This window comes from Pongo abelii, chromosome 9, assembly GCF_028885655.2.
Source record: "Pongo abelii isolate AG06213 chromosome 9, NHGRI_mPonAbe1-v2.0_pri, whole genome shotgun sequence".
NCBI classification, from domain to species: Eukaryota; Metazoa; Chordata; class Mammalia; order Primates; family Hominidae; genus Pongo; species Pongo abelii.
The window spans coordinates 98,236,227-98,380,405 of record NC_071994.2 but is presented as its reverse complement, the minus strand read 5'-3'; the positions used below and the strand labels follow the sequence as shown (position 1 = coordinate 98,380,405).

Here is a 144,179-nt window from a genome sequence, read left to right as displayed (position 1 = left end):
AAGCACATCACCACCCCAAATAAAGTCAGAGCTCAGTCACTAAAGAAAAAGGGAGAAGGGTTATCAGATGGGTAACCAGCAATGTGCATTTGCTATAAGTGTTCTTTGCTCAAACATTTGTGTGTGAAGGAGAGAGAGGATGAGGCGGGGGGTGGGTAGGAGAGGTGTGCTGAATTTTGGGTAAAGTAAAAATACATTTCTAAAAAGAGATTAAGACCTTCCGTGGTCTCAGACAATGTGTGATTTGGCCAACAAAACTCACGGTCAAATACCCACAAATACTCACATGCACATGCACAGTCACAAACACATGCATAGCAGCCTTTGTAGATGAAGTAAGTAAATGAATTTTGAAAAGCACAAAGAGCCATGGAAACACTATGTTAATTCATGCTGCCAGTGTTCCAGAGCATATGATGCCTAAACTCTTTGCTTGGTTTCTCCCTATTTGGTCTAGAGTTTAGTGAGTCTGTGTGTGTATCTGTGAATGTACTCATCCTTTTTTGTAAAAATGAAAGTGGATAGAAAATGAAATGGAGAATTCTTTCCCAATTTATTTCTACTTCTTTCCTTCATTTTCTATGTTGAACTAAGAAAAAAACATTGTAATGCCATCACATATGTATATATGTATTTTTCCTGTGTCTTCTTTTAAAAAATATTTAAGATCTACAGGGATAGACATAAAAACAATTTTAAAACATCAGGAAACGGGAGGAAAATGAAAATCATCAGGAAAAAAGGCAATGTAGAAAGTAGTTAAGAGCTAAGATTCCAGGACTTTGTTCCAACCTGGCTCCCTTCTTTTCTTAGCTACACAACTTTGGGCAAATAATTTTGTGCATAAAACAAAGTTTGTGTTAAGTACTTATTTGTGGCATTTTCCACTTGTGGCATCATATCAGCACTCAATAAGTTTCAGATTTTGGAGCATTTTGAATTATGGATTTTCAGATGGGGATGCTCAGCCTGTACCTATATGAAGTAGGTAATGTTTTTATCACCATTTTGCAAACAAACAAAAAAAATACTGAGGCTCAGAGAGGCAAAGTCTTCTGCTGAGCTTCACGGCTAGTTAAATGCTAGAATGAGGATTTGAACTCAGGATAGGATGTATTTCGCTGCTGATGTCTGAATGCCATCACTGACAGGTCTTCTTTGAGTGGACAGAATGTGTATGGGGGACTTGTTAGTTTGGCGTGGACTCAGTTTTCAGAGGAAGGAAGTGAAGGGTGATTCAGAGCCCAGGGCATCCTGGAGTGAGACAGATCTGGACGGCAGCTGGGAGGAAAGTTGAGATCAGGGAGAAAGTGGGAAGCTACTGGGCAGACAACAGCATAGAACAATGAGGTGCAAGCATTCATTCATTTTTGCAATTTGTAAATGTTATCTATGAATTTCCTAGGTGCTGGGAATAGTAGTGAGAGTGAAAGAAAGAAATGGTCTCTGCCCTTGTAAAGCTTACAGTCAAATGTTCAGAGATACTATTTATAGACTATCACAAGTAGCTGTAGAATTACAACTGGGAAAAGTGAGTGCTTCAAAGAGGTTGAACATGGTGACATAAGATCCAGGTCAAGGACTTTGGATTATGGGTACTATGTCATAGCAATTCAAGCTCGCTGAGCTCCCACCCCATTTGCAAAGGTTTCCAAAGCAGACACATGTCATTTACTAGGACTTGTTGGTAATTCAAAAAACTCTAGGAAAGCTAGACCAGTCCACCACCTCTGGAATGAAAGAAGAGACACTCTCCACACAGGGTCATAGACTGTGTAAGTTCTTCTCATGAATGCAGGCTCAGGGTGAAGTCACATGGAAATATTCAGGCACTGTAACAGAAAAAATGCTCAAACCAATTCTTGGGACAACCATGCCCCCATAAGCAGCTGGGCATATTTCCAAGTAACCTGGCCTTTTGTTACATGCTTCTGGAGGCAAGTAGAAGAACAGCAATGAGCAGAAATCACACAAAAGTGCCTGACCTTGCTTGTTCTGGGGAGATTGTTTGACTCGAAAACACCTGCACTCAAATTATTTCAGGCTGTTGCTGACTGAAAATAGAGCTCTGGAGATAAGTTCTCTTGAATCCTGTGATTTAAAATCCTATCAAAAAAGATGCCTGGGAAAATTACACTGAGCAGCACAAATGACTTAAGAATCTAGGTCAATCTGTGAATGAGGTATTTACAAAGCACAGGAAGCTTGAGCCTCCCCTGGCCACCCATAATCCCCTGGATGTTCATCCCCTGGTATCTTTGCATATCCATGGATCTGACCCTCTCATCCCTTCTGGGGGTCCTCTGGAACTCATGCTGTGTTATCACAAAAATGTCTCTGCATTTTCAACTACTCTGAATTTGTCCTTTCCACTGTGGATGTGTCACACACCCTAGGAAGATACCACTTATGTCATCTTCTATGTAAATGGTATCCTATCAAGTTGGACAATGCCAGCAACACTGCCTCTACCTGTTGCCCTGCTAAATCCTTACTCTTCTAAGTGCAGGCTATTTTTTTTTTTTCTCTCTCACAGCTCATCCTTGCTTCCAAGTTTAATTTCAAAATCGTTTTCCTCCTGCCTTCAAAATCCCCAAGCCCTTCAGTTGCCCAATAGCCCTCTTTGTTGCTGTGAAACACAAACCCCGGAGAGCCCCCTTCTCCAGTGGCTTTAGCACCAGGCTGTCCTTCATTGTACTGCTACTCACATCATTCTTGCACACTTCAATATTCGTGTGTATAATCCATTCATCACTCTGGCCACCCCGTTCCTCAATCTCCTCACTTTCAACTATCTGTTCCTTTATCCCACCTCATTTATGTAACCCTATAATGATGTCCTTGACCTTGTAATCTTCTAAAAAATCTCAATTTTGAGTGCCCTGTTTTGTTTTGTTTTTTTTTGTTGTTGGTTTTTTATCACCAGCTCTTGTACTTTAGGCTCACTTCCTCTAAATATTTTTAATCCAAAATTCCTTAGTCTCATCAAGATGACCCATCCATTGGAGCCACATTCAGGGAACCAACTCCACTTTCCTTCTTCCTTGCCCAGTGAAGAGTTCATGGTCATTATGATCATTTCTTTATAAACACTCTTAAATCACCAGCTTCCATTTCTGCAGAGCCAACCAGACTAAGCCCAAACCGATTAAACCCTACTATCTCTTACTCTAAACGTGCAGTCCACACAGCTGAATGTTTCTAGACAGAAACACACCACATGATTGCAAATCTCAAATAGGCACTGAAGTAGACATCTATAACTTTTCACTCTTCAAAACTGTTTCATACTTTTTTCTCTCTTCTCAAATTTCATGCACCTGTGCCCTTCCACCTTGCGTTATATTTCACTAAAAAAATAGAAGCAGACATTAAACAAAGAACTTCTTCCCACCTCCAAATTCCCACCCTACCTGCACTGCAGATGCTCAGTTTCCCCTCATGTTGGTTTGAATGAAGCGTCCCTGCTCCTGGCAAAGGTGATCCCTATGCTTTTGCCCTGGACCTCAACTTCTCACCTTTTCCTAGAATCTGCTCCTGTAATTATCCTTTCTCCCTTTTGCATTATGGATCTTTCCCTCTCTACTAATTTATCCCAATCAGCACACAAGAATGCTGTAGTATCCTTGTCTTAAAATGAATAGCAAAAGAGCTCAAGCCCACATTTCTTCCAACCTCTGCCTTATTCCCAGTTTTCCCTCCATAGCAAACTTCCTCCAATATAGTAACCACTAGCCACATACTTGCGCTGTGTATTGAGATGTACTGTGTAAACACACATACCAGATTTCAGAGCCTTTGTAAAATAAAAAAGTAAAGTATTGCCAGGCATGGTGGCCCATGCCTGTAGTCCCCACTACTACCAAGGCTGAAGTGAGAGGATCCCTTGAGCCCAGGATTTCTAGGCTGCTATGAGCCATGATCATGCCTCTGCACTCCAATGTGGGTAACAGAGAGAGACCTTGTCTCTAAAAAACAAAATAAGTATCTCACAAGCAATTTTTATATTGATTACATATTTAAATTATAATATATTTTATTAAAATTAATTTACCCTGCTTCTTTTTACTTTATTAATGTGCTTAATATGGCTATTTATTATACAGCTACTAGAAAATTTAAAATTACGTACATGGCTCACATATGTCTCTTGCGTTATATTTCTATTGAACTGAACCCATCTACACAGCCTCCTCTGTGACTATTAGTCCCATGGCTCTGAATATCCTAAATATGATCTATAGGAAGATAGATGTCCCTTGACTCTCAACATTTTCAGCTCTGGTCTTTCTTCAGAACTCCACTTTGCTATGCCCCATTGTCTATTCAATAGTTCTACATGGATGTCTAAAAGATATCTAAAACTTACCAAGGATCAAATAGAACTACTGCCTATCCTCTACCCTAAATTGTCTTCTTCTCCAATTCTCCTTATCTTAGTAAATAGCACTACTGGTAGTGCTAGCTAAAAATATAGGTGATATCCTTGATGCTTTACCTTTCTTCTCTCCTCAAGGTCACCTGCAAATTCTATTGACTCTGTCTCCAAAACACATTCTGAATTCATCCATGTTTCTCCTTCTCCACTACTGCTAATCTAACACAAGCCCTGCTTCATCTCTCCCTAGTAAGCTTGGAACTCATAACCCTGCTTCCACTTTCCCACCTTTCCATTTTGCACACATTATTCAGAGTGCTATTTCATAAACATAAGTCATATAATGTGCCTCCCTGGTTAAAGCACTCCAGCAACTTTTACACTCAGAAACTAACACTAATCCATTCACTCTGACTTCCAAAGCCCTGGCTGATCTGAACTCTACCTACCTCTCTGGTTTCATTTAATTCCTTCCTTCCTTTCACCCACCACATATCAACTACTTGACCTTTCATCTCCTCTAACTGGCCAAGTTTGCTTCTGCCTCAAGGCCTTCACAGCAGCTGGTTCCTCTATCAAGACTCTGCCTTTCCTACCCCACTCCCATTTGCATGACTGGTTTCTTATTCACAGCTTAAATGCCAGTTCCTTAGGCAAGTCTTCGTTGACCCTTCAAACTGAAATATTCCCTGTATTATCACTCTACTTCTCTAAATAGCACTTACTGCTCAGACATTTTCCTTGTAAATTCATTTATTTCTATATTGTCTCTCCTTCTCTTAGAATACAGATGCTCCTTGACTTGTGATTAAGTCTTAAGTGGGGTTACATCCCAATAAACCCATGGTAAGTTGAAAATATCACAAGTTAGAAATGCATTTAATACCCCTAACCTACTGAACAATGTAGCTTAGCCTAGCCTACCTATTACCTTAGTAATATATGTTAGAACAATACTCATCTAAAGTTTTTTTAAGTTGTGAGAGTTTGTGTTCTAAGAAATCTGCAACTACTCCCAAGGTAGTAAAAATATTTTCCTAGAAATTTCATAGTTTTCTTTTAAATTTAGGTCTATGATCCACTTCAAATCAATTTTTATGGTTCAATTGAGGTAGGGGTTAAACTTCATTTCATCCTATATGAACTTTCAGTTGTTGCAAGAATATTTGTTTAAAAAAGACCTTCTCTTTTCCCATTGAATTATCTTGACATCCTTGCCATTGGTATTTAGTTGTGAAGCACTAAAAAGTGGATGTGAAGTCTTCTGTGCATTAGAATGGCTTTTTGACCAATAGGCTTCATAGCAGAGCCACTGAGTAGCAAGTCAGCTTTTTTATTAGTGAGTGTCCTAAATGTTATTTAATCCATAGGTCTTGATTCTGAGATCTTCTGGGTTCTCCAGGGAAAGACTCACATTCTCTTGCCTAATAGTACAAGGCTAGCCTCAGACATTCTGGGAGCTGGACTGGAGAAGCGATGTTGGGGATTCACCATTCAATATGAACTTTGTGTTCAGTACAGTCTCTCTCCTTTGTGTCTGGTAAGTTGGGTCTATTTTGGTTTCATTTCACAAAAGTATAAACTTCCCATCTCTCTTGGGGTTAGAGGAAAGATTAACATCAAACTATGAGTTGTGAAGTATCGTTTTAACTTTTCTCGGACAGATTTCAGACCTAAGGACCATAGAGCTTGCTTATTTGGATGTTTCCCTTTATCATCAAGGCTTATTCCACTCTGCGAAGTTCTTGCTGTTCTACTTTGTCTTTGGATATTATGTAGTTGTGTTCCAGAAGTCTTTTAATTTTGTTAAAATTTCGGTTATAATTTCTTATTGTCTTTGTTATTTTTGTGCGATGTCTGTGAGGGAAGAAGAAAGATGGTCCCATCACTTAAAAGTATAAGTCATGATTTCACATTTATAGAGGTTATTGGGCTTAGAGGGTGATGAATTGGAGGATCCTATTGTGACTCAGGTGAATTTGAAGACACTAAACACAACCAATATGTTGATTCGTACAAGATGTTCCATTCATTTTAAGTATGCTTTTTTTTTTAAAGAGATGGTCCGTTACTCTCTGTCACCAGGCTGGAGTGTAGTGGAACAATCATAGCTCACTGCACCTTAAATTCCTGGGCTCAAGTGCTCCTCCCATTTCAGCCTCCCAGGTAGCTGGGACCACAGGCAGATGCCACCATTCTTGGCTAATTTTTTAAACTTGTATAGAGATGAAACTCTCGCATGTTGCTAGGCTAGTCGTGGACTCCTGGCCTCAAGTGGTCCTCCTGCCTCTGTCTCCCAAAGCCCTAGGATTACAGGTGTGAGCCACCACACCTGACCATAAATATGCTTTTTTTTTTTTTTTTTTTTTTTTTGAGAAGGAGTGTTGCTCTATCCCCAGGCTGGAATGTAGTGGTGTGACCTCGGCTCACTGCAACCTCTGCCTCCCAGGTTCAAGTGATTCTCCTGCCTCAGCCTCCTGAGTAGCTAGGACTACAGGCACATGCCACCACGCCCAGCTAATTTTTGTGTTTTTAGTAGAGACAGAGTTTCACCATGTTGACCAGGATGGTCTTGATCTCTTGACCTCATGATCTGCCTGCCTCAGCCTCCCAAAGTGCTGGGATGACAGGCATGAGCCACTGCGCCTGGCCAAATATGCCTTTTAAACCTAAAACAATATCACACTGTTGCCTGTTGGGTCAATCTTACTGATTCCCTGCATAACCTTTCTGATCTTTTGCCCTTACCATCTTTTAAGTAATTCTCCTTTATCTTTCTTTCAGCCAGCAGTTTTGAGCACTTATTATGTATTAGTCACCGTACTAGAAAATGGGATGTAATGATGAACATGATAAACATGTTTCCAGCACTCAGCGGATTATATTCCAGTAACAGACAAGAATAGCAACCAGACAATTATTATATGAGTAGGTAAGTGCTGTCATAAAGGCACATCAGACCATTATAAGAGCAGCTGGAAGGTACACTTAATGCTAGACTTGAGGGCTTGAGTTTCAAGAAAATCACACAGAGAAAGTTAATCTATGAGACCTGAAGGGAGAGGGGTAGTTAGCCAAGCTGGGGAGCAGAGTGGAGGTAGAGAACTGGTAAGGAGAAGAATGATTCAGCCTAAGACAACCACCTGGGAAAAGATCCAGAGATGAGAACATTATCATTTAAAAGGAGGCATTGAGAGCAAATTCTTAGGCTTCAGTGCTTCATTTGCTATAAAGCACTTCTCTAGAAGTGGTCTGCGGAACCCTGCTTTAGAATCACCTGAGGCCACTAATTAAAACGCAAATTCCTGGGTCCCATTCCAGATGTACTAAATTCTAATCTCTGAGGATGAAGCCTGAGAATTAAATTTTTGATTAACTGCCCAGGTGATTCTTCTACATATCAAAATTTGAGCATTTGTGGGATTTGGGGCTGGAAACTGGTAAACAAGATCTAGATAAAAGAGCGTTGTAAGCCACATTAGGGAGTTTAGAAATTATCCTAAGAATACAGTCATTGGAAGTATCTTCTGATCCATTGCTAGATGAGTGACCACTGCATATTTTTACCTTGGATACACAGCATGTAGCATAAAGCCCTTCAATAATTCAGGTCATTTTATGACACAAAAGTATAATAATTTTTTAAAAAGTGTTGTCAAGAAAAAGGAAAAAAGAGAAATCAAGGTTTGAAAAAAGGAGGAAGGGAGCAAAAGAGAGAGGAGAGAGAGAAAGAGAGTTGTTAATAAAAAGCCTAGATACCCTATTTTTCCCTTTACCCTAGTGAAAATCATTGCCTCACATCACGGTTAATCTGTTCCCAGAAACACTTCTCACTGAAATGGAGCATCTGTAGTACAGATTGCTAGTGCTTTCCCATTTTGTCTTCCTCTCCACCGGGACACAGTGGACATCTTTGTTTTTCCACAAACGATCCTGTGCCTGCAGTTGGATAAGACCATATGACTACTTCTGGCCAGTATATGTGGGAAGGGGCATTTAATTACCAGTATAAGACTGTATCTCAGCCAGTCACGGTGGCCTGTACCCATGCCTGGCTGAGAGTAGTCTCAGCTACTTGGGAGGCTGAGGCAGGACGATTACTTGAGCCCAGGAATTTGAAGCTGCAGTGAGCTATCATTGTACCACTGCACTCCGGGCTGGGCAAAAGAGCGAGACCCTATCTCAAAAGAAGAAGAAGAAAAAAATAGATTATATCTCATTCTCTTCCCTTGCTGTGTTGATCATGCATGAAGGAATTCTCATGTAAAAAAGTTGGTGAAACTCTAAGATCAAAGCAGCCGAGATTGCTGAGCCCACATGTGGCAGTTTTCTTAGGGAGTCTCCTGAAAACTTAATGGATTTGTGTGTGAGAAACGTTTGTTGTTTCATGAAACAGGGTGGAGGACATTTGTCACCACAGCATAGCCGGGCATACTCTGCCTAGTGTAACATCTATTCTTTATTATGTACATCTGTTAACAACAGTTCTATTTCAATTATGATCCTCCTCTCTCCACCCAATCTCAACTAAAATTCAATGGTGCTTAATGGAGTTAGGGAGTAATTCAATTTCCATTTGCCCAGTATTTCCTGATTGCTCTCTAAACTTCCCCAAGGCATCAATACCATGAAACCAACTATTTAATTTCAGCGAAACAGCTACTCAATTGTATCAGAGTCATTTGAAAAGAAGTATGAAATAGAAAACTGTTATGTGATAGCAAACGTTAAAGATGTTTGGAAGAGAGGAAATAGAAGTGTAAATACAAGCGCATACAACCTGAAGTCCCAGGGAAACAAAGCACATGTATTCAATCAGCTACTTTGTGTTGAGTTCATCCAAAGTCCTATTGCCCTTTCTTTAGGATGGCAATTCCCACATTTCAGTGTGCATAATAATCACCTGTAGAGCTTGTTGAAAACTTAGATTCCTAGGCTCCATCCCCGGAAGTTAAGATTCAGTGCATCTGGGGTGGGCCTAGGAAATCACATTTTAATAAGTGGCCTCAGGTGATTCTAAAGCACAAGTCTACAGAAAAGTTCTCTGCAGAGTTGAAGCGCTGAAGCCTAAATATTTGCTACAAATGAGATCTTATTGCAGCAAACCCAAATGGGCTCAATAATCTCATTGAGTTTAACTCTTAAGGAGCTGCAAAGCTCAGCTAAACAAAATAACTTAATCCCAGGGGGTTCCCTTGTGGGTCAAAATGACCCTCTCTTGAGGATTCCAGAGAACTAGTGTTTGAGTAATTGCTCAATGGTGTGGTCTCAATTGTATGTGCCATAGAGGTTCAGAAAAGAGAGATTAAAATCTGGGGTTGGGACTAATCACAGAAAAAGTTACTATGAAGATTCTAGGATATGAAATACCTGTGATAGTTTTTAAAAACAAGGGAATTTTTATTGACGAGTGGCAGAAAATTGAGTGGCCAGAAAGTCCATTTGGATAAGCCAGTGATTTTGGCCAGGGCATGAAAAGTAATCAAAAGAGAAATACTAATGAAAATGAGTAAGTATCTGTTTCCATAACTAATCTCCTCTTCCTTACTCACAAACTATTTCTCTGCCACGTGGTCCTTAGATAAGGAGTAGACTACAACTCAGGCTACTGACTTCCCAGAAGATGCTAAATAAAAGGATCTCAGTCCAATGCAACCCAGGTATCAGATCCAGCCCCAGCAGAGAGAAGATGCTTCCACTGGAGACTGGAGGAAAGAGAATGCCAAGAGTCAGCTGATACCATAGATTTTCAAGTATTCTGGGAGATTCAATCTAGAAGAAAGTATACTCCAAGACCTCATTTGAATGCCCATTTGCTTTAAGTAATAATCAATGGTTACAGGTGAAGTATTAAAACAATGGTCTCTGGTGACAAGGACCTCCTAGAAGTTATCATATATAAATGAACTGTTCCCACTTAATATCTGACATTGATAAATTTCTAACTGTAACTTTGACAGAAGAATATTTGTGCAGTGTGCCAGCTATTCCCAGGAAATCTTAGTGCTGAAGAAATTCTTCAATGTCTGAAGCATTTCCATTGGTGAAGAGTACCTACTTTAATGATCAATTTATAATTACATAATATAATGTATATACACACATATATGTGGGTATACATATGTGTGTGTGTTTTTAAGATACATGAACAAAACATTTTTTCTTAAAACATTGTGAAAGTTGATCATATGAATTGGGCCATTTTGCCATACCCAACTAAAACAAAGTTGAGAAGCCAGAGGGAAAAATCAGCACACATAGCATCGCTCCAAAAATACAATTATCTGCAAGCCTGGCTGCTGAAATTACCTGCTGTAACCTGGAACCAGTTTTATCTAATAGCTACTGAAACAATCTGCTACAACTCTGAGACAACTTTTGCCCACAGTGTCACTTACCAGTCAGAGCTTGCCAGCTCCCAAAACTTTACTAGTGCCAATGAACTTTCTCAAAGAGCATTACATAACATTTCTCTTTTTAAAGTAAAACCTCTAACCTTCTCTTACTTTTTCAGACATATTGAAGTCCACCCAGTCTGTGTGTATGCCCTGAATTGCAATTTTTTCTTTCCAAATAAAATATTTTGGAGACTTGTCTCCTTATTTTATTTGACTTTTACACCATTAACAATGATTACAAACTTAATTCCTTTAAAGTGTTTCAGCAACAGATGAAAATTTAATGTGATCGATTTATTTAAACACTTCAAATCCCATAAGCAGCAAAATAAACTATATAAAAATACATTTACCACAGAACATAGAGCACTAATATTTAATACTGCTCTAAAGAATCAACACTTAGGGTTTCATGAATTTCTTCCTTATTTCTGTACTTATATATGTCGTTCCTATTTATCTGGCTGCTTTTCCAGCATGTCAATAACATATTTTGACACCTTCCCAAGGTTGCAGAAACCTTTCTAGATACAAAGAAAAAAAAAACAAAAAACCTTTTCAGGCCACCCAAGCTTGTAGGATCTGGCTTATTTCCCAACTCTCAGGACTTTGTTGTTTCTTCCAAGGTGATTCAAACCCAAGCCACTGTTCAACAAACTGAGCTTCCTTTTTCGTTGTTAAATTTAACTTGTTGGCTAGGCATAGTGGCTCACGCCTGTAATCCCAGCACTTTGGGAGGCTGAGGCAGGACAATCGCTCGAACCCGGGAAACAGAGGCTGCAGTGAGCTGAGATCATGCCACTGCCCTCAGCCTAGGTGACAGAGTGAGACTCCATCTCAAAAAAAAAAAGAAAGAAAAAATGTAACTTGTTACATTAATAAAAATTTTAAGGTCCACACTTTGACATAGATTCTATTGTTTTGTAACTTATGTCTTGCCATGAAACAATACATTAAGTCTTACTTGGCCATTGTTACCAAATCAAATGTTGCATCATCGCAATATATAGTTTTGATAGCATTATAAAAATGTTTATACTCTTTATTAATATTTTCTTATAATTTAATGGAATCTATCAAGCATTTTTATCTTCTATGAGATAAGAGATAATATCTACATACTTATCTTTTCTCCCGAGGGCATTTGGTTAATTCATCTTCTTGGAACACAATGTTGAACCTATTTTTTATTTAATGATGGTATGTGGCTGCTGGCACTATTTACCTGTTCAATCCTCTTTCTACTTGATTATTAGGTATGACTACCAATGTTGATCAGTCCCTCCTGTTCTTGATACAGTTTCTACCTTTGCTTGGTGTTCTAAGAAGTAACTCTGTTTGCACAAATAGAAACAATTGCACACTTATATTTTAGGAACAACCATATGCTTAACTGAAGATATGAAGACAGAAAATTATGTATACACATGTGTGTATGTAGTATGTATGTATTTACTTGTAAATTGCCCCCTTTGTCATTTGAATACCAATCCTAACGACTTTCAAGATATTCTAATGTAGTTTGGAAACCATAGATTATAACTGGGATCTACGGAACTTATAATGCCACTTGCTAGTTGAATGTGATCTTTACTGTTTGGAGTTCCTTATCTGTAAACGGAGAATATAAAAGTAGACCTTCCTCACTAGGATACCATAAGGATGAGAAGTAAATTGTTCTAATTCTGAAAACACAAAGTCAAAAAATAATGTAGATGATAACCAAGATGAAATTCCTTTTTTTCTTATATCCCAGAAACTTCTCCCACAAGCCCAGTATTCAACTCTCTAAGTTAGTGAATGGCCAACATGAAAAGGTCTCAAAGACAGTGAACCTAATGGCTAAGTTTCCAATCAATAGAACTCACTAGGTATTCTTAAGAAAGGAAGGCCATGTCTGCTTTTGTTCCATGTACCCAGGCTGGACTATCTGAGAGAGCTGTCTGGCCTCTCATTTCTGTTTTTATTGTGGCGGAACTCCAGAACCAATAACAAGGCAGGTCAGCCCCAGAAAGAGCATTACTGACTTTGCCAGAGAATTACAACAATGCAGGTCTCAGAATTCTTTGACTCCTTCCCATTTCACTTACAGTGGAAGCCAACAGCCAACATCTTCATGATGTCCTCCATGGTCTATCATGCTCTAGGCCTGTGTTACCCTTCCAACTCTTGGATCTTAGCTCTCTTCTCCTTCATCACTGGACTCCAATCACTTCAGCCTCTTTGCTAAGCGTTAAATGCTCCAGGATCTCAGCTTAGGGTCTTGGCACTGTTATTTGCTCTACCTGAAATGCTTTCCTCCAGAAATTCACAGCCTTTGAGTCTTTGTACAAATGTCATCTTAATCAATCCATCTTGACCACCCAATTTAAAACTGCAACAAGCCTTCCAGGTCTTTTCACTGCTGATCTCCTTTACCCTGCTGGAGTAGACAGTGTTGATATCCTGCCCATAGTCCTTCAGCCCATCCTTGGCTATCACCTGTGGCTATGATGAACAGTTCCCCACAAGTTGACAGCTTTCCCCATTAGGCATCTCACATTTCTGTTTCACTTTCTGAGGGTTTTCTCTACCACTGAAGATTGCAAGGCCCATTGGGGGCAGTTCTGAAGAGGAAAGGATTTAATGTCCTTAGAGGTACCCCTCAGGTAATGAGGGATGGAGTTGGTGGATAAATAACCTAGATTTCCCAGCCCTCAGGGTTGGGAATTATTACACTATTTTACACTATTTTTACACTGTTTTTCAGTGAGTCTCCAGAAGGATTGAGCTCCCTGCTCATTAACAAACAATTAACTGGCTTTTCTCCCTTTCCTGCCTCTATTTCTCTTCTCCCTTATGCATGCTTTCTGGGATCATCTCCTAATAAGCTAAGTGCACCAAAGCCCTTGTCTCAGGATATTCTTTGGGGTGAACCCAATCTGAGATACTGCTCTACATTTTTATTGTTTCACAGCACTTATCATACTCTAACATAATATGTAATTCACTCATCCACTTATTTGTCTGTCTCTTTTACACTAGAATATAAGTCCCATTGTGCTATCGTGATACAGTAGTGATATTGTAATATAAGAAATAAATATTTGGATTTTATTCTGGGTTCCTGACATAAGAGCTTCTAAGGCCCTTAGAATCTCCACAGTAATAGGAGTGTCTTTTTGCTAATGAGATGGCTGATAGTCCCTAGATAGCCTCAGGATGGGAGCTGGTTGCCAGAAAGACCAAGGCAGGATTAGAGGGTTAGAACTTTCAATCCCCACCCTCTGACCTCCAGGGAGGTGAGAGGGGCTGGAGATTGAATCAATCACCAATGGTCAATGATTTAATCAATCATGCCTATATAATGGGATTGCCATTAAAAACTCTAAATGATAGAGTTCAGAGAGCTTCACTATCTTCTCATTCCTGCGCACCAAATAACTTCCTGATTCCTGACTCAGCTCCCGAGATCTCTCACCACTGCTAGGGGCCACTGGCATTCTGCTCACTAGAGAGATAAACAAATGAGCCATGTATCTTACTCAGCAGTCTCTTGTGAATTCTGTAATTCTTGTCTTCCACCAAAAGTCTAGTCATCTCTGAGTATATTAATTGCTCCAATTTTGGTTTCTGTAAGGATAGGTAAATTGTGTAGTAATTAAGCACACTAGCTTTGGAGTGAAAAGACATTTGTTTGAATCCCAGCTCTACCAGGTATTAGCTATGGATCTTGAAGCAAGTTGCCTGACCTTCTGAGTCTCATGTAAGTTGGAGCTAATAATACTCATTTAACAGGTTTGCAGTCAGGTTTAAATAAAATAGTGTGTGAAAGTGCCTGGCATGGGTGGCAGAAGATGCTGAATGAATAGATGCTCTTCTAGTCAAGGCTGAGAACCAGAACCTTAGCCCTTTATCAAGTCACTATCTTGCCAGGTCATGCTAGTCAGACAGTCAATCAGCCTTCCCCTGGCAGTTCTACCTCATCACATAGACCCTTTTAAGTAAGTTCAGCATGTTGATGTAATAGAGTCTGTTTAAGGATGGTTAGGCCAATGGAGTATGTTATTGCTCCAATATCAAATTTGTCCTGGCAACTGACTACAAATCACAGCAGCAGGCTCTGTCCCCAATTTCACACAAATACATTTGCAAGCACAGTACCCCATTGCCCACAGAGATAATCCATGCAACCTCCAGGATGGACAAAGACCTACTCCACACCAAGATAAGAGATGGACCCTTGACAGCAAACAAAAGAAACTGACTGCATGTACTGGCTGACCTCAGCACCTTGTTGTTGCTATGCTGATTCTGAATAACTGGGTAGTTGCCCTACAAACCTATGCTGGCTCTCTCCAGCATTTAAAGAAAGAAAAAAAAATCACAATTCTACAGTATCTTATTATATGATACTGAACAAGTGACAGTTCCTCTGAGATTTTCAGACAACCTGATAAAGTATGTGCAGTTCTGGAAAAACAGCCTCCCACGGTCCCCACCCTTCATTGCTGACAGGTGGCAGAAGGAGAGAAGGAGGCAGGAGGAAACAGAAAGGCCATAGGATTTCTCCCTTCTATTTCTTTGGGCTCAGGCTCAAGTGCCTACAACTTTTGTCAGTTTGGAGTTGTCAAATCCACTGTTTCTATTATGTTAGAACTAAGAAATTCCTTCCAAAAATCACCTTTGTGATAATTTTCTGGGTAAAAATAAAATATAGGAGCACCAACAAGTAGCAGTAATTCTGTTCTTTCCTCCTTTCTCACCAAGCAGATAATCTCCACCTTCCTCCTAACTGCTCCTTCCATTCCTTCTTCCATTATGCCCAATCTGTCCCCTGAGCTCTTAAACTCATAGGATTCTCTTTATCAGAACTATACTTTCTGACCTTCATTTGAATCTGGGCTTCAGAAAACCCTAGAATCTTTGATTGGAAAGACCCCTCATTCTGACAGGACCTTCCATCTCTCAGGGCAGGTCCAATAGAGCATGGCTATCAGGACAGCAGATGGGGAGAAGGAGGCCAGGGTCCAGGGAGGCCGCAGGCAACCTGAGTCAAAACCGAGGTGAGACCAGAAGCTTTGCTGAAAGGAGCCATGGCTATATCCAAAGGCAGAGTCAGGGGCCAAATACGAAGTTTAGGGTGAGACTAAAAATGAGGAATAAGAAAATAACACAGTGAGTTGGAACATGCAGAAGGCAAACAGAATCAGTATTGGAAATGGGCATATGTAGACCATCAGGGTACTGGACCCCTTTTATGGGGTGCATTTGGCCAGAGGGGCCTGGACAGTTTGAAGCAGCTAGGTAAGATGGAACCACTTCTTCAACCCCTGATAGATCAAACCTTACATTTTAACAACACTTGCCTATATTTTCCTCCCCTGGGTAATTGGGGCCCAATACTTGCTCTGTATGAAGTTCCCCACAATGTGGGACTGATGAAGGGGATGTGTTCTTAGAAACTGGAGAGTGGTGGGGTGAAGGCACCCAAAATTCAGATTTGCAAAACATGGAGACATGCAAGATCTGAGCCCAATATACCTGAAAATAGAGTCCAGACAGTTTTCCAAATTAAGAGTCCAGAGGTAACTATTAGAAACCCATGAGCAATAGCCTGTTAAAGGAGTGAATAACAGAGTGTGGTACTGGAAAATTATTTTAATTACCTGGGCAGGTAAGATATGAGGTCTCCAGGGCCCATAACAAGTCAGGGGAGCTCAAAGTGCAGAGGGTCGGTGCCAGCAAAAGGGCCAGGGAATAGATGACTTCTCCTTGTCCTCTCTACAGCTTGTTTTAGAAATAAGGAACCAGGTTTAGGGAGTTTAAAGTAATCTCCAGGTCACTGGGATTGTGAGGAGAAGCCCGATGATCCTTAACCGGTAGCTACAGCTTGGGTACTATGAATATGGCAATGTCTTCCCTCTGAAACTAATAAAATCCCTATTTGATTGTATTAAAAATAATGATAATAACCATGAAAATATTAATATTGAGGCTGAAGTTTTAGGCAGGCAGTGTCATTCAGACAGTAAAAGTCACTGTGAGTTGTTTCCACAGAAGGGCACGAGGAGTAGAATTTGGCTGTGTTTCTCCCCGGCAGGTCCAAGGGTCCTGTTTTGTTCCGTGGGGTTGCTGGGAGTGGACAGTCAGGCTGGTTGTAATTAACAAAGAGCAGCAATACTGAGTGCTGAGAACACTGGGCCTGTGCACAGCCCATAACTGAGGTCTCTAAACAAGCCATTCTTTCACTTGAGTATTTACTGAGGACCTAATAGGAACTGGAAGGGTATTAAATAGTGAAGTAGAATTCTCTGCCTTCAAGGGGTTGTCATACACAGGTAAAACAGTGGGAAGCCTTCAGTTCTACCATTAGGAAGTGACTATAAATACAATTGTTCAATGAAAGCAGAGATAGTATGGGCCAGTACAGTTCCTTCCCTCCCTTGCTCCCTCCCTCCCCTCCTTCCTTCCTTCATTCCTTCCTTCCTTTCTTCCTTCCTTCCTTCCTTCTTCCCTCCCTTCCTTCCTTCCTTCCTTCCTATCTAAACTTTTAAAATATCTATGGACAGCCCCGCCAAGCACTGGATATTCAGTGAACGAGGCAGATAGAGCTCTGCCCCAGAGGAACTTACAATCTTGGCTGGAAAGCCTATAGCCTTGAAGAGTGGAGAAGGCTTAGAGTTTCTAAATGGAGGAAGGAGAGCATTATGGCAGGGTCAACTATAGGAACACAGGCAAGATTGGGAATTATGGTGGAGGAAGGAAAGGGAATCATTGCATACTCTGCAATATCATTTTAGGACATTGGAGCCCTTTTACAAGAAGGTTGAGTCAAAGAAGCTATTGAAGTTTGTTCATCCACTTATCTTTTTTCGGTCTTCATTTCTACCTTCTTCAAGAGAGTTGTTTCTTTCTCATAGATTTGAATTCCCAGCTTGGTTTTTACTTTCCTTGCTCTATCTGATTTATGTTCATGCTTACAGTAAAACATTGTAGTTCAGGATGCGGCTAGCCATAGTGGAAAGAGCCCAGCCTGAGAACTGGTTGACCTGGATAAATGTCAGTGAGTGTGGGAATATGGAAATGCAGGAAGGGGGAGTCACCCAGACACTAGAACCCAAACCTGGCAGTGCAGCAGTTAGGTACCTCCTCACTCACAGACAGTTGCCAATGATGACTCAGGCCCATCAAACTACATCAATTAATCTACACTATGTACTGTTATGCTAGACCCCTATTGACTCCAATAGGGATGGCACCATGTCCAAGAGGCTGAAGAAGAGACCAGGAACCAGCTAACAAGACATGGGGTTTATTGTGGACTTACATATGGGGCCATTCAGTGGCTGTGGACTGGACAGGAGAACCACTACCATTTGTAAAAAGCATGTGGTTTGTATAGTATTTTCAGCTAGCTCCCTCTACCTAGCAACCTTCACCTAGCAACCGTCATTTAACTCAAAACAAACGGCCTTGATCTCCAGTACAACCTGTGTTCCAAGGAATGGGTCAGGGGTTTGAATGTCCGTCATAGATAAGGACTAAATCTCTAGGTTGGCTACTCCCAGGTTCCTTAGCTCGTAACTCCAAACACACATTCTGCTTAGACCATAGGGTCATTTTCAGGGTATGCGTAAGTTATTGCTGTCAGTTGCATCTGCCATACATGTACCGGGGGCACTGCTAGGCAGGTTAGGAGAGAATCACTGTAGCCTGGTTCCAGTCTCCATTTTTGCAAAACATAAGCACTTGCAAAAAGATGAAAAATGTTTTAAAATCTGAAGTTTCTTTGTGGGAATAGAGACAGGGAAGTCTGTCCACTTTAATCATGAAGGAGACTAAGTGTCTAGGCCAGTCTGGTCTTTGGGCTAGACTGGAATCTGTAGCCATTCTTTGGGCACACCATGCATCCAGGCAGCACTTAAGCTAGGCCACCTCCTAGGAACAACTAGTATGTATTCTATCCTGGATGCCTTACATGTGTAACCCAAATGTCAGTTGGGATCATCTAACCACTTAAAACCCACACAAAATTTATTGGAATGACTATTTCATGTCTTGTAGAAGTTCAAAGGCTTTTAACATATTTCTGCCAATTCTTGGGGGATTTTTGTTGCCTCCAAAGTACTCTCTTTGTTTCAAACTAGAATAATCCAGAAACAAACCTCATGACCTTCCTTTAATTAGAAGACAAAAGCAAAATAAAATAAACTCCTTAAACACAGAAACATTTGTGAATACCATAATTATGATTCTAATATCCCAACTAAAGAGCCAACAAAAACAATTTTAAATTGAACATTAGTCATCTCCCTTCTTAAATTATTCTTTAGCTTCTGAACTATCAGGAATTTGCCCATGGTAGTCTCCCATGATGCACTGCTTTCTCTCAATATTGACTGCTTGCTCTTAGGCTCTCTCTCTCTCTCTCTCTCTCACACACACACACACACACTCTCTCTCTCTCTCTCTAGTTCTTGCTCCCTCTGTTCCATGTTTTCTTCTGAGCCCCTTTTTCTGATTCTCCAAAATTCTGATTCTCTAAATTCTTATTTCTTCCCCTCGTCCTCCTCTTCTTCTTTCTTTCCTGCTTCCCTCCCTCTCTCCTCTGTCTCTCATATGTCCAGAGAAATTTACTTTTGAAAGCCCTATTTATAGGGACAGGTTATAAAAAGAGGCTATTTATAGGCCATTTATAGGGACAGGTTATAAAAAGAGGGTCCTGGAATCACGGTGGGAGTGGCTCATGAATATTCCCAAAAATGTTGACTTCCAATTGCTGCCTGCTGTCCCCTAGCATGTTTACCAGGTTTAGGTGAAGTGTTTAAAATAAATATGCCATTATTTGACAGTAACCCAAAATATATTTATGCTTTTACTTCTTCCCTCTTCCAAACCAAAATTTCATCATCTCAGATCCCACTTTCTGCTTTCTTTTTCCTGATAATGAGTGAATAGGCCAAGAAGTCAATTAGACACTGAATCACAAAATGTGAAGGTGGGAGAGGAAAAGGAGAAGCAAAGACCAATCAACCCTCATCAAATACCTGCTGTGTGCCAGGAAGTTTATTAAGTTACTTTTAAGGGATCTTTTATGTCCTCTCCAAACTTCTGGTTTGACAGTTGAGAAAATAGATTCTCCAAAGTGAAGAGAGTCATCCAACATTTGGTTGCAGTTAGTTGGTTTCAAAATGAACACAAGTAACTTTTTTTTTTTAACTCAGCCCAGTGTTCTAATAGGACTCATTCTCAAGAAAATCTCTAAAAAGGACACTGAGGGTATGATTTTCAGATGATATTATTGGGTGGCTTGGATAGTTTAGGGAAGGGAGAGGTAAATTTCTTGTAACGTTTGAAATCATACTATATAGGTGACTGTCTGGTAGCATGAAAATAGTAAACGCCCATTGAGAATGATTTGGTGTGGTGCTGGTGATGAGAACAGACAAGATCTAGCCCACAGTGATAAGAAAACTCCAGGAGGTTACTGTGCCTGTGATGCATTGGCTTGTGCAGGAGCATGGAGGCATTAGGCCTTTTATGACATTTCTCTTTTGTCTAGTGTTAATACTGGCACATTTGACTTTTGGCTCAAGGGAACACAGCTCATCTTCCCAGAGTAAGCAGTCAATGAAATTAGGTCTCTCCCAAATAATTGTGTAATGGAGTTGGATGGGCTACTCAAGTCTATAGCCTCCTCCAAAGTAGTAGTCTTTGTACAACAAAATCTCCTTAAGGCTAGTGGCCTCACTGAAATTTGGAGAATCAGTGAGGTTTTAGACAGTCTCAAGAAGCTGATTTCTTCTCCAGGAGTTTCAGCTCTCCAAGAGAACATGTAGTTCACCACGCAGAATAGATTCAGTGAGATGACCATTGGTTCTGGCCAACCAGCAACAGCAAAAGGAAAAGCACTTGACCCAGACCTGGCCAATTAGAGACCAACATCCCTGTAGCTAGAAGAATTGGCTCAATGACAACCATATGACCCATGCTGGACTAACCTGGGTGCTCTTTCTTCAAGTAGAGGTAATGCTCTACTATATGCAATACTTGGCTGAAGCTGCATTGAGTCAATTCCTGTCATTTTCACTAAGAGTCCTTAAAAGTAGATGTCCTAGTTTAAAATGTAGAGAATGATGAAAGGTCAGCTGAGCTTTGTTTCCATTTATCCTGAGTCACGCATTCTTCTGCCATCCCATATATGCTAGGTCTAGTAGTAGTAAAAAGAAAGGTGTTGAAATTTTGAGTTTGCCCCTTGGTTATTGGTATAGTTTTGCCTCACAAAACAGAAGTACAAAACTTACTAGCCTCAAAAGTAAATGGAGAACCAAATTCAAATTAAATTTAAGTGGCAAAATGTCCTGGGTAACCTTTACTCACCTCTGGCATTGTTGTTTATAATTATATAATGAACTCTTTAAAAGCAGGGATTATCTCTTGCTCATTTCTGTAGTCTTCACAATGCCTAGAATAACAAAGGCATCATTCATCCAATGTCTACTAAGCACTGTACTAGGTGACTTTCATGCATTAAGATACAGTTTTAACAAAATCCTAAAAGATGAAAGTTATTATGTAGGAAACAGTGATTCTGGAAGTTTCTTAAAAATCATGCAACTAGTAAATAGCAGGGTCAGAATTTGAAACTAGGTCTAATTTTGAACTTATGCTCATGACATTACATTGCACTGTACAGTACTTAGCAAAAACTAGGTACACAATAAAGCCTTGTTAAATTGAGTTGAAAATAAGAGCAGTTTGTGAATAGGCAGAAAATTTCAATCATAAAACCAAATAGCTTCCAAAACTACATAAATTAGCTTCTAATTATTTCTGGTGTTTTAATCTTGTTTCCTTAACCAAATCAAAAATACTAGGACACTAAATTCCTGATTTTTATAATGTAGTGTTTTCAAAAGAGTGTTATCATACAAACATAGTAGATATTCTGGAAATTTTTATTTAGTTGAAGGGCTCTGAATGCAATTAGATCCCCCGATGTTTAGTGATATCAATTCTTTGCAGTGGATATCCAGCAGTCACATGCTAGAGCACCATCAATAGTTAAACTCAAAAAAGAATACAAAGTGTTGCCTAGCCATCTCTGCCCCACTCCCCCAGTCTGCCCATCCACACTCCCCTGCTTTCAGTTAATGGAGTTTTCAATACATCCTTAAGCATATAACAAACCTTCTCTCTGACATGCCTGCCAAGGCCTGTATTACAACCTGGAGGCTATTGTTTCACTTACTGCATTTGCCATAAACATTGCTGACTTCATCAGCAGTTGAGAACCTGGGCTCAGGTCTCAACAGGTAGGAAGGCTTTGAACTTGCCATCTGTAGCACTGCAGACTACAATTTTCAGGCATTTCGACTTTCTGGCTGCGGGGGCTTAATTATTGATGCAAGCAGTTGAGGCAAGGGGGCTGGGGCTGGAGGTGGGGCAAGCCCTGGCAAAAGCAGGATGTGGAAGAAGAAAGGAAAGGCGCTGCCCAAACTATTGGAATGTTGGAAAGTTCCAACTCTTTGGGAGGAGTCAAGCTTACCATTTTGCCATTAACCAGTACTGTCAATCTCTGATTTCCCAATGCCCTCTTTTTTTTTTTTTTTTTAATTATACTTTAAGTTCTAGGGTACATGTGCACAACGTGCAGGTTTCTTACATAGGTATACATGTGCCATGTTGGTTTGCTGCACCCATCAACTCATAATTTACATTAGATATTTCTCCTAATGTTATCCCTCCCTCAGCCCCCAACCCCCCAACAGGCCCCGATGTGTGATGTTCCCCTCCCTGTGTCCAAGTGTTCTCATTGTTCAATTCCCACCTATGAGTGAGAACTTGCGGTGTTTGGTGTTCCGTCCTTGCGATAGTTTGCTGAGAATGATGTTTTCTACCTTCATCCATGTCCCTGCAAAGGACATGAACTCATCCATTTTTATGGCTGCATAGTATTCCATGGTGTATATGTGCCACATATTCTTAATCCAGTCTATCATTGAAGGACATTTGGGTTGGTTCCAAGTCTTGGCTATTGTGAATAGTGCCGCAATAAACATACGTGTGCATGTGTCTTTATGGTAGCATGATTTATAATCCTTTGGGTATATACCCAGGATTGGGATTGCTGGGTCAAATGGTATTTCTAGTTCCAGATCCTTGAGGAATCACCACACTGTCTCCACAATGGATGAACTAATTTACACTCCCACCAACAGTGTGAAAGCATTCTTATTTCTCCACATCCTCTCTAGCATCTGTTGTTTCCTGACTTTTTAATGATTGCCATTCTAACTGGCATGAGATGGTATCTTATTGTGGTTTTGATTTGCATTTCTCTGATAACCAGTGATGTTGAGCATTTTTTCATGTGTCTGTTGGCTGCATAAATGTCTTCTTTTGAGAAGTGTCTGTTCATATCCTTTGCCTGCTTTTCGATGGGATTGTTTTTTTCTGGTAAATTTGTTTAAGTTCTTTGTAGATTCTGGATATTAGCCCTTTGTCTGATGGGTAGATTGCAAAAATTTTCTCCCATTCTGTAGGTTGCCTGTTCACTCTGATGGTAGTTTCTTTTGCTGTGCAGAAGCTCTTTAATTAGATCCCATTTGTTTGTTTTGGCTTTTGTTGCCATTGCTTTTGGTGTTTAAGTCATGAAGTCTTTGCCCATGCCTAAGTCCTGAATGGTATTGCCTAGGTTTTCTTCTATAGAGGGTTTTTATGGTTTTAGGTCTAACATTTAAGTCTCTAATCCATCTTGAATTAATTTTTGTATAAGATGTAAGGAAGGGATCCAGTTTCAGCTTTCTACATATGGCTAGCCAGTTTTGCCAACACCATTTATTAAATAGGGAATCCTTTCCTCATTTCTTGTTTTTGTCAGGTTTGTCAAAGATCAGATGGTTGTAGATGTGTGGTGTTATTTCTGAGGCCTCTGTTCTGTTCCATTGGTCTGTATATATCTGTTTTGGTACCAGTACCATGCTCTTTTGTTTATGTAGCCTTGTAGTATAGTTTGAAGTCAGGTAGTGTGATGCCTCCAGCTTTGTTCTTTTGGCTCAGGATTGACTTGGCTATGCAGGCTCTTTTTTTGGTTCCATATGAACTTTAAAGTAGTTTTTTCCAATTCTGTGAAGAAAGTCATTGGTAGCTTGATGGGGATGGCATTGAATCTATAAATTACCTTGCGCAGTATGGCCATTTTCACAATATTGATTCTCCCTATCCAGGAGCATGGAATGTTCTTCCATTTGTTTGTGTCCTCTTTTGTTTCCTTGAGCAGTGGTTTGTAGTTCTCCCTGAAGAGGTCCTTCACATCCCTTGTAAGTTGAATTCCTAGGGATTTTTTTCTCTTTGAAGCAATTGTGAATGGGAGTTCACTCATGATTTGGCTCTCTGTCTGTCTGTTATTGGTGTATAGGAATGCTTGTGATTTTTGCACATTGATTTTGTATCCTGAGACTTTGCTGAAGTTGCTTATCAGCTTAAGGAGATTTTGGGCTGAGATGATGGGGTTTTCTAGATATACAATCATGTCATCTGCAAACAGGGACACTTTAACTTCCTCTTTTCCTAATTGAATACCTTTATTTCTTTCTCTTACCTGATTGCCCTGACCAAAACTTCCAACACTACGTTGAATAGGAGTGGTGAGAGAGGGCATACTTGTCTTGTGCCGGTTTTCAAAGGGAATGCTTCCAGTTTTTGCCCATTCAGTATGATATTGGCTGTGGGTTTGTCATAAATAGCTGTTATTATTTTGAGATATGTTCTATCAATACCTAGTTTATTGAGAGTTTTTAGTGTGAAAGGGTGTTGAATTTTGTCAAAGGCCTTTTCTGCATCTATTGAGATAATCATGTGGTTTTTGTCATTGGTTCTGTTTATGTGATGGATTACTTTTATTGATTTGCATATGTTGAACCAGCCTTGCACCCCAGGGATGAAGCTGACTTGATCGTGGTGGATGAGCTTTTTGATGTGCTGCTGGATTCGGTTTGCCAGTATTTCATTGAGGATTTTCACATTGATGTTCATCAGGGATATTGGTCTAAAATTCTCTTTTTTTATTGTCTCTTTGCCAGGCTTTAGTATCAGGATGATGCTGGCCTCATAAAATGAGTTAGGGAGGATTCCCTTTTTCTATTGATTGGAATAGTTTCAGAAGGAATGGTACCAGCTCCTCTTTGTACCTGTGGTAGAATTTGGCTGTGAATCCATCTGGTCCTGGACTCTTTTTGGTTGGTAGACTACTAATTATTGCCCCAAATGCCCTCTTAATGACACTCTATATATTGGATGGCAACAATGACAAGAGGAGGAGCAGTCAAGTGAAGGAAGCAGAAAAGTAATTTTAGGATGAACTGATGCCCATGCTACTCTGTAGTAAAAGTCAAAAGAAGGAGAAGGAAGAAGAGAAGGAGAAAAAATAAAAGGAGGAAGAGGAGGAGAGAGAAAAGACAATAAAGCACAATTTCCCTTTGAATCTAAATTTTGTGTCAATGATCTCCTGGTAACATTGTCAGTGCCAAAAATGTAATCCCAAAGATAGTGTAATGTGATCCAGCTTCAAACAAGATTACAAGGAAATAGGAGGCCTAGATCCTGCTTAGATATTAAGTAGCCAGCTTGGGGGGTCTCTTCACCTCTTTGGGCCTTGGTCTTCATCTACTACATGAAAAATAAGGCAAAACTAGCTCTCTGCAAACTTTGTTTTTAAGTTTGGAGAAATGTGCTTTGTGAAGCAGCACAAATAAATTAAGTAAATCAAAGCTGAACCACTTTTGCCAGAGTAGGGATGAAGGGCTGACATTGCCCTGGATTTGCCATACTCATTTAACCTTCCAACCACAGGGGCTCTTGAAGGGTTCCAAAGAGGAGTTGAAGTCTTCTAGTTTAATGATTTATAATGGCCCTCCCAGGGATAATATTCTATGATTAGTGATCTGTGTTTGGGATCTCACAATTCTTTGAGGAGGTGTAGTCTAGTTGTAGTGTTTGGAAAAGCCTGTACTCCCAGCCTTGACCTAGTGTAGAAGCTACCCTGGCTGAGAAGTAGGTGGGAAAAAGGACCAGAAAAACACCCTCATTACAAATACTGGAATAAATAGTTCCCTTCCTGCTCTGCAGATCCATCACAGTTTCTCATTGAGCGTGCCCAATGGCATCATTCAGGGCCTGGCTTATGAGTATCTTTGAAAGAATGAATAAACTACAATGAATTAACTCCCAAAGACTGTGCACACTTTCCAATTGGGCTTACTCTGTGACCAGTGAGGAGACGCTTTGCTATGTGCAGTGACTTGGCTGAGTATGTGTGTGCATGTGTGTGTGTTTGTTTGCAGACATAGTCCCTATTTAATCCCATAAGCAATCTTCTCAATTACTTCTCTTCCACCTTATAATTCTCTGAATAAATTCCAGCAAATTCTCTAAATATCTTAAAAAATTCCCCAAAATACATATTTTAAGAGCAGCTGAAGTCTCATGTCTCCCACAAAGCCTCCTGTAGGCATTCTGCTCTCTCCTGTAAACCTAGCAGCTGCCACAATCATTCTACGCCTAATCTCTTCAGCAATGTAATCTTACACTGTTGTTTAATTTTCCATCAAAGTCAACTTCATCCCCCGCAAGCAAAATTAAACCTTCACAAAGTCAAGGAAGTAATGTGTTTTTCAAAAATTCATAGCGCTATGCGCAGAGCAGATACTGTAGTATAATAGATAGAGCACAGTTTTCTGAATCCAAAAGACCTGGCCCTGCCATTTTCTAGCTGTGTGGCTTTGACTTAGTTTAAATTTTTCTGACTTGCCCTGAATTAAAAATTAGTTATTAATGCCTATTTTACAAGGATCAGGTAAAAGTAAAAAGATAATGCACATAAAGTGACTAAAACAGTGCCTGGCATATAGCAGCTGTTGTTATTATTTTTGAGTCAATGCACTTACGGTAATATTTAAGTAATGCCATGAGGAACCAAAGAAAAAATGCTGAACAGATGTTAAGCTTTGTGTCTGTCTCCCATGAAACGAATTTTTACTTTCTTCCCTGTCAAAAAAGGGCTTCCAGGTGTGACATAAAATTTAAGATGGACATAATGTGATTAGTCAGAGGTCCCTGGAAAGGTATATCTTAGATAGAACTGGAATAGGGAGCCAATCTGAAGGCGTTTCTAGAGGAAACAAGGTGTAGCTGGGATATACCGTGAGGTGAAAGGATAGTCTTGAAATATTTCAGTACAAATTGGCAGTCCTTGAATCCCAGGGATTTGTTGCAGATCTGGAAGGTGATGGGGAAAACAGTATGGCTACGAGTAGCTCATGACAGAGCAGGTTTATCTACATTAAAATCAGAAAGGGTCTTACGAGCCATTGAATCCAATCTTCCTTCCCTTGTTCCAGGATCCCAGTGCCTTCTTCCATCTTAGTAAGTGTAGTTATAGTTTGAGGCTAAGCAGATGCTAATTCTAGAAGTTTCATGCAGGCTAAATTCATACTGTTATGAATTCAGGATTGATGACGTTCAGGGTTCTTCCCTGTCAATCTCTTTAACCACTGGGCCAGAAAACCACCAAAATTCTAAATGATTTGACATGACAAGGCTTAGGCTTGTATTGGATTTTTAGTGATGATAACAGTAGTTGTGGTCATCACTATTATAAGTCCTACTGACTCAGAATGCTGGAGATCTGCTACACTGCTGATTTTTAGATATTCAAAAGGTGTATCACTTGAGGCAAACATAGAGAAACTTTGCTTCCTTGTAGCCACCTGAAGTTGGTAATTGCAATAGTTTGTACTGTGATAGTGATCGACACATTCATTTAGAAGGGCAATGTCACTGGTTTTTAGAGAGAAGGCGTAGGACTTAGTTCTAAAGATCTCAAGAAATTAGGAAATCCAGGAAGACTGTATGTGTATGGCTGAGGGAGATGAGCCATCAGTTAGAGAAGAGACTGCGAGTTGTTACAAAGGAGGTCTGTGCCTTGGAGTCATCGGTTCAGCACATTATCTCAGAGGAAATGGGGAAATCAGCCAACAAACATGTAAAGAGCTGCTAGGCTTCACTCATAACTAAAGAAATGCAAATTAAAACAACAATGAGATACCAATTTTTTGACCTATCAGATTGGCAAAAATCTCAACTTTGATATACCCATTGCTGGCAGGGATATGGACAAAAAGTCATTTTCATATGCTTTTCATGAAGTATAAGTTGATGCAAGCTTCTAGAAGATAATTTAGTATTATCTGTCATAATTAAGCAAGTACGTATCCATTTAGCTGGTAACTTGCTAATCATTACCCTATGTTATGGTTGTATTTGCAAGAGTCTGTTAATATACATATATTAAGATAGTCTTAGCTGTAATTAATAAGACAACAACAACAGAAGAAACCCAAACATCTAACAATAGGGAAATGATTAAACAAATTATAGTGCATCTATAATATTTGATACTTGAGTTGAACAGATGGAGCTAAGAGTATTGGGAGGAACCAAGGTGGCCATAGTTCACAGCACAGGGTGTAGGAGACGTAAGAATTTTGCAGAAAGAAAACTCTGAAAATCAGCTGCAGTTTCCCCTCACGTAATGATCAAAGAATTGATCAATACATTTGGGCAAAGATACTACCCAAGGCTGGGAAAATAACTATTTAAAAGTATTAGAGGAAATAGTAACAGCATTCACACAGGGCTTGGAATAGTGCCACTAACTAGACTGAGAAATCTCACAACTCATTTTAGGTAGATTTTTTGGAAAGAGCTTGCAGTAGTGGGGAGTATTTAACCCTAGAATAAACATAGGTCTCATTCCACCTAACAATCTTTACAGAAAGGCCCAAATGGATCAAACAGTCTCTAAGAAACTCAACTATGTCCCAGAATAAAACTCAAAAGTATTTACAAAAATATAAAATATGCAGCACCCATCAAGGTAAAATTTACAATGTCTGGCATTTAATCAAAGATTACCAGGCACACAAAGATGCAGGGAAATACAACCTATAATAAGGAGAAAAATCAGCCAATTGCAGCAGAACTGAAAATGTGAGAATTAGTGACAAGATCTTTAAAATAGTTATTATAATTGCTTTCTATATGTTCAAAATATAAAAGATATTGAAGATGTAAAAAAGAACCAAATCTGAGTTTTAGAGACATAAACAAGATGCAGAGCAACTGGAAGTCTTGTATACTACTAATGAAAATGTAAACTGGTACGCTACTTTAGAAAGCAGTTTGGCAGTTCCTTAAAAAGGTAAACACATTTGCCACGTAGTCTAGTTATTCTACTTCTAGGGATTTACCCAAGAGAAAAGGAAGATGTGTCCATACAAAAGTTTGTACACAGATGCTTATAGGAGCTTTATTTGTAATAGCAAAAAATTTGAAACACTCCTAATGTCTATCAGTGGGAGAATGGATTGACAAACTGACATATTCATACAATGGTATACTGTCAGCAACAGAAAGAAATGACTTGTTGATATACTTGTCCGCCCCTGAACACATATCCTCACTGGGGAACCTGTAGGCCCAGATCACAGGAGAAGGATTAGACCTTACCGGACTCTGAGATGAACTTAGAGAGCTGCATGAAATGGGAAGAGCTCTGTGGACACTCTCAGTCCCCAGGGAAGCCATTTCTGACTTTGTCTCACAGGGGTCCTTGGGGAAGGCTGCCAGTGAAATTGGGGAAAGACCACAGGGAGAAGGAAACCTTCAGCTGAATTTTGTAACAATTTTGACTGAACATCAAGTTTCCTGGACAGAATATGGGGGAGAGGTGAACCAGGAGTGCAGACAAAGCACCAAAGTTGTGGCAGGCTGAGAAGTGCGAAACCTGAAAGCCCTGCTTGCTTTCCCAGTGGGGATGCCTGGTGCCTGGGGCAAGTCCTCAGTCCTGCTCAGGCAACCATAATCCCCCTGGGAACTCATTGGCCTGAGAAGCACAACCCCCATCTCCTACAGCAGCTGCAGCAAGTTCTGCCCAAGGAGAGTCGAAGCTCAGACATGCCTAACTTTGCCCCCACCTGATGGTCTTTCTCTACTCACCCTAGGAGCTGAAAACAAAGGACATAATCTTTTCGAGGCTGTATGGCCCCACCCACCGACTGAGAAACTTATCCAGGCTATCCCAGGGCAAGCTTACATCCTCCCTATAGTACTGCAGCTGATGCTTCCTTGAAAGTGCCACCTCCTGGCTGGAGGCCAACCAACACAAAACTATCAATACAATAATCAAAAATACAATCAAGGCCCTCACAGAGTCCACTTCACCCTCCTGCTACCTTCACTGGAGCAGGTGCTGGTATCCAAAGCTAAGAGATCTGAAAATGGATCACATCACAGGACTCTTTCCAGACACTCCCCAGCCCAGAGTCTGGTAGCTCCACTGGGCAGCTAGATCCAGAAGAGAAACAGCAATCACTGCAGTTTGGCTCTGAGGAATCCACATCCCTGAGCACCCACATCTAGGGAGCACTCCATGGGATGAAAGAATCTGAACAGCAGCTCTTGAACCTCAGATCATCCCTCTGACATAGTCTACCCAAATGAGATGGAACCAGAAAAAACAATTCTGGTAATATGACAAAACAAGGTTCTTTAACATCCCCAAAAGATCACACCAACAATGGATCTAAGCCAAGAAGAAATCTCTGAATTGCCAGAAAAAGAATTCAGAAGATTGATTATTAGCTACTCAAGGAGGCACCAAAGAAAGATGAATACCAACTCAAATAAATTTTTTAAAATGTTACATGATATGGATAGAAAAATCTCCATAGAAATAGATAGTATAAATAAAAAACAATCAACTTCTGGAAATGAAGGACACACTTAGATAAATGCAAAATACACTGGAAAGTCTCAGCAATAGAATTGAACAAATAGAAGAAAGAACTTCAGATCTCAAAGGCTTTTGAATTAACCCAATACAGCAAAGACTAAGAAAAAATAATTTTTAAAAAATGAACAAAGCCTCCAAGAAGTTGGGATTATGTTAAATGACAAAAGTAATGTACACAAATCAGTAGCTCTCCTATACACCAGCAGTGATCAAGCTGAGAATCAAATCAAGAATTCAACCACTTTCACAATAGCTGCAAAAAAATAAATAAATAAAAAAGAAAAAGAAAGAAAGAAAAATATTTAGGAATACAACTAACCAAGGAAGTGAAAGACATCTACAAGGAAAACTACAAAACACTGCTGAAAGAAATCATAGATGCCACAAGCAAATGGAAACACATCCCATGCTTATGGATGGGTGGAATCAATATTGTGAAAATGACCATGCTGCCAAAAGCAATCTATAAATTCAATGCAATTCCCATGAAAATACCACCATCATTCTTCACAGAACTGAAAAAAAAAATCCTAAAATGCATATGGAACCAAAAAAGAGCCTGCATAGCCAAAGCAAGACTAAGTAAAAAGAACAAATCTGGAGACATCATGACTACCTGACTTCAAACTACACTACAAGGCCACAGTAACCAAAAGAGCATGGCACAAAAATAGGCAAGTAGACCAATGGAACAGAATAGAGAACCAAGAAATAAAGCCAAATACTTACAGCCAAATGATCTTCGAAAAAGCAAACAAAAACATAAAGTGGGGAAAAGATATCCTATTCAACAAATGGTGCTTGGATAACTGGCAAGCCGCATGTAGAAGAATAAAACTGGATCCTCATCTCTCACCTTATACAAAAATAAACTCAAAATGGATCAAAGACTTAAATCTAAAATCTGAAACCATAAAAACTCTAGAAGTATATATATATATGTGTATATATATGTATACATATATATATAGTATATGTATATGTGTATATATATATGTATACACACACCATGGAATACTACTCAGTCATAAAAAGGAACAAAATAAAGGCAGTCATAAAAGGAACAAAATAATGGCATTCACAGCAACTTAGATGGAATTGGAGACCATTATTATAAGTGAAGTAACTCAAGAGTAGAAAACCAAACATTGTATGTTCTCACTCATAAGTGGGAGCTAAGCTATGAGGAAGCAAAGACATAAGAATAATACAATGAACTTTGGGGACTCTGGGGAAAGGGTGGGAAGAAGTGAGGGATAAAAGAGTATACATTGGGTACAGTGTACTCTGCTCAGGTGATGGGGGCACCAAAATCTCAGAAATAACCACTGTAGAACTAATCCATGTAACCAAACACCACCTGTTCCCCAAAAAACCTATTGAAATAAAAACTTTTAAAAAACAACTTATCAAATTTTATACTTTAAATATGTTCAGTTTATTACATGTCAATTATACACCAATAAAGCTATTAAAAATTAAAGAAAGAGGTGGGGCTATATAAGCGGCTATGGGAAAACCTCGAAAATATATTATTAACTGCAAATAATGCAAAACAATGTGTATTGTATCATTTGACCTATATCTAAAATATATAATTGTATATGCCTAAAATTTTTTGGAAAGATAAAAAATTACCCAGCACTTTGGGAGGCCAAGGCGGGTGGATCACAAGGTCAGGAGGTCAAGACCATCCTGGCTAACACGGTGAAACTCTGTCTCTACTAAAAATACAAAAAAAAATAGCCAGGCATGGTGGTGGGCACCTGTAGTCCCAGCTACTCGGGAGGCTGAGGCAGGAGAATGGCGTGAACCTGGGAGGCGGAGCTTGCAGTGAGCTGAGATCGTGCCACTGCACTCCAGCCTGGGTGACAGTGCAAGACTCTGTCTCAAAAAAAAAAAAATAATAATAATAATAATTAACAGTGATTGTCTTAGGGAGATAGCCTAGGGATAGAAAGAAGTCTCTCGTTTAAAGGAAAAAACAAACAACCCCATCAAAAAGTGGGCAAAGGATATAACAGACACTTCTCAAAAGAAGACATTTATGTGGCCAACAAACATATGAAAAAGAGCTCATCATCACTTATCATTAGAAAAATGCAAATCAAAACCACAATGAGATACCATCTCATGCCAGTAAGAAAGGTGATTATTAAAAAGTCAGGAAACAATAGATGCTGGTGAGGCTGTGGAGAAATAGGAACGCTTTTACACTGTTGGTGGGAGTGTAAATTAGTTCAACCATTGTGGAAGACAGTGTGGTGATTCCTCTAGGATCTAGTACCAGAAATACCATTACACCCATCAATCCCATTACTGGATATATACCCAAAGGATTATAAATCGTTCTACTATAAAGACACATGAACACATATGTTTATTGCAGCACTATTCACAATAACAGAGACTTGGAACCAACCCAAATGTCCAGCAATGATAGACTGGATAAAGAAAATGTGGCACATATACACCATGGAATACTATGTAGCCATAAAAAGGAATGAGATCATATCCTTTGCAGGGGCATGGGTGAAACTGGAAGCCATCATTCTCAGCAAACTAACACAGGAACAGAAAACCAAACACTGTATGTTTTCACTCATAAGTGGGAGTTGAACAATGAGAACACATGGACACAGGGAAGAGAACAACACAGGGGGTAGGGGGCAAGGGGAGGGAGAGCATTAGGACAAATACCTAAGGCATATGGGGCTTTAAAACCTAGATGACAGTTTGATAGGTGCAGCAAACCACCATGGCACATGCATTCCTATGTAACAAACCTGCACATTCTGCATATGTATCCTGGAACTTAAAATAAAATTTTAAAAATATTGGAAAAAATACCTTGTTTAAATATCCTTTTTTAACTATTCAAATTGTCTTACAATATTCATGCATTTTGTTTAAAATAAATGTTAGGGTTTCATGAGCACTAGAATTAGAAAATATTTTTGGTTTTGTTTTATTTTTCTGTATTGAAATATTTAAAATTTATTTTCAAAGAAATAGAGGTACAGACTCTTTTGAAAATAGTTTAGTAGTTTATTAAAAAGTTAACATATACTTACAAAGCTATCAATTTCACTCCTATGAATTTACCCGAGAGATTAAAATGCATATCCACACAAAAGCGTGCATTGAATGTTCATAGCAGTATTATTTTTAATAGTTGAAAATATCTATCAGCTAGTGAATGTATAAATAAAATATGGAATGGAATGCGATGGAATATATTTGCACAGTTGAAAGGGACAAACTACGAATACATGCTACAACACAGATGAAACTCAAAAACACAAGTTAAAGAAGGCTGACACAAAAGGCCCAAAGGATCAAAAGGCAAATTTATAGAGACAGAATGTACATCAGTGGTTTCCTAAGACAGGAAGTGAGAACAGGGAATAACCATAAACAGGCATGATCAAAATGTGATGCCTGTTTGGGGTGATGGAAAAAACTAAAACTGGTTGCAATTTTACAGTTCTATAGAGTCACTAAAATCATAGAACTATAGACTGTAGACTTAAAATGGCTGGATTTAGTGGTATGTAAATTATACCTTGATACAGGTGTTAAAAACAAAAGCCAACTGCCCTGAAACCAGGAATAAAGGCAATAACCACAGAAAATGCTTGCTTTTCCTACTCAAGCAGGTGGAATTATACCCACATGCTAAGATGTAGAAGTCCTTGGTGTTTTTGGGGCTAAAGTCAGTGGCTTCTGGATTGCAACGCACTAACATGACTGCTCCAGCTGCAAGGTGGGTACAGACCATTGGACATTGTCTTCTTTGGTGGATTGCTCTTTCATTTTCATTTCAAATGTTGCACAGGAAGGACTGGCATATGTCCAGTATAAGCACAGTGGCCCAGAGTGGTAACATATAGTAGTTAAGAAAGCAGGCTCTGGATTCAGAAAGATCTGGCTGCAAGCCCAGGTTTGTCCGTCACTACCTCATAGGGTTCTTGTGAGCCTGAAGTGAGATGATGGATACGGCACATAGCAAAATCAAAAAGTAAGATCTTTTCATCTGTATATTCTTAACGCAACAGGGATTGGCTTGTGCTGACTCATCCACACTCTTTAGCTGGGTCCTGCTATCACCAGATCACTAGCAAGTTGGTGGGAGCTAAGCAAACAGACAGACGTCCACTCTGATTTAAAACAGGACTCTTTCCCCAAGATCACTGTTTTATATACTTTAGGTCAGGAACTCTAAGATATCTGGATTTCGTCTGGATAAATGGTTAAAATAATTTGGAGGACTAAAAATATTGTCAACATTTTACTTTTTAATTAAATTTTTACTTTGACATACTTATAGATTCACATGCAGTTGCAAGAAATAATGCAGAGAAATTCTGCGTACTTCCTATCCAGTTTATCTCAATGAGAACATGTTGCAAGCTATAGTGTGTTTTACATGAAGTCCACAATCTCTTTTGAGTTATTTTTTGTAAAAGTTGTAAGGTTTAGATTAAGGGTTATTTTTTTCCCTATGTATATCAAATTACTTCAGCACCATTTGTGAAAAGTCTATTATTTCTCCATTAAACTGCATTGACATCTTTGTCGAAAAACATTTAAGAATATTTATGTGGGTATCATTCTTGGTTCTCTATTCTGTTCCATTGATCTATGTGTTTATCCCTCTGCTAATATGACATGGATTTGATTACTGTAGCCTTAATATCAGATAGACTGATTCTTCCCCCTATATTCTTTTTAAATATTGTTTTAGTTTTTCTAAGAGGTTCATATTTCCATATAAATTTCAGAAAGTTTGTCTGTATCTACATCTACAAAAACCTTGCTGGTGATTTTTACAGTAATTACATTAAACATATAGATCAACTTAGGGAGAATGACATTTTACTACATCTAATCTTCTAATCCTTGAATATCCTATGTCTCTTCATTTATTTAGATCTTCTTTGATTTCTCTCATCAGCATTTTGTAATTATCAGCATACAGATTATGTACATGTTCTGTTACATTTATATCTAAAGTATTTCATTTTCTTTGAAACAATTATAAACAGTATTATGTTTTTTATTTCAGTTTCCCCATGTTCATTGTTAGTATATAGAAATGTGATTGATGTTTTCTTGTTGAGCTTCTATCCTACAACCTTGCTGAAGTCACTTATTAGTTCTAAAGTTCCTTGGGATTTTCTATGTAGACCATTATGCCATTTGTAAATACAGGTAATTTTATTTCTTCTTTTCCAATCTGAATGCCTTTATTTCTTTTTCTTGCCTTAGTGCACTAGCTAGAACTTCAGTACTATGTTGAATAGAAAGGTGAAAGACATCATTGCCTCATTTTTGGTCTTAGGGAGAAAACATTCAGTCTTTCACCATTAAGTGTGGTGAAAATCTTCCTTAAGATTACCTGTAGACTTTTTTCTGTGGATGCTCTTTATAGTTGAGGTAGTTCCCTCTATTCCTAACTTGCTTAGCTTTTATCATGAATAGGTGTTGGATTTTGTTAAATGCTTTTGCTACGTAAATTGATATGATCATAACATTCTTCTTCTTTAGCCTGTTGATATGGTGGATTAGATAGATAGATTTTTAATGCTGAGCTAGTCTTGTGTACTTGGAATAAATCCCACTCTCTCTCTCTCTCTCTATATATATATAAATGTATTCCTCTCTCTATATATAATCCTTTTCATATGTTAATATAAAATTATATCTAATTTGCTAATATTATTTTGAAGATTCCTGCATCTAAGTTCAGGAGAGATATTGGTCCATAGTTTCCTTTCTGTGTATGCTTTGTTTGACTTTAATATCAAGGTAACACTGGTCTCATAAAATAAGTTCAGAAGTATTGCCTCATCTTCTATTTCCTGGAAAAGGATTGTTAAAATTGATGTCAATTCTTTTTTTAAAGCTTGATAAGATTCTCTAGTGATGCCATTTGGGCCTAAGTATTTCCTTTTCAAGACTTTTTAAATTAAAATTTTCATTTCTTAAGTGGCTATAAAGCCAATCAGGTTATTTATTTCATCTTGGTTGAGTTTTGGTAGTTTGTGGGTTTTGGTGAATTGGTCCATTTCTTCTAAGTTGGCAAACTAATGAGCATTAATTTGTTCTTAATATACCCTTATTATCCTTTCAATGACTGTATGCTCTGTAGTGATAGCTCCTGTTTAATTTCTGATATTAGCAGTATGTGTCTTCTCTATTTTTTTAGAAGTTTATCAGTTTTTCAGACTTAACGATTTTTTTTTAAAGAATCAAGTTTTGGCTTCATTGATTTTCTTTCTTACTGTATTCTTGTTTTCCATTTTGTTGATTTTTGCTTATTATTTTATTACTAGTAGTATTCCTTTCCTTATGCTTGCGCTAAATGTATTTTACTCTTTTTTCTAGTTTTTTAAGGCATGAACTTAAATTATTGATTTCAGATCTTTCTCATTTTGTAATCTAAGCATTCAATGCTATAAATGTGGAAATGTCCCTTACTGCACTGCTTTAGCTGCATCCCACAAATGATATGTTGTATTTTCGTTTTCATTCAAAGTGCTTCTTTATTTCCTTTGACTTTATTTCCTTATTTGACTTTATTTCCTTATTTAACTCTGGATTATTTAGAAGTGTGTTAATTTCCAAATGACTGAAGATGTTCTTGTCTTTTTTTTTAATTGATTTCTAGTTTGATTTCATTGTGGTGACTTAAAGAAACTCTATATGGTTTCAATTATTTTAAATTTGTAGGTTTGTTTTATAATTCATAATATGGTCTACCTTGGTGAATGTTCCATAGACACTTGAAAAAAAATGTGTATTCTGTTGTTGTTTGGTATAGTGTTCTATAAATGTCAGTTAAATTCTATTGGTTGATGGTGTTGTCAAATTTTTTTATATCTTTGCTAATTTTCTGTCTAGTAGTTATATCAATGGCTGAGAGTGGGGTGCTAAAGTTCCCAACTATAATTGTGGATTTGCTTATTTCTGTTTTCACCTTTATCTATTTTTGCTTCATGTATTTTGAAGCTCTCTTATTTGGTGTATACACATTCAGGATTACTATATCTTCTTGGTGGATTGATCCCTTTATCATTATATAATGTCTCTCTTTGTCCCTAGCAATTTTTTGGCTCTGAAGAATGCTTTATCTGATGTTATTACAGCCAATTCTGTTTTTTTAAAATTAATGTTAGTATGGCATATCTTGTTCTATTCTTTTACTCTTAACCTACCTATGTCATTGTATTGGAGATAAACTTCTTATAGAGAGCGCCTAGTTGGATTTTTTTTTAATTCCTCATGCCAATATCTGTGTTCTTATTGGTATTTAGACCATTTACATTTAAAGTAATTATTTAATTATTGATATGTTAAGGCTTAAATCTGACATTTTATTATTTATTTTCTGTCTTTTCTTTTCTCTGTTTCTCATTCTTCTTTTTCTCTTTTCTTCCCTTCCTTTAGATTACTTAACTTTTGTTAAGATTGTATAATGTTTTATTTATATTGTTTTTGAATATATTGTTTTTAATAGTTTTCCTAGTAGTTATCACAGATATTGCTAGGTACACAGGTGACTTATCACAGTTTACTAATATTTGGATTTTATCACTTCCAAAACTAGTACCTATATTTTATCACTTTCAATAAAACATTAAAACTTTCCTTCCATTTAAAATTTTTAACCATCCTCACACTTTAAATATAATTTTCTCAACTATTTCTTTAACATATATTGAGCACCACAACAGGTGTTGTTGTCACATTATTTCAATAATCATATATGATTTAAGAAATGCATGAGAAGGATAGGATAGTCCATTATATTGATCCTTATCTTTACCCACTTCATTATGTCCCCCGCCCCTCAAAGCCTTAATCCTTCTTCTGCTATCATTTCCTTTCTGTTGTAAAAACGTCCTTTAGCCATTTTTCAAATGTAGAACTGCTAATGACAAATTCTTTTAGTTTTCTTTTGTCTGAGAATGTCTATATTTCCCCTTCATGCCTGAAGGATAGTTACAGCAGTTACAGAGTTTGCAGCTGGCAGTTCTTTTTTGCAGTACTTGAAAAATGTGCTTCTTTTTTTCTTTCCTTTTTTTTTTTTTTTTTTTTTTTTTTGAGACAGAGTCTTGCTTTATCACCCAGGCTGGAGTGCACTGGCTGGATCTCGGCTTGCTGCAACCTCCACCTCCCAGCTTCAAGAGATTCTTCTGCCTCAGCCTCCCAGGTAGCTGGGACTACAGGCATGCACCACCACACACAGCTAATTTTTGTATGTTTAATGGAGACAGTGTTTCACCATGTTGGCCAGGCTGGTCTTGAACTCCTGAACTCACATTATCCACCCACCTCGGCCTCCCAAAGTGCTGGGATTACAGGCATGAGCCACCGCGCCTGGCCTGTGCCACTTTTTTTCTGAATGAGAAATCAAAATTCTGATTGGTATTCCCATATAAACAATGCATGATTCAATTCTCTTTAGTTGTTTTAAGATTTTTTTTCTTAGGTTTTAGTTTATAAAAGTTTTACGATATGTCATGGCATGGATTTCTTTGGGTTTATCTTATTTGGGATTTGTTCAGCTTCTTGAATTTGTAAATTCACATCTTTTGCCTAATTTGGGAAGTTTTCAGCCATTATGTTTCTAATGGTTTTAAAGCCCACATTATTTCTCATCCTGGGGTTCTGATGATATGAATGCTAGATATTTTGTTGTCCCACAGGACCCTGAAGCTCTATTAATATTTTTTTAGTCCGTTTTCTCTCTGTTGTTCAGAATGAGTTAATTCGATTGACCTGTTCTCAGATTCACTGATTCTGTCATCTCACCTCGCTATTGAGCCCATCCAGTGAATATTTTATTTTGGCTATTGCATTTCTCACTTCTTTTTTTTTTTTTTTTTTTAATTTTTTTTCTTTTATTATTGTTATTATTATTATTATTATACTTTAGGTTTTATGGTACATGTGCCCAATGTGCAGGTAAGTTACATATGTATACATGTGCCATGCTGGTGCGCTGCACCCACCAACTCGTCATCTAGCATTAGGTATATCTCCCAATGCTATCCCTCCCCCTCCCCCCAACCTATAATTTCCATTTGATGTGGAGTGACGCAATATCGGCTCACTGCAACCTCTGCCTCCCAGGTTCAAGTGATTCTTCTGCCTCAGCCTCACAAATAGCTGGAACTACAAGGTGTGTGCCACCATGCCCAGCTAATTTTTGTATTTTTAGTAGAGACGCAGTTTTGCCATGTTGACCAGTCTGGTGTCGAACTCCTGGTCTCAAGTGATCCACCTGTCTTGGCCTCCCAAAGTGCTGGGATTACAGGCATGAGCCACCACGCCATTTGATTATTTTTTATGATTTATATTTCTTTGCTGAGATTTTCTATTTTTTCATTTTTTTTTCAGGAGAATTTGTAATTACTTGTTGAAGTACTTTTATGGTAGTTGCTTTAAAATCTTGGTCATTTAGTTTCATCATCTGTGTCATCTCAATATTGACATTAGTTGATTATCTTTCCTCATTTTGGTCATGATTTTCTTGGTTCTTGATATTAAATGATTTTCAGTTATATTCTGCACATTTTAGATATTAGAAGATGCTTGACCGTATTTAAACACTTCATTTTAGTTGGCAGTCACCCTATTTAGGTTTAGCCTGCAGGTTGTGGCCTAGTTGTGTAAGCTACAGTTCCAGCAATTTATTTTTCTGAGCCCTTGCAATGCTGTCCGGGACTGCTTTGTTCTTCTGGCTCTGACTGAGCTTCCAATTAATGCCTGCTGGTGCCACCTATGAGGCATACCTCCCTGGACAACTTGATGACATTATGTAGAGGCTAAAAGATAGCAGACTGATAAGATGGAGCATTTTCCCCAGCCTATTCTCTAGCCACATGGTGCTGGTGCTCTGCTGGTCCTCCCAGAGGCAGGAAAACATTACCTCAATCTTTTCCAGCCACTGGATAGTGGCCCAGGAGCCCCCAGGTGTGGATGGGGGCTGGTACTGAGAATGAAGAGACACCAAGCCTGCTGGTCCAGGAAGAGGTGTGTCTGCTGTGAGTTATGTGAGGTATCCCTCCCCACCTCCCAGCTCCACCAACAACACTGGATGTGGATCTCCCTGCTAAGTCCCTTCTTGAGTTTCCCTTTCTTGGGCTTTTCTTCTTTTGCTTTATCTGGCAGTATTTGTCTATGCCTGTTGACTCTTTCAGGTTCGAGTCTCTTGAGTACCAAATCCAAGATATAAGAGGTAAAAGGAAAACCCAGATGCTATGGTTTAAATGTAGCCCCCAAAATTTTCATGTTGGAAATTTAATCCCCATGTTGTTGGGATTAAAACCTCCATGTTGGGAGGTGGGGCCTGATAAGAGGTAATTGGCTCATGAGGGCAGAGCTCTTATGGACAATTTAATGTAGTTAACATGGGAGTGGGTCAGTTATCATGACAGTGAGTTGTTATAAAAACAAACCCAGCCCCTCATGCTTTATTATACTTCTTCTCTTGCCTTTCTGACTTCTATTACGGGAGGATAAAGAAAGAAGCCCCTCACCAGATTCCAGCACCATGCTCTTGGACTTCCCAGCCTCCAGAACTGTGAGCCAAATAAACTTCTATTCTATATAAATTACCCAGTCTGTGGTATTCTGTTATAGCAGCAGAAAATAGACTAAGACATAAAATTGGTACTTAAAGTGGATTTGTTGCTATAACAATATCTGAAAATGTGGAAGCAACTTTGGAACTGGGTAATGGATAATGGGTAGAGGTTGAAAGAATTTGAAGGAGGCTAGAAAAAGACTATATTGCCATGAACAGAGCACTGAGGGCAATTCTGGTGAGTTCAGAAGAAGACCCCAGAACTATAGAGCTATGATTGTGCAATGCCAACCTGAGAGGGCTGAAATGTGGACTAAGCCTAGCAAAGCCATGGGGTTTGGGATGTCCAAGGCCCTGATGGTCAAACCCCCATACCAGTGTGCTCAGGTTGTGGGACATAGAATCAAAGGAGATTATTCTCCAGCTTTAAGACTTAATATTGTTTTCCTGTTGGGTTTTAGACTCACTGAGCACCAGTTCTCCCTTTCTTCTTGGCTCTTTCTCCCATTTGGTGTGAGAATGTCTGTCTTGTGCCTTTCTCACTATTTTATTTTGGAATGAGATAACTTGTTTTGATTTCACAGGCTCACAGCTGGAAGGAATTTGCCTTAAGATGGATCATGCCCAAAGTCTCACCCATATCTGATTTAGATGAGACTCTGGACTTTGAACTTTTGAGTTGGTGTTGGAATGAGTTAAGGCTTTGGGGACTTTGGGGATGAAATGAATGCATATTGCATGGTGAGGACATAAATTTTGGGTGCCTGAGGCAAAATGCTATGGTTTGAATGTGCCCCTGAAAATTAACATGTTGCAAACTTAATCCCCAATGTAACAGCATTGGGAGATGATCTCCAGTAAGAGATGATTGGGTCATGAGGGTGGAGCCCTCATGAATGGGTTAATGTAGTTAATATGGGAGTGGGTCTGTTATCAGAAGAGTGAATAGTTATAAAAGCAAGCCTGGCCCCTCATGCTTTCTATTTCACACATGCTTTCCTGCTCTTTTGCCTTCCGTTTGGGGATGACCCTTGCCAGATGTCAGTACAATGCTCTCAGACTTCTCTGTCTCCAAAACTGTGAGCCAAATAAATTTATATTCCTTGTAGATTACTCAGTCTGTGGTATTCTGTTATAGCAGCAGAAGAGAGAAAATAGACTAAGAGACCAGAGAACTCACCATGGTGTCTTTCTTCAGGTCCCGAGGTCTCTAGCAGGTTCACTTTCTTAACACCTTTCAGAAACCTTTTATGGCTCTATGTTGAACTATTTATAGGGTACTTAGTTGTATTTAGAGGGGAAGAGCAGGGAAATTTGAGTCTATGGCATCTTGTCTAACATTTTATTTGTGAAAAAAGAGTATCATTTTAAAATAGGACAAAAAAGCCTCCACCTTATATCATTATTTTGCAAAATAAGGTACATTTAACACCTACAAAAGTTGAAAGAGCATAATCTCAGAATAAAGAGGAATTATTTAAATTGAATGAATTCATTTTTCTCATTTGTCCTTGGACCTATAAAAATTGCACTACTTTCTCAAGCTAGACATCAGCACAGTGTTTAGGAAACTGTACCACAGTTGTCTTTCTTGAGTTGGAAGCAGCAGTGCAGTGGAGAAGAATGAGCCTAGGTTGGAATCCGATGTCATGGGTTCAAATCCTGAATTCTCTACCCACCAGGAAGGTGACCTCAGCATAAGTCGTTAGTGGAGAAATGAAAAGAGTTGGGCTTTGATATCCACAAACCTAAGTAGACATCCTAACCCTGTTACTTAATAGCTGTGTAAACTTCAACAAGTTATTAAACTTCTCAGTGGCTGTTATCTCATCAGTTACATGGGAATAGTGTGAAAGCTAATGAGGAATAAACGGGAGAATGCACATAAAACACTTAGTACAGTGGTTTGCATGGGACTGTGTAAACAAGAGTTGATAGTGCTCTCTCTCCAGGGATGCATGCACCATGTTATCTAAATTAACGTATAGATATTAATCCTTAGCTTCCTAGAGGAGTTGTGAGGATTTAGTAAGATGATATATAAAAGCACCTCACAGTGCCTGGTACATAATAAGCCTATGAATAACATTGAGTTCTTTTTCCCCACTCCTTACCTCAATTTCCAAATATAGTAAGGCCTACTTCACAGAGTTGATACAAGGATTGGCTGTAACAATATACATAAAAGTGCTTTGGAGTCTGAGGCATGCTGTCCAAATGCCAGTTACTCTTACATTGATGAGCCCTGCCCACATTTGTATAGTTGCACAGGCCTTTCAGAGTACGTGATGAATTGTTCTAATGATAAATAGTCACCTCATCAAGAAAATTAATCCAGGCCTAGAGCTAAAGCTGAAGGCAGAAATAAATAGGTCTGGGAACCAAAAAACAAAATTAACAAATATTTCAATGCAACCCACAGTAGCTGGCCTATGTCTTTCCTGCCCTATATCCCCATGCATTGTCTCATTGTGAGAAAAGTTTGTAGGAAAAGTTTGTGGGAAATGAAGCCACATATCTTTGTAGGTTGATAGAGGTAAAAACAAAAACAAAAACAGGAAAAAAAGGAACCAGCATTTACAAAATCAAAACTCAGCAGCACTCTACTGTCACTGTCACTCTTCTATGTCTTCTCTGAAACAAACACTCCTTACTCAATAAAGCTGGAGTTTGACCCACACTCCCTGGAAACTACACTAATTCTTTGGGATATGTCAGGACAGCTGTCCTGATTAAAAGGACCTGGAATGTGACTGCCCAAAAGCTTGATTAGGCCAGATCTTGTCCTTCTCAAAGTAGCCTTTTAGAAGGCATAAGAAGGGTGGAGGAAAAGAAGCAAAGAACAAAAGTCATCAAAGAGAATGAGAAGGGCATCAGAAGCAAAGAGTACGATCATCAGAGCTGCATATTTGGAAGACACCCAGTAGTGTTGGGAGAGTTTCATGAACAGAGGCTGGAGGGAGTAACTACTTAAGTAGCTACTGTGGCAATTCAGGCAGACACTTCTTCTGGATTCAGGATTCAGAATGGGACTGTCATTTTCTACTGACTCTGTCCTTGAGCATTAGCTAGTTAGATGTTTGACCACGATGCCTCAGAAAATATTCCTTTTTGGTTCTCTATAAGTCACTAGCTTATTTTGATTGAGTACCTACAATGCACCTGGTTTTTATGACAGACACAGTTGGAGGAAGGGAATTAGGGAGAAATTCATGTTCTTACCTTCAAACATTTACCAAGTCTCAGGGAAAATGGCTTTACCTGTGAAAAATGCAGCCAACATTTTCAGTGGTCTTTTCTCAGTACAGATGTACAAGTACGGAGGGGCTTCCAAAAAATGTAAGAACATTTTCAACTGGTGACTAGGGGGTGAGTTATGGTAGGAGGGGACACAGAAGAGTATTCTAAGAGAGGATGGCACAGAGGCCATGAGGCAGGAATGCTCCAGGTATGCTCTGGAGGTGGCAAGTAGATCAGTCTGCATGGAATGGAGGTTTCATGTTGAAAAGAATCATGAGAGATGAGAGAGAAGGGGTGGGCTGGGGACTCACTGCAGAAGCTCTTAAATGTCTAACTAGGGATTTGGGATCGTTTGCCACTGGCAGGGAAGAGTACTGAAGATTTTGAGCAGGGGAGTGGTAATTTCAGAACACAATTTTAGGAAAATCCTTCCACAGTATGAATTACAAAGATGGAGACTGAAAAAAGGATGATTACATAAGCAATTATTGTAGTTATTTCGAGAGAAGAGTCTGAGCCAGCAGGGTGTCAACAAGGATAGGTTGCAAACAAGGGAAATGCAGTGAAAACAGAAACGCCAGGACCTGACAATTGGATGAGGATAAAAGGTTTTAATAAAAGGAGGAGCTAACAGGTTTTAATAGTGGATGACAAGTAGTAGGATGGAGGTCATTGGGCAGAAGTAGTAAAATCGATTGGGTAGACTAGGGGAAAGAGGATGGAGATGATTTGGGGCTCAAACACCAAATCGGCCCCTTTCTACCAGTGGGATAATGGTCAGGGTATTTATTTTTCCTGGATCTCTATTTGCTCTTACATGAAACAAAGGTCAGAATACACACCTCAAAGAGAGGTTATGAGGATTAACTGAGGGAATAAATATAAACTATCTGGCAGAGTGACTGGTCCATTGTAGACACTCAATAACTAGAAGTTCCCTTACCCTCCTTCCCCTCATTCCGCCGCAGGAAGGCACATGCACTGTATCCTGAGCTGTAATATCTCTCTTTTCCTATTAGAGCTCCAAGAAGTGAAAGAGGCCTTGGTAATTCTGGCAACTTGAACTCTGTGGAGTGAAGTTGAAAATTAAAGAAAAAAAAAGTTAGGCAATCACAATTCAGGTCAGATTCTAAGTGAAATGATATTTTGTTCACCTGCCTCTTGTTACAAAATGGTCTTCGACTGAAAACAAAAATCTTATAACACCTATTTCATCAGAGGGGTTTAAGCCCCTGGGGCATATAGATTCCTGGGTCTTCTAATATCAGAAGCTATCAGAAAGAAAATTCTTGCGAATTGGTTACTGAAAGTTTTTAAAAGTAATAAAAAGTGATGTTGCAAGCCTTTCAGACCTCACAGATTGTTAGGGGATATCGACAAATCTGGTCTTGAAACCCAAGGCTGTCAGGCAGGTGTGGGCTAGGCAAACTTCAAATAGCAAGAGAAGAAAAAAGAAATAAAAGTAATACAGGCCCCAGGATCCACTAGTGCAGGTAAGGGTCACCTGATCCTTTCATCTGGGAAGGACAGCCTGACCCAGCTCAGTGACAGACTGGCTGAGCATAAGCTGGAACAACCTTGTCATTGCTTTCAGGTTTTAACAGGGGAGTGAGTGCTACATTTGCTTGGACACTTCCTATATGAAAAGGACTTGGTACAAGAACTGATAATGCCTGGAAAGAGCAGAGACTCCCAGCCTGAGGACCAGAGCAGCTTTTCTATCTACAGTGCCAGCTGATAGCAGGTTGGAGGTGCCATCCCTGTGATATCATAAAGCCACTGATGGCAAGTTCCCTTTGGGCATGCATTGCTGCTCCCTGACTCATGGAAAATGAACAGAAGATAGTTTGGCATATCAGGCTGTCTGTGAACTGGCCAGCCCACATCTCCAGCCTCAGAGCTACCCTCAATCCCATCAAACTTCGTACTATAACAAGAAATGTGCTTGGGCACTGTGTGCCTCTGCCTTTCTAAGTGGTCTATAGAGATATTATGGGATTTTATCACTACAACTGCCTATGAGGTAGGTACTACATTCTTCCACATTGTAGATGAGAACACTGGTGCACAAAGAGGTTATAAGCTTTCCCAAGGGCAGAGAACTAGAGAGTAGAGAGGTTTGCATTCAAATCCATGCAAAGTCTGGGCTCTTTACTACCACACAGGATGGCCCCTGAGGAATTTCTCCCTGAGCCCTGCTCCCCCTCACCCAACACTGGGCTGGAAACCACTGCCTCTGTACTTCATGGCACTTGTTACACTAAGCTGTGACTGCTTAACTGTCCCCGACTAGACTGTATGCTCCCTGAAGCAGATACTATATCTTTCTTACTCACTCTTGTGTTCCCAGGGCTTAGAACAGAGTTATGTTTATCATGAAAATATAACATGCACCTCTTAGCAATCCTACTATGAATATACAATTGACAGGGGTCCTCCAGTCCCCCAGTGGCCACATCCACCACTCTGTACACATCAAGTCGCCATGCTTCCCATGGGCTACACTTTCCACAGGTTGCCCCTAACCAATACCAATAATTGTAGCAGGAATATTAAGACACCCATCTCTGAGAATTGCAGGAGTTTCTGTCAACCTTGACAACATTTTCTGACCACTTCCTCCTGCCTGTCCCTTATCCTTCACAGTGATCAGACCTGCATCACAGTCTGAGGGCTCCCCCAGTCTCCTCCAGTCTATCCTCATTTTCCCTCACAAGTATTTTCTGTAACAAATGTCTTTCATAGCTAATTCAGGCATGATGTCTGGTGCTAGGAAGAACTGGAGGACTAAAGTAAGTGGTACCAGAGTGGGCACTATCCTTCGGGATGCAGTCTAAACATTAAGTTTAAAATCTCTACATGATGCTGTATTCCTAGTAGGAAGAAACATAAACCTGGGAATCAAGGAGTGGAATCACAAGTGATTCATCTATAATCATTCCCTTTAATCCATTTGGAAATTTTATTTTCCCCATTCGTGTAACTTTGGGATCTGCAGGGTTGAAGATCCTGGGTCCCAAAGTGAGCACACTCTTACAAGCAGATACAGCAAGGGTCTCATTGAATACAGACTTCATTACCAAGATATTTTTGAACTGCATGTGTCCAGGGACCAGCAGGAGAAGAGTCCTCATACCGGCAAGGCTAATTGACTCTGATCAGCAATAGAAGAAAGACTGATTTACATACTGGTGAAAGGGAGAAATACATGTGTAACCCATGTCATCCACTTGTGGCCTAAGGGATAAAAGTGGGCAGAGATTGTGGGAAATGATAAGGATGAGAGGAGCAATCTATCATTGTCTTTGCCACCATGTTAGCACTATTGGTTTTTTCCTTCCTGGAAAGACAGGCTGACCCAGGTCAGTGAGAGACTGGCTGAGTGTAAGCTAGAGGAGCTTTGTCATTGCTTTCAGGTTTTAACAGGGGAGTGAGTACTACATCTGCTCAGACATTTCCAAGATGGAATGACTCTGTTCTGGGTTCAGCAGTTCCTTAAGCAGAATCTATTCTTAAAGAATAGATAGTGTGTCTTACATACAGTGCCTGGCATATATGTGATCAATAAATATTGGATGAATGGATGAATGACTAAATGAATGTTGCTTTGTTTACAATCATTTTATGACTCATTCAACAAACCAGGTTTCTATTTCCATGGAAAGGAAAAAAAAAAACTCATTTTTCCAAATCTTATACCTCTGCACTGAACAAGACTAACCTATATGCTTCAAAGAAAAATTATATTCTTTCTTTTTAAATGCTACCCAACACATTCAGAACCATCTGAGTTTCAGAAAAAGTGATAATGTTTATCAACATCCAGCCATCTAAGATTTATAGTTTCTTGATGAGTTTGGGTATGAGTTAATTATTACTAGGTACTGAAGTCCCTCACCTTACTCTAGGGGAGGAGTGGGATCTTGGGTTGGACAGAGGAAGCCTGGACTTGCTGTTTTTTAGGAACCTTGCTGACTCTACCTTACGATGCAGACAACAGGAATTTTTCTGTTAAATGCAATTATAAAATTTCTAGACCTTGATTTGGAAGATGTGAATTGATATCCCAGCTCCTTCAAGTCCTAGCTGTGTGACTCTGAAAAAGTCAGTTTACAATATAAGTTTCCATATTCCCATTTATAAAATGGCAATAATGATCATTGTCATCATCATCATCTTCTTCCTATGTTGGAATATTGTTATGAAGATTAAATCAAGTGACAACTAAATTTATATAGCGATATTAATAGCCAATATTTGTAAAGTGCTTATATTGTCCTAAACACTATTCTAAGTGCTTTGAATAGTTCATTTAACTCTCATAATAATTGTATGAGTTAGGAACTAATATTATCTATATTTTACAAATGAGAACATTGAAGAACAGTGAGTTTAAGTTACTTGCCCAAGGTCATACAGCTAGTAAATGGCAGAACTGAGATTCCAACTCAGAGCCCATGTTCTCAGCTATTGTACTCTGTTGCCTGTCGATGAACGCAGAAAATTTAGGGTGTTGGAATTACAGCATAAATATTTAATAACATATTATACATGCTGGAATCAACAAGAAATATACTATAGAACAGGAATTAAAAATATAAATACCAATCTACTTTTCCTTAACTTCAACTACTACTTATATTGTATCACATTGCAGCCCCTAGCAAAGCTCTCCTGAGTTTCTTCTTGGAGTTGGAAACCTGCTGGACTATCTACTAAGGTTGTGCTCCTGAGTCTTCTTTTTTTTTTTTTTTTTTTTTTTGAGATGAAGTCTCTCTCTGTTGCCCAGGCTGGAGTGCAGTGGCCCGATCTCTGCTCACTGCAAGCTCTGCCTCCTGGGTTCAAGCCATTCTCCTGCCTCAGCCTCCCGAGTAGCTGGAACTACAGGTGCCCGCCACCACACCCAGCTAATTTTTTGTAGTTTTAGTACAGACGGGGTTTCACTGTGTTAGCCAGGATGTTCTCAATCTCCTGACCTCATGATCCACCCACCTCGGCCTCCCAAAGTGCTGGGACTATAGGCGTGAGCCACCGCACCCAGCCATTCCTGAGTCTTCTAAGGAGTGTCCCAGCTCCCTGGAATAACTCAGTGCTTTATCACAACCCACTTGTTTCATGTGCACTGTTTGGAATCTAAAACTTTTAGTTGATTTCAATTAAAGTTTTTAATAATGTTCTTCTTTGTTTATCAGAGCCTAAGTCCCTCTTTACACCAAAAGCAGAACCCCATCAATTTAAGTGAATTTCTCACACACTTGTGAAGATATTAGAGCATTCTTGTTAAAAGCCTGGGCTTTGTACCCAGAAAGTCTGACGTGAGAGGCTCACACAAACAGAGAAAACCCCCTTGACTTTTTACTTTCTGGTTCCAGTTATTCTCTGAAGCCAGCAGCCCCCTACTCTGGGGTTCTGTGTAGTAGTCCTGGCTCCTTACAATTAGGGGGGCAAGACTGGCGAGTAGAAATGAAGGTGAGGGACCATCCCAAAAAAGGGAACTGAGTTAACAAAGACTTAGTGGTACAAGGGAAGAGATCATCCTGAGAAAATGGCATAAATCACGATTTAAACACAGGCAAACAAAGGAGTTTCAAGACCAGCGCACAGGCGAAAGTGAAACTATAGAGTGTCTTGGTTGTCATGCTAAAGAGTTTCAACTTTTCTTCTTCAGGCATTGAGAGGCCAAATTATTCCTCAGTAGCAAAGTACTGAAGTCACATAGGCAGTCCAGAAAGCTCTCTTTGAAGCAGAGTGGTTGATGGAGCAGAAGCAGGCAGACCAGATCAGCTTTTGCAAAAATCTAGGAAGTAGAGAACATGTAAACTTAAGGCAATAGAAATGGAAAATAAGAGCTAGTTCAAGAGATAATCATTCATAGAATCCAGCAGCCTGTAGCTTGGAGCTAGTGATGTCATTGACTAAGGTGTAGAACAGCCTATGTTAAAATGCTTGGTTAAATCTTATGATAGGCATGTAACAGGGTATTGTCACTATTGTTCTTACATTCATCCTCTTTCCAGAACCTTTTTTAAAAGATCAGGTGGTTTCTACTCCTAGCATTTTATTTTGTTTTGTTTTCCTTTTCATTTCTTTGAGCAGAGAAGTTTGAGAGAACTGTACCTCTGTCTTTCACCTATCAAAGAACCCATGATTGTCAGTTATCTAATAAAAATTGACTATGCTTTTACTGCACAATTCAAATAATTTACTTTATGCACATTTCTTTGCATCTTATACTCCGAGGTATCTTTTGCATTAAATTAGCTATAATTGATTCTTTTTGCATTATACTTATTATGTATTTACCTTCCTCCCCTACAGGGCTATAACGCCTTAATGGAAGGCATTCTTTTTTGCCCTTACCTATAATCTTTTCTGTGCCATGCATACTGCTGGCTCATGGGAAAGGCTAAATAAATACTCAATTAATTGATAATTCGGCTCTGCCAAAAATCCCTAGCAGAGGTGTACTTACTCTTACTCCCTTTAGGCCTTTGGAAGGTATTCACCTAAATATTAATGCCCTAAACATAAATATGCATTGGGCGAATAATCTCTTAGAGACAGGCAATATGAAAAGAAAACAATAGGCAATAAACAGGTTGATGTTGTTTTGATGTGGTAAGGACAGTGAATGAGAGAATTTGTCTAAGATAAATGAAAAAAGAAAGTACAAAAGGAGACAAAGAATGATTTGGAAACAGTAGGAATTAACATCTGAAAAAGTGGGAACAAGAATAAAATCATGGAATCATAGGATCATAGAATATTCCAGCTGAAAGGAACTTCAGAGATCATCTCATCCAACCCTTCATTTTACAGGTAAGAAACTGGTGCAACTAGACCCAAGAAATTCCATATCTGGGAACTAGGAAGGATAAAGAAAACAACTCAGATATCATGAGACTAAAGAAAGATCAGTTTTAAACTGATCTCAGGGTTTTTATACCTATGGCTATAATTCCTCATGTCTTCACACTTTGGCCTGGAATCCTCTTTTATATTTCTTTTCCAGGCAAACTTTTCCTCATCCTTCCAGCCCCATTTCAAATGACAGCTCCTCTGTGAAGCCTTCTCCTTATCCCTAGGTGTGTCCATTGTTTCTCTGGGTTCTCTGAGCATTTGTATACACATCCATTATACCTCAGTCATATATTACTGTAATCATAGTTTACATGAGAGCACTCCTGTGAGAGTCTTGTAGGCAGAAACTGTACGACATTTATCTTTTATCCATCTCCAGTGTGTGGCACAGTGGTTGTGGCTTCTTCTTAAAAGTTGAACTAATGAATTAATGAATGAGCCATTTGAAATTTGTTCTCTCCTCATGAACCGTAACAGGGGTGAGTAGCCCAATCCATATTAAATAGAAAAGACTGGATTTTCTAATAATATGTGAATCTGTAATTACTTGCCTGTAGATTACATATACTAGAAAGTCCTTTTATTTAGTGAAATAAAACATACTATTCCCCCAATAGTGATTACCATATTGAGAATTGCTACCTGTCTCCCATGATAAACCTCCTATCTCCATTTTTCCCATAGCATTATCATCTTAAAATATACAATTGTATCTACTAATATATTGGGTTTATTGTTTATTGCTTATCAGTAGAAAATAAGCCATAGAAAGCCAGAGATCTGTCTGTTTTGTTCACTGCTATATCCTAGGCACCCAGAACACTGGCTGGTATATATTTAACATTCAATATTTGTTGAGTGAATGAATAGTTGGATGAATCAATACAAGTATAAACTCTAGCATGGTGTACCTATTCCCCCATGGTATCTCTGACATCCCCCTTTCCATCTCATCCTGCTCTATTCCTGTGGTTCTCAACTGTGGGCCATTTGTCCCTCAGTTTGGAGACATTTTTGGTTGTCACAAATATAGGGGTGGGAAGTGGAAGGATACTACTGGCATCTAGTGGGTGGAGGTCAGGGATGCTGCTAAACATCCTACCATACACAGGATAGCCCTCATCCTGACAAAAATGTCTAGCCCCAAATGGCAATAGTTTCAAAACTAAGAAACTCTCCTCTATGCAATGCCCCATACCACCTACACTGACAGCAGTGAATTACCTGTAGTTTGCCCAATATTCTCTCCTTTTTTAAAAAACTTGCATTACATGGTACATGCTATTTGTTCTACCTGGAATGCCCTTTCTATTTTGTTGATCTGATGAATGCCTACTCATTTTTTGAGCCTCTGCTCAGGTATCACCTTTTACTAGAAATCTTCCTGGCCCCTGGAGGCCGACTGAAGTGCTTCCTCTTTTGTGTTTTCTGGGCATCTTGTTCATACCTCTATTTTACCATTTAACCGTATTACTATAGTTGTAATTTCCTTTTCATCTATCTTTCTGCCCTAAACTGTGAGCCACTGTAAGCAGAGACTACGTTTATCGTCAGAATCCTCTTTAATGAGCACAGGTTCTGGGAAATAGAAAGTGCTTAATCAAACCTTGTGGAAAAAAGTAAGTAAATCCTTGAGGCGATGGAGGCATCACAAGAACCTCCTCCAGATGCCCCATCCCAAATTATCCTCTCTCATCTCTGAATTACTATAAACTCTTATAATCTCTGTCACAAAATGTATTTGTGACAATCCAATATTTTCTAGTTGTTTCCCAGACAAATTACCTAAGCTGTTGGAGCACTTGGGATCATAGCTTCTTCTTGGTTCTCTCCCTCCCAAGAGAAGAATGTGATCGGCACTAAGGTAAGGAACTCAGTAAGCAGCTTGATTTGCCTGGACTAACTCCTACCAGAAGACATCAACAGAACCAGAGGAAATTAAACTGGTTTCACTTAGTCACATTGAGAAATCTGTCAGGCAGCCTTGCTCTGGACCTGCCACCTAGGCACTGGTAGTTGTTTCAAGTGTATATGACTATATCCGTCAAGATGATGAGAGGGTAGACTCCCAGCTATGGGGAATCCATTAGTCATTTCACTAAATCCAGTATGAAATATAGTCTTCTCACATCAGCAGCATCAATTTAAATATGGACTCATTATTTTGTTAAAATTCAACAAGAAAGGCTCAAATTGAGCTTCTGAATATAGTATAGTCCTCAATTCTGCATGAAATAAATAAAGCGCTGAGCACAATATTGATGCTTATACAATATTCATTATAATTAACAGAAATATTTATTATTTGCTTCTGAACTGGGCAAGTGAGTTTTGCCAGCAACCAGATGCAAGCACTTAACAAACATTGATTGAAGCAATACTCAATATACTCAATGCAAAACGCTGTGTGAGGGTCTAGGAAGAATGATACTCAGTGAATCAGCTTGTATTTTAAAGCCTAGCTGCTTTTCAAGATATTACATCTCCAGCATCAATCTGTTTATTGCCTAAGCAACCTACATGCCTCTGTGACAAGATGAACAGCTGGCTTTATTGTCACTCATAATGTAATCATCTCTTTTGGCCATCGCCTACTCATTTCTCATAACATTCTAAGATAACCTCTGGGATTTGGATTTGTGTGTTATGTGGGCTGGTCTATTGAAATGTGTTTATATGTTCTAACTCTTGATAAATGGTCCAGATTGTGAAAATCTCTGATTAGACCTGCCTGATAACAATAATGCTGTTACCATTTACTAAACACTTACCTTGCACCAGGCACCATCACATTTGAAGATGTGATCTCATGTAATCCTCACTTAGGTTTGAGGTATGATTCTGCTGCTTAGTAGCTAGACCACACTGAGCAATTACTTAACTTTTCTGAGTCTCAATTTCCTCAACTATAAAATGGGAATAAAAATACTACTTATGGGATTGTCAAGCAGATTAAAAGAAATAATGAATGAAAGATGTCAGCACAGGTTTGGGAGACATTGTAAATTTCTTTATTAACTATTATATCAGATAAAATGGAGGGATTTGGATTGGGTTCCCTGGGAAACAGACTGTGAGGCAGAGATTTGCACGCAGGAGCTTTAACAGTGGCTTTGAGGGAGGAAATGCAGCAGGAACAGGTAGAGGGAGAAGTGGAACTGCAATTCAGTTGCAGCAAAAGCTTCAGCTCTACCCTCAGGGTGCTTTAGAGCAGGGAAGACCCTTTAGAATGACTGAATTGAGCCCAGCTGGCAGTCCTTTTTACCCCCCACATCAACTGGCCATTGAGTGCAAGCTGCCCACAGGGAGAGTGCATAACTTTATGCATCCAGGTGAGGCATATCCATTGTATTAAGGGTAATTCCTCACTCAGCTGTGACTAGTCAGCAGGCAGCACTCCTGACAGCTGAGGGGACAGTGCCACCCTGAAGAAGGAAGCTTGGTGACACCATAGTGTCCACTACCACAGAGCTTGGTAGAAACCTGACGTAGAAGAAACATTAAATTTTATGGTTTAAAAATTATGGTAAATTTAGTAATCATATTTGTAAAATCCTTATGGTGAGGGTTAGACTCTCCTTCTTCAATATGTCAAAGTCATTGATTTTATTTACTGCTTGTTTCACATGTTTTTATAAATAACATTTTTTATATAAGGTGCCTTCAGGCTAGAGGGAACTGAACTTTCAGTTTGATTGGACTATTCTGTTTGTCCTATTTTCTTCTATTCTGCTGCTTGGTGTCCCAGAAATTCCTCCTTGGGAAGCATTCATCCCTTTCTTTACAAGCTGCCAAGCTGTTCTGTGAGGTGTCCTCTCTAATTTTGGAAATAGATGTGTTCAAGAATTTCAGGAGGCTGTGCCTTGAGCAGGAAATGTACCCTGGCCTCGATCTGAGGCCCTACTACACAGCCCCCAGGGGATCACATTCCTCATCTGAGTAGTGACATTTAGGGGATTTTCCCTCTGGCTCATCAAGGTGGCTGATGAATTACTAACTTATTGGGAAAGCAAGTTTTATAATGAGAGCTTCTTTTTCTTTCTTTCTTTTTTTTTTTTTTTTGAGACAGAGGCTCACTCTGTTGCCCAGGCTGGAGTGCAATGGCATGATCTAGGCTCACTGCAACCTCCGCCTCCTGGGTTCAAGCAATTCTCCCTGCCTCAGCCTCCCTAGTAGCTGGGATTACAGGAGCCCATGCCTGTTAATTACAAAAATTACCACGCATGGCTAATTTTTGCATTTTTAGTGGAGGCAGGGTTTCGCCATGTTGGCCAGGCTGGTCTCAAACTCCTGACCTCAGGTGATCTGCTGACCTCAGCCTCCCAAAGTGCTGGAATTACAGGAGTGAGCCACCATGCCTGGCCAAGAGCTTCTTTTTCTAAATAGGATTGGAATGTGATTTGAGAAATCAGAGTGTAGGGGTCTTTTGCTATACTGAAAACAATAACTACATTCCACTGGCTCTAAAACTTGAATATAGTCTGTCAAACGCCTCAAGGAAAATACAATTAGTTTGTTGGTAGAAAGGGAGAGGTTGCTGGTCACATGTTGAGGGTTTAGATAATTTTTTTTTTTTTTAGGAATGGTGCTATTTAAAATGGGACTTTCAAGAGAGGATTTTATCAGGCAGAGATGGAAGAGAAGGGCAATTTATCTCTTCGCACATTATTCACACACATACATCCTTCTCATATCCTTTCATATATCCAACATGAAGAAATATTCAAATCCTAATTCTATGCCATACAATCAAAGAAAATCAAAAGTAGGGGGAAAAAAAGAAAGAAGAAAAAGTAGAAGGAGGAGAAAGGGGCAGGGAAAAAAATGGCAAACTGTGTGGGTTATGGTGGCAAACAGGATGTAATAAAGAAGGAGCTCTATCCTCTCATAGCTTTGTCTGCAGTGATATATGGCATTTCAGACACAGCAAGCACCTTTGGGACATGAAGAGTTAGAACACTAATAATGCTGAACATTTTTGAGTACCCTTTGTTTATCAAGTGCTGTAAGTGCTTTTCATGCTTTAACTGGCTCTTCATAATGATCCTATGTGGTAGGCCTTGGTGGTTTTCTCATTTTATAAATAAGAAAGCTATGTTGCAGAAAGCTTAAGCTAAGATTACACAGCTAAGAGGCAGAACTGAGACTCTTCTCTAGGTTATTACTTTTTAGAATCCAAATGCTTATAATCACTTACTATATTATATCACAAAAAAGAGCCAAAGATGGGTTGTAGCAAATTTAAAAAAAATAAAAAGAAAGAGAGGGAGAGAGAAAGGAAGAAGGAAAGAAGGAGGGAAGGAGGAAAGGAAGGAAGGAAGAAAGGAAGGAATGAAAGAAGGAAGGAAGGAAGAGAGAGAGGGAGGGAAGGAGAGAGGGAGGAGGGAAGGGACAAATGTCCCTGAGTCAGCCCAAAAATTAGTTAATTAAAAGGGAAGCCTTCTGACCTACCCCATTCTTTAACCAGGAGCAAAAGCCTGGGATTCCACAGAACCTCGAGGGGCCAAGCCCCAGGATAAGACTTAAGGTACCACAGATCTGGCAACATCAAAGAAAGCGCTCTAGAAACATGGTAAATTGTGGCCTGTGAACCCCTGTGTTTTGGTAGGGAAATTCTATTCATCCAGTCTCTGGAGAGCTTAGCCCAAGAGAAAGTAAACAAAATGTCAATGAGCCAAGAATTTACATAATTCATCCCAGTGGCAGCAAATGCCATGATTTTGTTGGCTTATAGGTGGTTGATGAAAGGAAAACAACAGCACTTCTCTCTGGACAAATAGATCCATAAATCCTTTCCCCTGTATAAACCAAGTCACCAGAGTGGTAGGTAGCTTCTTAATATCACCTCCTGATATTCAAGCTTTTGTATGATCCCCTCCTCTTGGATTTACTGACTCACTTCTAATAAAGAAAATACAGAAGAAGTAAATAAGATTATGGCAAAATAGTGACTCCCAAGATTGGTTTATACAGATGCTGTGACTTCTGTCTTAAGTGCTCCTACTTTCTCTGATCACTCTCAGGAAAGCCAGCTACCATGCTGAGGCAGCCCTATGGAAAGGTCCACGTACGTGAACTTGGAAGCAAATCTCCTGAAGCTGCCAACAACCAGATGAGTAAACTTTGAAGCAGATGCTTCTCCAGTTGAGATCATAGCCCCAGACAAGAGCTTAACAGCAACCACATGAGAAACGTTGAGACAGAGGCATCCAGCTAAGCCACAGCTGGATTCCTATCCCATAGAAAATGAAATAATAAACGTTTGTTGTTTTAAGCTATTAAATTTTGGAGTAATTTTTTATGCAGCAACTGATAACTAATACAGTTCTCAAATTGGGAGAAATCTTGGTTAAGAATACAACTTGTTTTATCTTCATTCAACAAAACTCCCCTTGTCATTTACTTCTAAGAATTCACGACAATAGGTTACGCATCAGTAGTCATACTCTTGGGGTTGTCTAGTACCAACAAACAGTACTAGCTTTGTGGCCAGATGTTACTGAGTTAACATAATTTGAGCTTCAGAATTAAATAAGCCCTGATATAGACATAGGTTCTTATCCCTTTGTATTCATTTAAGCAACAAAGATCCAGTTAAATGAAGCAAATTATCTAAAATCACAGCTAGATAGCAGCAGATATTAGTCATAAGTATTTACTGAAAACCTACCCATTTTTTTTTTACTTGGGGTCAAAGCCCACTTCTCACTGTTCCATGTTCCTTCTGGAGCTATGTGAGCCCATCTGTTCTATCTTTAGAAACTTGATTGTCCTCCATCTCAGTGACTGATGCCACCATCCTCTTAAACATGCACCCAGAAACTGAGGAGTCCTTCTTCACACCTCCCTTTTCCTCACAGCTCCAACTCAAATTTATATCCAAGGACTGTTGAATTGCTTCGAAAAGATCTCTTAGTCAAATCCACCCATTTCTGTCTATCTCCACTGTCTACAACCTATATTACCCAAAAAGGGCTATTCTATGCTTTGGTAACAAGTAAGCCCCAAATCTCACTGTCTTAACAAAAATTTATTTATCTTCCATCACAACTCAATACACATCAAGCATCCCTCCTCCATCTTGGAGCTCTGCCCTCTGGGAGTCAGGATCCCCAGTGTCACTACAGCAAGGGAAGAGAGAGGCAGAGCCAGCTCACCTATTGCCTCTACCCAGAAGTGACACACATCAATACTGCTCCTATGCCACTGGCTAGAACTACTCCCATGAACAAGTTTAATTCCAAGGGACACTGGGAAATGCATAGGAACAAATGGATATTTGGTGAGTACCAAATGTCTCTATTTCATCACCCTAAACAGAGCTACCATCATCTCTGGCTTGGACCTCTGCAATACCCTCTTTACTGGTATGGCAGCATCCACTCTTACCCATCACTTAGCTCTTCTTTCTAGAGCAGTCGTTTTGACTGAAGATCCGAAAGGTCATCACTGGCTTCCCATTGTTCTTCAGATGTAAACACAATTGCTTAACATAGCATGCAAAGCTATGCTGTGGCCCCTGTGTGTATATCTGGACTGGGCTTGCTTCACGCTCCCTCTCAAACCCCACTGCTTTGCCCATCACAGCCACACTGGCCTTCCAGTCCCTCCAACTGGCTGTGCTCTCTCCTGTGCCAGCCTGCTCAATAAAGGCAGATCTGGGTTTGAAGACTGAAATAGGTGACGAATCAGTCTTGTGTTTTTTTTGTTGATGGTGGTTAAACATCAGTTTACTACTGGCTCAGCAAAAAACAGTGTGAAGTGTATATACAAGATAAACCCAGAGGAGGATAGACATTGCTATACACTTGCTTCCTAATTCCACCTAGGAGGCATAGAGGTTGTATTGCTAATTTAGCCAGTCAGTGAGGAACACGTTAGGTCAGAGGGGCTCAGCGTGAGGCTCACTGCATACTACACTGTTCTTCTTGGGGAGGACCATATTAGCACACAGCATCTGATCTGTTACTATATAAAGAAATTTTTGCTGCCCACAAATTACACCCATTTATTTCTGTGTTGTCAGGCCTTGCATACCTTTTGTCACAGGATCTTTGCATACCTTCTTTTTCTTTCCAGAAGATTCGTTCTTTCTGTCTTCAGTCATTTCTGACCTCTTCATCCCCCATCATATGTTCTTATAGCACCAGTTACCACTCCTCCATAGCATTGCCACATTTGCAATTCTGTAATTATTTCTGTGTTATTTAATTGTTCACAGTCTTTGCCATCACACTATAAACTCTTGAAGGCACGAATCAGTTCTGGTTTTGTTCGTGTTAGAGGCCCCTGTATAGTGCCAACACATGGCAGCTCTCAAACAAGATTTCTTGAATAAATGCATCGAGAAGATAGAGCTTTCCCTGTATCTAACTCCTTTTTTAAAAATCCAATATACATGGATCTATTATTTAAAATAATATTTTAAAACTCAAATCTCACTATGTCATTTTTTTGCTGAAAAGTTCTCAATGATTCCCCGTCACTCAATGACGAATTCTACTTGTGTGACATGACCTATGAATAGGGTGGCCATATGTCCAGGTTTACATGTTTGAACCTGTGGTTATGATATAAAGTGTCCTCTTTTAATTCTCAAAAGCATCCCAGTTTGGGTGATATATTTTATGGTCACTCTATACAAGCGACTTCCAATATCTGGCCCCTTATTGACTTCTTAAATCTTTTTGCTTTACAGTTTATGCACATGCAGCACTGAACTGCTTACAGAATTCTCTGCCAACCACCATGCTGTTTCTCACCTCCAGGCCTTTGCTGGCATGGTTCCCCTGGGCCAGAATTCCCTCTCCTCCCTGCTGACACATTTTGTATGATTTAGCTCTTTTCCTAACCCCTGGAGAAAGCCTTCTCTGACTCTTACCTCTAAGGCCAAGTCAGGAAGCTCTTTCCTTAGATCTTCCCAGTCCCCTAATCCTCTATACATTATGCCTTCATTGCATTTTCACATTGAATTATAAATGCTGGCATATGTCTGTCATCAGTCCCCACCCCAATGCACATGCAACACTTGCCTTTGAGGAGGGACAATATATTACTCATCTTTGTGTACATGCAGCACATAACTGATGCACAATAATTACTGATTGAACAAATACGTGTTTTTGAAGATTTTATTTATTCAACGAGATTTTGTGGATAGGACATTTATTTTTCTAACTTTATTAATCTAAATCATTTAGAACTTTTCATCTGAATTTCTCTTTTTTTTTTTGAGATGGAATCTCGCTGTGTCGCCCAGGCTGGAGTGCAGCGGCACGATCTTGGCTCACTGCAAGCTCCACCTCCTGGGTTCACACCATTCTCCTGCCTCAGCCTCCCGAGTAGCTGGGACCACAGGTGCCTGCCACCACGCCCGGCTAATTTTTTGTATTTTGCGTAGAGACGGGGTTTCACCATGTTAACCAGGATGGTCTCTATCTCCTGACCTCGTGATCCACCCGCCTCGGCCTCCCAAAGTGCTGGGAACTACAGGCGTGAGCCACTGTGCCCAGCCCTTTTCATCTGGATTTCTACTTAGCATGAGCAACCAGTGATACCCCCACTGAGTTAATATAATTACAGCCAAGACAAAGAAGCCTGATGTTTTAACTACCCCATGTATCCTTGTGATGGACTTTTTAAAATAATGAAACTAGCTCTCATACTTCCAGGCTTGTCAACTTGATCTAGTCCAACTACTACTGCTACTTGTTCTACTTCTTTTTCTTCCTCTTATTCCTCCTTCTCCCACTCCCTCTCCCCTCCCCGTCCACTCTCCCTCCTTCTCCTCCTCTTCCTCTCCTTCTCCTCCTCTTCCTCTCCTTCTCCTTCTCTCCCTTTCCCTGATGAGAATACTTGGACTCTAATTCTAACTCTTGCCTCACCCTGTCCTGCCCTCCTCCTTCACATCCTCCTGTCTGCTTCCCCCAACCCTGCGATCTCCTAAGTTTTGTCTGCAAAGCACATGAGGGCACCATATCAGTCAAGTAACTTACACATTTTTTTAACCTTTATAGTAAATTTAATTTAGATGCTGCCTGTTTTGTCAGCCTTGCTAAACTAGATTTTTCAGAGGAATTATTTTTTAAATCCTGAAGTTTGAACATCATTGCCCTAAGAAGAGACATAATAAATAACATTTCTGCTGAAAGTGTGAAATAGTGTCTCATTGCTAAAAAGAAGAAGTTTCTGGGAAATAGCCTTAGATTTTGACTCAGACCCTGATTTGTTTCTGGCCTTGTCACTGTCTACATCTGCTCTAATGGGCTGTCCACATACCTGCTTGAGCCCACGTTTCTTGGTCTATAAACTGAAATGAGAAAATATGCCTCACAGAGCTGTAGGGAGGATCCAGTGGGAAGCTGTATATCAGTATTTCTCTAAATAATGTCCTTGCAAAGGGAAATATTTTCAAGGAATCTACAATGTTGATGTAGATTGTTTTTATCATAGTGTTACATACATATGAACAAAATTAACACTGGGTATAAATTTTTAAGCTTATAGCTCTTATAAAACTATAAATCAAAATCAATTTGTAAATTGTACATATAAAACAAAGAAATTGACAAGAAAACATTTACACATTAAATGTAAGTCAAACTACAAACTACAATGAATGAAATGATCAAGGATAATTTACTGAGATAGCTGATTGTTTACCAACTCTAAACTTGCATTCCTAACAAAAATTTTATAATCTGTACCTCAATACCCTGCCTCCTTTATTTTGTAAAATCTCTGAGCTTCCATGTATTAAACTGTAACACAGAAACAATTAAACTACATAACAAAGGACCTGATAATAATACCATATAACAAAGACTTAGAAGTCAGTTGATGCATCCGATAAAAAGGGGAAATGGAAGGCCCTGAGCTTTACCACAAGGAATTGTTCAAGCCCTTTGGGTCAAGACTCCAGGGGGAAGTGGTTGGACTGGCACTCAGATGAAGTTTGTACTAGGATCCTCCCTGTCCCCCCAGATACATTACCACAGGTAAGAGCTCAGACTATGGAGTACAAATTAGATTTTAATTAGATCACTGTCACTGTTAGCGCTACAATTTACTTCATTCACCTTTCTCAACCTCAGTTTCTTCAGCAGTAAAATGGGGAAAAATTAATTCTATCTTATAGGATTGTGTTGAGGACTGAATCCAATAATGTATATGAGAGCCTCAAGAAATTGCATTAGTATCATGTGTAATGAAAAAGGCTCAGTGGTTCCTAGACAGACATGGAAGTAAGTGGACCTCCCTCTACCACCTAGTTGCTGGAGTCCCTGTCATAGCTGGAGAGAAACTTCCTTCCAGCAGAGACTGCTGGAGGGAGCAGAAGCCCACAGCACCATGGATCTGAGCTCCTGGGAAAATTTGGGCCTGTAAATTTTGAAACCTTGCTGAAGAAGATAGAGGTGGAGAAAACCTATATTTCTAAAGATTCCAGCTGTTTTTAGTGTTGTAATAGGTAGAGATTAACCTTCCAAAACAGTTCTTTCTCTGATCTGGGAAAACTCAGTCAGGTTTTTGGTTTTTATCTAAATAAGCAAAATAACTTTCTGCTCCAATGGAGCTCTTTAGTGATCCTGAGGCTTTCAGGAGTTAAAAACACAGATTTTAACTCTTGAGACAGGGAAAGTTACACTTTGGAGAAACTACGTTACTTTAATTTCGGGGTTGTGGGGATGGATTTGAGCTAAGAGGAAAGAAAAAGCTGTTCTGGCTTCTGTATCCACAGCCAGGAAGGTCTGGAGAGGCTCTGAGGAGGAGCAGGAACAAGAGCTGATGGAACTGTGCGAGCACGACTTTGGAAGATTCTGAGAACAAGCAAAGTCATTTGAACTAGGGGATGAGATGTGGTACGGAATTAGGGAAAAGGCCATTCTCCCTGCCTCTTATGGGACCCAGAACCCCTCGGGCCCCCTGAAAATGTACAGCTTTAGAAGTCCCTGGAGATGGAGGTCTGGCAATGGTGTTATCATGCTTATGATGGTGCCTCTGCCGTGGCAACAGCGAGGCTTCCCAAGTTGCAGGGAGCAGCAAGAGAAAGTCAGAGCTGGAGAGCACATGCTTGTCAGTAAATGCAAGAACAGACCAGGCAGGAAGCACAAAGGTGGGTTTCTGTGAGTGACTTGGCAACACTTTGAGAAGGGTTGGTGTCATGACACCATGTGGGGGAGAGCTCAAGCCATTATAAGTTAGGCATTAGAAGTCAACTTAATAAACAACCCATTCACAATATCAATACAAATGAAACAATCCACGAATCAATTTAGCAAGAAATGTACGGGGTCAATGATAAAGAAGTCTATGAAATCTCATTGACAGATGTGAAAAAAAATTCTGAGCAAATGAAAAAGATATACCATTTTCTCAATAGAAATTATTTATCTTTACTATAGCAATCCTTCCAAAATTAATGCAATATCAAACAGAATCCCAATTTTTATCAGCTGCATAAAATAAGTTTAAATTTCTAATGAGAACATAAATATCTGAGACTAGTTTAAAAAAAAAAAGAACAAAGGATCATAAGGGTAGATTTGCCTTATCCAATATCAGATGTTTCATAAAGCCATTACAATAAAAACATAATGACATTGGCTCAGACTGGTAAAATAGAATTAAGAGTTCAGAAAATAAATCCAAGTATGTGTGGAAACTTAATATATGACAAAGGGAACATGTTAATGAGAAAAGGAGTGTTTATTTTATTAATGCTGCTGACATAGTTGGCTATCTAGGAGAAAACATAGAGAAATTCTTAACTCTCACCATACACAAAAAAAGATTACAAATAAATTAAACAGTTGTGAAAGAAATATACATTAGAACAAAATTTAGGATAATACTTACATAGTGTTGAAGTAGGAAGACTTTCCCATGTAAGAGATCCAGAAGCCATAAAGGAAAACACCAACATATGATATTTGATTACATTTTGTTATTGTTAAAAGATTAAGTAGACAAAGTCAAAATACCAGTGATGTCCTGGGGGAAAATTTTGTCACAGATATGATAGATATAAGGTTAATCTCCCTAATGTACAGAGCTCTTTTAATTTGTAAGAAAAGACAACTTCAACCCAGTACAAAAATAGGCAAAGGATAAGAGAATTCACAGCAGAGGAAATAAAAAAGTCCATGAAAAGATGAGCAACCTCACTTGTAATCAAGAAAGCATTAAGTAAGTTTAAAGACATCATTTTTGCCTATCACATGGGGAAAAAAATAAAAGAAGAAAACCCAGAATTGGTAAACCTGGAGGAGATTTTCACTGTCCTATATTCTGAGAAGGCTTGAATCGCTACAGCCTTTTGGAAAAATAAACTAGAAATGTCTACTAAATTAAAAAATATGCAAACCCAATAATCCAATTCTGAAAATTCATCCTATAAAAATAAAATTGCCAGCACATAAATATTTATGTTAAGAATGCTTATTGCTATTTTTGTTTATTTTTGGATGTATATTGATAGAGAAATAGTTCAAATTATGGTGTATATTTAATAGGAAATATTATACAGCTATTGAAAAACAAAATGATCAATATCTATTAACCCAGAGAGGATTCCATGATGTCTTGTTAAGAAAAGCAGGCTACGGAAAAATAAATATGGTTCTATTTTTATAAAAACAAGTAGCAATCATCCTCCGCCTCATATAGGTATATGCACATTTTCATAAACAAAAAAGTGTGGAAGGTGTAACCTTAGGGGGTGGAAAATGAAGGAGATGGCGGGGACAGAAATCATTAAATTCTATGATGTATTTTTGATTATTTTATTGGGTAGAATGTTTATGTAGTGCTTCTCTAGTAAAAGTATTAATAAATAAGATAATGTTTTCAAAGAAAATGTGACCTCAGAAGCTAATGGGACCTGGGCTTTTGGGTCAAGTACTATTGTTCTTACAGAGGAGTTGAGAGGAAATGAATCTGATGGGAAAGAAGGGAAAGAAACAAAGGGGCGACTTTCCACTCCTGTGCCACATGCTTCCATTTCTCCTTCTAGGAAACCCTTCTAGGGATGTTGCACTTGCTCTGCCGGTGGGCTGGCTTCACGGACTGCTGCCTCTCATTATCCAATTCCTTTCTTATAATTTCTAGGCTGCACACCGCCTACTTAGGTGGTCTAATTTAGGCCATGTGCACACATTTGGGGGATGTGTCTGTTGCTGGTATATAACATTTTCACATTTAGATCCCTTTAATAATCTTCATTTCAATAGTAGTTCAGGCAAAGGAAAAAGAGACCATGTTTGCGTTGATGTCTTTCAGCCAAACTCTACCACCCAGGAGCTAGCCAGTGTCTGGGGAAATTCGCCAGCCTGGACTCTGGCAATAAAACAGCCATTTATCCTAGGCCAGAAACAAACCTTTCCAGGCCTGAGGTAAATTTACATAGAAATAAAATTTAAATGAGGAAAATACTACTGGGGCGATGCTTTAAATTATTTGCATTTGTTCATCTCCAACAGTAAAACAAAGCTTCAGGGATGCAGACCCAGAGACAGTATCTTCCCGCTGAAATACAGAAGAAACATTTTGATTTTACTACTATTCCCAAATATTCTAGAAACCTACCCAGGCATTAGAGACAATGGAAAACTATTCTTGCTTTTAAAGATGTAGCTAAGTTAATTTGGCTGCTGTTAGATTGTAGAACTCTTGAGTTTTTAGAAAGACAGGGGTGGGGACCAGGGAACATGACCAGGAAGAAATTTCACTTGTCCCTTTTGAGATCTAAGAAAGGAAGCACATCCTTCTTAATGCCCTGTTTCTTGGGCTGACCACCTATCTGTTCAGAAGGTTGTCTCTAGGGAGCCAACTGTACCTGCTGTGATTTAAGTCTGTCTTCTCCATTCCAGCAATGGGAGTTAGGGAGAGTTAATTAACCGATATGGTTTGGATCTGTGTCCCCACCAGATCTCATGTTGAAATGTAATCCCCAGTGTTGGAGGTGGGGCCTGGTGGAAATTGTTTGGATCATGGTGGCAGATCCCTTACTAATTGCTTAGTGCTATTCCCTTGGTGATGGGTGAGTTTGAGCGAGATCTGGTTGTTTAAAAGCCTCATACCTCCCACTCTCTCTTTTTTGCTCCCACTTTCACCATATAATACATTGGCTCCTCCTTTGCCTTTCATTATGATTGTAAGCTTCCTGAGACCTCCTCAGAAGCCAAGTAGATGCCTGGCGCCATGCTCCCTGTACAGTCTGCAGAATCATGAGTCAATTAAACCTCTTTTCTTTATAAATTACCCAGCCTAAGGTATCTATGTATAGCAAGAATGGCCTAATACACTAGCCTTATTATTTTTTCCTCACCTGAAACTTGAGCTGAGTAAGGAATCCATGACTGTCAATGAATCTATAGAACTCTGTTCACAGAGAAGTACATCTGAGAATCAAGAAAAAATCATTTTTAAAATGCAGGGGACCCAAATTGTTGAGACTTTCCCAGAGACAGCAGATAATCAATGGCAAAATCAGACCCCAAACTGCTGGCATCCTAAGTAAGTTCCTTCTTCTTGCTGCTTAGAATCGTTACCTGACTTTGCTAGGTGAATGGGGATGAGCATTCTGAGCAGAAAGAACATTGTATACCTAGAAAAAGGTCTGAAACAGCATAAATGTTTGGAGAGTTTTGGAAATTTAATACAAGCAAAACAGAGGCATAAGGACTGTGACGGAGCCATTGGAGAGTAGGCTAGAAATCAGCCTTGTAAGCAGGATACAAAGTTGGGACTTGGTATTTGTTGCGACTCTTTCAATTACAAGCTAAAGAAACCCAAGACCAAACTCAGCTAAGTAATGGTAATAATAATAACGGTTAACACTTAGCAATGTTCTAAGCTTTCTGTATGCATTAACTCGTTCGGAACTCATTACAATCCTGTGAGGGTGTTATTATTATGCCCATTTTAGAGATGAGGATATTGGTATTCAGAAAGGTTAAATAATTTATCCAAAGTTACATAGCCATTAAGTGCCAGCACTGGATTCTAACATGGAAAATATATTGACCCCTGTGATTGGTAAAATCCACGTGTAAAGCCCACTTCATGCACAACTAAATCATCCAGGAGCTCAAACAATTTCCTAAGGCTCTGTCTTGACTGAGTCAGCTTCTTTTCATGCACTGCCTTCATATTTAGAGATTCTCCCAATGCAGAGAAAAAGAAACAATTCGTATTTCAGAGCAAGAGTGAGACCATTTCCTTCCCAATACTTATACATGACAGTTCTTCTTGGCCTCTTCTTGCGCATTCTGAAACTCATCACTGTGGCCAGGTGCATGGAGTGCATAAGAAGGTGGTTGGAGCTGGGCTAACCACATGAATTGGGCTCTCACAAAAAGAAGATCCATTATCACAAGAGGTGGGATGTCGCCAGATAGATGCCCCACTGGAGGATATAAAGAGGGGAGGGCACAATCGAGTTTGCACTTTAGAAAAAAATGGTGTCGCAAACGGATTAGAGGCATGTAGAACTGGAGACAGGGAAGCCAGCTAGAAAGCTGACCAGGTTTTCCAGGTGGGAAATGAACCCAAGGCTGTGGTGATGGCAAGAAGGGAACAGAGTCCAGAAGTATGTAGGAGATACACTTGGATTTAGGCCTGGAGGAAGAAGAAGGAATTAACGGCAACTCCGAGGTTGTGGTATTAACTGAAATTGAGAAAACAGGAAGTTGAGTAAGTATTCAGGGGACAGGGAAGACAGTATTTAAGCTCATTTGGGGATGTCTTTGCATTTGGACTGTCTTTCCTGCTACAGAGTAACTTCTATGAGCCAGAGACCCCGTCTGCCCTGTTCACTATAATATCTGCAATAACCATGTAGCACCTGGCACATATTAGGCACTCCCCTATTAAATGCACAAAGTAAGGTGTCTACCTGATATCCAAATGCATGCACTAGTTAGGTTGTTGGAAAGTCAGAAGAGATGCCCAGCCCCACAGTGTGAATTTGGAGGTCACAGGGATATGGGCAATAGAGAAAAATGGGGGCATTAAAGAGGTGGTTCAGAGTGAGTGTGGAAGGAGAGACTGAGCATAGAATACCTGCATGTAAGGGGCTAGCAGAGGAAGATGAACCTGGGATCTGTTGGAAAGTGAATGATGAGAGAAGGAGTAAAAGAAGCCTAGGGTGGTAACAGGGAAACTTGGTGTGGAAAGGGAGAGTTGACAGTCAGAAGAATGTCCACTCTTCTACTTGCTAGCTGTGTGAACTTGAGCAAGTTATTTCACTTCTGTGTGCCTCAGTTTCCCCCTTTTAAAATGACAAAAATAATACTGCCTATCTTAGGTATAGTTGTGAAAAATTTTAAAAATAAGTTATTTTTTAACTTGTAAAGACACAGTACTTGTCTCAATATTTACCTAAGGAGTGAGTCATGTGTCATACTGAATACCACAGAGGGGCCAAGCAAGACAAAGACTAAAATGTGCCCGCTAGATTTGGCAAGTTGGATAGAGTTGGGCCCATACAAATGAACAATCTGCGAAGCTGGGAATAAAAGCCAGATTGGATAAATTGAGAGTGGGAGGTAAGGAAGTAAATACATTATCCACTGTATTTTTTTCTCCTTGGCAAGTAGCAGCAGCTAATATGTTTTGCTTATCTGTCTTATTTATTGTTCATCTCTCCAGTTAGAATGTAAGATTTATGAGGACTGCGACTGGATCTGTCCCACATGCTTAAGAGCATGTGGGCACATAGTCTATGTTCAACAGAATCTGTTGAATGACAGGACGGGACAGATGGATATGGTGGAGTGGTGGGACAGGAACTAAGACTATTTATCATAGCATCCCCTTCCGCCAGTAGGTTCTCCCCTATGGCTACATATCAAGATTGCCTGCAAAGTAGTAATTTTTAGCACAGATTCCCCAGTTCTCCCTCCCCAGACACCCTCTGAAGATACATCTCTTGTTGGGGGTGGGGATCAGGCCCAGGGGGTGTTTTTTTTAAAAGCTCCCCTAGTCATCAGGATACACATCTGGCATCACAACTACTACCCTGTACCATAGTTTGTGATGCATAACTTAATATGGAAATAAAAAGAAAAAAAGTTATTCGAACCTTCAGTCATCATTTCTCTCCTCAGGATCTGAATCAAATTCCTATTTTTTCAAATGTGTTTATATTTGACAACTGAACAACTTAATAAAAAATTTAATAAAAAATTCCAAGGGTAACAACTCAAAGAAATTCTCTTACAAGAAAGTCTGGGTAGAAGGAATGGATTGGGCCTTGAGGAGAAAAGAAAATGCCCAGAGCCAGTTTCTCTGTGGCCATATAAGCCAGCCGTCAATCACAGCTCACACCTGCCTTCCGCTCTGCACAAAGAGGCTGATTGAGATGCGTCTGCGCCTCCCATGGGAGGCATGGGAGCCTGGACAATGCAGGCTCGGAAAGGCAGGAAAGCACGACAGATGTGACAGAGAATTATACCAAGTTGTCCAAGCGGCTAACAGAGAATTCTCAGAAACTTTGGGCTAGTGTTGAATTCTAAGAACATACAGAAATACATGTTCAAAGAACGAATAAAGTGAAATTTCTCAGGGAAACGGAAAAAAAAACATTTTTTTTGCCAGCGAAAATCATGGAATCTGGTCACTAAAAATAGAACATTCAGGAATAAAATGAAGAGGATCTGTTTTATTAGGACTTCATCTTACGTACATATCTATGATCAGTCTGTAACTGATTGCGCCCTCTGGCCTCATCTCCCATGATGTTCCCTGGCCTCACCTGGTCACAGAAAGCCTACCTTCTGATGGCACTGACTTTCCCACCTTTCCCACGACAAGCAGCACATGCTGTTTCGTGTTTCTGTGCTTGAAAAACGTTTCCCCTTCTCCATTCAACAAAAGCTTACTCATCCTTCCAGACCTACCTCTGAAGTAGCCTCCTTTGGGGAGACTTCCCTAATTGCTCGAGAAGAGGGAGTTAGCTCCTTGCTCTTCTCTGCACTTCTGCTCCTTTGCTCAATGTCAATTTTGTGCGATATCAAAATCTCATGTTGTAATTATTTGTTTATTCCATCCTTCATTAGGATGTGGCTTTTCACAAATGGAAATCCTGTGTTAAGCAATTTAATGGGTACTGCCTATGTGCTAGATGATAATGTTTATTTCTTTTCCATACAATAATCCTGCAAAGCATAAGATTTCCATTTTACAAATGAGAAAACTGATTCTTTGAGTGTTCAGATAAATTCCCTGAGGTTAAGTAGTTGATGAGCAGTAAAGTGTATGACTCCAAAGTCAAGTCTTTTTCTACTATAATAAACTGTCTTTCTTTACCTTCTTTGTATGGGCACAGGCTTCGTACCAAACAAATGAGTGAATGTTCTTTATACTAATTTTTATAGGAATTATAAGTACCTTGAGAGCAGGACCATGTCTTTTCCTTTCAATCCATCCCTGGGACTAGTTCAAGGTATATACACTCTAAGCTCTCCCTAAATATTTTAAATGAGATGGCTCAAAACATGTATAAACAGATTCCATGCTACCAAGCCTATATAATTAGTATGTGATTGTTGGAAACAAGTGGGTATATTAGCCAATTGCTACTATAAAAAGAGCAACTCTGCAACAAATATATCAAAAGGAAATCCCTTTCCAATATTAAAATGCGTAGTCATCAACAACCGTATCCAACAGCAAGCCATTTCGTACATATCAGTAGACCTTTCAAGTATCAAGTTCTAGCTGGCTCGCTAGGATATGGCTTTACTTCACATCAGATACTCCATAGCCTTACAGAGACTCTGGTAGAGAGGAGACAGGAGTAACAATCTCTCATGTCCACATCATCTTTCTCAGTTTTCCTGTGTAGATATCTGGGGTCTTGCCCAATTGTATGTGAGAAAGCTTGGTAAGAGTTCACATTCTTTTGAGAAAAACATTGACTCCAACATTACCTCGTAAACTTTCCAGTGACTCCATATGCTGAAGTTGGTTTGTTTTTAACGCAGCAAACACTTACCTAACTTCTCCTTCTTTCTCTCTTAGAAGAGAATATAAATCCAACTCAGCGTTTCAAAACAAAATGACAGCTTAGCTCCCATATAACTGCATATACTTTAGATATGGGATTTTTATGCGAGGCAGCTGGCCCATTCACCATACAGTTACCATGGTCATTTTTTAAAATATAACCCAATCATTTTAATTGTCTGTGATTTGGCTCTGGCCTAATGCTCCATTAAGTAATCAATTTGAGAGCTCAGAGAAATGGTTTAATTGTGAAATGTAGGGTTCATTCTCATTTTTCAGATCCTATTTCTATATTAAGTTAGATGATAAGAAAGCAAAATTCCTGGGCCACATTATGATCCGAATTCATTCCTTCATTCAACAGGTATTTACTGTGCATCTCCAAGGAGCAGCAGAGCACAGGGGTCAGGAGGTCAGACTCTGGAACCAGACTGTGAGTTTTCCTTCTAGCTTCTTTATCTGCTAGTTCTGTGACCTTGGACAATTTACCTAACCTTAGAGCTCCACCTCTGTCCCTCTCCTATGAAAGGAGGGTAACAACAGTATCCACTACAAAGAGCTATTTTGAGGCTCAAATGAATCATTAGATATAAGCACTTAGAAGAATTCCTAATGTTTAATAAATTTTAGTTATTATCATTGTAATTATTATCCTATTATTATTATTATTACCATAAGTCAGACATGGTACAGACTCGGTACGAGGTGCTGGGGATACAGAAGTGAGAAAAGTACATCAGTTCCTGGCCTCAGGGAGCTTATGTCTAGTGGGGAAGACAGGTGCTAAATAATGACACCAGTGAGTGAGTAAATGTAAACTATGGTAGGTAACCGTGTGATAGGTTACTAAATGTAAACTATGGTAGGTAACCGTGTGATAGGTTACTAAATGTAAACTATGGTAGGTAACCGTGTGATTGATAGGTTACTAAATGTAAACTATGGTAGGTAAACATACCTACCATAGTTTACCATACTCACTCACTGGTGTCATTATTTAGAGTACAAGGTGCTCTGAAACCCTATAACATGGGGGCCTGTCCCAATCTGAGTGGGAGATGATGGCTCTTTTGATGGAACAGAAACTGAAAGGAGAAGCAGGGTTAACTGGATGAAGGTGAGTGGACTCCTGAGAGGACCATTCCAGGCAGAGGGAACAGTGTAGCAAAGTGACTAAGTGAAAGGCCAGTATGGCTGCAGGCCCGAGGGGTTGCTCGCAGTAAGTGTTATATGCACAGACTTCTCTTGAGGTTGTTGACAGAACAACTATAGTGTCTTTTTAAGCTATAGCTCTAAAAAATAGTTTAGTTCTACAAATCATTTCGAATGGTACTTTTCTTTTTCCACATCGACACAGCACTGAGAGCTATGTAAGCACAGTGTGCTCCCTTTTGGTCTAACCACAAATAAAGCTGGGATTTAGTTTACTGGCTATAGCTGCAAGAATTAGGTCAACTCAGGTGCCTTGTAACATCTATTCCCTTACTCATTTTATAAGGTTCTATTTTTATCCCTTATCTCCTCATTTTATTTTGAAATGTTAAAGGGCTCTTAAGTCCTTTTAGAAGTTGGCAGGATATAAATCCCCAAATACGTAAAATAAAATATATCGATTATGAACAGCTTAATTGGCTAGAGCCTGGTTCAGGAGAAAGAACGTAGTTGCAAGTGTGCGGGGCCCACAAGGAGAAAGACCTCGAAAACGTGTTTGCAGCCTTTCATTGGGATTGCTTCCTATTTGAAATTGCCAATGTCATGACTCAAGGGGAGGGAGTTGTGGAAGAGGAGGCATCCGACATAACTCACTTACATTGGCTTTCTTCATTTGAATGTTGCCAGATTTAAATGTAAATTGTATATTAGCACTTTGGAGCTTCTAGAAGAGAAAAATGTATATGCTGAGCCTTCCAGATTTGTTTGGTTTGTCAGTTGTTTTCTGGGCTTGCTTTTTCAAATAGCTGATGCGTTTGTCTGCAAGACAAAGAAATGAAAACAACAGGGAGTTTTGTTTGTGGTCCTGTGAATCTGGCCTCATCAATTACAGCTTCCAGAGGAGTCTGATGTTAACCTGTCTGAAAGCAACAGTGAGAATAGCAAAATTCTTTGGCCACACTTCATGCTTTTCCATCAGCTCTCTACATCTAGCCCTTCTTCCTGCCACCAACTTTCCACAGTCATTCATTCAACAGGTATTTACAAAGTACCTCTTAGGATGCCAAGTACTTCACTAAGGGCTGGGGATAGTATGAAATCAAACCTCCCTGCCCATCTCTCCTTTGCCTTCATTCCACATCCCCCGAAATGAAGGTTTAAAAACTTACATCTTCTCCAGTACTTCCTCCTGAAGCACAAGAGAGACAAGAACAGATTTACCCAGCTTGAAGAGGAGCATTGTGTGAAAGGTCCCACCATGAAGAAAGTCCCAGAATACACGATTGCAAGAAAGAGGTAGGGAGTAGTGAATGGGAGGCACATTCATATCTCTCTTTTCTTTCTTTGGTAGAAATCTGCTGCTCCCAGTAAAGGAGAAAATGGAGACCTCATGTGGATTTAGAAAAGTCTAAGCTGAGAGGCCTGATTTGGAAATAATGAGATTATTCTGATAATGAGAATGAACATCTATATGATTATTTAAAATCCACAGAGGCCTTTTATATGCACAATCTCAGTGAATACCCAAAGCATCCCTAGGAAAGGTGTTAGGATCGCCTTTTCCTAGACAGGAAAGGGGCTCAGGGAGACTTGGCTTTACTGCTGGAAATTAACCAACTGGAGCTTTAACTTCTCCCTCCAAGAGCTTTGCTTCTCTCTCTCTCAAATCCAGGGCTTAGAGCAAGCACAGTGCTGCCACAACTGAGAAGAGGCTGCCTTGTACAAACTTGCACATAATATCTTAACTCAGTCTTTTTCCAACACAGGCGGCCTTCAGCTTTATGTAAGGGAAGGAAAATCCTGTGAAAAGGAATCATGAGCCTAATCAACAGAGAAGGAAATGGAGGTTGGGAAAAATTAAGCAAGTTGCCTCAGGTCACGTAGCAAGAAGTAGTGGAGCTGGAATTTGATCCCCAGTCAGTCAATCTGACGCCAAAGTACAGAAGCAGGAAAGGCCCTGCTGCCCTGGCAGTGAAGGTAGAATGAAGCCTGCATCTGTCACCATGCAACAGACAAAAATATTGTGCTTAAGCCAAGAATCCTGGGTTGGAATTTCAGCTATGTCACCTCCTAGCTGTGTGACCTTGGCCAAGTCACGTAACCTCTCTGATCCTTTAGCTGTAAAATAAGGAAGACAGGGGTGTAATGTGGATTAAATATAATAATGCGTCTGCATCCAGTGTACATACACTAAAACTCTACACCGGGTATGGAGGTTCCCAGAGGATGTTGAGCTACAGCTCACAAAGGGAGAATACAGCAAAAAGTACAGATACCTGTGGACAAGTGCCCTTTGGAATAGGCAAACATTGATTAAAATAAATGAGATGCTTTAATCCTGGGTCTGGCCAAACCACCTAAGGCCTCACAAACCAATGGGTGCTTTCAGGGCTAAAAGTTAGCTGCAAAGCCCCAGGCCCACACTGATTACTAAAACAGGTGCTTAGTGCTGTGGCAAGGGAGTGGCCTTTCTTCTTCTCCTGGGAATCCAACATGGCTGTTCTGGCTGCATTTCCCAACAGCTGCTGAAACTTCCCAAGTGCTGACATTTTACCCAGTTCCTTATAACATGCTTATGTAACTTTTCTGATCTATTTATTTTGCTTACATTTCCACCTAAAGCTTCTGATATTTTAAAAATTATTAAATGCATGAGGATTCCACTCATCCCCTCAAAAAAATATCAGTTGAGTCCCTACTATGTCCCAGAGCAATTTAGAAAAGAGGAACTGGCACATGACACAACTTTAAAAACACCAAAAACTTACATTTTGTAAAGTGGTAGGACACAAAGTGCAACACTGTGCAACGCTGTTTTCTGGGTCATTTCTTTACAAGCATATACAATTCTTCCCTTCTGTTTAAATAGTTTACATCTAGGATCAGCTTGATTATTTTGCCCAGTCTTTCTGTGGCCATCAACATTCTCAACTTTCCTAAAGTCTAAGTTAAGTCCCTTTCAAAGGCAGTTTTATTGTCCTACTTCATTTTAGGGAAGAAAATGCTAGAAAGCTGTCAGATTACTGGTGTGTTGTGTGGCTTTCTTTCCTAAAATGTAGTAATATGGAGTACCTTATTTAGTATTCACATAAATACAACTAAATCACACTGATTCAAACAGTTTTAACAAAGTGCATCCTGCCATGCAGGTAACTTTGCTCTTGCAGTCTTCCACTTCTTTGGTTAAATTCAAAAGCGCAAACTCAAAATTCAGCTAAGGGCTTTCATCAAGAAAAGAGCTTCTAAGTACTCATGACATTCAAATTGTATACGATACAGCTTTTGAGAGTGGTGTACTGTTTTCAGCAGCAGTAAGATTTGTTCCTTGAGAATACATCTTGTACCATGTTCACTAAGCCATCGAAGTAAACCAAGAAGGAGGAGGGAAAAGAAATTAACAACAGGACCGGGTAAGGTTGAACATTCCAAAACAACCAAGTCTCCCTCAGCATTTCCATAGAGGCTACATCCCTAGACTCTCCTCCAGCACTCCCTCAGTGTGAACAAGCGGTTTCCCACAGGTCTAGCGCAGATCATTCATTATGGCCACCCTCCCAGGCCCCTGAATGAACACATTGTGTTATCCTCATCCTCAGAGTCACTTAAAATGTTTGAATCTCTTTTTCAAGAACTATTCTCATCAAAAACCTTCAAGGTTCAACTCCTTCAATATGATTCTAACCATCTTTTCCTATCTCCCATTGCTTTCCCATTGTTACCCAAAATTTTGGTCCAGCTAAACTATTCAGCGTTTCTTGACCATGGCCCAAAGTTCACTGCTGCTGATTCTTGGCCTTGCTTCTCCCTCCGTCTGGAACATCCCTCTTCTGTTCCTCTGGCCATTGAGCCTATAAAGTCCTATCCATCCTTCAAAGGCCATCTCAGTGCTACATTCTGAACAAAATCATTTGAAATCCTTTGAACCTGATGTGATTTCTACATTTTTATCACTTCATTCCAGCCCTATAGCATTTTGCCTTTTCATGTGACATGTCTCATTCTGCTTATGATATTGTAATTCCCTTGAGAGAAGAAGCAATATCTTATCAAGTTTTTAACCTTCTAATACATGGCCTATGATCCTGGCTCAGGATAGAGTTCAAGTTTTGTGATATTAGATGGTGCTACAGCACACCTTTCCTACTAGAACATGTACAAATACAATCTTTTTCTGTTCTCTGGTATTGTGGAGAAAATAAAGACTGGAGTAGGACATAGAGGAGCTAATTAGATAGCCTTGGATAAGTCCGACTGGAGAAGTGAGGGTATAGGAAGGCTGTTATAGCCTTGTGGTAAACTGTTGGCTCTGCAGATGTGCCTCTAGGAATACAGGTACATGGAGTTGCTGAGGCAGATGGCACTGCGTGTGCCCAGTGGATAAAACACTTTAAAAATGGCCACATCCAGGTCTCTTGGCCATGCTGGAAATTTGGAGTCAGTGCAGTTTTCGGGCATTCTGACCAGGAACAGAATTGTCAGAAGCGATTTTACGACATGCTTTGATGAAAAATGCACCAAAAATATTGCCCAGGAATATATACATATGACACTGAAACAGTCATAATCTTAAAATTAAGCCAGGAAAACTGCCTAGACTGATCAGAAGAGAAGAAAAGATGGCTCCACCTCATTCTGCCTAAATACAGCTTTTTATTTTTTTAACAATATCTCCAAACTCCCAAATATACTTATGTGCAGAGATGGTGATCTGAACTGGGCTATAGAAGTCTGGGTTCTAGCTTAAAATCCTACATTAAATAGTTAGGTTACTTTGGGAAAATGACTTTACCTATCCAAGTCTCATGTTCTCAGCGCTAAATTCTAATAACCTGACATAAAATTTAGAAATGCTATAATTCATCTCAGTTCTACTCCTAATTCATATGTGGCTTGGTGTAGTCTCAGCCACTCATTCCTGAAGTATTTTCCTCCTTTGGCTTTTTTCTTGTATTTAATTATTTAATACCAGAGTTGCTCCTCTCACTTTGTTTCTTTTAGCACACTAGAACCCTCTGGGACTTTGACTGCTGACTCACTAAATTCTGTTCCTGGTTACAATTCCACAGGGAACTCTCACCCTTTCTGGGACTCTTCAGATCAACACACCATATGATGAAACTGTTTCTTGTGTTTCAAATGAACAAGAAGAAGAGAAAGGATTCCATATATTGAGGAATATCACATAAGTGGGAAACCACAGTCCAGGTCCCACCACCCCTTTCTCTTAATAACAAAATACAGGGAAGCCCAGTACTTGAAGAATGCTTAACCTCCATAGGCATTTGGCATAAGAATAAAAATCCACATGATTAGAGGATAGTTCTCACTTATACCTAAAATACTATTATTAAGTGAAATAGGCCTTCAAAATCTAAGGACATGGATGGTAGTGTATTTGCAAAAGATCTACTTTTGTATATTGCATGATGGTGACGGATTTAACTTTTAAATGAAACCAGTGCTCTTTAAGTGTCAACAGCTAACTAAAAGAAGGCAGAAGAGAAGTACATGGATTTGGGGCTCAGAAAAGTGAAATTTTTAAAAGAAGCAATTGCTTTATTATGGCATTCAAACATTGTAAAAAAAAAGGATGCGTGCTAACATTTTTTGAATGTCTAGTTACATGATCAATCTTGTGATAAATGTTTTCAATAAGTTATGGTATTGAATAGCCACAAGAACAATATTTCAACTCCATTTTGAATTTGGGGAAACTAAAAGTAAAACAAACATCCAAGTCCTTACCACCTGGCTTCAGAATCTCTCTTGTTTTTTCAACTCCATATTCTAAGTCCAGAATGTGGCCTCAAGAAGTCTTCGATTTCAACCAGCCCTCCTTCTTCCCTCATGTTCATCCCTGCTCCACCATGACTGTTTTTATATCATCATTGAGCTATGTCTGTCCTGTTCTTAGAATCCTACATTTAAGACTTTCCATTACATTTGTTGATAATCCACTTCAAGGGCTAAAATCCTTTATGATGAACAGCCATTTTCCATAAGTACCTAAATCCCTTTTGGTGCTATTTTAACTCAGTATTTTTACCCCCAGGTGTGATTCATCTATCCACTCATTTATATCTGACCCAAACATACTTTTCAAACTTAAATCTTACTGCTCCCTTTCATGGATGTTTTAACATTTTTTGTTTAAAAATAACATAAGAGGCCAGGCGCGGTGGCTCACGCCTGTAATCCGAGCACTTTGGGAGGCTGAGGCAGGGGGATTACTTGAGGTCAGGAGTTTGAGACTAGCCTGGCCAACATGGTGAAATCTCATCTCTACTAAAAGTACCAAGTTAGCCGGGCATGGTGGCGCGTTCCTGTAATCCCAGCTACTCAGGAGGCTGAGGCAAGAAAATTGCTTGAGCCCGGGAGGCAGAGGTTGCAGTGAGCCGAGATTGCGCCACTGCACTCCAGCCTGGGTGACAAAGCAAGACTCTGTCTCAAAACAACAACAACAACAACAACAACAAAAACTAAAAATAGAACTACCATACCCTCTAGCAATCCCATACTTGTCATTTATCCAAAGGAAAGGAAATCAATATATCAAAGAAACATCTGTGTCTCCATGTTTATTATAGCACTATTCACAACAGCTGAGATATGGAATCAACCTGTGTCTATCAGCTACTGAATGGATAAAGAAAATGTGGTATATATACATAATAGAATAGTATTCACTAATGAAAAAGAATGAAATCCTGTCATTCATGGCAACATGGATAAAATTGGAGGATATGTTAAGAGAAATAAGCCAGAAACAGAAACCTAAACACTGCATGTTCTCCTCCGTATGCAGAAGCTACAAGAAGTTGATATCATAGAAGGAAATAGTAGAACAGAGGATACTAGACGCCAGGAAGCATGAGGGAAGGCGTCATAGGGAGAGATTTGTTAAAAGATACAATTACAGCTAGATAGGAGGAATAAGTTAGAGTATTCTATACTACTGTAAGATGATTCTAGTTTCAAATAGCTAGAAAGAGGAAATTGAATGTTCCCAATACAAAGAAATGATGAATATTTGAGATGATAGGTATACTAATTACCCTGATCTGATCACTATACAGTATATGTATGGAAACATCATTATGTACTCAATAAATATGTACAACTATTGTATGCAAATTTTAAAAATAAAATTTAATTTAATAAAAGGAAAAAAATAAAATCCTAACAATCCTCAAAAGCCACCTCAAATAACTGCAACCTTTGCAACTTTGTCATTTTTCCTATGTCTGTTTCCTCTTCCCTCCCAGTCTAGAGGTTCTGTGAGAGCTGAATTCACTTCTGGTTCATCTTTGAATGCCCAGAAAATGCAGTAAAATATTTAATAAATGGTAGAGAAAATAATTTCTCAGAGGAGAAGATGTTTTCCTTTCTGTTAAAAACTTAAAGATACTTTTTAAATTTTGCTTTGCAGCTTATTTGCTTTCTCTTTTCAAAGATAAACTATTCCTACACCCTTTAATAATCCCTCTTGAGCTCAATTTTAAAATATGTGGTTCTCTTCTGTGAAATTGAAGAGGCCCTAAATCTGTCAGAGTAGTAACTGGGGAAAAAATGGAAATAGAATCACAGTATGTCAGAGTTAGAAGAAGCAAGGTAGCTTTACAGGAGGTGGAGGAAACTGTGTGGAATCACCTAGCTGGTAATGTTTCAGAACCAGGGCTCTAGCCTGGGCATCCTGACCCTCAAACAACCCCAAGAATCATATTTGACATGAAGGTTGCATGTGTCACTGCATATATACAGTAAGAGTCATTTCTTTTGCTCTCAATCTCTTGCAATTTCAACACAAAATTCCAATTTGGCAAAGTAGTGGCCAGACTGGTAGAATAAGGCCATTTGAATCCTAAAAGCTTATGTGAGTCCAATCCCAAAATGAAATATTTTCATCTTTCCTCCATGGCCTAGGTTAGTGGGGCTGGATCAGCTATGTGACCATGTCTATTCTGAAGGTCTATAAATCAAGAAGTGGAGAGAGGGCCTGTTTGCATTTGCACTCCTTGATCCGATCTTTACCCTACTCCATTCTGTCCTGGGAGGCTAACCCATGTAGACTTCATCACCATGCTTACTTTGTCCCCTGTTTTCCTATTTGGTTTGGTCACTGGTATGTTTCGGCAAGTGATCAGAGAGAGGGAGAAAAGTAAGTTTGGGGTATTTATTCTTGTTGCTTCCTCCTCCTTGGGTTGCTGCACACTGTCCTTACTTTCTGAGGGTTCCTGTTAAGTGGCTCTCAATATGCAGCTACCTTCTCTGGGTTCTAGTGACAGCTCCCTCCCTTTGTGCCCTCAGGGTGTAGGGTAGTAAAGTCTCTCCAATAAGGCAAGCCCAGGAATACTGCACCATCCTTTGTTGGTTTCCTTAAACTCTGCCCACAATCCTATGAGTAGATTCTTCATTAAAGTCTCCTCCCAGTTTGAATATGTCATTTTATCCCACAGTCACTACTCTGAAAGATATAGGGATTCAATTTCACAGAAAATAACCAGATATTTTAAATTGAGCTCAAGAGGAATAGTTAAAAGGGACATGAAGAGTTTATCTCCTTATATATTCTCATTGTTAATCCCTTGTCAGATGGGTAGTTTGCGAAAATTTTCTCCCATTCTGTGGGTTGTCTCCTCACTTTGTTGATTGTATCCTTTGTTGTGCAGAATCTTTTTAACTTGATGTGATCCCATTTGTCCATTTTTGCTTTGGTTGCCTGTGTCTGTGGGGTATTGCTCAAGACCAAGACCTCTAATGAAGGTGATTTCTTCTGGAGATATGATTTAGTTTCTTGCTTTTTATTTCTTGTGTATCCATTGTATGTTTTTTGGTTTGAGGTTATCATGAGGCTTGCAAATACTATCTTATAACCCATTGTTTTAACCTGATAACAACTTAACACTATTTGCATAAACAATCAAGCAAAAAGAAAACTAATAAAACTCTACACCTTAACTTTGTCTTCCTTTTTTAACTTTTTGTTGTTTCTATTTACATCTTACTGTACTGACTGTGTCTTGAAAAGTTGTAGTCATTGTTTTTGATTGATTTATCATTCAGTCTCTCTGCTAGGATAAGAGTAGTTTATACTTCACAGTTACAGTGTTATAATATTCTGTGTTTTTCTGTGTACTTACTGTTACAGTGAGTTATGTACCTTCAGGTAATTATTTGTCAGTCCTTAATGTCCTTTTCTTTCTGATTGAAGTACTCCCTTTAGCATTTCTTGTAGGACAGGTCTGGTATATTGATGAAATCCCTCAGTTTTTGTTTGTCTGGGAAAGTATTTCTCCTTCACATGTGAAAGATGTTCTTGTCAGATATACTATCCTAGGTATAAGGGTGTGTTTTTTTTTTCCTCAGCACTTTAAATATGTTGTGTCACTCTCTTCTGGCCTGTAAGGTTCTCACTGAAAAGTTAAATCTGCTTGGTGTTCTACAGCCTTCTTGTTCTTGGATATTGATATCTTTATCTAGGTTTGGGAAGTTCTCTGTTACTATCCCTTTGAATAAACTTTCTACCTCTATCTCTTTCTCTACCTTCTCTTTAACTCTTAGATTTCCCCTTTTGGGGCCATTTACTAGATCCTGTAGGCATGCTTCATTGTTTTGTATTCTTTTTTCTTTTGTCTCCTCTGATTGTGTATTTTCAAATAGCCTGTCTTCAAGCTCACTAATTCCTTCTTCTGATTGCATTATTCAGTAAGCCAATTGCATTTTACAGCTCCAAAGTTTCTGGTTGATTCTTTTTAATTATTTCAATCTCTTCGTTAAATTTATCTGATAGAATTCTGAATTCCTTTTGTGTGCTATCTTGCATTTCTTTGAGCTTCCTCAAAATAGCTATCTTGAACTTTCTGGCTGAAAGGTCACATGTCTGTTTTCCCAGGATTGGTCTCTGGTGCCTTATTTAGTTCATTTGGCAAGGTCATGTTTTCCTGGATGGTGTTGATGCTGGTGGATGTTCTTCAGTGTCAGGCATTGAAGAGTTAGGTATTTATTATATAGTCTTTGCATCTGGGCTTGTTTGTACCTATCCTTCTTGGGAAGGCTTTTCAGATATTTTAAAGGACTTGGGTACTATGATCTAAGTTGTATCTGCTTCAGGGGACATGCCAAGTCCAGTAACACTCTGATTCTTATAGACTCAGAGGTACTACCTTGATGGTCTTGGACAAGATCCAGGAGAATTATCTGAATTACCAAGAAGGGACTCTTGTTCTTTTCCCTTACTTTCTCCCAAACATACAGAGCCTCTTCCTCTGTTCTGAGACACCTAAAGCTGGAGGTGGAGTGACACGAGTATCCCTGTGGCCACCACCGCTAGGACTGCATTGGGTCAGACCTGAAGCCAACACAGCACTGGGCCTCACCCAAGGCCCACTGTAATCAGGCCCTGGCTACTGCCTATGTTTCCTCAAAGCCCTGGGGCTCTACAATCAGCAAATAGGAAAGCCAGCCAGGCCTGTATCTTTCTCTTCAGGTTGGTGAGGTCCCCTAGTCCCCATCTGGGTCCAGGAGTCAGGGAATGGAATAAAAACCTCACACGTCTATCTGGTGTTCTATTGTATTGCAGCTGAGCTGGCACTCAAACCACATGATGCAGTCATTCCCATTCTTCTCTCCCTTTCTCAAAGGTAGAGGAGCCTCACCCCATAGCCACCACCCTAGGCCATGAGGAGTACTGCCAGACTGTAACTGGTGTTCCCTTATAACCCAAGATCTCTAAAGGCAGCTTGTCATGAATGCTGCCTGGCCTGGGACTCACCCTTCAGGGCAGTGGGCTCCTTGCTGGCCCGGGGTAGGTCCAGAAATGCTGTCAAAGGGTTGAGTCCTGGAATTGGGGACTGCAAAAGCCCTCTTGGTGCTCTATCCCCACTGTGACCATGCCGGTACCTAAGGTACAAGTCCCCTTTGCTTTTCCCTTGGCTTTTCTGAAGCAGGAGTTTTGCCCCATAGCCACCACAGCTGGTAATGTGCTGAGTCTCATTTGAAGCCAGCAAGTCTCAGAAGTTCACCCAAGGCCTTCGATGTAGTACTTGGGTATGGCTACTGGTTATTCAGGGCCCAACGGCTCTTCAGCTAGCAGGTGATACATGCTGCCAGCACTGGACCCTTTGTTTTCAAGGCAGAAGTTTCCCTTCTGGCCCAGGATGTGTCTAGAAATGTCATCTGGAAACTAGGGCCTCACGACTCTGCCCAGTGCCCTATCTTACTGTGGCTGATCTGGCATCCAAGATGCAAGACAAAGTCCTCCTCATCCTTCCCTCTCCTCTTCTCAAGCAGAAGGAAGAGTTCTCTTTTAGAGTCACAAGCTGTGCAGCCTGGGGTTAGGGGAGAGATGAGACCAGAGCTCCCTTGGCTTCCCCAGCTGGTGTCTCAGTATGCCACATGCTCCCTTAGTCCACTGTCCCTGGGCCTAGTTCAGCCCTAGGCCTCACCTAAGAGAGCCTGTCCTTATGGCCTAGACTGCCTTTCAAGTTTACTTGGAGAGACAAAGTGCTGTAGCAAGGTTTGTAAGCACTCAAGTTCAGCCTGCTGGGATTGGCAATTCCCCTCTAGCTAGGGCTCGTTTAAATGCTCCTTCTGTGGGTGGGCATCAGCTGAGTCTGATCTGGTTTTCCTTTCTGCTCTAATAGAACAGCATGGCGTTCAGCGACTCACAGTAGCTGTGTTCTTCCTCCCGCAGCACCCAGAGAGTCTCTCCACACCAGGCCACCACTGCCAGAGGATGGAGAGAGATGGCATTTCTGATTCAGGACTGTTTTCTCTATCTCTTCAGTGCCTCTTTCAGCCATATGAAGTTAAAAATAGGTCTATGAGCGCTCACCTGAGTTTTGCTTTTTATGAAGGCTTTTTTGTGTGTGTAGATAGTCGTACAACTTGGTGTCTTGTTGGGGAGGACAATTGGTGGAGGTTTCTATTTTGCCATCCTGCTGTACCCTCCAGGATTCAATTTATTTGATTTTTTAAAAATTTTTTCATTTTGATTTTTATAATTTCAGAAAAAGCACCAAAGAAGAAAATAAATAAGGCAAAGGGAAAAAAAGTAGTGGATTCACAACTATGTGCCAATTTTTATAGGTCTGTTATTACTTCTAATCCTCACAGCAACAAAGGTTTTATGTATCAAAGGAAATAGATTTTGCTATAGCCCCGTTTTACCAAGAAGGAAACTGAGACTCAGAGAAAGTAACTTGTGCAATGCTAGTGTTGAAACCACAACTGAAACCCTACTCTTGCTGAATCTAATGCCATACTCTTTCTTTCATCACTTCACACAAGTGTTCCATGTAGATGCTCTGGAATTAATGCTTTATTTTTTAACCTTGTCTTGCTTGTCAGGACAGCCCAGTAACCTTTGTAAACCTGCATCAGCTCCAAACCTGCTGCCTGCTCCTATTCCCAGTGGAGCCTCTCACCCTCCCTGACCCTCCAGCCCTACCCACCCTATGTTCATAATCTGCATGACAGAAAGAACACATGAGTTGCTGGGCCTGGGCACAGCCCTCAAGATCTCAAAATGATTTTACTGGCTTTTAAAAGGCATCTCTTCACTAACCCTTTGGGCAGTAACTCAGCATTTGGATCCCCAGGGTAAAGATTCGAAAATGGAAGAAAGCCTGGCAAGGTTGTAACTTGCCCTTCAGTCAGATGTGAGCTGGTGCCAAAGCCTCCTGTCAGCTGCTTCTCCCTCCCCCGCTTCCTTGTCTCAACAGGTTTAAATATGCCCAACACTCAGGTGGAAATATGGCTTGGGTGGGAGGACAAACTAAGGAAAAGAGAAGAATGAGTGGAGCAGCCAAGTACAGAAGACATTGTTAGAGAGGGTTGGATGATTATTGCAAACAAAATATCTAAGAGCAGAGACCAACAGAGCCTTTTAATAAAAATTGCTAGAAGAAATAATCTGGCAGCAACATGGCAGGAGTAGCTCAGTTGTTCTGGTCAATCACTCAGACTTCAGATTGCAGAGTGAGGCCAACAGCAACTCTGGATCAGAATGATGTAAGGGTTGGGATGGTTCAAAGCACAAGGCTCATATCTCAAACATGTATAGATTGAAACACTCCCCACTAACCACTATCACTTAGCCTGGCATGTACTTATGTAACCAAAGTACCTTCTGCTTTGATCGTGCCCGCCTGCATGACAGTGGTATTCCACTCCACATAACACATGTTATTTCTGGGTATCTCTAATAGGATGCCTCACATGTCTACAAACCAGCCTGTTGACCTCAGTATCTTCAGTGGTCTTCCTCTCTTGAAAATGCTTCCTCTTGTTCATGATACTGTCCACAAAGTCCCTAAGAGCTTACCCCTACCTCTGCCCATCTTGAGAACAAGAGGGTCCATGCCACGCCATTGTGTGTGGAGGCTCCCAAAGCCTCTAGCCTTCTAGGCACCAGGCTAAGCCACCTCACCAATATTATGCTGTACATTCTCACTCAAGCCCCAGAGAAAGTCTGCTTGGCTCAGAATCTCATCAAGTCTGTCTTGAATAGCACATGTTGGCTTTTATGTTCACCTGCAAAGCACAATACCAAGACCCAGTCCACTGGAACTTGCTGAGAAATGCAATGAGCTGCTATAGACCAGGGGTGTCCAATGTTTTGGCTTCCCTGGGCCATATTGGAAGAAGCATTGTCTTGGGCCACACATAAAATGCACTAACACCAACAATAGCTGATGAGCTTAAAAAATTCCAAAAATCTCATAATATTTTAACAAATATTTTCACATTTGTGTTGAGCCACATTCAAAGTCATCCTGGGTCACATGCTGCCTGCAGGCAATGGGTTGGACAAGCTTTCTGTAGACTTTCCAAGAAGAAGACATTTCTTGAGCTCCATGTTAAATATTTGTTACTTAACAAACATTTAATAAATAATAACTGTGTTCTAGCCCTTGGTCAGTGTTACCCTTAGGAATGCAAAAGTTAGAACAATATATTTTAATTTTTTTCTCTGTATCCACAAATCTAATAGCTGTCCCCAAATATGTGTACATATAGTATCAGTTCACTATAGGTACCGTAATTCTTAACTGAAGAAATTGTCCCTGCAAGAGAAAGGGGAAAATGTATTCTAATTTGAAGATGACTCCCAGGCAATTCTAATGAGAAGGAATGCCCTTCTCCAGCCTGACAGCCTCCTCCCACTGTCATAATATTGAGAATCACAGTGTTTCCCCAAATCAAAAGACCTTTTTTAATGAGCATTATTAAGCTCGTTCGTAAGTGGAAAATAATGCAAAACCAATGAAAACTGAGCTATGGGCAATACACATAGCTCTGCCTCGCTATTGCCTTCTTCGTGAAAAACATTTAAGAAAACTCAACCCTCTCTCAGAGAAAGCAGAGGATTCCAGAGAGCACGTGAGCACCTCAGCTTAGCCCTCTGCTGTGCATGGCAGTTCATCTAGGTCCTTGCTAAGAGGTATGGTGGAAAGAGCAAAAGAGGCACACATGTGGTGCCACAGATTACCTCTCTTGCTCACAATGCCATTTTAGATGGCTCAGTATTTCAAAGATGCTGACTGTGGTCATTGTTTTCCTGTACTCTGAGATGATCCAATAGAGATTGTCAGTAGTTGGCACGGTTTACGTGGAGTAGCATTTCACCTTTTCATACCACAATGTAAAGCTTATGTAGAATAATCAGAAGTGAGGATGATTGTACCACCTTTATCAGTTGAATAGTGGGCTTAGCCTGAGTGATTTACACAGAAAATCATACCATGGAAAAGGGGAAAACACAATCTCCTTTTGGTGTCTGACCTCATACATCATGACATGATAAAACAAATGTCACCTATGCAAGAACTTTACCACTGAAAGGCAGATCACTATAGGTCTTCAATTTTTTAAAGAAATCGTAGCATTTTAATTTCCCTTAAATTCTTAAATAACTGGTAGGTTGCCTTTGCTCCTGTACCAATAGTGTGCTTGTGGGAAGTCAATTATAGAGAAGAGTGGGAAGCAATTTTATCAGCCCACTCAAAAAATTGAAAGATGTCAGGGGAAAGAAAGCAGGCTTTGGAGTTAAGCAGATGTGCATTCAAATCTTAACTAGGCCACTCTTTAGCTGATGATCTTCAACAATTCGTTAGCTTTTCTGTGACTGTGTTATCAATATCTAATTTACAAGGTTGTAGAGGCTAAATAGAAATAATGTACATAAATTTGCTGGGTACAGTCTGGGCACAGCAGCTCACGCCTGTACAATAGATCTCCAAAACTTATTCATCTTGCATGACTGAAACAACTTTGTATCCTTTGACCAGTACCCTCCCTGTTTCTCCCTCCCTCCAGCCTGACACCTTGGGAGGGTGAGGCATGAGGATCACTTGGGCCTAGGAGATCGAGGCCAGCCTGGGCAATATACTAGGATCTTGTCTCTTCAAAAAATAAAGAAAAATTAGCTAAGCATGGTGGTGCATGCCTGCTGTCCCAGCTACTCAGGAGGCTGAGGTGGGAGGATTGCTTGCTTGAGCCCAGGAGGTCAAGGCTGCAGTGAGCCATGATTACACCACTGCACTCCAGCCTGAGCAACAGAATGAGACCCTGCCTCAAAAAAAAAAAAAAAAAAAAAAAAAAAAAAGAAAAGAAAAGTTGCTGGGAACATTGTCTGGTACACAGCAAGGACTCAATATACTACAGTAGTTAGAGGACAAGGAGGAGGAGGAGTGATAGAGAGTCAGCAAGCACTTGCTTGTAATAGTAGTGCTAGTTGCCATTATTATTAACCTTAGAAGAAAGACAATGTCTAGGCAGAACTGAGATTCAGATGGCAAGAAAGGCCAACCTTCCATGCCTTTCTCATGCCACATCTTGGCCTAGGAAGGAAATAATTTACCCAAGATCATATAGACATAGTAGCCATCTGAGTCGAGATTTGAATGCAGGACTGTCTAACTCCAGAGCAAGAAGAGTGGCTGCCAAGAAGTAAAGGCATAGTGGAAAAAGATAGCATAGTATAATAATTAGACTAGCTCAGAGGTCAGACAGGCCTGAGTTCAAATCCTCACTCTGCCATTTTCTGGTTGTATAACCTTAGGAAAACTACTCAGTGTCTGAGCTTTAGTTTTTTCATTCTTAAGATCAGTTTACTGATACATCACTCTAAGAACTTTTAAGATAATCAAACAAGATCACATAAAGTTTTCTTTTCCTCTTACCATGCTTGGTACACAAAAAGTTTACAGGAGAGGGCATATATTATCATGATCATTTCATAAGAAATAAAGTGCCCAATCTGGTGCCCAAAAAAAGTATCACTGGGCATAACAGGGGAGAGGTGAGGGAGGACAAGTACTGTAACAACCAAGGGAATTGAAGAAAGCCTGGAGGAGACGGGATGACGGAGTGGGTGCCGCAGCACTGGAGGGCCAAAGCAGGCTGAAGGGCCCATTTAACTTAGGCTGGTTGACCATATTGTGGCCAGAGTGAGAGTACCAATTGTGGTCCAGAAAAGAAGCCAAAGGTCAAAGCTGAAGGCCTTTGTAGGAGCCTAAGAGGGAAAACAGGACAAGGAGACAGATGGCAGGAAGATGAGGAATGAGTCAGGGAGCAACATCTGAGGCAGATTGGGGTGAGCCGTAAACTATTCAACCCAGAGGCTGCGACCCATGTGGGCGTGTCAGGGCTCCATTTCCATGTGTGCCAGCTGTGTGGTGTGGGAAAGGGCTGACAGCTTGAAGGCAGCGAGCAGGACAGGGCAGGGAACCATCCGCTCAGCAATAGTGCTGATGGGAGAGGCGGTGTCAGCATGTCAAAGGCAACAATTCCCAGCCCACATCATCAGGAATGAGCTGTGGAAGCCAGAAAGCAAGGGCATTGCGGATCGGCACCAGCTGCTTAGGCCATAAAACTGGGCATTCAAGGATAGATAGCGTGAGATGCTCCGGGGTCCAGCCAGGGAAACAGATGAAGAGAAAGGAGGGGTTTGGGAGAAGCTGAACTGTTAGCTTTTGACCTGCTTCCTATTGATATCTCCCTCCAGGCTTCTGTTACCAAGCAATGGGGGATTCATTTCCTCGGCCATTTAATAAATCTTTGTTGAATAATTACTCTGTGCTGGACACTTCTAAGCAGTAGGGATACCACAATAAAAAGAAAGACATGGTCCTTTTCTTCAAATAGTTTTTTTGGGGAGAAGGGGAGAGAAATTACAGACAGTAAATAAGCAAATAGGTAAAATCATTTCAGATGGGGAAAAGTGCCATAAAGACAATTAAGAAAGGTGGTGTGAGAGAAAGGAATGGTAATGGGTAGTGAGAAAGTTTCTTTAGACAAGGTAGTCAGGAAAGGTCATCTGAGAAGGTGATAGTTAAAATGAAAACTAAATGACAAGAAGGATATAGCTCTGTACAGATCTGGAGGAGACACTTGCCTGCATGTACCCTCTCTCCCCTAGATCCCTGCGTATGGCCCCCTTCCCCCTAGTTCCCTAAAGTCAATGTCGGAAGATGAAGCAGAAAGCAGCAATTCTATGGTATTTCTTTTCTTCTCAGATTTTTCTCCCAGCCTGAAAATTGATCTAGAAACTATTTATCTACTTGTCTCTTTATTCATTCAACATGTATTAGGTGTCTACCATGTACCAGGTACTTTGATGGACACAGGGAAGGTGACATAATACAGGTACTGGCATCTGACCACAGACCAAGGACCTAAGAACAGGATTCAATACTTAATGTGTATTTCATTTAGATCAAAATTAAACTAGGGATTATTTACAGTGGCCAAGATATGGAATCAACCCAAATGTCCATCAACAGATGAATGGATAAAGAATTGGTGTATACATACAATGGAATTTTTTTTCTGCTGTACAACATAGTACCTATAGTTAACAATAGAGTGTTTTGCACCTAAAAATTCACAAAGAGGGTAGATCTCATTTATGTAAGTGAAGTTACCACCAAGAAAGTGGGGGTGGGGGGATGCAAATAAACCTTTGGAGGTGTTGGATATGTCTATTACCTTTATTTTGGTGATGGTATAATTGGTGTTTGCATATGTCCAAACTCATCAAATTGTACATATTAAAATATATATATGTATTCCTTTTATCAATTATGCCTCAATAAAGCTGTTTTTAAAAAAATAAACTAGGGAGAAGTATGTGTGTGTATTTGTGCACGTGTGTGCTATGTGTGTGTTTATCTGGATAAACATACACCTGGCAGCATATGAGTTCACAAACAAAAATCAATGTCCCAGTATATATTTGGCTGAAGCAGGCGTAAAGGAATCTTGTTGCACAGTGAAAGTTACTTCCACACACTCAGCCAAAACAAAGCTTGCTAAACTCTGAAAAGCAAAGACTAGATATGAGATAGTCATCCTGTTACAAGTTTCATAAGGAGCTAAAAATACAGAAGAGGAAAACAATGATCTCAGCAAGGTAATTGCCGATAGGTGAAAAAATGAAGCAGACAGAATATGAGCAGCAATTTGGCAGTCCTGTGGGGAGGGGATGAGTTTGTGGGGCTAATGTCAGTGTGGCATACCACCAGTAGTTACAGTCCAGCAAAACAGATTGAAACTAGTTATCCAACTATTCCTGAAACTGCACTCCTCACTGCCTTAAGACACGCTCAGGGGATAGGGGACAACAGGAGAAAGGTGACAAGCTGACAGGAAGGAGAATATGGGTATCTTTTTTCCACACCTTCAAACATTCCAATTGATCTTTCTTAACTAACATTTTTCCTGTGTGGATTTTATGCACCAATGGTAAGCAATGTCCCTTGGACATTCCTTCCCAGGCAGGAAACTTTGTTTTTGTTTGGGCTCAGCCAGGATCTCTGGGCTGCAGGCATGTTGTTTTATTTTAAGAAAGTGGCTGTATTTTAGCTAGGGAGCATGTTTTGAGCAGAGGTTTTAAAGTGCCATCTTCCAGAATGAGTTAGTCCAGACTGAAAACAGCGAGGAAGCTGGATAAAATTAAAGACCTCAAGGGATCTTTCCAAGAGCTCTGATTTGGTGAAAATAATTTAGTGATTAGTCCCTTCAGCATCTTTAGATCCTTATCAACTCAATGAGTGGGCTAATGCCTGCAACCTCTACAGTTTGCCGGGATTCTGAATTGATCAAGTTACAATGAAACCACACAGGTACAGAGCTGCTGGCTTGCAAAGGAGTCCTCCCTCAGAAAGTTCTTGGCTCCGGCTAGGAAAGAACACTACCACATTTTTCTTGGCTTTTTATAGGGTGTTGATCCAAGGATCTGTTTTTACATTTGAATGTGGCAGTCAACTGCAGCATAATCGATTGCAGACCTTTGTGAAAAATCACTGCGAAGGCTTCAGCAGAGAACTGTGGGCTGGCTGCAGAGAACTGCTCTGTCAGCAGGTTAGGAACTGGGCGCTTGTCCATGTTTTCCTTATTTTTAAAGGAGTCATTGACCTTCCACAGGCCTGTATCAAAATGGGGGGAACAAAAATGCTGCCAGACGGGGCGGAATTGGAAGAGGCCTCTTTCAGGGGCTGGAAAGGCCTTCGTTTAGTCTATTTACTGTCATGGAAATTCTGAGTGTGACTTAGAGGCCTCCTTGGCTCTGAGCCAGGTGGAAAGGTTTGGAAAAAAAAAAGCAGAGACTCAACTGGGGAGCGAGCTGGGTGGGAAAGCAGCTGCCCTGGCACAGCCCCCAGAGGGATGTGAAGAGCCCCAGCGCCTATTGTGCAAAGGCAGATTCAGAAATCCCTGCAAGTTTGAACATAGGTGACAGCCAATGTCACTGTTCCAGAGTGGCCAGATTTGATAAACTTGCTGAGAAGTTGTTAGAATTTGCTCTTGATGAAGGAGGCTTCACTCGACATGCCATTCATTCCTTCATTTGTTCTTCAAACAATCTTTAAGGGCCTACTGTGTTTGAGACACACCACGCTCAGCACTGAGAATACAGTCACGACAAACACAATCTCTGCCTACTATTCTGTAGGAAGACAGTCTAGTAAAAACAGCTAACTATACTACAATAGTTAGGCAGACCACAGCCACCATAGGAGTATTAGAACAGTCTCAGATCTACCCTGCAAGGCCTCTCTCCAGGGCACCTCAATTCATTTCATCAATCATCACTGGAATTCCTTTCAACCCTGTGCTAAGAGTTTAGTCCCACCATATTATGGGCCCACATGATCCAAGTGAGTTGGTACTCTCCCAGGTTACAGAAATTCGCTCCCTGTCTAGTGCAAAGGATGTATGAGCTACAACTTGTCCCCTCTCCCAGGGGGATTTGCATTTTAAAGAGGATTATCACCTCAGCTAAAGGCAAGGTTCCCCCAGTGCAGGCTTTTAGGCCAAAGCAGGAAGAGTAGAGAGTGTCTTAGAGAAGCAGAAGACTGCCTTCCTAGAAACACAGATGTCACTCCGGGGAGGCAGCCTGCCCGCCCTGGGCTTTAGGCCGTTCTGGAACTGAAAGGGGGTTGGAAACCATCTGGCAGGATACGAAAGAGAAAGCCCGTGGCGAGCAGCCACCGGAGCCTTGCTTTCCTGGGCTGGCCTTCCTAAGCTCCCCACAAGCAAGGACTTGTTTTCTGCTAAGCTCTCAGGGAGTCTAAGAAGGGGTTTAGGTGAGAGTGTGTGTGTGTGTGTGTGTGTGTGTGTGTGTGTGTGTGTGTGTTCTACAGCCTAAAGAGAAACTGCACATAGGGGAAGCATGTGAGGTAAAGAGGTCAGAGAAAAGACGCAAAGAGAACAAGCAAGACAGCGGTTCGGGCAGGTCTCCAGAGCCACTATTATTTTTTTCTGGTTGATTATCACAGTGCTTGAAAACGAAGAATAACTTCAGAGCTTGGTGGGGAGGAGGGGCCTGGCTTCTTGGAAGCCTTATTAACACCAGGCAAACAAGACTGTAATTAATCATCAGGGTGAACTTGAGCCACTGGGATGAACGCTAACCTGTTATCTGGCTCTGCCTGGTATTTTTATTTCAGCAAGATCTGAAACTTTAAGGATGTTCTTCTGAACATGATTCCCACCACCACTGCCCTCCGTAACTCAAATGAAGCTTCTGGAGTGAGGCCTTGCAACTGTATTGTCATGTTTTCAACTTTATAATTTTATTCCAGTGACTTCTAGATTTTAACTTTGACTTATCCACCCTGGTAAAGACAAATTGAAAGAATTCGAAACATAAGACAACTTAGATTATGATTTTTATGTATACCAGAATAAGCATTATTTTTTTTTCTTGCTGCTGCTATACCTTTCTTCTTACTGGGTTAGGGTTAATAGAAATAATTCTTATGAAAAGGAAATCTATTATTTTAAAATATGTGCGATTTCAGACATTGTCTGAGGTGAAGGTTACCTTCATGCTATCTGTGAAGAAAAGTTTGCTAAGTAAATGAGGACAATAAACAAAATCTCAGCCCAAATTTTTTACCTTACTTGAAGAAACATATTGTAAGAACCATAGCAGCGTCCATTTACATGTAAACATTTTTATACTACTTACAAATTATTGTCATCTTTCCTTAAAAGCTGATCCTCAAAGAACCTCTAGTTGGTAACACGCTTCTAGCTTCATTTTCAACACCCTACACATTGGAAATTCATGAAAATGCTTTTCTTCACAAGTATTCCCCCAAAGCTAATTTGAATTAATGATGTTGGTGTAGTTAGAGTTTGTTTATGGTCTGGTACTGCTAAATTCATGATTGAATATATTACCTGAAAAAAATGGGGTTCATTTGCCTGGCAAGTAACAACTCTCCACGAGAACACAGGTTTTTTCTCAATAAGTGTTTTATTATTTGTCACAAATAAGAAGAGCACTGGTGTGTTCTCCAAGGCAGTGTCTCCCTGAGGGAAAGTGACGGGGCAATGGAGAGTAGAGAGGAAGTGTCAGCGCATGTAGAGGAAGGGTCCCACCAGTGGTGCAGAGGCAGTGAGTCATCACACCTGCACATAGGTCACATGTTATGGTAATGAGGCTATAGCTCCCCTGGGGGGTTGGGCGGGGGCGGACTCTAGCATGGTAATGAGGAAAATTCACTCAGGTTCATTTATAATTTCCCAGGGTCTGTCAGGAGCTGGTGTCAACCAACTGGGTGACCACATTCCACATAGTGTTTGGGACAAAACAGGCTTCAAGACAACAGGCTGTAAAACAGGCTGATTGCTCAAGTTGATTAAATTTCTGTAGTCCCTGGAGATCTTCCCTGTCTGCTTACAGATAGATGGATGGGTGAATCTTCAATAGAGTCCACCAGACTTATGTCTTTATTTCCCTAAAACATGGGCCTCTGGGTCTCAGGGGACTCCCTGGGCAGTAGAAAGGATGTCCATTCCTCTCAAGAAGTCCTCACTGGCAGGGCGTGGTGGCTCACACCTGTAATCACAGCACTTCAGGAGGCCCAGGTGGGCAAATTACTTGAGGCCAGGAATTTGAGACCAGCCTGGCCAAAATGGTGAAATCCTGTCTCTACTAAAAATACAAAAATTAGCCAGGCGTGGTGGCGTGCACCTCTAGTCCCAGCTACTCGGGAGGCTGAGGGAGGAGAATCGCTTGAACCTAGGAGGCAGAGGTTGCAGAGAGCCAAGATTGTGCCACTACACTCCAGCCTGGGCGACAGAGCAAGACTCCATCTCAAAAAAAAGAAAAAGTCTTCACTGTCCAAGACACTCTTCCACCTATGACTGAAGACCATAGCTCACCAGCTTCGGGCCTGCTTCAGGGTCCTGAGCCGCCTCTTGTTCATCCTGCCACTTGTGCCTACCTTGGCTGTTTGGTCGCTTGGTTTGGCAGCTTGACAATTTTCCACAGCCCTTGGTAAGTAGCGCTCCCCACTTGCTCCCACCAGCAGAGGCCTATTTCCCCTCCCCTCCCCAAGGCCAAATTGCCAGAGAGAGGGAGCAAGATTGGACAGCCCACTCACAAGCTCTCTCGGGGACACCTCATTCCATATAGGTAAACTCCTACTAGCTGCTGGTCTCAATTCTAGATAGCTGTGGACCCTAAAGAATGTAATTAATGCTATCAAAGAAGACACGGTGCTCTGCTACTCGGCTGTGAAAACTTCTCCTCCAAAGTGAAAGGTTTGATGATTTCCATACTAAAAATCTCCCCATGTTCCCCATCCCATCTTTTCCCTTCAAAATATTAACATTTTTTGAATTTAGTCAACAAAGTCTGTTTTTCCTTCGACTTTTAAATGGACCCAAACATTTTCCATTAATCTAAGTCTGTCTTTAATTGAATACCTCCCCACATTTTCCAGTTTCTTTTTAAAGCATTTTTTATATTCTATTTACAATATCAGAACATAAAAAATAAGTATCCATAATGAAATCACTGTTTTTGTATACAAAATATGAAGTAAGTACAACAAAAATTATATTTGGGGGTTTAAATATGACAGGAAGCCCCTGCCCTCACCATGACTCCAGGCAACTTCTTGGATCAGCTCTGATAAAAGTTTAGTGCCTTTCCTTCCAGACTGTTTCTGGGCTTACACAAACATGAACAAATGTTTTCAAGCCAATTATCAAAGTTTCTTTGATTTCTCTTTCCATCTTACCACATGTTATGGGCTGAATTATATCCCCTTGAAATTCATATGTTGAAGTCCTAAACTCCAGTTACCTCAGAATATTATGACATTTGACAATAAGGTCTTAAAGAGGTACTTAAGTTACAATGAGGTCATTAGATTGGGCCCTAATCCAATATGATATGTGTCTTTATAACAAAGATGAGAAAGAGGAAATCTGAACACGGACATGTGCACTCATAGCAGGAAGACCATGCAAAGACACCAGAGTAAGATGGCCATCTAGAAGCCAAGGAGACAGGCCTTAGAAGAGACCAACCCCGCCAACACCTTGATCTTAGACTTCTAGTTTCCAGAAATGTGACAAAATAAATTTCTGTTGTTTAAGCCACCCCATCTGTGGTACTTTGTTATGGCAGCCCTAGCTGACTAATATATGAACCACCAGGAAATTCTAGTGCCTATTCCTCCAACACCATCTTAAATCCATTCCATTTACTTCTTTCCATCTTCACCACCATACTCAATCCAAGCCACCATCATTTCTCACTGGTTGACTGTGAAAGCCCCCGCACCAAGCAGTCTCTTCCCTGTCGATTGCAAGCAAACAGTAGATACCAACTCTAGTAAGCAGAAAAAGGATTATTGGAAATCTATTGAGAAGTTCACAGAATTGATGAGAAAGCACTAAAACTAGCCTCAGAGATAGGCAAGTAGATCAGGTTATTCCTGTTTTTAAACCTTCCAATGGCTTCCCATCACCTTTAGAATATAGTTCTAACCACATGCCCTGGGATGCCCAATGCCCTGTGGCAGATCCACAGAGATGGAAACCCATCACCAGAGAGTCAAACAGAATCACTATAAAAGTTAAGCTCATCATGCCTTTGTTGTCATCAATGTCGACAGAGCCCAAGAACTGAAATGCCCTTCACACGTGCCTCTTCATGTGTGTGGAGGTTCAGATGTCTGCATTTGGCCCTGCTGCTTCTGAATGACTTAGTTAAAAGCATTTTAAAGCTCCAACTTAATTAGCTAATTTAAATCCTGTTCAGTTTATCGTCTGTGTACAGTGTTCTCTGCACAGGTCCAGAAACTAATGACCATCTTCAACATAATCACTAACATTTGCATAGTGGTTCACAGTTTACAAAGTGTTTTCACTTACTTTAAACCCTCGGATTCTCAAAATGCTCCTGTAAATAGGTAGGATAGGCATTATTACCTCATTTTAACAGGTGAGAAAATTCAGACTCAGAGGTCAAATGCACTTTTCAAGCACACCAGGGATAAGGAAGGGGGAAGCTTAGATTAAAACCTACGACTTTTAAAGTCTAAATGTCACTTATAATCACCTAATTCACCAGGCATTTTAAATAATCAAGGTTTTCCTGGAGGATGTGAGGGGGTGAAACAAACAAAGGCTACAGGATCCTAATTCAGAAGCAGGTAGGGGGTAAAATGAAGACAGCTGGGTTTTGCCATGGACATGGGAATATCCAGCTCCTGGGTATATGCCCCGGCAGGTTCTAGGGCCTAGAGCAAACTATACACTGAGCACTGCACACCCCCTACTAATAGCCAGTCTTACATACCACCAAGGAAATGGTGAGAGGAGTAAATGAAAATGGAAATCAGGGACCACCTAAAAGAGGAAAATTAAGAAAAAAGGAGGCCAGCCCACAAGGAGAGGCAAGAAGCACTGGTAATTGTTTAAAAGCTGATGTTCATGAAACTTTTATTTTCCTGGCTGGAACCTTACCTAAGTATCTCTCCAGCTTCCACCTAGAGACAGTCACTGCAAGTGGTCATGGAATTAGAAGGAGAAATTCGGAAGAGCAAGAGCAAGAAATTAGGCAGACCTGGGGCTATCCCCTTGATTACCAAGACACCAGGGAGTTGCTGCACTAGCAATCTTACTGCTTGGAGATTTCTTTTCTTTTTTTTTTTTTTGCAAATCAGAAACAAGAGAAGTCACAGCTCCTGCACCCTTTAGTCTATCAGAAAGTAAATCTCCTGGTTGAGGCACCTTGTCTTCAGTGTTGGATTTCCCCCAAGGTGACAGCCCACAGACCCTTGCTTCAGGGGCATGGCCTATGGCACCCCATCTGCTCTCCTGACCTAACCCTATATACTCCCACTGCATGTGCCAGGTCTGGTCTCAGACAAGAATCCAAAGTGGCTCATGACCAAATGCAAAACACCAAGTACAATACCTCTTTGTAGTTTCTTCACACCTTTCATCCCAGAGTTTCAAAGCACAGTGCAAATGTTAACTTGTCCTCAGACACCCCAGGAGAGGCAGGTAGGTGGCACATGCTATTATCATCTCCTGTTTATAGAAACAAACCAGGCTTTGAGCCATGAACTCTCTTGCTTGACGCATCATGGTGAATAATTGTGTGTCCTGGGTACCTATATCTAGTCATTAAATATATCATGTTACGGCTGAAATACCACAAATATCAGCCCACTGCTAACCATTTTCTTACCTTACTTTCTTCTTTCTTTCTTCCTTTGGACTCTAAGGTCTCATAGCTTTATAAGGAGATCCCCAAAATTGCCACAACCACAACCCATCTTCAGTTGCCCTTCTCTTAAAAGAAGCCAGAAGATAAATTAAATCAGCCCTTTTGCTACGTGCCTACGATAAATGATCACTTGCCTAGGGAAACAGTTTTGGCTAAGTCAGTGTGTTATGTAGAGTGGAAAGTCACTCAGAGGTATCTACCCTCCCTAATGTCCCTTCCTAAGGGACTCACCATTTTTGGCTGAGAAGAGTAGCCTCTAGCTGTGACTTAAATGATGTGGCCGTCTTTTGTACCACATGACCGCACCCTCACTCAAGCCACACCTGAATGAACCAAGGACCAAGGTGTAATTATTCCAGAGACTGGTCTGTGGATTCATAAGAGGGCCTACTTCCAAAGTACTATTCAAACAATTGAATTTGATGGGAGGAAAAAAGGGTGAGTTTCAATCAGATGGTCAAACAGAGAAGTGGGCAGACTGGAGAGTAGTGAATAACACTAAGGGCAGAGAATGAGAGTCTGAACTTCTACCATTGTGAGAACAAGAGTTTAAACAAGTCCTTGGAACTACTGTAGATTCTGAATGACCTTGAGGTTCTGGTGTCTCTGAGTTTTGGCCATACCTTTGTCATATTCTTTGTACATTCCTACATGCTTTATTGCTAGCCTTTATAATATGCCCTCGTTTTTAGCCTGAGATCAGAAATATCCAACTAAAGATTTCATTTATGGTCTGTGACTTACATGCATGAACCAACATAATGTTGGGCAAGCCACTTGGTCTTTGTGCTTCAAAGCTTTCATCAGCAAAATAGGGATAATTATTTCTTAGGCCATGCCTTCAGAGTTGATTGGACTTCATAAATATATAGTTGATTCGAAGTGGGGGTTTTCCAGCCATGATAACTTCCAACTACCAAGCAATCACTGAATGTCCACCTGATTTAATTATTTAGATATTTGAAGTAATGACATATTTTTAAAGCCCTGTCACATAGTTCTCTTAAGAATAGGATAACGTCAGCTTTGCTGATCAACCCCTAAATGTCAGATTACTAAATATACTGATCCTGATGGGCCTACTACCCCAGGCCTTTTGAAATTCTGGGATGTGACTTGTGAGATAGATTATAGAAGACATCAATTATGCTGCCCAAATGGTACAAATGTATCTCATCTAAGAGAGAGAGAAATTCAAATAGACGCTGTGTGCTTAAGAGAAAAAAATACAGCACACGCAAAACATTTTTGAGAAATGAGATAGTTGACATTTTGATCAATCAACCATAACTACTAAATACCATCATCTCTGCCATTAATTACCTGCAAATGAAGAGCCAGCCCTGGCCAGGAACAGTTCTGCAGGCATCCAGCTCTGCAGTCATGTTAGGGAAAGGGAAAGGCAGAAACTAGAGAAGATCAGGGCAAAGCCCAAAGAAACAAAAATTGCTAAGTGTGCTGAGTAGTATTTTCCTAAAGGATGATTTCCCTCTCAGCAGTTCAGCACCCCTGCTGCCTGAGGGAAAGCTGCCAGCAGGGGAGGGGCCTAGCTGTCCAATGAGCTTGTCACCTTGCCCTCTCCATACCCAGCTTGTGTCAGTGCATCCCTCAGACAGCAGCTGAGCAAAGTGGCAGCTCCTCCAGAACTTCCTTTGCCTCCAGTGGCATCCATCCTGGGCTCTGGCTCCATGCTCGGCTCAGGAATAACTGCCAGGACCAACCAGCTGTGCTAAGACTCTTAAGCTGCCACTCACTCACGGAAGGGGAAGGAAAGTGAGGTCCATTCCATGTAGGTGGATGAAGATAGGGCAAGAGGAGGAACCACTGCCTTTTATGCGGGGTATGGTAGCTGAGTCATTTTACTTAGGCAAGACTTGGAGAAAGCAAGCCCAGGTGAGCCTTTGCTTCAGAAATATATAAAGGAGAGGGGAAATTCTTTTGTCCCGTTTCAGCCACATCCAAGCATTTTCCTTAGAAGCAGGGTAGATCCAGGTTTTAAGTAGCCTGGATTTTATATCTCTTGGGGGAGGGTCCCTCTTTTACAAAAGCATACAAAATTAAGTACAGGGCTTTTGAAAAAAAAAAAAAAAAAAAAAAAAAAGCTCTGAAAGCTTAAGCTTCATTGCCTTTGTGGCAAATCTGCCTTTAGAAGTAGGTTTATTTCCTGTTGCTCTGCTTCTCTCCCACCTCATTTCTCTCCCTCTGTCTCTCTTGCCATGATTTTGGGTTCATTTGCCCTAGGAGGACCTAAAACAGCGCAGGTTATATAAATATTTGTCTGCGTCTTCTGGAGTGTCCTCAGCATCTGTCCCTCTGAAGTGCTCCAGTAGCATAATGAAGTCGTACTGAGGTTAGGGGATGGACTCAAGGCAGAGGCCCACACTTCACTGAAAATTACCTGTCATTCCTGCCAGGCTGGCTTTAGAACTCTGGGTCTGCATCCACTCAGCTAGTAATTCTCAGGGTCACTGTTATAAGTGGCCTTGTGTCCCCCTAAAATCATATGTTAAATTTTCTAGCTCATGGTACCTAACATTATGATTTTATTTGAAGATAGGGTCTTTACAGAGGTAATCAAGTTAAAATGAGGTCCTTAGGTTGGGCTCTAATCCAATATGACTAGTGTCTTTATCAAAGGCAAAAATTGGAGACCTACAGAGTGAACATCGTGTGAACATAAAGGCAGAGATCAGGGTAATGATTCTACAAGCCGAGGAATGCCAAAGACTTGACAGCAGACCACAAGCCAAGGGAGAGGCGTGCAACAGAACTTCCCTCACAGCCATCAGAAAGAGCCAGCCTTGCTGATGTTTTGATCTTGGGCTTCTAGTCTCCAAAACTGTGAGACAACAAATTTCTATTGTTCAAACCACCCATTTTGTAGTACTTTCTTACAGCACCCCAGTAAGTGAATACAATCACTTTGCACATATCTCCCCTCCACATCATTTGTCAAAAAATGAAGATCAATATAATGTCCTTCATAATACAAGCTGTAAAAGCGCAACCAAAACAGGAATGCAAAAGTGCTTCTCTCTGTACCATCTATAAGGAATAACTCATAACCAGAGAGGTTCTGTAAGCACTTCTGCCCCAAGAATCTCTTTTGCTTGCCTTGATTGTGCTACTAATGATTTTGTTCAAGTCATAACATGAGAGAAACATTCAAGAGAAAATGTCAACAAATGTTTCTTTTTTTGTTTTTTTCTTTTCTTTTCTTTCTTTCTTTTTTTTTTTTTTTTTTTCTGAGACAGAGTTTCACTCTTGTTGCCCAGGCTGGAGTGCAATGGTGTGATCTTGGCTCACTGCCACCTCCGCCTCCCTGGTTCAAGTGATTCTCCTGCCTCCCAAGTAGCTGAGATTACAGGCACCCGCCACCATGCCCAGCTAACTTTTGTATTTTTTTTTTTTTTAAGTAGAGATAGGGTTTCCATGTTGGCCAGGCTGGTCTTGAAATCCTGATCTCAAGTGATCCACCCACCTCGGCTTCCCGAAGTGCTGGAATTACAGGTGTAAGCCACCGCACTCGGCCATGAGTTGGGCTTTGAAGGATGAATAAGAGTTTGCCAGGCTGAGAAACAAAAAGAAGGCAGAGGGGCAAACATGGCCAGTTTGAGGCATGTTGAACAAATTCACATGGCTGTAGTACCGAGGTCAGACGAGAGAGAGGCATATTAAAGAAAGGGCGGGCCAGGAGCATGTGGCAGGATGAGGGAGTAGGAGGGCAAGAGGTGACAAAAGAAACTCGAACGTCAGATTCTTTCTTCTTGATCTCTCCTGTGTCCTGATGTTGATGTACATCTCTAGAAAGCCTGCCTTAGGTATAAGTCAGAACCCAGGAAAGTCCTTGACACATTTCTGCTGTTTTCCTTAGTTTGGATGAATCTATAATGAAAAGACATTTGAGCAAGTAGTGAGAAGAAGGAAAGGAGTAGAGGAAGGCAGAGGCCATGGCCCTTTGTTTTTCCCTTTGCATCTGACCCCTACTAAGTGCTGAGTGTTTGATTTTCACTTTGTAACTTGTTCCAGCAGATTCTCTTCTACTCTGCTTCAGATCCTCAGATAACTAGAGACCCTGACACTGGATCCAAGGTAACTGTAGAGATCTCTCCTTGCTTTCACCCCTTAACCTGGTCAAATTAATGCAGCCATTTATTTCGTAAACACTCTGGGTACTGTGCTAGGCACCCGGTGCACAACCAAAGCATCCAGGGGCAAATGTCACCTTTTCCTAAGGCCAGTGTAGGGGTTGTGGCCCACTAGGCAAGGAATGCAGAACCACGAGCCAAGGGAACTGGTTTTGAGGCCTGGCTCTGCAACTTTTAAGCTGTGTGAACTTAAGCTCATCACTCAACATCTCCAATCTTTGGCTTCCTCATGTTTAAAATTAGGTTTGTGACACATTCCTCTGTTAAAAGGGTAGAATGAAACAATGAATGTGAAAATACTTTGTCATCTGGGAAACCCTCAACAAATCTTATTTGTTACTGTGACCAGACCAGTTAGGTGAGTAGGAGCCAGTTTGTATTCATCAGAACCTCTCTCTGTGGGAAGTAATAGGAAGCCAAGCCAAGCTGGTCAGAGGAACAAAGACGTTCATTGATTCCTTTACCTGGGAAGAGCCTGGAGAAGCTCAGTCAAAGGAAAGTGATGGGATCTAAGGCTTCAGGCAGCTGGGACCTGGCTCTCCCTTTGACTGCCTTTTGTGTCTTCTTGCCTTTGCTTCTACTTAAATCATGGCCTCCTTCTCTTGGCCCAAGAACCCCTTTTTCTTTGTGGTGGAGAGCATGGGATCTGGCAACTCAAGCCTGGTGGGCCCCTGTGAGAGTGCAGGGTGAGGAGGATAGTATGTTATCAGCAGGAGTGGGAGAAGCTCATGGGCAGATGGGCAACAGAGCCACGCTCGTGGTTTTACAGCAACGAATGAGACAGACATGGATGAGGCCCCTTCTCTTCTGTCATGGAGGGGGACAGAAAAATAAGCAATAAAAACAAGCCAGAAACAACACAATGACTATCAACTAATAAAAAAGTACAAAAGATTTGGCAGGTCCATGCAATGGAACAGTATTTGGCAATAAAAAGAAATGAGTACTGATTCATGCTACATTATGAACATCAAAAATTTGCTAAGTGACAGGAGCCAGTCACAAAAGACCACATATTAATTATATAGTTCTATGTTTACAAAAGATCTAGAATAGGTAAATCAATAGAGGGAGAAAGTGGATTAGCAGTTTCCAGTGGCTAGATGTTAAAACAAAGAGTGAAGGATGAGGAAAAGGGACACTCTTTCTGTTAATGGGTATAAGGTTTCTTTTTGGGTGATGAAAATGTTTTAAAATTATGAAAATTTGATGGTTGTGCAACTCTATAAATATACCAAAATTTATTGACTCATTATTTATTCTATTTTATTATTATTATTTTTGGGGGCAGGGTCTCACTCTGTCACCCAGGCTGAAATACAGTGGTATAATCATGTCTCACTGCAGCTACAACCTCCCAGGCTCAAGCAATCTTCCCACCTCAGCCTCCCAAGTAGCTGGGACTACAGGCATGTGCCACTAAGCCCGATTAATTTTTTAGTTTTGTGTAGAGATGCAGTCTCACTCTGTTGCCCAGGCTGATCTCAAACTCCTGGCCTCAAGCAATTCTTCTGCCTCAGCCTCCCAAAGTGCTGGGATTACAGGCGTGAGTGACCCTGCCCAGGCCAACTTGCGTAGTTTAAATACATGAATGTTATGGTATGTAAAGTATATCTCAATAAAGCTGTTTTAAGAAAAACAAACAGAAGCGCTGTGTAGAAAATGCAAATAGGTTGATGAAATGGGGAGTAACTTAATAGTCACCCTAGACTAGATGGAGACGTTACAAAGACTGCTCTAAAGAGGTGACATAAAAACTGAGGGCTGCGTGATGGGAATGAGCCCGTCCTGCAGGAATCTGAAAAAATATTATTCTAGGGAGAGGGGACAGATAGTCAAAGGCTCTGAAGCAGAAACAAGATAAGTATATTCAAGGAATCTCTAGATAGGTTGATGACGCAGGTAGGGGAAGATGATTTGACTTTGTAAACACCAGTGGGAGGGGTGGATTTTATTCCGAGTGCAGAAGAAAGTCCCTGGAGGATTTTAGCAGGGGAGCATCATGATCTCAATTATGTTTTCAAAAGATCATTCTGGCTGCTATGGGAAGAACAGATTGTAGGAAGCTGGTATTAAATTTTCTTTGGCTGATTAAGGGCAAAGTATTGAAAAAGAAGAAAAAGTAAATAGCATTGAATCTCTTCCTTAAAAGAGCTAACAGAGTGGTAGAGGAAATGGTATATATAGACACACATAAATCTCAGAATAAATGGATTGTAGAAACCACACAGAGAGAGGGTAGGAAGGGTTATGGGGACTCAAATGAAGACACAACGTTAACTGGCAACAGAAGAAGCTTGTCAGCAAAGAAAATGTCTAAGTAGAGTGTAAAAGATGAGCAGAAAAAGAAAGAGGGGTGGTCTCCTGGCAGCCAAAATTGCGTCTTACGGTATGGCAGTGATAAGGTGCAGGGAGTATTAAGAAACAATATGCTCTCCAGTTAATCTACAGAGTAAAAGACAAAATAAAAAAGTGATGAGGGACAATGCTAATAATAATCAACATTTAATAAAAGCTTACTCTGTGCCAGGCACTGTTTTAACACAAAGCACAAGTGAAAACATTTAATTCTCAAATCAGGAATGTGAGGTAGCTGCTATTATCATTCTGTCCCCATCAGTAGAGGCCCCAGTAGAAAGAAATGGTGCATTCACTTTAGAACAATTCAATGGATGTTTATTTTAAAAGGCCTATTTACAATGCGTGGGCAGAAAGTTGGGGAACCACAATGGAAAGTGCAGGAACCCACAGCTAGCAACCACAGAGCACTCAATAAATGATGGTGTGGTTCATATAGGTTGGCCTCTGTATTAGTCAGGGTTCCCTAGAGGGACAGAACTAATAGGAGAGAGAGAGAGAGAGAGAGAGATAAATATATATAAATATATATATTATGTATTAATATATATTAATATATATTTATATATAATATTAAAAATACATATAAATATATATACATAAAATAAGCAATAAAAACAAGCCAGAAACAACACAATGATTATCAACTAATAAAAAAGTATGAAATATTTGGCATATATACATATATATGAGAGTTTATTAGATATTAACTTACACGATCACAAGGTCCCACAATGAGCTGTCTGCAAGCTTGGGGAGCAAGGAGAGCCAGTCCGATTCTCAAAGCTGAAGAACCTGGAGTCTGAAGTTTGAGGGCAGGAAGCATCCAGCATGGGAGAAACATATAGTCTTGGAGGCTAGGCCAGTCTCACCTTTTCACATTTTTCTGCCTGTTCATATTCTCTGGCAGCTGATTAGATTGTGCCCACCAGATTAAAGGTAGGTCTGCCTTCCCCAGCCCACTGACTCAAATGTTAATCTCCTTTGGCAACACCCTCACAGACACACTCAGGATCAAGACTTTGCATCTTTTAATCCAATCAAGTTGCCACTCAGTATTAACCATCACCGCCTCCAAGGATGGAAAGCCTAAGATAAGAATGCAAAGGTATATACTTAGTTATTGTCTCAGCACATTTGTGCTACTATAACAAAATGCCTCATTCTGGGTAATTTAGAACAGAAATGTATTTTCTCACAGCTCTGGAGGGAAGTCCAAGATCAAAGTGCTACCAGGTTCAGTGTCTGCTGAGAGCTCCAGACTATCCTTCCAAGATGGTGCCTTGAATGTGGTGTTTTCACATGGTGGGAGGAACGGAAGGACAAAAGGGATGGAAGCTTGTGTCCTCACATGACAGAAGAGCAGCAGAGATCAAACCCACTCCTTCAAGCCCTATTATAAGGGCCCTAATTCTATCCATGAGGATTCCACCCTCCTGACTTAATCACCTCTTAAAGGCCCCACTTCTTACTACTATATCATTGGCCACTAAGCTTCAACACACATTTTGGGGGACACATTCAGACCACAAGAGGTAAATAGTCAAAGAAGACATGAAAATTCAGGTGAGAAATATGACATTAATTCAGTGCATAATGAACAAGCTTCGAAGATCTTTGATGGATTGGAGGAGAAAATAACCAGAAACAGGAAAATCAGTAAGGAATCTTTAATTGTCTCAGTAAGAAGCAGTGAGCCTGAGGTGATGGGAAGAATGGAAAGAAGTGACAAACTTAAGGGCATTTTTTTCCTCAAGAACAATATGAAAAATAGACTCCATTGGACATGATAGGTAATGGGATATAATGGAGAGGTTGGAATGAGGTAAGGAAAATGCCAAAGATAATATGGGAGTTTTCAGTGTGAATACTGAGAAAAGAGCGTTCTTATTATTAAGGGAAATAGAAATGCAATGAAGAGGATATGTCTGGGCTTGGGGGTGTTATACCTAAAGCGCTTTCATTTTAAGCCCCACTTACATTAACTTAAGTAGAAAGGAATGATTTATTATAAAAATATAGGATTATTTCCCAAAACTTAAGTGCAGAAAGTATAGCTGAACCTCACAAGGGACCAGAATCAGGAATTGGCAGAACCAGGAAGGAGCCACATCCCTCCTTGGTGATGCTAAGTTATCCCAAGTCTCATAGTCTCACATCCTGACCTCTATTGGCTGCATTCATGCTTCTTTTCATGAACAAGCTTTCTCTGCATCGCCATGCCCATGATTGAAGATGGCCATCCCAGAGTGGCAGCTTCACCTCTGAGTTTGTATCACTTCCCAGTTAAACCACAATGAACTAGTGCTTGCTACTATTCCATATCCTTGGGAGATCAGATCTAGCCAGCTACAGCCAAGGGTGCAGGATTATGTAGTTCACACCCACTCTGGGGTGGAGAAAGTTCTCAGAGGAGGTCCATGTGCTGGGGGGAAATGCCTAAGAGGTGAGGGAAAGATGAGCTCAGTTTTGGACATTGTGAGTGGGAGGTGCATGTGAAATATCTTAGTTGGATATCTATCAAGCTACAATTTCAATCCAAAATGAGAGAGCAAATTGGCAGGAGGGGAATCAAGGCTAGAGAAACAGAGGTGACAATTAAAGGCAAATCTTGAAAGAGGGGTTGTACAATGAAAGAAAGGGGCCAAGGACTGAACTTTGATGAATGCTTCCATTTCCAGGACAAAATAAGGGGTATTAGTAAAGGATACCAGTAAAGAATACATAAAAAGATTTGTCTAAGGATATAAGAAAAGAAAGAGGAGAATGCAGAGTCATGGCATCAGGAAGAGAGGGGAAGAGCTGATCCACATGACCACCTGATTATTTTATCCTCCAATCCATGGAAGACCTTCAAAGCCTGTTCTTTGACTACGGAGACTGTGATCTCCTGGAGGGCAGGGATTGAGTCTGTCTCTCTGTGGGCTTAGTGCCCAGTGGGGAGCAAGGAGCTCAGTATATATCTGTTGAATTGAATAAAGACGGTGAAGAAAGAGAAGGTTGTAAGATATAGCTAGAATGAGATCCTTAGTAACTTTAAAGAAAGCAATTACATTGGCGTGCAAAGGAAAAAGCCAGGATAAAAGGAAGACATGGACCTAGTCATCCAGCCATTTTGGTGATAGAAGGAAGAGAGAAATGACTTGAAGAGGAAGCAGAGTTACATGAATAGTTTGTTATATTATTATTATTGCTTTTGTATTTTGTTTTTAGGATGAGAGTGACTTGAACATATGTGGAAAAATAGTCAAGGTATATGCATTAAACATATACTCAAGAGATGAGCAATTAATAGGACAACTTTAATGGAGAAGGTAAGAGATGAGAAGAACTTTAGAAATCAGATAGAACTCTTCTCAGAGAATAAAGGAAGGCTCAAGATACAAAGAAAATTTGAGATAGAAAAAAGCAAAGTTGAGGAAGCATTCCCACGTGCCTTCACTTCCCAGAGAAGGAAGAATCCTCTTGTTGGCCTGCCCAGGTCAGGCTGAAGATAATGAAGCAGTTTTGGAACTGTGGCCTGAGCAAAATGCTACATGCAGTTATCAAGACATAGGCTATGGTATTACCCAAGAGTAAGAGCCCAGCTACAGTTAGTGTGAATGTGTTAGCAGCCTAAGTTCACACAACTGCAAGACTTGCTTCAGTAAAGCTTAGCAATTTGGGAATTGAAGCAGAGTCCAGTGGAGATCTCCAGGAGTAGAGGGATAAAAGATCCCAACGTGGTGGCAAGTACCGTGTTGAAAGTACTTAGCCAAGGGTCAGACTGTGTAGGCAGCAAATGAGCAAGAGGCTGATGATTAGAGAATCTGGGGCATTGATGATGAGAGTGAGATAAAAGCACAAAGGGAGGAAAAATGGAAAGCTGTCTCTGAGGAGGAAGTGTCTACTCTCAAACTCTAGGAGGACAAAGTCATGGTGAAGGTCAAGATACCAATGCCCCAAAGGGTGGATCCCACTTTGAAAAAGGAGTTCAAGGTCACTCACAAATGAAGAAGCATTTAGCAAACTCCTACTCACCATGCAGGCAAGGCCTACGGCTCCCAAAGGGCTGTTGCCACCTAGGCTTCTAATCCCCAGGGCAGTTGGTTCCCACAAAACCCAGTAGTAGGAAAGTAGACATTAAAGTTCATCCTAGCATAAGATGAAAAGTGGAAAGGAAATCCTTAAACAAGTTATATATACAGTGTGATTACAACTATCAGGAAAATACTTCATAGAAAGAAAGAATGGAATGGGGGAATGGGAAAAATCACTACATAACTAATGATTTTGGTTTTCAGGGGAATGCAACAATGGATTAATGGATGATTTGGTGGTTTTTCTTCCTTTCTTTTCTTTTTCTTTTTCTTTTTTTTTTTTTTTTACATTTCTGCAGCAAGGGTATTGTCGTTTCAAGGAGAGCTCAAAGGTTTTGGAGTCAGGCAGACCATTTATAATCACTACCAGTTATGGACCACCCACCAAGAGCCAGGCATTGAGCTCAGTGCTTTACATATATTACTTCTAATCTTTACAACAATCCTTGTAGTAACTATTATTCTCATTTTGGATGTGAAAGTGAAACTCAAAAATAATAAGGAACTTTGCCAAGTCCAAAACCCATCTGTATTCTGTCCACGTTAGCTGACAGCTACTTTGATTGTATCTCTGACTCTTACTTATTAAATGTTGGGCCTTGAGTGAAATAACCTCCCTAAGGCTCAGTTTCTTCAACTGTAAACTGGAGATTTTAAAAACAAAAATAAATAAATAAACCATAGGAAAATGAATTTGCCATCATCTCCAAATCTGCATCAGAATCACCAAGGTAAGAGGGAATTAAATCAGCTCCTAAGAGTGAACTGCAGAGAAAGGGGCTTTTCAGAGCCCTAGAAAATGAGGCTTGTTCTATAGCCTTGGTTATGCTGTTTGGCTCACAAACCAAGTGAGTCCAATGTTTGTAAACATTCTGTTTACTACAAATACAAAGGTTAGTTTAGGCTGGGCGCGGTGGCTCACGCCTATAATCCCAGCACCTTAGGAGGCCGAGGCGGGTGGATCACGAGGTCAGGAGATGAAGACCACAGTGAAACCCCGTCTCTACTAAAAATACAAAAAATTAGACGGTCGCGGTGGCGGACACCTGTAGTCCCAGCTACTCAGGAGGCTGAGGCAGGAGAATGGCGTGAACCCAGGAGTCAGAGCTTGCAGTGAGCCAAGATCGCACCACTGCACTGCACTCCAGCCTGGGTGACGGAGCAAGACTCCATCTCAAAAAAAAAAAAAAAAAAAAAAAAGGTTAGTTTAGGTTTTCTATGATCGTGTTGTAATCATAAGCCCAGGCATAAAAGGGCAATGGTAAGGCAAGAATTGAGATGTTTTCCCAACTCTAACAGGATAGGACACCTGACCCATGCGAGGAGCATCACCGGCAGCTGAGCAGCCCACAAGGAACTTTGGGGCAAAGGAAAAGCCCACCAAAATGGGCTGCACCTGCTCTGCCCTGCTTCACTGTGGGCGTGCAGTTTCCTATTCATGGAGAATAAATGAGAAGCTATGGTGGAAGTGTGCACAGTGATGGCATTGGGAAGGAGATGTCCTCTCACCAATCTACAATTTACTTGAAATATTACCAATGCCTCCTTCAAAGAGTCATGTAGATTAAAAAGAGTATCTTTAAAATGCCTAGTAGAAGGCCCTGCACAAAATATGACCTAATTAAATGGTAGTTTTTATTGCTGTTTTTCAAATTTTTTATACTGAGCTTGCATTACCTTTTATGAGTAAGACAATGAATTTTCAAATTCTACATTTCAGCTGGAGTCATTACGGCTACAGAGTAGACTTGAGATGGAGTAGTTACATTAAAGGAAAGATGTTCACCTTTTACTTTATACATAGAGTACATATGAATTGTTTGGTGTCATTTTTGTCTAAATAAATTTTTTCTTGGAAAACTTCACTAGCAAGATCATCCTTAGGAGGATAAGGTGTCTCTCAGGCATTCTCTTCCAGAATGTTCCCTAGAGAAACCTGGTTAAAGTGAAACACAGGCAGCAGAATTAGAAACCCAAACATAAACCACAACAGTAGGTAAAAGTGGTGCCAAGACACAATAGCCAAGAGGCAGAAGGATGGATGAATGGACAAACAAAATGTGGTACATAAGCACATGAGATATGAGAGAGCCTTAAAAAGAAAGGAAATCCTGTCACATGTTTTACTGAGGATATTATGCTAAGTTAAAGACGCCAGTCACAAAAAGGCAAATACTGTATAATTATACTTACATAAGATACCTAAAGTCATTAAATCCATAGAAACAAAAAGTAGATCGTGGTTACCAGGGGCTGGGGTGGGGAGGGGAAAAAGGAGAGTTGCTGTTTAATAGGTATAGAGTTTCAATTTTGGAAGATGTATTAGTCAGGGTTCTCCAGAGAAGCAGAACCAACAGAATATATATATATATATATATATACACACACACACACATTATGCAGAATTGGCTCATGCCATTATGGAGGCTGAGGAGTCCCATTATCTGGCATCTACAAGCTGGAGACCCAGGAAAACCAGGGATGTATTTCTAGTCTAAGTCCAATGGCTGGAGAAACAGGGGAGATGATGATGTAAATCCCTGGCCAATGTCAGGAGAAGACTGATGTGCCAGCTCAAGCAAGCAGGCAGGAGGGGGACGAATCCTCTCTTCCTTCACCTTTTGCCCTATTCAGGCTCTCAATGGATTGGATGATGCCCATCCACATTGGTGAAGGAAATCCACTTTACTAAATCCACAGATTTAACATCTAATCTCATCTGGAAACACCCTCAAAGACACTCCCAGAATTAGAGTTTAATCTGGGCACCTCGTGACACACCATGGCCTAATCAAGTTGACACATAAAATTAACCATGACATAAGATGAAAATGCTCTGGAGATCTGTTCTGCAACAATGTGAACGTACTTAACGCTACTAAACTATACTCTTGAAAGGGGCTAAGATGGTTTAAGAAAAGTTAATGGACACAATTACTAATGAATTGTGTCAACAGGCCTGTGCATAAAAAAGGGATATTTCATTGAATATGTATAAATATAAATTTGAACAATTAAAAATAAAGTGACGTCAAGGGAAAGAAGCCACAAAACACTTAAAGGGACATTTCTGAAGCCAAAGGGAGGGGAAGTGGGGAGAGAGCTGTTGAAGCAGAAAAAGTTCTGGGGGAGGGGGACTGGGTACATGAAAACTTTGTAGGGGAGTTCAGGCCTTTGCCAGAATAGTTGGCCTAACAAGCGCTTCTCCTCTTTCTGTGCCCTGCCTGACTCCTGAATTCCAACTTCCTGGCTGGTGTCTTCAGCGGGCCCATGCTCAGCCCTTCAAGCACTGCATTAACCAGCCCCACTAGAACATCAGTCCAGAGCCTTCTTCATTTGCCTAAACCAGATGAGTCTTGGAGCAGCTTTTGTGCTTCACTAATGTACCACCTGCTGCCTCAGACATCTGAGTCCAGGACAAGTTTACCTCCACTCTGAAAATCTAAGTTATGTGCCTCCATCAAGGAAATGACTAAATATGTCAGTGGGATAACCATGTGAGAAGATTAAAATAGGAAAGTTTATTAGCCAGGATGCTTCTAACTCCAAATAACAGAAAAGTCTGCTTAGAAATGTTTAAAATATAAGGAAATGTATTATTACATAACAAGAAGTCAAAGTTAAGTCAATAGCTAGGACAGCCTCCAGGTGTGATTAATCAGAAGCTCAATGTTGTCATCAAAGATCTGGGTAACTTCAGTCTCCACTCTGCCATCTAGGTATTGGTTTTATCCTTAAGTTGTTGGCCAGATGGCTCTACAGTTCCAGCCATCACATTTAGAGAGAACATCTAGAGGAAGAAGAGAAGCTACCTCTTCCTTTTTTTTTTTCCTTAGAGCATGAAACTTTCCCCTAAGTCCTTAGCATATTTCCTCTTTCATCCCACTGAAAACGGAGCCTCATGACCACAGCTAACCCATTCATTGCAACAAGAATATTTCTCCTACAAATGACTGACTGAGTCTAATTATTAGGGGAGACCATGGTGTCCACTACAGAAGGTAAACAGGCTCATAAAACAAACACAACTATTATTTGAAAAGCTAGCCCCTATATTTTTAGAGCAGAACTGTGATGTTTCCTCTGACCTACTATTGCCCCTACCCTCAATCTCAACTCAGTTACAGTGCTGTAAGTTCTCAGCATTAAAATCACTCATCTGGGAAAGATGGAGGGAAAAAGATTTTGTAGTCAAGTATGATGGGGCAAACATCCACTTCACATCTGTCTCAGAAGTTCATGGTTATCACTAGTACAGTTATCAAAAGCTCTGCAAAATCCTAGACTGCTTGCCTCACCATTCCCCAAATTTATCTGACCATCTATGCTTTCTTTTTAAAAAAAAGATTTAAATTAACATTCTGTAAAATTAATGCTCCTCAAACTTTGAGAAACTGCAGGTAAGATATGCCTTGCTTGGAAATAGACAATATTTCACTCCTCCCTGTCCTTTCAATCTCAGCTTTAACAGCAGGTCTTCCTGGAAGCCCTGCACCCAGCAGAGGGGGATCAAAGCACTTATTCCACTGCATTGTAATTGCCTATTTTTTGAGTTTTCTCCCCAACAATCTGTGAGCTCTTTGAGGTTAGGAACTGTGTCTTGTTCCGGACTATATGTCCAATGCCCAGCACGATGGCCAGCATAGGGAAGGGACTGAATATTTCTTGAAAGAATCCCTTTGATTTTCCCCCAAAGGCAAGGGAATGAACTAGAATGAGCCAAGATAGACAAATACTGATTTCAGCCTTTCTAATCCACTCTGCTTCTATGTAATCACTGAGCACTTCTCCAAGATTGTTGGAGAGCTAACTTTTTCCAGAAACTCCAGTCAGCACAAAGGAAGCCTTTGTTAACAGACCACACCTCTGCACCCAGAGCCATTCTCATGGATGGAGTCTTAGTCCTTCCAGCCTGTCACTCCTTTTAGAAAACCCAGAGCAGGATGTGCTCTGCTTCCAGACTGGGCCTTTGGGGCTGCCTCGTGACCCTCACACCACTTCCATAAATGGAAGATAAGAATTCTCAGGGCAGAGGTCATCAAGTCTATAAAAGTGCCTGGAGCTTGTTGAAAGAAAGGCCTTTCCTAAGTACAAAGTAAGATTATAACTAGCATTAAAAACAGAACAAAATAAAAAACACACACACAAGCCTCCAGCTGGCACAATCCAAATGCATCAGATGTGGTGGCCTCAGGGTAGGGCTGAGTTAGGGAAGGCACAAAGGTAAGTTGCTTTCCCTCTCTGGAGGCACTGAACCAGTGAGAGCCACACGTCTAGCTGTTGAGGCAAACACTCCTGGTTGCCTATCCAAGATCTGTTGCCCACTTCTCTTCTTTCACCTGGATAGAAATGTGATTTGGTTCAGGTGTCCACCTCCTTCACACAGCCATGGGCTTCAGGGGAAGCTGATGTCAATTCCACCTCCAGATGGTGATTCTGGTTTGCCTACAAGTCAGCCATAGTAGCCCCATTCCTTTTGGCAAGGCTTTGTTTAGGAATGGGCATGTGGTCTAATTCTGACTGATCCAACGTGAGGGTGAAATCTGCTAGGAGGCTTCTGGGACAGTTTCCTTGTATCTAAAATAGAAAAAGAAAATCTTTCTTCTTCCTCTGGCCATGACCGGCCCAGCAGTGATGGCTGGGAGTACAGCAGCTGTTTTATCAGGCTGAGGATGAAGCCAATGTCGTGGTGGCAGGATGGAAAGTAGGAAGCAACCTAGGTCTTTCAGGATGGTGTTAAGCCTCGGTCATACCAGAACCATAGCCCACTCCAGACTGCTTACTGTATGAGCAAACACTTGTATCATTGTTTCAGTTGTGGTTTTACATGTACTGTGGCCAAAAGCTTCCTAATTTAAATGTACAGGGCTCCAAGGCCAGGCCTTTTGCGTTCTGTGTACAATCAGTTTGGCTTTTCCTCGCCAGTGTTGGGCAGTGGACACCACTGACCAGTGTGAACTTCCATGGCTCTAGAAGAAGCTAGTTGGACTGTTTCATGTCACAGATGAAACCCTCAGACCACAGACCCCTGAGGCCTGCATAGCACAAAGCAGTCATTCCTCTTGCCTAGGAGGAAAGCAAGATAAAAAGCTTTTCTATCCCTGTTCTTCTTGAGAAAAAACAAAGCTTCCACCCAAATGTGCAAAAAGTAGGTCTGTCCTTTCTCAGCTGATGTAGGGGAGGGATGTGGTCAGGGGTAGCCATGAGGCCACTGCCCCTGGTGAATGTGAAGCACTGGCAACCCTAAATAGGTAAGCAAGGACAGCCTATGGAGTCCAGACTAGAGTCAAGGATGGGCAAGAAGGATGGCCTTAATTATAGCTGCGGTTATTTTGATTTGCTCTCAAGGCAGCTAACAAATAGTGCAAAATATCTAAACTAAGTAAGGTTAAAGGTGGATCAACATAGCTCTTCACTAACCTGCTTATTTCTTATGGACTCTTAACTGAAATTTGGGGTCTTGGCAATTAATCAGGAAGGAGACACATGACTGATTAGACTTGCATAGAGCTGTGAGCACGTTGCCGATATATCTCTGCTTATAGAAGCACCCAGGAAAACACATGAACTCCAGATAATTCAGTAATTCTGTCAATCAGGAAGCCAGACTATCTGTCCTCACTTCTAGCCTCTGGGGTTTTAGAGTTCTTACGTGCCAACACTGGACAACCTTTCCTCTTTTGTGGCTGCCTTGCAAGGGAGTTTCCCATTTGCGTCCACATGGGAGCTCAAGTGGGCCTGACCACAGCTGACCACAACAGGTACATTGCTGCCCTCATCTTGCCCAGCACACACTAGCTGCAGGGATGTGCAGGTACCACATCTCACTAAGTCCTAGTTTCCTCATTTTAGTTTCCCCACTAAAAGGTAAGCTCCACAATGGCAGGGACTTATTCCCCCTGTTTTATTCACTGATATATCCTGGATGCCCAAAACAGTGCCTGGCACATATAGTAGTCACTTAATAAATATTTGATGAATGAAATCATCTCCAAGGTGGGCACAAAAGTAGTATACCTCATGGGACTGCTTGAACATTGAAGGAGATAGTGTATAAAATATTGGCTCGGTGCCTAACACATAGTAAGTGCTAAAAAATGGTAGCTATTATTATTACTATTATTATTATGCAAACCTTTGTCTTTGCCCTACTAAACAGGTGACTTGCTCCACCTGAACCAGTAACTGGTAATTCAAGATCCACAAAAAAGATTTGTTGAGTGACTCCTGCATACTCACCTGGAGGTGTGGACAAAATGGGCTTTAAGAAACCATTTTGAATGCCAGATCCGCCCCTCCTCCTCTTCACCTCTCCCTATCTAAGTCAAAGACGTCATCTTCCCTCTCACTCATCTAATTTCTCTCTTGCCTTTGCCCACCACATATTGGTTGTCACCGAGTCTCAAATCTCCTTGAGTGACGTCTCTAATGCCCATCCTCTCCTCTCCATCCTCACTAAGTTTAGCTCAATTTACCTCTCATCTGGACAGGTAGGTGCAGCCTCCTGTCTTCTGTGCTCTCTGTCTTGCTTTTCCATTCAGATCTCCAATACTCCTGCCAGCTTCTTCTGTCACTCTCCTCCTGAACCTCATGCTCTCTAGATTATCTGCAAAATCAAGACCAATATATTAGCAAGGTATTCAACACAGCCCTAAACTGCCTCTCCAGACACTTCTCGTCCTATGTCCCTCTCCTAACTACATCCTGTGGCCACCATTCTTCAACATACCCAGGCAGAGTCACACCACCGAACCTTTGTTCAAAGGGGTCCTTTTGCCTGAAGCACTTTCCTCTTACCTCCAGCTATGCTGTTGAAAGTCAAAGGGGATATTTGGCATGTCTTGATTGTCACAAGTTGGGAAGAGTGTGCCACTGCATGTAGTGGATAGGGATACTGCTACACATCCTACAATGCATAGGACAGTCCCCTACAACAAAGAACTCCCTGACCCCAAATGTCAACAGTGTCAAAGTTGAGAAGCCCTTGTCATGCAAATGCTCCTTACCCTCAGGACCTACCTGAATGCCACGCCATTTCTCTGCAAAGGTCTAAAGTGGGAGCATAGAGGCCTCCCCTCTAATATCGTTCCAGCTTTGGCAACCCCATCAGTCCTCTCTTGGCTTTCCAAAATTACGGGCCCATTCTCTGGCTTTCAGTTTTTCTCTTCTTGCCTAGTGGAAAGATCTCAAATTTACCCACATCAAATCACAACCAGACAAAACAGTCTTTATTGTAATGGGTCAGAATTCATTATAACCCCAATTTCCCTCTCCAAACCCATTATTTCCATTTATTTGATTCTGCTTCATGCTAGCAGTTAACAAGTTTGTCTCTACACAAGGAAAGGACTGTCCATCCCTCACCCCATGCACCAAGCACAGTGCCTGCCCAAAGAGAGGCGTTTGATCGATGTGTAGTGAATGTTAATTGTCATTGAAAAAATCTTGACTGTGTGGTCTGATTGCAGCTTCTGCAGAAGATGTTCTGACTGAGTAGCTTTTGTTCATGTCTTTTCTTTTGTCTAAATCAACCTGTCAGTTATATTTTAACATGGAAAAGATTGAATAATTTCTTGGGTGCCCTTTTTTTATTTCAAAGAAAAGAATGTAGGATAATCCAGCTAGTTTCACTCCTGTTTCAGGTGAGTCCTACTTCAGAGTTAACACACCCATTTCCCTGACTTCCTACTTTTGCTGAGCCAAATGGACAGGATATCAAGTCTTAAAGAGCAGAATGTTTCTGACAGAGCCACTTACCTTTAAACTGATCAAAGTCATAACCTCCAGTTTTCTGTAAAGTCCAGCTAACAAATATGAAGTTAAAACCTGACATCCCAATAATTTCCCCTAGATGACACTGAACAAGATTACCCTTAACAAGGCAACTTTGGACTCCGGGGACCAAATTGCTGATCAAAGCATGAGCCTCAATTCCCCTTCTGACTGCGGGTACAATCTGCTTCTGTCTTTGGAGGTGTTGTGTTGGGATTGTAGCTTGGCACCCTCCCCTCCCTGCTCCTCATTCTTCTGTGAATGCGTGGGCAGAATCCACTTAGGAAGCCATTAAGAGAAAATCTACTTGACCTCAACATGCCACATTTCAGAGTACATGATGTTTACTGATAAGTAAATTATAAATATTTTCCCCAGGTTAGTCACCGATTCCCACCTGGCACGGTTCCACTCAGCAGACTAGCTCCTGGCCCAGCCAGCTTCACCCCCAGCTGGCTGGTTACTTGATGGGTGCCATATGCCTTGGCTTAGCTGCTTGGCTTGGCTTTTTGAGCTTCGGGTTCTTTCTGACAGGGTTCCAAATGCAAATCTCCTTTTTAGACCCAAACTACTGAATCCATAACAGTTCCTTGCTTTCCTGGATTCCATTCCATCTTTCCCCTAACAAGTCCCAATTCCGATGCCTCACTGACAGACTGAGTTTAATAAATAATTGCTTAAGCCTCCTTTTGTCTTACCTCTTGGAAAAGGTCACTATTCCACGGCTTCAGGTTAGGAAAACAGTGGTGTGTGCATGCGAAGTTATTTAGATAGATAGGCCTTGATTTCGTTAGAGTCTCAAAACCTCTTTCTGCTTTAGATCTCCCCTTCTGGGAGGAGATCTATCCACTCCTGTGCTTTTTACCAAGTAATGTGTCTCCAGTCTTTGCTTTCAGTCAGCCTTCTCACCAAACCTTTTTTTTTTTAAACCGAATGAGACTTTTGAGTGCAGCACACCCCTTCCCACCTTGCCTTACCCTGCCCTGTCCTTATCCATTTATTGTCTGATCCTGACAACCCACTTCGAGTTCATTATAAAATCATCGCCCCCCACCCACATTTGCATAGCACATCCATAAAGCTACCTTTGTCTTCAGTAGGAAGGGACATAATTGTGCTGCACATAATTAGGGCAAAAGACTCTTCATTACAATCCTGTATTTCTACAGAAAAGTAGATGAAATTTTCATTAGTTTCATACTATAGACAATGGATCCAGATAATTCAGGATAGCAAAGGGCTGATGTTCTTTATTTCCAGATTGACTTTCCAATATCCAACAAGGTGACTTAGAAAGAATGCTGCATTTAGGATCAGAAGACTTAGGTTCAAATCCAAGCTCTGCCACTTACTAGCTGTGTGACATTGGGAAGGAGGTTTAAATGCTCCAAAGTTCAGTTTACCCATCTGTAAAATGGAGACAATAACATCTGCTTCACTCAGTTACAGTGAGGATTGGATGACCTGCAAGTACCAGCTCTGTGCTTATTCAGTGATGGGTTTAACCTTAGCCTGGTTAGTTTCTGTGAGCAGACTGGAGTATGACAGAAACACTGGCTTTGAAGATTTCCTTTTGCCCCTTAGTATTAATAGCTGTGTAATTGTGGGCAATTAGTTACTGCAGTCTCTCAGAGATTTGATTTCTTCGTCTATAAAATGAAGATAATGTCTCCTTCCTGGCTTATATTATACAGAACATTTTAATCTGAATTTTCTTTGTAAACTAAAGCACATTGTATAGTGTTATGATGGTGCATCTCCTTCCCAGGGAAGACTGAACTAGGAATTTTAACCAAACTCTCCTCCTTCCCTATCTCCCCAGACCCTCAACACTCCCTGCTACCTGCACCCCCAGGTCTCTCCCAACTCACTACCTTTCTATGGCTAGTGTACTTCCCAGAAGATCAAACAAGGAGATCTTTACTGGCTCCTCTCTGGGAAAGTAGGGCAGATTCTATCAGCTGGAGGGAGTTGGGCCTGAAATTAAACCCTGAGGCACTCCTAGGACTTGGAGATGCTAAATCATCAACCTTCCATTGGTTGGCCTGAGTGACAACTAAGCTCCTTAAAGTCCCCTAGAGAAATTCAGCAAGAATAAAGTTTATTCATACTATTATTTTCATCCAGTACTTGTGAAAAACTGATGTGCTTAACAATACGGTTTTTATTCAATGGTGTGTTTAACCCTAGCTTATCCACGCAAATGTTTTCCATTAGTGTATGTGTTCCTGGTTTATCACACCCCCTTAGATCCTGGAGACTCTAAGGAACCATGTTTCATCCGAAAAGCTGAGGATGATCACAATGGATGTCAGCTCTGTTCCCAGGAGACAACCAGCTGGGGTTAAATAACAAGGCATAATAATTGCCTTCAGGAATGCTTTCTTCGGAGGGGAAAAAAAAAAAAATCACAAAACCTGTAGCTCTCCAGGACTCCTCCCAGGCCCTAGACTCTGACCCGGCTCTGCAAATGTCCACTTCTCAAAAGGTTCTGGAATGGTCTACCGGCATGTTCTTTGAGGCAAACAGCCTGACTTCCGCCCTCCCTTTATGGGGCCCAAATTATCAAAGCCTTAGATGTCACAGAAAAGTGCAGGAAGAGGTGGGAGGAGAAAGGGATCACGTTTTGTTTCCTGATAACCATGAATTTTCGTTGTTTCATCTGGCTTTCAGCTTTCATCAAAACAAGTTGTTTACTGAGATTAATGTTGGGTATAATAAAGGCCCCAGACAGTTCTACCTGTGGGTACTGAGACTCAATAATGCCGTACTCAAATTACACTCTTCGCTTCCATGGGGCAGCTTCAGTGTGTTATTGTGAGCTGCTTTCTGCTGATTTAAAGTGAGATGACATGGAAACAGATTAGTGAAAACCACAGACATTATAAATTGCAATTTGGCCTCAAAAGATGAATGAAGAAGAAATGCTTTGATGTGTGATTCAGAGCTGAGCTGCAGTATTTACAGAAAAACATGTCTGCAGGGAAAGAGAGAGAGAAAAAGAGAGAAGCACAGAAAGGAGCCCTTGGGTATGGAAAAGGATATTTTCTCAAATTATAGATGACCTAAATAAATATGAGGGCACAAGTAGAGAGTGCAGGGGTTTTCTTGCAATTTCATTAAGCCCGTAAGGGTTGATATTGAGGGGATTTACACGATAGGACATCTGGTCTGATAAAACATTGCAGTACCTAATCTAATTCTTACCTGGCAATCCTGTAAATTCAGGGCTGCAGAGAGACAAATGGCTGCAGGGACCCCCTGCAATATTTCTTTATACTTGCCCTGCTCTCCAATAGATGTTTCATGGCCACTGCCTGACCAGAACAGAGGCCCGCTGGGACATTCACCCCTCTGCCCTTCTCCCAATGCAGGATATACAGCCATTCTGAGTACTCTCTGGAACTCTGAGACTGAAAACCGCAACCATGGCAGCTCCCTGACCTTACAAGCAACTAGGATGTCCCCAGCCAGTGCCCACCTCTCCCCCCACTCCCACCTCAGGCCTTGACTGATTTAGACTTAGTGGCACCACGAAATGTTAAATGAGAAAGGCTATTAGGGAATCAGAAAAACAATCCTTCTAAACTTACAAATCGGTGTTCTAAGGCTCAGAGAGGGCACTTCACTTTCCCAGGGATACACAGTTGGCTCTTGTGCACCCCACTGGGGAATACAAAACTTCATAACAGAATGAGTATAGTGAAGCTCTAATAAAAACAATGCCTAAGTAGTGTGTAATGCTCTTCCCTCTAGCTTCCTATATCTGCTACCTATAGAAATAAGGGGTGCTCAGAGGCCCTTTGGGCTTTCCCCTTTTTTGGGGTAAAGGGCACAGAAAAACATGGAATCTGTGATTCAGATGTCAAATTAGATTCTACATGTAACTATTACTGCTGATGTTTATTGAGCATTTACTCTGTACCAGGCACTGCTTATATATATTAACTCATTGATTTCTTACAACCAGACTAAGAGGCAGATACATTTATTCCCATTATACATATAAGGAAGCTGAGATTTAGAGATATGACGCAACTTCCCCAAGGTCACACATAAGGAATGGCGATGCAGACCTTTACCCTAGGCAGTTCTATGTGAGCCCAGAGTCTAAGTTCTTTAACCACTGCCAGCAGATTTCAAACCCTGGTGTGTCTCTGAACCACTTGGGTGCTTGTGAGCAACACAGTCAGCTGGGCCTCTCCCTCGGACTCCTCCCAGCACCTCCTGGTTCAGTGCCCCCAACTTCCAGTTCTCTCCCCATCCTTCTTTCATCCTGAAAACATTCCCTTGCCATTTGCATAGCTTATCTGACAGCTGATCACTCTCCCCTGAAACCTAACTGTGCCCTCTTGACTCCTCATTTCTTGTGTGATCTCTATTTTAAGGCTGCTCTGGCTCCCTTTTCATCTTTTTACTATACAGACAGTAATGCTTTGTAAACACCAGTTTACATTGACACTTGTGCTAGCAGTATTCTTATTCTATTTGGAGGTGAGGAGCTGGGATAAGGGGAATTTGTGCCAAAGCCTATCTCCTTTTGATGTCTCCTGTTCACCTAGCAAATATTCATGGAACAATTTCTGTCTGCTGAGCACCTTGCTGCTGCCCATATAGAATTGAGTAAAATATAGCTCCTAGCCTCAAGAGTTTATAGCCTAGGTCTTCTACCTGAAAAATAAGAATACCACCTCCTTCTTCACACAACTATCCTTCATTCATTTACTCACTTAGCAGATGAGTATTAAGCATCTTCCATTGTGCCAAGCAACTTTTAGGAACTGTAAAAGAGGCTTTGGTCCTTAGGACCTTATAGGGGGAGAGGTTCTGTAGAGGATTATACCTCAATGTAACTGTGGGAACCAGAGGAATACTTACCACCTGCCAAAATGAGCCAGAAATATGCTCCCTGAGGCACCCTGGAGCTAAATCTTGAAGGACTAAATGGCTAAATGAGGAAAGGAGAAGGGAAGGACATGCAGGGAATGACAAGGGCAAAGGCAGAGAGAGACGTTAGAAGTAGATTGTGTTAAAAGAATGCATATTGACTTCTGGGGCTCTAGGTGGGGCAGCAGAAGGGGAGAATAGGAAGTGAAAGTGCAAGGGTTGTCTGGGGCCAAAAATAGGAAGACCTTCCCTTTCTGTTCAGCCTGCTCCTTGGCCTTCCTTCACTAATCTAGGATGCTAATGTTGCTCTCATAGGTTTGCGGGAGTGTGAGGCTTTCTCTCTACTTACCACTTGCCCTGTGTATCACTTACCCATCGCTTTGACCACCTCTATGGACATCCCTCAAGGGTCCTTCTGTTTAGACAGTGACCTTGGTATCATTCCGCCCAGCACCTCTGTATGAGTCATTAGCTCACCACACAGACTGCCAACCATTTAGAGGTCAAAGCGAGTTTATTACAGCAGAAAGAAGTCTCAGAGCCCAAATGCTATACAAGTATTTAATTATGGGTGCACAGTTTAATTACTTAGTCCAGCTTTATATGACTTAATTTATAAATATAATTTACAGTTCCCTTGTTTCTTTCTCAAGCCATTTAGCTCATTAATAGTGCTGACTATAAGAGCTCTTCAGTCCTTTCCTGCTGGGCTACAGGCCAGTGGTTACCAAGGTAAGGGGAAGCGGGGCAGGGATGTTGGGAGAAGTCTGCTCCTGCAAGAAACACTTTATCACTGGTGTTGCTAGAAATTTCCAGTGCATGGTGATAACAAAAAGCAGACTGGCTTTTATTTGGTTTTATTATTGCTTTCAAAACCTGTAAATGCTAACACCCTCCTCCACCCCATTGCCTGCACCCAGGATAGACCACTTGCCCCTCTGCCAACCCCATGCCTCTTCTCTAGGCACAACCTTTAGTTCCTCATTGAAGCCATTTCTCAGCAACAACCTTCTAGGGCTTCCTCTTAGGTCTCCCTAAGTAGCATTTGTTCATTCAACCAATGTTTATTCAGTACCTACTATGTGCAAGACATTCTTAGCAATGAACTGAAAAACCAGGGTAAAATATAATACAACAATTAACAGTTACTGCATACTCACTATGCACCAGGCACTGGGCCAAGCTTTTGCAAACATTGCATTTAATATTTAGAAAAACCCTGGAAACAAAGCTCAGATTGTTTAAAACAGTGGCTCTTGACCCTGACTGCATAGCGGAGTCACCTGGGGAGTTTTGACGCTGGAGCCAACCCTCTAGAGTTTTTTATTTAATTGGTCTGGGGTATTTCCTGGTCATCCAGATATTAAAGAACAAAACAAAACACCTTTTCAGGCAATTCTAATGTGCAGCCATGTTTAAGAGCCACTGATATAAGTAATTTTCCTAAGATTCCACGAATAGAGCACAAAAGACAGGAGGGCTGGCCAGCTGGCCACCTGAGCCCTACTGCATGCCAGACTCAGCAGCACTAGGTCCTTTTACTACTAAGGATATAACAGAGGACATGTGCCATAAAAAAGATAAGACAGTATTAAAGTTCAAGGGACAATGAACTTGGACAATTCTTCATGAAAGACCTAACTTATGGGTTATCGTTGTAAAGCATTTGCAGGCTATGCAGAAGTAGTCAAATGGTAGGGCAGGACTTCTAGGCAGAGACGACCACATAAGCAAAGGGGCGGAGGTTGAAAAACATGGACAATGTGTAAGGATCAGTGAGCAGACACCATGTGCACTGCGACAGCTGAGGGCAATTAGGCAGGAAAGGTAAGTCAGGGACAGGTCGTAAAAAACAGTTCTTCCCAAACTTCAGATTAAGGCACGTGTAGAATAATGATCATATGTGTAGCGTACATCAGGGGAAAAGGACAAGGCTGCTGTGGTGGATCAGCATCTCAGCGTATCTGGCACACCCACTGGGAAGTTTTGGTATAAAGCCTTGAATAGGATCCAGGAAGTGTGAGCTTCATTCTGTGGGTAACAGGGAGCTGATGAAGATTTTATATTGGAGTAGGAGATTGTGATAGGATCCAAGTTGGATATTTTTAATACAAATCTAGGCATTGTCACAATGGCCTTCAAAAGACAAAGACTTCACTTGGTAAGTTTCTGCCAAGCATGACTAATAGAATACTTTCATAATATGTTATGATTTGCTATACAGGTAGTGTCTTTCCTGCTAGACTCTAAACTCTTTAACGAGAGAGACTGTTTTATCTCTTCAAAAAAAATTCCAGTGTGTAGCACAGGGCTTGGCACACAGGTATTAAATGGAATTTAATACCACTCATTAAATTCCATTCAGCAGGCAGCCATCTATTTCAGAGTCAGGGAGCAAAAGATGATGCAAATGCATGTATATTAAAAAGAGAATAGAGACTAGAAGGCCCTGGGCAGACAGAACTGGTTTTCGGGGGTAGTTCCCTTCCTCAAGCCTCTGCTCCTCTTCTGTAACAGTGACAATAAAAACTACCTAGCAGGAATGTGGTGAAATAACACACAAGGGGTGCATGGCAAAGGCTTCACACCCAGCTGTCCCCCATAAAGGGGCATTTAATATTTAATTTTCAAATGCTTTAAGTCAAATAATGAGGATCATATTAATAGTTCCGATTTGTATGAGTTACATTTTCCTTTGTAAATGTATGTTTTGTTAGATGTGTGTGTGGCAAGGTTGCTGAGTTTATAAGCCTGAAGCTCTGGTTGTTGCCCTTATTTAGCCTTCCACACAATCACCAGGTGTGAATAATCACATCAACTGCTTGTTGAGAATTCACTACGTTTTAGGTCCAATGTAATGGACCAATACATAACATATATAGATAAAACATTAGGTCCAATGTTGTATATTTTATCTCACTTACTCATCTAACCCTGCACAGGGGATGCCAAGTATGGCCCTGGGCCTGCTTTGCATGGCCCTCAAGCTAATTGTATATTTTTAAAGGTTTATAGAAACAAAAAGAATTTGATACAAAGACTATCTGTATTGTAAAGCCTAAAATATTTACCCTCTGGCCCTTTTCAGAAAAAAATTTGCCAATCCCTACCCTATAAGATAGGTACTAAAAGTGGGTCCACTTTGCAAATGAGTAAACTGAGTTTTAGAAAGGTAAAGTAATTACCCAAGGCCAAACAGATAAATGGCAAGTCTTGATTCTAAATCTAATCTCATACCCATGGCCTTAAACACCAGCTTTATTGCCTTAAATTACAGTAAAATGTTTCCTTTCCCTTTAATGTAAACCCAAACTTGACCCATCCATAGCTTGTTCCTAAAGAGTTTGTGACATGACTTCTCTGTTGCCAACATCCCTGAACATGTTGCATCTCACCTCTCCTTATGTTAAAAACAAAGAACAGGCCGGGCGCGGTGGCTCACGCCTGTAATCCCACCACTTTAAGAGGTCAAGGCGGGCAGATCACCTGAGGTCGGGAGTTCAAGACCAACCTGACCAACATGGAGAAACCCCATCTCTACTAAAATTACAAAATTAGCCGGGCGTGGTGGCGCATACCTGTAATCCAAGCTACTTGGGAGGCTGAGGCGAGAGAATCGCTTGAACCCGGGAGGCGGAGGTTGCCGTGAGCAGAGAAGGCACCATTGCACTCCAGCCTGGGCAACAAGAGCAAAACTCTTGTCTCAAAAAAACAAAAACAAAAACAAACAAACAAAAACCAAAAAACTGGCCCCAACTGTCTATCAGTTTCCTCTCCCATACTCCTCACAGAGTTTCCAAAGCAGCGGAGGGTCAAGGGCTTCCAGGAGAGTTACAATCCACAGGACAGCCTGCTGAGAAGGAAACAAAGTTCATTTTCTTCAGGCAGTCTGGATTCTAGCTGAGGGGGAAGGAAGAGAACTAAGGGTTTCCTTCCAAAGGAAAGTATGGCCAGGGGCTTTCAGTAAGCACAAATCTGAGCCACCTCCTTGTCACTCTGTCTGGGTTTTGGGGGAAAAATACACCTGAAAACCACAGTGGTTCAAGCTCCAGCAGCTCACCAGCTGAGAAGAGCAGCTGCGCCCCTTTCATCTGTTCCATATTCAGCAGGGTGATTAGCTTCATGTTCTGACCCCGAAAGAATGATAGAATGATGCCTACAGTAAGCGCTGTGTTATCCTGTCCAGCTGGGAAGTGAGGTGCCCTGTTTTATCAAATACACTGTTTCATGGAAAGCTGCCACATATACCATCAGTGGGCAACCAGGATGCAAGGGCACAGAATTCATAAAATACACTTTGTACCTAAACTATGCAGAAGGTAATTCCATCTTTTTTTTTTTTTAAGATGTTTCAGCAGTCATGGTGCCTCAGGGCACTGTCCTGGAAGGAAGAAGGTGCATAAAATGGAAACCACATTTATCAAGTTCTATGCTGCTGCTAATGCTGAACAGGATACCTTAAATAAATATGCCTTTTAACACTGACAATCCCCAATGCTTGTTATATCTACTTTATAGAAGAAAAAAACTGAGGTTCGAGGTGGGTTCCTTCATTCATATGATATTTAAGTGCCTCCTAGGGACCTCAGTACTGGGGACAACAAAATGAACAATAAAGACCCTGTCCCTGCCTCACAAAGCTTGCATCCTTGTAGGGGAGTGTCAATTCAACAACCACACAAGTAATTAATTAATTATGGTAGGGCAAGTGAAAATGCTGTGAGAACAAGCAGCAGAGGGAGCCAACCCAATCTGGGGATCCAAGAGGACCTCCCGAAGGAAGCGAGATTGAAGTTGAGACCCTGGGAATTACTCAGGAGGGGGGCAAATGAGCACTCCCCACACCAGCACCATGGAGCCCCAACAGCAGAAGGAAGCATGGCCTTTCAAAGAAGGGAAAACATGCCAGGACAGGTAGAGCAGAGGCCAGAGGTGGAACCATCACAAGGTGAAGCTGGTGAGATTAGTACAGCCTCAGCCACCAGCACCAGCCTTGCAGACCAAGCAAGGATGTTGGACTTTATTCCTGGAAGCGGCGGAGAAACACAGCAGTCCTTCAGGAGGTCAGACTTTCTCGTAAGAAGCAAGTGATCAAATCGAGGTTGGAGTCTAAAGTCCATGTTTCTTCCACTGTACCCAGCACATTTATGTGATGAAAAAAAAAAAAAAAAGTCTGTGGGTGTGATTGATTGACAGGATCTTCTAGCTCACAGAAAGAGTCTGGAGTAGAAGGAAAGCCCTGGAGTAAGAGTCAGAAATCTTGGGTTCTAGTTCTGCCTCTGGCCATTCCTAATCGGGCAGCTTGGCTATGTCTTTTAATCTCCACAGATCTCAATTTCCTTACTTCTAACAGAAAGTGTTGGACTAAAGCCATGCGTACCCCATAGTAAATACTCAGTAAATCTTAGCAGCTACTTCTATCAGCCTCTTTGCTCTCTAATATTCTCTGACTCTCAGTATAAATTCCATGACTATGATTGTACTTTCTCAGACTCTCACTTACCAGGCATGGTCATCAACCTTAGTTATCTCTAGAGTAAGGTGGTATAATTATTCTTTTGACATAATCCTAGAATTCTCAAACAACATTTAGGAACTCTCGTCTCCAGAAGGTATCCTGGATTTTATGGCTCACTTAAATGTTCACATAATTGATTTGCCCGTCTTACAGTATTTATCCATATAACCCACAGGCAGAAATTGAATTATGTTTCTGAAGGGACTTACTGCTATAACATTGGCAGAGTTTTCATAGGTTAAGTGATAATTAAAGTTTAAATTTCACAAGGTCACACAGCTTTTAAGTGTGATTCCCCCCACCACTATATTATAACAAAGACAATTTGGTTTTTGAAATGCAAGATAATCTTAAACGAGAAATTATTTTCTACATTATATGTAAAGTTGTGCTTGCTTTTATTTGGTTTCTTGATTTAGCAATAATAAATTTTCACGTGGGTGTGTGTATTTGTGTGCTACAACATATTGATGTGATTTGGGAAGAGCTAGGAGGGCTATATTTTATTATTATAGCAAATATTTAGCCCTAGACCCCTTCCTTTATGACTACCCCTACCCCATCACTCACCAAGTTTTTGGACCCTCTCTTTTCTTTTCCCAGCTGGTGTGTGCTTTCTCTGGGAATGCAAACTCATTTTAATATTAGCTTAAGCAAGGCATAATTAGGAACACAAATCTGCTGCTGCAAGAAAACAATGCAATTCATTCAAAAGCCAAGATTCAGTGACTTTTGGATTGTCTGTCGTTAGGCTTTTTTTTTTTTTTTTTTTTTTTTTTACATTCTCATGTCTCTCCATTCCAGTAATTGAAAGCTGCCTGCATATTTAAGTATGCAGCTGTAATTGGCCCACTGATATACTCTTCCCAGGCAAGCTCTGTTATTTTGCAAGAAGAAATATGATAGCTCATCTCCCTTTTGCAATCTTAGTAGAAGATGAGGATGAGGTCCTATCTAGATTCCTCCTGTGACAGACACAAGAATAGAACTCACTATATGCTGGAGCTGAGTCACACATCAAGGGTAATTTTTATACTGGGTACTATTTCTTATCTTCCATAATAATCTTTTCTTGAGCTTTGTCTTCATACTTAACCATTTTCCCTCTCCTTCAACGATTCATTTTGTCTTAAGACCTTGTGGCTTTACTCTTTTGTCGACATTACAAAGTAATCATTCACCCCTGAAATGTCAACTTTCGTCATTGGAGGACTTCATAGTCCGCACAAAAGGGATCATGTCAAGTGCTCTTTCATAAAACTTTGTATGTGTATTTGCGTGGATGTCTCTAAATGTGTATGTTAGCAAAACCTAAAATCAAAAATGAATTTATAACACATCAAAGTCATAGAGAGTGTCACACCGTGATTGGGCATTATGCAGGCAGAGGACCTCTATTATATAACACCAGCAGGGTAACAAAATCCTACATGATTTCACTTCTGTGTTTCCAGCTTCATCTCCTGACACTCCCATACTGTCTTCTCTATGCTCTTGCCATACTGACAGAGTAGAGCCCTTGAAATCCCTGCTCTCTGCCTCCTCTAGGCCTCCACACATGTTCTTGGCCTATCTGGATCCTCTTGTGCCCCGTCACAATCTATTTACTCCTTATTCTTTAGGCCTCAAGTTCATTACTGCTTCCTGTGAAACTTGTCTGTGGACCTGGATCCACATACAGTTGCATAGGCTTTCAACCACAGCAAACATTTTAAAACTCTTTCATCAGGTAAGTCTGCATGCTAGGCACTGGAGGTAGAGGGAGCAGGGGAAAATGGCTTCAGGGGATCCTCCAAAGGCCTCTGGTATGCCCATCTATGGTACTTCCAGACAAACTGATCCCTAAGACTCTCTAAACTGCTAATGTCCTTGTATTATGAACCGTCTGATTTGACGACTCTTTATGCCATTTTGTACAGGACTCTACTAATTTTTACATTCTAAATTCTTTACAGACAGGATCTACCTACAAAGCTCAGCACTGATATGAACACATAAGAAATACCTGACAAACACCATTGACTAATTATCTATTGACATGCCACTGGGTTGACTTCCACATGAGTCACTTAGCAACCTGGTGAAATGCCCAGGGGATTGTAAACTACATAAAGACAGAGACCTTGTCTACCATATTCAACATTTTCCTTAGGACTGAAGCAATGTCTGGCACACCATAGGCACTCCCTAAATATATAGTCAGTAAATGGATGAATGAACAAATAATACAAAGCCAATGGTGAACACAAGTTCTGCCCTAAGGAAAATTCTAGCAAGAGACATATTCTCCCCTCTCCTCCTTAACTTTTACCTTCCTTGAACATTATTTACATTTTCTCCCTCATTTATTCTTAAAGATCTTTCAAAATGGAGTCTTTACTCTTTTTATAGGAAGTCCTTGTAAGGAGAAATAATAATCTCCCCAGAAACACAAAAGCAGGAACCTTCTCCTGCACAATTTTAGAAACACCAGGAATGGTGATTGGAATGACTGGTCTCACCTAGAAGGCTTCACAGAGGTAAGGTTAAAGACAAGCCATTCAGTTTATGGCCTTGTTTTGCTTATGTACAGTCAGAGAAAACCATTAATAATAATAAGAGAAAAATCTGCAATTCAATATAAGCCAACAAGTATTAATTCTGCATTGGGTATTTGAAATTTAAAAAGTGAAAAGATAAGTAAGAATAGAGTGCAGTGAATGAGAGAGAATGTAAACAACAATCATATAATGTGGTAATTGCTATGCTAGAGGGATGGACAGAGTGCTCAGAGAATAATGAAGATAGTGCAATTAATTCTGTCTCAGAGCATGGGGAGAAACCTTACAAAGAAATTGATTATTGAGCTAGACCTTCAAAACAGTAGAATTTTGCAAGTAGAAGAGGTTAGATGGGCATTTGAAATGGAGAAGGCACCATGAAGGCATCAAGCATGCATCATATTCAGAAGTCACCCCCAGATGGTTGACAGTGTGACTAAGATAGAGGTTCCTTGTTGAGAAATTTTAACACCAAAGAGTTTTTTTTAACCTCTATGTGAAAACAGTTGTAGCTTTAGCATCCACCAATTGAGAATGCACAAAACAGCAAAATTTACTACATGTTTAGTAAAGTTTTTGAACAAATGTGTGTTTTATTAATCACTCTAACACCTACATACAGTAAAAGAAAAATGTGGTATATAATGTAAGACTTAATGTTCACATCTATTTCGATCCTTTAGATGTTTCACTGAAACAAAAATGAATAATGGTTGTCTAAGGAAAATATTTCTAAGGAAATGGTTGTCTAAGGAAAATATATATAATATATAAAATTATATATACATTTATATATTATATTTTATATATATTATATTATATGTAATATAATATATAAATAGATAATTTATATAAATTTCATATATTTATATAAATATATGAAATAAATTTATATAAATTTATATTTATATAATTTATATTTATAAATTATTTATATAAATAATATATAAATAGATACTTTATATATAAATATAAATTTATATATAAATATAACATATAAATATATATTATAAATAATGTATATATAAGGTATATTTTACCTATAAATATATAATTAGATATAATATATAATATATAAATGTATATGAATATAAATAAATATAAATGTAAATAAATATGTCTAAGGAAATGATTGTCTAAGGAAAATCTTCCTGGAAAATTCACCTTGTGAGAGTATCAGAAAAGAAAACTAGGGCTTTAGGCAGTTCTTGAACCTCTCACACAGACATACAATAGTGTATGTCTATTTAGGGAGAAGAGGAGGAGCAAGTTGAGAAATTACAACGAAAGGCAACTCTGCCCTTAAGTGAAATACTGTCTTCCTAAGTTCTCTCTCACCAAAAAAAAAAAGCCATCCTCCTTTGCAAGTGTAGGTAGGAACCCCCAAACTGCCTTCTGGAGGAAAACCTACTTATAAAGAGCCTAGAAGTAGCTCTTTAATCCAAGGATCTACACAGTTGCAGAAAAAGTATAGCTGATGGCATAACCCTCGCTCATAAAGATAAACTGAAAATTATCAACAGATATTGGAAGAAAACCAACAGCATATAAAGAAAAGGACTAAAATGACAAAGGAAACAGAGATAATCCAGGGAACAGAAAGAACCTTTTCAAAACATTTTAATTAAAATCGTCAGATATTCAAGATGTTGCATCAATTAAATAAGAACAGAATGCTATGTAAAAAGGAGCAACCAGTCCAAAATAGGAAATTAAAAGTTCTAAGAAGTTTAATAAGTGGACAGGAATATACTGAATACAGCGGACCCCAAAAAAGATCTCAAAATAATTTAGATACTCAAAAAAATAAAGTCAAAAAAAGCTCCCAAAATGTGGATCAAAAAAGTGTTTTAAAAAGTAAAATATGAAAGAAAAAATAGTAGACAAGCAGGAAGAGGAATATGAGTGGGCAATGATGTAGTGTTACTTTCTTATCTTTCACAGTCAATAATTCTCTCCAGCTGATGATAACAAGAAACAGAAGGGCAAGTATATTTTCTGAAGTTGAGTGATTACCAGTAAAATTAAAAACACAGCCTGTCAATAGTGACTGCTTTCAGGACATGAAACTGGGAAGCAGTCTTTGGGATGAAAGAGTTCATTCTATGGACTCATATTTTCTTTGGGGAAAAAAATACCACATTACATTTATTTTAATGTTTTTCATAAAGTTATCCTTAGAAATTATAACCCATTGAAAGAATTGAGACACCATTTCCACATTCTCCAAATCCTCACCACCCATGAGAATTGCCTAAGGAAGGCAAAAATCAATCTATTCTCTGCCAAACAAGGGGTCTTTTGTAACAAAGGAAATCCTGGAAAGAAGAGCATATCCTGCCGTGTGTCAGGGGCTTTTCCAGGTGCTCTGGATAAAACAGTTAATAAACAACAAAAATCCTGCCCTCATAGAGCTTACCTTCTTCCCTTAGCACATAAAGCAAGAGTTATTACTTTGCAATTAATAGGCTCAATGTCGTTTTAACTGAGGAGTATTTCTCAGGTGATAATAGACCATATGATAGTCAGAAGAAAAAAATTAAATATTTCACAATTGTGAAATTATAATTTAATGTTAGGTAAATTCAGGTGGAACCCATCATCTCCCAACCCCATTCCCTACAACACTCCATGCCAAGAAGAGACCTTCCCAAGATATTTTCCTTTTCCCAAGGAGAGGTTGGGGTGGACCACCCGTGTGAAGGATTTTAAAGAGAAAGATTCAGGAAAGAGACGACATAGGGGAGATCAAGGCAGAGAATGAGAGAGCTGCCATGAGGGACTAGAAATAGGGGCACCTTTGTTTGGTGTGGGGGAACAGGTTAGGAAAACCACCACCATCACCACCACCACCACCACAACCACAACCACCATCACCACCACAACTCCCAATTATCAGGCTCTGTGCCCTTTAAGGCTGATTAACTGAACCCTTGAGTAAAAGAACTGCCTGCTCCTCCTGAAGAGTTTGCTGAGGCATGGTCCTGGGGCAGGTTGACATGGAGACACTCAAGAGCAGGCAGGCTCTCTTATCACAGGGCGTCTTGCAGGTTCACACATCAGGGATAGTTTGAAGGATGCTTGTTTGGAGGAGGTGAGAAATGAGGCCAGAGAGGTATATTGGACAGATTTTGAAAACTACCTCTTGTGTTACACCAGAACTTCAAAAGGAAGTCAAGAAACATACAAAGGCACAAAATATACAAATAAGAAAGGAGCAAGGGAGGAGAAGCCTTTTAAGAAAGAAAGAATATAATCAGATCTGAATTTTAGAAACATGATTCTGGTAGTATATTCATAGTGGGCTTGAAAGAAAAGAGATTCACAGGGAGCTCAGTTAGGAGGTTACAGTAATTATTCAGGCAAGAGATGCCCTAAACTAGGGTAGTGACAGTTGGGAAAAATTTATATACCTCTTTTGTGCTATTTCAAATTCTTCCTGCCCTACCCTTTACTCTGACCACTGTGGCCATCACCATTTCTGCACAGACTTCAACTAGCTCTGGGCAGGTGCAAACAGAGCATGGAGGCAAGACCGTGTACTCCATGCTTGACCTGATGTTACTGCATGGAATGCCCCAGGAACCCGCTCTGCAGTCTCACATGCACAAGCCAGAAATATGATGGTTCTAATCCCCATGGGGCCGTGGTTGAGTTATGGTATGGAGGAGTTCTCTGCATGGACTATGGTGATGCATTTCACAAGACTCTTTAAAAGATCCCACAGGATCAAAGATTTGCAGTGGTGGCCAACTCAGTAATACAAACTTGATTCGGCTGTTTGCTCCTTGTCTATTGATTCTGCTATACCTTTCACTGCTCCCTGGGTCCACTCTCATATTAAACCACTGTATACAAGACTTGTCTCAGGCTTTGTTTTGGTGGAACCTAGGCTAAGACAGATAATCACAGAACCTGGTAAATTATACCATGTTGGGGAAAGGAAAGAAGAAACTTCTAAGATGGCTGAGTTTCCACTGCGGGTGATGGAACTGGCATGTGCTGAAGCTATCTGATATGACTGTGTCTGTCTCTGACATATGCGTACACACACACACACGTACACATACCCACAATCCCCTTTTTATTTGTATATGGTTAGAATCTGGCTTCTGGCTTGTGAGTAGCCAACTTCATTGTAGTTCTGACTTCCTTAAGGCTGTTTGCTTTCTGATTTAAATTATGTTGTTCTTGCCCCACTCCTTCTTCTCATCCTCACTCTGTTCTCTTTTCTCCTTTCATGTTTTTCTCTTTTACTCATATCAAAACCTAGTTTTGTGATATGAAGCTCGTGGTAAAATCCTAACTAAGCCAAATTTACATAGTGAGAGAGAAAGCAAATAATTTCATTTTTATTAAAGACAGGAAGGCAAGAGTAAAGGTAATCCATCACTTTTCAGGGTAATTTGTTATCATCTTCTGGTTATTTGGAGTCTACTGGGACTGACCCCTTAGGTTTTTGTGTCATGCAGTCATCATTTCATTCGTTTTACCACCCACAGGATGTGAAGGTGGCCCCTGTACAGGTAGGGTTTGCAAGCAGCCTGAACTCCCTCATCAGAGGCTTTGTCAGTGTGCAATATTGTGTTGAGGTGGGTGGTGCAGCAGTGTATAATTTTGTTTGTCAGTGAGTCATGTTACAATGAGACTCACATTACACAGCCACAGTGACAAAAATGTGAGGCTGGAAATGTGAGCATTTATCTCAGTCCAATTTGTGTTACAATAACAAAATACCACAGACTAGGTCATTTATAAAGAAAAGAAATATATTTCTTACAGTTCTGGAGGCTGGGAAGTCCAAGATCAAGGGGCTGCCATCTTGTGAGGGCCTCTGTGTTGTATCATCCTATGGTAGAACATGAGAGGCTAGAGAGCACATGCGAGAAAGGGCAAGAGGGCTGAGCTCATTCTTTTATCAGGAATCCATTCCCAAGATAACTAACCCACTCCTGCTTTAATCCATTCATGACGGCAGAACCTCATGACCACATCACTTCTTAAAGGTTCCACCTTTCAACACTGTTGCATTCGGGATTAAGTTTCCAACACATGAACTTTGAGGGACTCATTCAAACCATTGCAACATTCAATTCAACAAATATTTATTGAGCAATACTTTCTTACTCTGCGTAATCAGACTCACTGGTGCAAAATCTTAGGCATTTTTAATTACACAAAGAACCCATTTCTTTATAACTCATACCCCAGAATTTGAAGTAAAACAAATCAAAGTGGAGGCCAGTATCCTCCATGTGTAAGCCTCCATTCCCTTACAAATGGTCACAAAATTCCACCACTGCTTCATTCCAGCCCCTCTGCCACATGCTCTTCCCTTTAGTTTCTCTTGTCCAGGTTACAGAAATCCAGTTGCCTTCTTGTCATCTGTAGAGTAGAGTAGTTCCCCCTTATCTGTGGTTTCAGTTACCTGCAGTCAACTTCATTCAGAAAATATTAAACAAAAAATTTCAGAAATGAAATGATTTACAAGTTTTAAATTGCGTGCCCTTCTGAGCAGCACAGTGAAATCTCACACCTTCCCATCCCGGACACAATCATCCCTTTGTCCAGTGTATCCATACTGTGCACACTACTCACCTTCTGGTTACTTAGTAGCTATCTCAGTTATCAGAGTGACTGACACAGTATATATATATATAGGATTCAGTACCATCTGCAGTTTGAAGCATCCACAAATTTATCCCCCACAGATAAGTGGGGGCCCACTGTACACACCAGAAGCAAGTATTATAAGAACCTTACTTGAAACAAAAATTCTGTCTTTGTAGCAAGCTCTCATTTTTCATTTCCTTCGAAGTCAGACCCCATCTCTGAGATCTGCCCCTTCTCACTGATGTCAGCAGGAGCCAACCTCTTGTCCAACTGTCCTGAATCCCTTACTGTCAGTCTACCTTTGACTAGAAATATTTATATAACCAGAGAGAGAATGAGCACATTTATTCTCTTAAAAAATTCCATGTTCTATATTCAAGGCCAGTTTCCCAAAGATCCACTCAGGCGGTGGGGGGTTGGTGTTGAGGTAGCTTGCTAGTGGAGCTGGGTAGAAAGTGGTCTGATGAGATGCCATTTTTTCACATGCAAACAGTGGCAAAGAGATTCGTTTATGCCTTGTCATGACTAGACAACCCAAATACCACCACGCCTGCATCAGCAGTTGAGTCTGGGTTTTGTCATTGTCAGTCCCTCTGGCATTCAGAAGAGATGCTGGCTCAGGAGGACCAGCAGAGTTTAATTTCCGAATGCATCTGAAATCCTTTAAGCTCTTTGTTGGAGCCATTGCAAAATCGTAGTGAGTATAAGCCTTTTTTTCCCTTCAGTGGTTGCATCACAGTCACTAAGACAAGCACAACTGGCTCTTTCTCCAGAGAAACGTAGGCATCCATGGTCCAAAGGTTAAGTACGCTGGGGCCTGGCTTGTTAAATTGCATTTCATTAGAGAGCCCAAGTGAGTGCAGGCTGAGCTCAGCAGCCTTGCTGGGGAGCGGGAAGCAATTGCTCGCTGTTCTTTCTCCAGGGAAGGGGAGCAGCATATGGTGCTCTGCCTGTGACACAAACGGTTAATTTCTACTAGCTTTTCTGTAGTTTCAGCAACTCTGGGATTAGAAAGGACAGTTTCTTTACAATTCTCTGCAATATCTCTCAAAGTTACTTTCCAAGTCTCTGCTTTTGTTCTGCTGATTCTCTTTCAGCAGCTTTGTTTTGCTAAGGAGTAAACACTTGGTTTGGGATTGAGGGGGATTTAGCTGCTTTGATTTTTCACTGCTTTTGCCCAGGGTCTCTGGAACAGTTATTTTGAATCTTGAGATAGTCTTGGATGTTTCTCCCTTATATGCATACACAAACACTTCTCTCTTTCTCTCTTTCTCCACCTGCCCTGTATTGTTTATTAATCACTGTGGAACCATACTGGTCCATATGGAATAAAAATCAGCTGAAGCAAAGACAAGGTATTTGATAGATTTAGTGGTGGTGGTGTGTGGATACATGAGAGAAAGAGAGAGACTACTCTTAACAATAACTGTTTATTGAGAACTTTCTATGCACCAGGCACCACACTGCTAAGTACTATACATGCCTTCTTTAGTTAAATTCTCTCCAAGCTTATAAAGTCAGGTGTTGTTACTATCCCCATTTTACAGAGAAGAAAATTGAGGCCTAACTTGCTAGAGGCACAATTTTGAAACAAAATTTACTCTTAATTATGATGTTATAATGTCTAGCCCACTCCCATCTTTCTCAGAATTTTGTTTTATAAGAAAATTATATCACTGTTTTTGTTTGTTTGTTTGTTTGTTTGTTTGTTTTTAATTATTTTTTTTTCTTTTTTTTTTTTCTTTTATTATTATTATTATTATACTTTAGGTTTTATGGTACATGTGCGCAATGTGCAGGTAAGTTACATATGTATACATGTGCCATGCTGGTGCGCTGCACCCACCAACTCGTCATCTAGCATTAGGTATATCTCCTAATGCTATCCCTCCCCCCTCCCCCCACCCCACAACAGTCCCCGAAGTGTGATGTTCCCTTCCTGTGTCCATGTGTTCTCATTGTTCAATTCCCACCTATGAGTGAGAATATGCGGTGTTTGGTTTTTTGTTCTTGCGATAGTTTACTGAGAATGATGATTTCCAATTTCATCCATGTCCCTACAAAGGACATGAACTCATCATTTTTTATGGCTGCATAGTATTCCATGGTGTATATGTGCCACATTTTCTTAATCCAGTCTATCATTGTTGGACATTTGGGTTGGTTCCAAGTCTTTGCTATTGTGAATAATGCCGCAATAAACATACGTGTGCATGTGTCTTTATAGCAGCATGATTTATAGTCCTTTGGGTATATACCCAGTAATGGGATGGCTGGGTCGAATGGAATTTCTACCTCTAGATCCCTGAGGAATCGCCACACTGACTTCCACAAGGGTTGAACTAGTTTACAGTCCCACCAACAGTGTAAAAGTGTTCCTATTTCTCCACATCCTCTCCAGCACCTGTTGTTTCCTGACTTTTTAATGATTGCCATTCTAACTGGTGTGAGATGGTATCTCATTGTGGTTTTGATTTGCATTTCTCTGATGGCCAGTGATGGTGAGCATTTTTTCATGTGTTTTTTGGCTGCATAAATGTCTTCTTTTGAGAAATGTCTGTTCATGTCCTTCGCCCACTTTTTGATGGGGTTGTTTGTTTTTTTCTTGTAAATTTGTTGGAGTTCATTGTAGATTCTGGATATTAGCCCTTTGTCAGATGAGTAGGTTGCAAAAATTTTCTCCCATTTTGTAGGTTGCCTGTTCACTCTGATGGTAGTTTCTTTTGCTGTGCAGAAGCTCTTTAGTTTAATTAGATCCCATTTGTCAATTTTGGCTTTTGTTGCCATTGCTTTTGGTGTTTTAGACATGAAGTCCTTGCCCATGCCTATGTCCTGAATGGTAATGCCTAGGTTTTCTTCTAGAGTTTTAATGGTTTTAGGTCTAACATTTAAGTCTTTAATCCATCTTGAATTGATTTTTGTATAAGGTGTAAGGAAGGGATCCAGTTTCAGCTTTCTACATATGGCTAGCCAGTTTTCCCAGCACCATTTATTAAATAGGGAATCCTTTCCCCATTTCTTGTTTTTGTCAGGTTTGTCAAAGATCAGATACTTGTAGACATGTGGCATTATTTCTGACAGCTCTGTTCTGTTCCATTGATCTATATCTCTGTTTTGGTACCAGTACCATGCTGTTTTGGTTACTGTAGCCTTGTAGTATAGTTTGAAGTCAGGTAGTGTGATGCCTCCAGCTTTGTTCTTTTGGCTTAGGATTGACTTGGCGATGCGGGCTCTTTTTTGGTTCCATATGAACTTTAAAGTAGTTTTTTCCAATTCTGTGAAGAAAGTCATTGGTAGCTTGATGGGGATGGCATTGAATCTGTAAATTACCTTGGGAAGGATGGCCATTTTCATGATATTGATTCTTCCTACCCATGAGCATGGAATGTTCTTCCATTTGTTTGTATCCTCTTTTATTTCCTTGAGCAGTGGTTTGTAGTTCTCCTTGAAGAGGTCTTTCACATCCCTTGTAAGTTGGATTCCTAGGTATTTTATTCTCTTTGAAGCAATTGTGAATGGGAGTTCACTCATGATTTGGCTCTCTGTTTGTCTGTTATTGATGTATAAGAATGCTTGTGATTTTTGTACATTGATTTTGTATCCTGAGACTTTGCTGAAGTTGCTTATCAGCTTAAGGAGATTTTGGGCTGAGACAATGGGGTTTTCTAGATATACTATCATGTCATCTGCAAACAGGGACAATTTGACTTCCTCTTTTCCTAATTGAATACCCTTGATTTCCTTCTCCTGCCTAATTGCCCTGGCCAGAACTTCCAACACTATGTTGAATAGAAGTGGCGAGAGAGGGCATCCCTGTCTTGTGCCAGTTTTCAAAGGGAATGCTTCCAGTTTTTGCCCATTCAGTATGATATTGGCTGTGGGTTTGTCATAAATAGCTCTTATTATTTTGAGATACATCCCATCAATTCCTAATTTATTGAGAGTTTTTAGCATGAAGGGTTGTTGAATTTTGTCAAAGGCCTTTTCTGCATCTATTGAGATAATCATGCGGTTTTTGTCTTTGGTTCTGTTTATATGCTGGATTACATTTATTGATTTGCGTATATTGAACCAGCCTTGCATCCCAGGGATGAAGCCCACTTGATCATGGTGGATAAGCTTTTTGATGTGCTGCTGGATTCTGTTTGCCAGTATTTTATTGAGGATTTTTGCATCAATGTTCATCAAGGATATTGGTCTAAAATTCTCTTTTTTTGTTGTGTCTCTGCCAGGCTTTGGTATCAGGATGATGCTGGCCTCATAAAATGAGTTAGGGAGGATTCCCTCTTTTTCTATTGATTGGAATAGTTTCAGAAGGAATGGTACCAGCTCCTCCTTGTACCTCTGGTAGAATTCGGCTGTGAACCCATCTGGTCCTGGACTTTTTTTGGTTGGTAAGCTATTGATTATTGCCACAATTTCAGCTCCTGTTATTGGTCTATTCAGAGATTCAACTTCTTCCTGGTTTAGTCTTGGGAGGGTGTATGTGTTGAGGAATTTATCCATTTCTTCTAGATTTTCTAGTTTATTTGCATAGAGGTGTTTGTAGTATTCTCTGATGGTAGTTTGTATTTCTGTGGGATCGGTGGTGATATCCCCTTTATCATTTTTGATTGCATCTATTTGATTCTTCTCTCTTTTTTTCTTTATTAATCTTGCTAGCGGTCTATCAATTTTGTTGATCCTTTCAAAAAACCAGCTCCTGGATTCATTTATTTTTTGAAGGGTTTTTTGTGTCTCTATTTCCTTCAGTTCTGCTCTGATTTTAGTTATTTCTTGCCTTCTGCTAGCTTTTGAATGTGTTTGCTCTTGCTTTTCTAGTTCTTTTAATTGTGATGTTAGGGTGTCAGTTTTGGATCTTTCCTGCTTTCTCTTGTGGGCATTTAGTGCTATAAATTTCCCTCTACACACTGCTTTGAATGTATCCCAGAGATTCTGGTATGTTGTGTCTTGGTTCTCGTTGGTTTCAAAGAACATCTTTATTTCTGCCTTCATTTCGTTATGTACCCAGTAGTCATTCAGGAGCAGGTTGTTCAGTTTCCACGTAGTTGAGCGGTTTTGAGTGAGATTCTTAATCCTGAGTTCTAGCTTGATTGCACTGTGATCTGAGAGACAGTTTGTTACAATTTCTGTTCTTTTACATTTATTGAGGAGAGCTTTACTTCCAAGTATATGGTCAATTTTGGAATAGGTGTGGTGTGGTGCTGAAAAAAATGTATATTCTGTTGATTTGGGGTGGAGAGTTCTGTAGATGTCTATTAGGTCCGCTTGGTGCAGAGCTGAGTTCAATTCCTGGGTATCCTTGTTGACTTTCTGTCTTGTTGATCTGTCTAATGTTGACAGTGGGGTGTTAAAGTCTCCCATTATTAATGTGTGGGAGTCTAAGTCTCTTTGTAGGTCACTCAGGACTTGCTTTATGAATCTGGGTGCTCCTGTATTGGGTGCATATATATTTAGGATAGTTAGCTCTTCTTGTTGAATTAATCCCTTTACCATTATGTAATGGCCTTCTTTGTCTCTTTTGATCTTTGTTGGTTTAAAGTCTGTTTTATCAGAGACTAAGATTGCAACCCCTGCCTTTTTTTGTTTTCCATTTGCTTGGTAGATCTTCCTCCATCCTTTTATTTTGAGCCTATGTGTGTCTCTGCACGTGAGATGGGTTTCCTGAATACAGCACACTGATGGGTCTTGAGTCTTTATCCAATTTGCCAGTCTGTGTCTTTTAATTGGAGCATTTAGTCCATTTACATTTAAAGTTAATATTGTTATGTGTGAATTTGATCCTGTCATTATGATGTTAGCTGGATATTTTGCTCGTTAGTTGATGCAGTCTCTTCCTAGTCTCGATGGTCTTTACCTTTCGGTATCATTTTGCAGTGGCTGGTACCGGTTGTGCCTTTCCATGTTTAGCGCTTCCTTCAGGAGCTCTTTTAGGGCAGGCCTGGTGGTGACAAAATCTCTCAGCATTTGCTTGTCTGTAAAGTATTTTATTTCTCCTTCACTTATGAAGCTTAGTTTGGCAGGATATGAAATTCTGGGTTGAAAATTCTTTTCTTGAAGAATGTTGAATATTGGCCCCCACTCTCTTCTGGCTTGTAGGGTTTCTGCCGAGAGATCCGCTGTTAGTCTGATGGGCTTCCCTTTGATGGTAACCCGACCTTTCTCTCTGGCTGCCCTTAACATTTTTTCCTTCATTTCAACTTTGGTGAATCTGACAATTATGTGTCTTGGAGTTGCTCTTCTCGAGGAGTATCTTTGTGGCGTTCTCTGTATTTCCTGAATCTGAATGTTGGCCTGCCTTGCTAGATTGGGGAAGTTCTCCTGGATAATATCCTGCAGAGTGTTTTCCAACTTGTTTCCATTCTCCCCGTCACTTTCAGGTACACCAATCAGACGTAGATTTGGTCTTTTCACATAGTCCCACATTTCTTGGAGGCTTTGCTCGTTTCTTTTTATTCTTTTTTCTCTAAACTTCCCTTCTCGCTTCATTTCATTCATTTCATCTTCCAGGGCTGATACCCTTTCTTCCATTTGATCGCATCGGCTCCTGAGGCTTCTGCATTCTTCACGTAGTTCTCGAGCCTTGGTTTTCAGCTCCATCAGCTCCTTTAAGCACTTCTCTGTATTGGTTATTCTAGTTATACATTCTTCTAAATTTTTTTCAAAGTTTTCAACTTCTTTGCCTTTGGTTTGAATATCCTCCCGTAGCTCAGAGTAATTTGATCGTCTGAAGCCTTCTTCTCTCAGCTCGTCAAAGTCATTCTCCGTCCAGCTTTGTTCCGTTGCTGGTGAGGAACTGCGTTCCTTTGGAGGAGGAGAGGTACTCTGGTTTTTAGAGTTTCCAGTTTTTCTGCTCTGTTTTTTCCCCATCTTTGTGGTTTTATCTACTTTTGGTCTTTGCTGATGGTGATGTACAGATGGGTTTTTGGTGTGGATGTCCTTTCTGTTAGTTTTCCTTCTAACAGACAGAACCCTCAGCTGCAGGTCTGTTGGAGTACCTGGCCGGCCGTGTGAGGTGTCAGTCTGCCCCTGCTGGGGGGTGCCTCCCAGTTAGGCTGCTCGGGGGTCAGGGGTCAGGGACCCACTTGAGGAGGCAGTCAGCCCGTTCTCAGATCTCCAGCTGCGTGCTGGGAGAACCACTGCTCTCCTCACAGCTGTCAGACAGGGACATTTAAGTCTGCAGAGGTTACTGCTGTCTTTTTGTTTGTCTGTGCCCTGCCCCCAGAGGTGGAGCCTACAGAGGCAGGCAGGCCTCCTTGAGCTGTGGTGGGCTCCACCCAGTTCAAGCTTCCAGGCTGCTTTGTTTACCTAAGCGAGCCTGGGCAATGGCGGGCGCCCCTCCCCCAGCCTCGCTGCCGACTTGCTGTTTGATCTGAGACTGCTGTGCTAGCAATCAGCGAGACTCCGTGGGCGTAGGACCCTCTGAGCCAGGTGCGGGCTATACTCTCCTGGGGCACCGTTTCCTAAGCCCGTCGGAAAAGCACAGTATTCGGGTGGGAGTGGCCCGATTTTCCAGGTGCCGTCAGTCACCCCTGGAAGGGGAACTGCCTGACCCCTTGCGCTTCCCGAGTGAGGCAATGCCTCGCCCCTGCTTCGGCTGGCGCACGGTGCACTCACCCACTGACCTGCACCCACTGTCTGGCACTCCCTAGTGAGATGAACACGGTACCTCAGATGGAAATGCAGAAATCACCCGTCTTCTGCGTCGCTCGCGCTGGGAGCTGTAGACCGGAGCTGTTCCTATTCGGCC

General features: G+C 40.5%; 1 long non-coding RNA gene across 1 annotated transcript; it reads right to left on the bottom strand.

Moving 5' to 3' along the window:
• Positions 1–73,186: 73,186 nt before the first annotated feature.
• LOC134759424 (uncharacterized) lies at positions 73,187–138,160 on the bottom strand. The gene is made up of 4 exons (XR_010135525.1): positions 135,597–138,160; positions 117,119–117,271; positions 116,575–116,705; positions 73,187–73,289 (listed from the first exon to the last, which is right to left on the bottom strand). It is a non-coding gene; the product is annotated as an uncharacterized LOC134759424 (long non-coding RNA).
• Between the last annotated feature and the right edge of the window lie 6,019 nt (positions 138,161–144,179).